This window comes from Carya illinoinensis, chromosome 11 (genome assembly GCF_018687715.1).
Source record: "Carya illinoinensis cultivar Pawnee chromosome 11, C.illinoinensisPawnee_v1, whole genome shotgun sequence".
NCBI lineage: Eukaryota > Viridiplantae > Streptophyta > Magnoliopsida > Fagales > Juglandaceae > Carya > Carya illinoinensis.
Window position 1 is genome coordinate 32,862,117 of NC_056762.1, and position 115,521 is coordinate 32,977,637.

A 115,521-nucleotide genomic window follows, 5' to 3' on the forward strand; every position below is an offset into this window, starting at 1 on the left:
GTAAAAAAGTGGGTCTCACTAAAATGAATAACTTTTTGATACTTTTTCAAGGTATGGTCTACTTTTTTACAAAGGTTTGCGCATGACTTGTCTATTTAGAATTTATATAAATCATTTCTCTATAAAAATAAAGTGAGTCTTACTAGTGAATACAATATTCCCTTGTTTATCTACTAGACAATGTCATTTTTGAATAAGAAAATAAAGAAAATGAAGCCAAGTTAGCGAGGTTAGTTACCTTTCTATCTTAAATTTGGTTGCATAGCAGGTGAGTTTAAGGATCAAACTCCAAAGTAAGTGGAAGAAAAAATATTAAAAAGCTAGAGTTTATACAACAATATTAAATATTGATAAATATTATGAGGCATCAAATATATAATTTGGATGAGGGAATATAAAAAAGATATAGCTTTTTTTATTTTTTTATGGTAAACATACTTCATTCATCCAAACAAGATATTACATCTTTGACCTGAGACATTACAAGCCTACTAGTGCATTTAAAGCTCCCTAATACACAATTTTTTTTTTTGTGATTGACATGATGTACTCTATTGCTGTAACTCTATACACACAAATCATCTGAGAGATAGCACTATGTCCAATGACAGAGTTAACAAACTCCACATTTTGTCTTAAGACAAAATTAACAAACCCTACACTCCATCTAAGACGAAGTGGAAGACACATTCTATGGATAAAAGTCTAAAAGATAATATGTTTTGTTTTTTTTTTAATATTCTAAAACAAAGGAAATAACATAAAACATAAAATGACATGGGAAAATAACAAATTACATCTTGAAAAGTTGTAAATTTGCACTTTCAACTTTGGAGGAAATAAAAAACACCAAACAAAGAGATTGTCCTAGAAATATGGTGGTCAGTCAGGTTTGGAGAAACTGGTAGCTTTGGTCCCAAAAAAGCTGCATGTAACGGCAGAAAAGCTCCCCTTGCGGTGGCGCGTGGATGTCACGCACACACTTTGAACTGTGCGTGTGGCTCATGCACCATTTTGTTCGATGAAGTTTTTCGCTTGTCTAAAGGATTGGTGCCTTGGGAATTCTGTGGCTGAGCGCGTGGCGGTCGATGGGCTCCAGAGAATACTAGATTTGCATTTTGCCATACTATGACCAAAAATCAAAAACTAGAAAGGAAAATAAACTAGAGAGAGAAGGAAGTAGGGAGGAGGGAGGAAGGAGCTGAAACTCCACCCCCCTTTGGGCAGGTTCGGTTTTTGGTGGGTTTCTAGAGAGAATGTAGAGTCTCTTGTAACAGAGTAATCCAAGATAGAGGAAAGATAGGTCTGATACGAGAGAGATGAAATTGAAAGAATGTATTCTTATTGAGTTGATCTCAATTACAGAATAATAGGTCTGTATTTATAGACTAATACAGACGTGTAAAGCTGTAACTGAAATAACTAACTCACTGTGTAAGCCAATGAAAAACATTACACGTGTTTATTCTAAAAATCATTTTATCAATCTATAATAGTCCCCCTCAAGATGATGTGTATATATTATACACATTCATCTTGGACAGTAAAGCATCAAATGATTTTGAACCAAGGGGCTTAGTCATCAAATCTGCAATTTGATGAGCAGAAGCAATATGTAGAACAGTCAGTGATCCTTCTTCAACTTTGTCACGCACCATATGGCAGTCCAGCTCTATATGTTTAGTCCGTTCATGATGGACCGGATTGGATGCTATATGAATGGCAGATTGGTTATCACAAAACAATAAAGCTGGTTGTGTATGTGGTTGATGCAGATCCTTCAGCAATGCTCGAATCCAAATTATTTCACAAACTGTAAATGCCATTGATCTGTATTCAGCTTCTGCTGAGCTCCTAGAAATTGTATGTTGCTTCTTTGATTTCCAAGATACCAGAGAATCACCAATGAAAACACAATAGCCACTAACAGACCTGCGGGTATCTATACAACTTGCCCAGTCCGAATCTGAAAATGCCTTTATATGCATCTTGGAATCACTTGGAAATAAAAGACCCTGTCCAGGAGCTAATTTTAAGTATCTAAGAATCCTCATTGAGGCTTGAAGATGAGGTACTCGAGGACTGTCCAGATATTGACTCAAATGGTGGACTGCAAATGTAATATCTGGTCTGGTATGGGTGAGGTAAATTAGTCTACCAATCAATCTTCGATAACCAGTAATATCATCAAGTAAATCACCTTCATCCTTTGACAGTTTAGCATGATTATCCATTGGGAACAAAGCAGGTTTGGCAGCTAACAATCCAAAATCTGCTAACAGCTCTAGAGTATATTTTCTTTGAGACAAAGAAATGCCTCTTTGTGATCTTGCAATCTCCATCCCGAGAAAAAACTTGGCTGGTCCCAAATCTTTCAATTTAAATTGAAGAGTTAAAGCTGCTTTTACAGAGTCAATTGCCTCTAAATCACTGCTAGCAAGCAGGATATCATCCACATAAAGTAATAAAGCCACAAATGAATTTCCTTCCTTCTTAGTAAACAAAGAATAATCTGCCTTTGATTGTGTAAACCCAATATCAAGTAGTACAGATTTAAATTTCGAATTCCACTGTCTGCTTGCTTGTTTCAAGCCATATAGAGACCTTTGCAATTTGCATACCCGAGAGTCCCCTTTAGGTAGATAACCAGGAGGTGGTTTCATAAAAACTTATTCATCTAAGTCTCCATATAAAAAAGCATTGTTGACATCTAAATGAAAAAGATGCCAACTGTGTATAGCAGCCAATGATAAGACACATCTAACAGTGACCATTTTTGCAACAGGTGAGAAAGTTTCAAAAAAATCTAGGCCTTCTCTTTGAGTATACCCTTTGGCTACAAGTCTAGCCTTATGCCTCTCAATAGAACCATCTGAATTGTGTTTGATTTTATATACCCATTTACAACCTATTGGTTTTTTATTTGGAGGAAGTGGTGTAAGGACCCAAGTGTTATTTGATTCAAGTGCAGATAACTCTGCAGCCATGGCATCTCTCCAATGAGTATGCCTAACAGCTTGGTGATAAAAATTTGGCTCAACTTCAGAAGATATTGCAACAGAGAAAGCTCTATGAGATTTAGACAATTTAGAATATGATAGAACATCAGAAATGCTATATTTAGTACCTGTAGTAATAGCAGGATTTGTGAAAGATGTTTGAGCAGTAGAGTCAGCCAGATTGCAATGATATGATTGCAGGTAACCAGGTGCTTTGTGTTGCCGAGTTGATCTTCTCAGAGTAGGAAATTGATTCTCATCATTTAAATTTATTGAATCTGTGTTTTCTGGACTAGGATGATTATTGAATTGTTGTTGGGAATTAGAAGGTATGGAGACATGTATATTTTCAGCAGAATCAGAAACTGGTTTTGGAAAAACGATGTTATCTGATGATGAATGAATAGTAATGTCCAGATTTGAATTGGTTGTTGAAGAATCATTTTTTGACATAAAAGGGAAAACAGATTCATGAAAAACCACATCCCTAGAAACAAAAAAATTCTTATTTTCTAGATCATACAACTTATATCCTTTTATACCAGGTGGATAGCCTACAAAAACACATTTTTTGGCTCTTGGTGAAAATTTGTTTCTGTTTTGAAGAAGTGTTGATGCGTAAGCTAAACAACCAAAAACTTTCAAATGATTATAAGATGGATTTGTATTATAAAGAATTTCATGTGAAGATTTGTTATTTAAAACCAAAGATGGTATGCGATTTATAAGATAGCATGCAGTTAGTATGCATTCTCCCCAAAAAACTAAAGGAATATTTGACTGAAACTTTAAAGCTCTAGCTACATTCAACAAGTGTTGATGTTTTCTCTCAACTATAGAATTTTGTTGAGGTGTTTCTACACATGACTTTTGATGCATGATTCCTTTTAACTCATAGAAATCTGTCATTTTAAATTCTAAACCATTGTCACTTCTTATACATTGTATTTTCTTTCCAAATTGTGTTTCAATTAAGTTGTAAAAATTTTTGAATATGTTTCTGACCTCAGATTTGTTTTTCATCAAGTTTACCCAAGTAAATCTTGAATGATCATCAACTATAGTAAGGAAAAATCTGGAATCATTATGGGTTGGAATTGAAAAAGGGCCCCATATATCACAATGGACAATATGGAAAATACCACTTTCATTATATGAATGAATTTCAAATGGTAATCTTTTCTGTTTTGCCAATGGGCAAACAGTACAATGATGATCAACAAATTTATTGGAAAGGCTAATATCTGGTACATTTTTGGAAAGAAATGATAGTCTAGACATTGAAGGATGTCCCAATCTGCTATGCCAGACTTGAGAGCTTATTATAGAATTTACAGAATTGGATCTATGTGGAATAACAACATCACTAGCACCTGATTTCTGCAGTAGATAAAGGCCAGCTGATCTTCTAGCTATCCCAATCATCTTCCATTGGGTAAGTTCCTGAATAAGGCAAAAATCAGATGAAAATATAAATGAGCATTTCTGATATGAAGTGAGTTTACTCACTGAGAGTAGATTATAGGAAAAAGATGGTACACAAAGTACATCTTTAAGAGTTAGATTTTCAGATATCTGAACTATACCAATATGAGTTACTGGTACAGTATTTCCATTTGGGAGTTTAACAGAAGTGTTTAAAGCTTTGGTGATTGAAGTAAAGATGTCAATTGAATGAGCAATATGGTCTGTAGCACCTGTGTCTACAATCCATGTATTATCAGATATTAAGGCTGAAACTGAAGCACTTAAAGAAAAGGTAGAATTTGATGATATACCTTGAGTAGAATGAGCAATCGAATTAGAAATGATATTCGCAGCTTGATGATTGGTATTATCATCAGGTTGTGGGTGAATTAATGATAACAATTTTTGATAGTCTTCTTGAGAGAAAGGCATTTGATTAAAATTCTCAAAAGGAGTACTCAAGATTTGACCCGAAAGCTGATTAGCAGTTGCTGTAAATCTTCCCTTTTGTCGAAAATTGGTTGAGTTCTGTTTGAAGCCTGGAGGATAACCATGTACCTTGTAACATTTGTCCACTGTATGGTTGTTCATACCACAGTGAGTGCAGAACAGCTTATCTCTTTTCTGTTGTTGTTTTCCAGGAGCAAACCTTTTCATTGCTGGATTTGTATCTTGAACTTTGCTCATAAAAGCAGCAGTATCAATCATGTTATGCTTGCTAATCTCTCTCTGTTTCTCTTCTTGAACAATTAAAGAAAACACTTTATTTATATTCGGCAAAGGTTCTAACATTAGAATTTGCCCTCTGATATGAGAAAAACAATCATTTAACCCCATTAAGAACTGTATCACATGCTGGCGATCTTGATAATCCAAGAAAATTTTTATTGCATCACACTTACAGGTTCTTAGGGCTCCACATGTACATGTTGGAATTTGATTATAATCCAGCAATTCATCCCATAGGGATTTGAATCTTGTATAGTAATCTCGTACTGATAAGTCCTCTTGTGTCAAAACTGATAAATCTTTCTGTAATTGAAAGATTCTTGGACCATTTCCTTGTGTAAATCTGTTCTTCAGATCTTCCCACATATTTTGAGCTGTTCTTGCACATATGATGCTACCTCCAATTTCTTTTGAAACAGAGCTGATGATCTATGAAGAGACCATATTATTACATCTCTCCCACAGTTCATATGCAGAATCTGTTGAACTTGGCTGCGAAACTGATCCATTCACGAACCCAATCTTATTCTTGGCTTTTAAAGCCATCATCATGGATCTGCTCCATGTATGATAGTTTTCTCCGGTGAGGACATTTGACACTAGTATGTTCCCTGGTGAATCACCACTTTGTAAATGGTAATAACTTGGAATATTCTCCACATTTGATTCAGAAGCGGAAGCCATTTACAATCTGATACCATGTAACAGAGTAATCCAAGATAGAGGAAAGATAGGTCTGATACGAGAGAGATGAAATTGAAAGAATGTATTCTTATTGAGTTGATCTCAATTACAGAATAATAGGTCTGTATTTATAGACTAATACAGACGTGTAAAGCTGTAACTGAAATAACTAACTCACTGTGTAAGCCAATGAAAAACATTACACGTGTTTATTCTAAAAATCATTTTATCAATCTATAATATCTCTCTCTAAAAGGTAGAAGGCATGCGCTTTCTTTCTCTCTTCTAAAAAAGCCTTCTAAAACAGAAAAATATATATATATATATATATAAAGAAAAGATGTCCATAATCTAATGTTTAACTGTGGGCTACAGCTTTTATAATTTTTGCTTAGATCATCGGGGACGTATTGTTGTGTGCTTTAGGAAGCCCCTGGCCACACTCTGTTAGGCTCGGGGAGACCTCAACTATTAGAAGTTTTGGGAGATCCTTTGTATGTCGTTCCCCACAACTTCCAAAATGCACGAGACATTTCCAAAATCATGGGTTACCCATTTGCGGCGGAAGCAAATAATGGCTTAATTACGTGGGTTTGGGTTGATGGGTTGGATTTGGACGAGATTTTCACTAGTTACTTTTGAACTTATAAATTTAGAGAAATGCATACAATTTTTGTGTATTCTATTTGAAAAAGCTACATCTATTATAAAAAAAATTAATTTTTTTTTTTCGTGTGAATTTTAAATTTTCTATACTTTTTTCAAATAGAGTACATAAATTTTACACTCTCTAACACTATATAAATCATTTTCTATAAACTTATTACTTTAAATCCACCAATTTAATTTTTGAGTACTAAATTTATCCATCGATCCCTTAGGTTTTGCCTAAATTTAAATAAATCATTTGAATATACTTTTGCGAAAAACCAATCCTTGTGGTATATCTTGAATTTCAAATTGATGCATCCAATGTTTGCTAATATGATGGAAAATGCTACCATGACAGTCACTTATCGTATCAGAACCAATCATATAATATATAATCAATATTTTAAGAAACAAAAATTACCCTGTCAACATGACATGTCATTAAATTTAAAAATGACATTAGAAACAACATAAAAAATAAAAAATAAAAAATAAGAAAATGAAAAATAGTTCGTATTAAAAAAAAGAATGTAATTCTAAATACAAATCTCAAATAAATAGACCTTATGCAAGTTCTTTGTATAAAAGTAGATTCTAATAATAAAAAATAATTTTTTAATACTTTTTAAAGTAAGGTTCAATTTTTTACAAGAACTTATACGTGACTTATTTATTTAAGACTTGGTATCATAAACAGAAGTAAAAAAGGTTTTCATTAGGTGGTGGCCATTAGAGGAGATAACCCCATAGTAGGCATTGTGAATGGGCCACCTTCTGAGGTGGCGTTATCGAGGGTCATCCATAGTGATTGGCCCACTTGGAGGTGGCCCTCACCTATGTGAGCCACTCACATGGGAGGCGAGTCGTGTGTGTGTTTCTTAAGTTTTAGGCGTTGTATTTGAACGTTAAGTTGAATTGAGTTGAATTGAATTATTTATAAATAGTAGTGAGTTGAGTTGATAGAGAGAATTACATTGGACTTTCTAAAATGAATTTAAATGTGTTTGGATGTTAAAATGAATTTAGTACTATTTATGAGAAATTGAAAAAAGGTTGTGGGTCCTACCTATAAAGATGTGTTGAATTGAAAAATGTTGTGGGTCTTACATATAAAGAGGTTTTGAGTTGAGATGAGTTTCGTAATTTGAAATTTGAATATTTAGATGTTAAACCCAGTTTAAAATTAGATTAAACTGAGTTAAACTCAATTGAGTAATAGAGTTCAACAACCAAATAGGCAGTTTTCCCTCAGCTTCTTTGAGTTTAGATATTTTAATATTATCTACTTTTAATAATTTGAGTTGGTTTTTTAAGTTTATTTTATTAAGTCTTTTAGTCTATTTTTAACTCGAATATTTATTAGTATATTTTCAAATTTAGTTATTCATAAACTCCTAATTGTTTTAGTTTATTATTTTTATTTTAAATTGATATGTATTTTTCTAATTTGAGTTGTAACTTTATTTCGTAAAAGTTTTTTTTCTTTGAAAATTTCGTTTATTTCTGTGTACCTAATTATTTAATTGTTTTAGTTAATATCAACTTTCCGCGGTTAAAAACTTAATGCCGTGGCATGCGAATTGGTATTTTCTATTTTATGTAAATACCGACTCTACATTTTGATTTTTGATAAGTGTTATCGTGTATTTTTTTTCTAATAAGATAATGCTATATACAGTTGTAAAGTGCATAAGTGTCGTATAGTCATTTTGAAAAAGAGTGTAATTTACTATATATTAAAAAATTATTTTTTTTTAAGTAAATCCCATATTTATTGATCATTTTTTTTCAAATAATTACACAATATTTATACACTTACAATTGTAACTATCATTCTTCAACTTTAATTTATTTGAATTGTGAATTTTTTGTTGACTTGGCCATGGCAGATAGTTTTATTAATTTTTTTATTTTTTGCATGGTAACGCTAAGCAGATAGGTTTACACAGCTAGCCAGGGATGTACTCTTTAAGTATTAATGTATTAACCTTGAAGGGAAGATATAATATGTGGGTGGCCCCATAGATATAATATGATAATCTATCATTATCATCGTTTCATCACTGCCACTTAAGCAATGATGAAATGAATTGCGGTGAATAATAATTAAGCAAATGGCAACCATTCCATTCCTTTACAATAATCAAATTTTGGTTTGCTGTAATATTTTAACGTTGGCGATCGATATAAACAATAGGCCTGCAACAGCGACTTCCCCATTTACCCAATAAATTAAGCAACCGAAAATGGCATTTTCTCGACGTTTGTCCATATGTGGAAGTTGCACATACCTGTTCCTGGACACCATTATAAGGGGAAAAGCACCTCAGTTGCTCAGAAGTTTCGATCACGTAGACAGTTGGATTGGAGGAGGAGGAGATCATATGGGATCGCCAAACGACGTCCCGCGGGGCAGAAGCAGGAAGTCATCCTCAAGGGGACACCCCAGATTCGTAGGAGTCCGACAGAGGCCATCCGGGAGATGGGTGGCTGAGATCAAGGACTCCCTGCAGAAGGTCAGGCTTTGGCTGGGAACATTCGACACTGCTGAGGACGCTGCTCGTGCGTACGATGCTGCTGCTCGGAACTTACGCGGTACCAATGCTCGCACCAACTTCGAGTTACCGCAGTCCGGATCAAACACTTGCGGTGGCGCTTATGCTAACCATGTTTTCAACGAGAGTGCCGAGCCCTTCTCATTCGAGCAAGGGAGCGGGGCGTTCACGCCAGAAACAGACGGGCTTGTTGGGGCCCTCAAGGCCAAGCTGCTCGATGGCAAGGGACTGCGAATGCTCGCAGCTCCCGCTGGTTGTTTGGGAGCCGAAGCCAGCAGCGGTATGGTGGAAAACTCATCACCTGACAACATTGGTACAAAGAGAGGGCAATCATCAACGCCAACTGTAGCCGTTGCTCCTCATGGGGTTGGGATTCTGGACTCTATGCAAGTTTCTAATAATTATCCGCGTCCCAATAAGCTGGCTGACTCTCTCCTAGACCATAATGACCATGATCACGAGGCTGTAGCACGACATGTTGGGGTCCAGTGGGATCAATCTTGCCAAGCAGCGTTGCCAACAAGCATCACCCAATGGTCTTCTGAACCAGCATACGAAGTGCCATGGCCCGCACAGACGAACCATGTCCAAGATCAGAATGGCTTGTTTACTGCTGCTGCTGCTTCTACATCGGCATGGCACCTTCCTGGTGCAACCGGGGCAACGTTTAACTTGGCATATGCAGATCAGGGCGCTATGGAGCTGCTGTCAACAAATAAGATTAATGGGAAAGCGCAGTTGTTTCAGATTGATGGAGCGGCAACGTCGGAAGATGTGTGGTCAGCCGAGCAGCAGGTTGTGCACGGTGAGAACAACAGTTGGGGTGGCGCAAATGGCACTTGGTGAACAAAATGACAGAAAAATGGTTTTGGCTAACACACCAAACCATGCAGTATATTGTATATTCATTATATAGTTTGTACAAGTCAATAAAAGAATCAAAAGATACACTCTTGAGAGATGCACATTATTTTCTTTACAAGGAAGCAAATGATACAATTAACATAATTAAGATTGATTTGCTGAATCAATGAGATTACAGAGTTATATATCAGATTTTGTAGGATCCATGATTTTTGCAAAGACTTGCTTTAAGTGTGAGCTTCCATATTTGCAAGGCTTACTGTCTGGAGGCTTGCTGTCATGATCTTGGAGAGGTGCTCTTGCCATATTGGTAATGGTACTTCTTGGACACTCATTGTGTGCACAATCTGTAGAGCTGGAGCTTGAGGGATCTGATGTGGTTGCAGTAGATACTTTAACACTTGGGATCCTCTCATTTATGTACCTGTTCTAGGATGATATATATCACACACACACGTGTGTGATATTTACTGCATATGATCACTTAATTTCGGCCATGAATATCATGCGTGGTTGTTGTAATTCTTTTCGATCTCCTATACCCTGCAACGTAGATCCCAGGAAATCTCACAAGCTAATCATTCTTTTTAACATGCCATAGGCAAAGCACAGATTCTGTATTGACCGGACATCAGTAAATTAAGGAGTATCATGCTATGATTTTTCTTTGAGCGTGTAGATTACTTGCGTATAAAAAATGCACAAGCTTGTCTCATACCCAACAGGTCTAGTACTTGTAACTCTTAATTCTTAAAGGATTTTGTTCTGTACTAATATGCATTTAGCTAGATTTATCTTGATAGATAGTGGACAGTTTCAATGCTATATCTAGCCAGCTGCTCGACCCATAAATTATCTTTATTTTAGATCAAATTTTAGAGGATATATATATATATATATTTATATATATATTGGCACGGCTAACAAAACATTGGTGAGGTATTGATCTAAAATAAATGCTACATTAATGCTGGATTTCTTAACATAAACGCCATGAGGAACAAAAAAGGATAAGAAATTTTTTACTATTATATATACACAATCAAAAACTCTATTTTCAAGCTAGCTGGTATGCACTACAAGAAAAACGAATTTTTACGACTAAAATTTTGCAATCAAAATGATTATTTTCGACGAAAACGATTTTCGTCGAAAATTAATAATCTTTTTAATTACAAAATTTTGATCTTAAAAATCCGCTTATCGATAGTGATGTGAAGTATATTTAATAAAATGTTTTTATATATATATATATATCGTAATTTGATTAGGCTGCTTTCACACAAAAGGCCAAAATTTTTTCTAAAAGCAAGTTTCAAATAGAAGAGATATTGGCACAGCTGACAAATTAAAACTTGGGAATAGATTAATGCTGCATTTCTTAACATAACCGCCATTAATTAGGAGGAACTTAACACATAAGAATCCAAGGAATTATGTGTATTAATGGCTGAAGCTCATTCCACTAAGCAGCTTGAGAGTAACGCCACCTTCATGGTTTTTTCCAAAGTGTCATAGATCTTATCTTTTTATTCACTTTCATATATTCTTTTGTTTGCTTACGGAGTCGTATTATAATCTTCTTTCCCTCATTAACTAGCCCAATCTTGCACATAGGTTAAAACTCTGTACGTATCCTTTAATCTGTATTTTTAGTGTTTATGTCAATCTAACGTGGCCCGTGGGTAAAGAAATAAAATGCCATAACCTTAAGTCATCGGGTCGTTCCCACGGGTATAGTTTCTATCAAGAACGTAAATCCTCTTTAATATTAAAAGAGAAATACAGTGCTTTGGTGTGAAAATGCTGGACCCCTTCCTTTTAGAAAAAAGTGAAGTTCATCATTAAAAAAATAATAATTTTTTCGTGTAGGTCTATATTTATCTAATTTTTTCAAAAAGGATCCGCGACACTTAATCACCTTAAAACTAAAAGTATCATTTTTCATCTTAAAATGACCCATTTGGCCTTTTGTCTAGGGGTGTAATCGGTTGAGTTTGATTTGATTTTGTATATTTTTTATAACCGAATCGGTATATACTAGTTTTGAAAATTTAAGAACCGATATTGGATTAATTCACTACCAAAATCGAAACTTTCAGTTTTTCTAATTTCGGTAAGGTCTAGTCCCATTTTTTCAGTTTTACGAATTATCTATATTAGTAATAATATGATATTTAAAAAAATTCTATTTATCATCTTTACATATCATACACCACACACCAACTTCGCTATTAGTTCCCATAAACTTGATTCTGCCGTTGCTGCCAACCCTGTTCAACACTGCCATCTCTCTCTCTCTCTCTCTCTATATATATATATATATATTCGAATACAGTTGTTATGCCCTAACTCTACACCTCAAGGAGATTATGAACTGCAGGAGGACCTCCCACGTATTCAAGCTTAGTGATGCAGCGATCCACTCTCAATGTGTCACTCTTGCTTCTGTATTCGTGTATATATATATATATATATATATATATATTACCAAGTATGTCTTGGATGTGGCCCCTAAAATCAGTTTTATACAAATATGACGTGACCTCTAAAAAGGCAATATCTTGGACACTAGTTTTATACAAATAGGAGGTGCGCGCGAATGACCCCCAATCTCTGCCATGGCACCTAACACTGAGAGACTTTTTAAAAAAGGAGCCAAAAAAAAATTAAAAATAAAAAAGAAAGAGAGAAAGCGTAGGGGACAAAGTACATGAACACAAATAGAGGGCCGCAATTGATTGTGGTGAGATAAGAGATGTGCACCTGCCGATGAGAGAGGAGAATTGGCGGCGACGATGTTGGGGATGGGTACTAGAGACGGGACTGGATTTGGGAATGCATGGGGACACAGGGCGTGGGGTATGGGAGTTGTCTGGGGAAAATGATTAAAAAAAAAAAAATGCTCCCCTTGATGATATGGCACTATTCCACGCCGGCCATTTGTGAAATCTCTTTGATCTCTAGCTTTTTTTTTTTTCATTACGTACTATCGATCACACGAGTGGCTCAAGGCTAGAGCGATCAACCAGCACTACAAGAAAAATGGCCTTTTGCGGCCAATTTATAGCGGCGAAAAGACTATTAGCAACCAATTTTGGTTGCTAATAGTCTTTTCGCCGCTATAAATTGGCCGCAAAAGGCTATTTTTCTTGTAGTGCAGGAATGAAAACCGATGCCAATTGCCAACTGTGATCTGTCTAGGAAAATAATTTATTGTTGATATTATTATTATAATCATTATCACTATAATTTTTTTTTTTTAAATCATCGTTTATCCTCAATTCTAGCATTTCTTCACTCCATTGATTGATTTTAATCCTCATCATCATTGTGAGGTTCTATAATTATTTAAACGGTGTAGTAAAGTAATCATTCATGGTGAGTGTATTGTTCGTTCTAAATTTAAAGTTAAAAATATAATTTTGAATTCTTTTTTATTATTTCATAAATTTATTCGAGCCCCCTTGACTTTAGAAGAGTTAGGAGACAATGTGGAATTATTTGAGTTATCTAATATATTTTGACAGAATCATTATATTTTAAAACTATTTAGGAACATGATATGGTGATGATCTTAGAAAGTGACATAAATCTTAAATTATCTTTTGTTCAGTTTCGTATATTATTTTTGTTTGCTATCGAAGTTGTCCTAATCTTGATTCAATTTAAATTGTCTTTAACAAACATGTACAATCTTGAACAATAAGTTTCATTTTTTTTTTTTTGGAGTAATTGGGTCATTCCTACCGACATAGTTGCCATCAAGCATGTAATTAATTTCTCTTTGTTCTTAACATGGTGAAGCCCTTTTGTCCCAAAGCAGAGACAATGTCAACGTATATCAATAAGACTGTCGCTTGATGTAATAAAATAGGATCCCAGAATTACAATAAAAATAATTACCCAACAAATTGTTTAAGATCAACTTGTTCAATTTTCATTTCGATTTGTTTTATCTGTCAAATAAACTATTTTTGAATACAAAATCATCATCATTTGTTATTATTAAACCATATAAAATCGACGAAAAAGTGGAGGGGGGAGTGGGCAAAGAATTTGTGGAGAGAGGGAAGAATTTGTCCCTCACAAAACAAAAAAAAGCAGCTGGTTTTATTTTCTACACTACGCACCGGTTTAATTTTGTCCATGTCATGGTTCAATTGATTCGGAACGCCAATAGAACCGCAACGCTAGTCTTTTTTCACCCGTCTCTCCTCCCTCCGATCTTGTCCCATCTTGGCTTCAACAAACTTGCCACCGTCACACCCTCTCTTTCCGACTCCATTGCCTACACGGCCTGACCCGGTTCCTACACTCTCTTCTCTCCCTCCAATTCAATTCCTACATCTCTCGCTCCTTCTCCAGCCTCTTCCAACAACACATTGTTCTTGGCCTCTTCACCATTGACTATCTTTGAAAGGTTTGCTTTCAGTACTAGGATCGAGATATTGAGCCCAAGCTAGTGCTTCACCATCACATCCGAATAGGTCCAAGAAGGGTCCCTACACAGTGTTTGTTTCTATCAATTTTGTTTGGTTTCTAAGAAAAATTGAGAGAAATAGTATGTTACACGGTTTCTTGTTTAGCTGCTTTGAAATTGGGAAAGCAAATTACATGTTGGTATTAGTTTTTTTATTTTTTTCTCAGCAATATCAGGTAAACTTCAGTGTTGGTGAAAAGTCCAATTGTTTCTAAACTTTTGTTTGGTTGAAGAGAAAACTGAGAGAAAGTGTACTCCACAATTTCTCGTGCACTCGGGGGACTAGATGGTGTGGGGGGGGGGGGGGGGGAGAAAATTTTCCTATGCATTTTGCATTAAATAAAAAATAAAAAAGCCACATTGGCAGATCCCTAAGGTTGTGTTGTGTACCGGCTAGGGGTGTAACGGGTCCGGTTTGATTCGGTTTTGAACAAAATTTAGGACTGAATCGGTATGCACCGATTTTACATTTTTCAAAACCGATTACGCACCAATTATCCTCCTAAACCGGTATTTCAATTTTACTAGTTTCGGGTCCGTTTTGTCAGTTTTAATGTATTATATTATAATATAGTATAGTATATTATAATATCTAATACTATAGTGATAATATTGTAGTATATTATAATATATATTATAATTGTATTATAGACTATAATGATTTAATATAATATATAATATAATGATATATTACAGTATATTATAATATATAGTGATATAGTATTAGTATAATTATTAATTTACATTATATAATGTTAGTATAACTATTAATACAATAAACAAAATGATATAAGATTTTAAAATTTAATATTAAATTTTAAAATAGACTTGCTTAGATTATGTGCGGCTATGTTAGCCCAATTATTCTTCAAGATCCGTTGTGAATAAACTGTTTTTGAACACAAAATCATCCTTGTAAATTAAATGTCGTCTGTGCAAGGGAGGGTGAGAGAGAGAAAAGGCAGGCAGAGGGTTTTAAGAGCAAGGCCTTTTTTTTTTTTTTTAATTTACATGTGCAGCTCAATTGTTCTTTTAAGATTTATTGTGAGTATTGTTTAAAACCTTAGACCCATTTTTTGCCTTTTGCTATTGGTCTTATAATTGATTAAGACCATATTTAGCTCATTGTTGTCTTTTTTTTTTTTTTTTTTTTTTTTTTTTTTTTTTTTTTTATGGAAATATGCTTCATTGCATTCATTGTTGTCTTAATCTTTCAACTTATTGTTAGCACTTTGTAGGTTAGATTTGTACCATTATCAACATATTGTTGACTACAATTCCAGATTTGATGTTTTAACTGCGGTCACTTTATCACCACCACCACTTTCATTGTCTCAACGACAATCAATCAACATATATGAAAGATACATTTAAATTTCAAATTCAACATCTCAAAATTGCAGTTGAGTTTGTGGGGGATATTAGAGATAATAACACATCAGTGTCTAGCATGTGATTGGCTCTTGTGGGAGCTTGGCTCCTAAGCATGTGATCCGACCAGGATCAAATGGGTTAGATCACAAGGGGCGATTGTTCCAGAGAATTTTATCAGACCACAAATCAAATTGATTGGACCACATGGCAACTCGGCTCCTAAGCACAAGATTTGACCTCAAATGAAATAGATTGGATCATGTGGGGGATCGACTAACGAGCATGTATCCGATCCCTAATCAACTTGCTTGAATCACTTGAGAGCTCTATTCCTGTGAGGTGAACAAAGAGATCTCAAACCCAAGGCAAGCAATAAAGCTCGCCCCCTTGAAGAGCAATAGTCACACTTAAACAAGTGGCAAAATGTTCACACCCTTGAGCAAAAGGTGCTTCTCATGAAGGGTAAGCAACAAAAATGAGTACTTTGTTGGAATGTGAGGTAAAGTCCTCACATCCAAGAGGGTGAGTGATAGCATTGAAGGAATGCTATAACCCGTGGGTGAGTAAAGCATTTTTTTTTTCATGATAAAGGCAAGTGCTCCACCTCAAGGAGAGAAAAAAACCGCTTGCAACTGGGGGAGCAAGCAAAAGTGCTCAAACCGATCAAAAAGTAAAAATTGAAAAGTAGTCAATCTTTTTTGTAAGTTGAGCTCAAACCTAATTGAGCAAAAGTGCTCACATCTATTGGAGCGAGCAGCAAAAACATGCACCCTTGGGTGAGAAACAACAGCTCACGCCCCGTGGTGAGTAAAGGGTGTCCCACTCGGATGAGTGACAACATCTCACATGAGGACAAAAGGGCTTCTTACGGGGCAAGCAAACAATGCTCATCTTTAATGGCAACCAAAATCTCTCCCTGAGAAGTGTTCATCCTAGGGGCGAGCATTTAAAAAAATCATATGGTGATATTTGCAAAAGGTGCTCGTCCCTACGTGTGCAAAAGTCAAAAGTGCTTGCCACCCAAATCGAGCAGCAACATCTTGCACACATTAGGAGAGCACTTTGCTCGCATTATATGTTCGGGCATCGTGCCCTATTTTCATAAGTACCTGACTCTTGCATCCATTCACGTCATTCTTCTCTTTCCCATTTTCACTCTCTTCGTCTTCTTTTTCTCCTTAGTCTTTTCCTCATCTTCCTTGTATTCTTCCTCTTCCTCTTCCCCTTCTTCTTCATCCTTTTCATCAGGTTATTTCTTCTTCGTCTCCTCCACTTCCTCCTACTCCTTATCTTCCTCTTCATCTTCATATATTTGCTATTCCTTTTCATCTACATCTACATCTTCCTCTTCTTCTAATTCTACTTCTCATTTCTATTAAAAGTGTGGAACAACATCCATGAAAATCTTCTGTTGGTGTAATAGAATGAATTTTTTTATTCTATTATGCTTTAATAATATTCTAATGTTGGTATGAAACAATGTTTTCTTTCTTTTTAGTCAAATCTTAGGATTGCTAAAGTTTGTAATATACATCAATCAAAATATGATAAAAAAAGAAGAAGGAAGAAACAACAGTCACAAAACCGACACCACAAATCCATAAGCACTAACAATATTCAAAACAACAAAGCCCGCTACCATGGTTCTATGACATCACCACCACCACAAACAATACTCAAAATCAAAGCACACCATTGTGGCCACACCACCGACACAACAAATAACATTCATAACTTTGCAATCAATACCAACATCACAAATAGTATTTAAAACTAGAAATCTAATTAAAACTCCACTACTGAAGTACAAGGAATCTAATACTACTTACCCATCATAAGGAACAAATGTATTAAAGCTTATTCTCTCGATATTTGTTTAAGATGACTTCAACACCACCTATTAAACATATCGAAATCACATAAAGATGACTTCACTCCATTTAAATGATACAACTGCGGACAACTGCTGATAAGAGAGGTCTAGTAGAGTTAGTTTTTTTTTTTTTTTTTTAATTCTCATACAATTTGAGTGTACATTGAATTAAAGGTTGTAATATAATATTTGTGGAGTGTGTTATGGATTTAGTCGGTGGAAAAAAAAGAATACTTAAAGTGGAGATTGTAGAAAGAAAAACTCTCATGTTGAATATCTTTAAGTATAATCAAGGTGTGAGATACATGATTACGTTATGTTATAATATTATTGTTTGATAGTTTTTTTTTTTTTTATCCATATATTATCTTATATTGGTGTCATATAGACAATGTTAATTGTTTTTCTATTCCATACTTTTTCACTCAACTCTTATGATGGATCTCATTGTTATATGGATATTTATTTTGGATTAAACAATTTGCATTATTGTTAATGCAGAATATAATACTACACTTGATGTGAGTTATCTATAAACTTTTATATGAATATGGTACATATTTTTAAATAAACATGTCTTATGAGGTCAAAATGGCTACTCCAAAGGTTGGCAATTACGTGCCCATCCTCTTTTATTTTTTCATTTAACATATTTATCGTTAATCTTTTGTTCACTTTCTTTCTCTTACAATCTCTGTTTGGCTTGCTTCTTCACGTCATCATTCTCTTTGCCCTTTTCACTCTCTTCTTCATCTTCTTCTTCTCCTTACTCTTTTCCTCGTCTTCCTCATCTTCTTTCTCTTCCTCTTCCCCTTCCTTTTCATCATTTTGATCGAGTTCTTCTTCCTCTCCTCCACTTCCACTTCCACCTCCTTCTCCTCCTACTCTTTCTCATCATCTTCTTGTACTTGCTATTCCTTTCCATACACTTCTTCCTCTTCTTCTACTTCTACTTCTCCTTTTTATTAAAAGCACGGAACAACATCCATGAAGATCTTTTGTTGGTAAAATAGAGGTATGGATTTCTTTATTCTATTATGCTTTAATAATATTCTAATGTTGGTATGAAACAATGTTTTTTTCTTTTTAGTCAAATCTTAGGATTGCTAAAGTTTGTAATGTACACCAATAAAAATATGATACAAAAAATAGGAAAAAAAAAGGTAGTCACAAAATCAACAACACAAATCCATAACCACTAATAATATTCAAAACAACAAAACCCGCCACCATGGCTCCATGACATCATCACCATCATAAACAATACTCAAAATCAAAACACACCACTATGGCCACACCACTGACACAACAAATAACATTCATAACTTTGAAATCATAACCAACATAAAAAATAATATTTAAAACTAGAAATTAATTTAAAACCCCAATACTAAAGTACAAGGAATCATATACCACTTATTCCTTTTCATCTACCTCTTCCTCTTCTTCTATTTCTACTTCTCCTTTTTATTAAAAGCGCGGAACAACATCTATGAAGATCTTCTGTTGGTGCAATAGAGGTATTTATTTCTTTATTTTATTATGCTTTAATAATATTCTAATATTGGTATGATACAATGTGTTCTTTCCTTTTAGTCAAATCTTATGATTGCTAAAGTTTGTAAAGTACACCAATAAAAATATGATACAAAAAATAAGAAAAGAAAAGTAGTCACAAAACCAACACTAGAAATCCATAACTGCTACTAATACTGAAAACAACAAAGCCCACAACCATGGCTCCATGAGATCACCACGACCATAAACAATACTCAAAATCAAAGCACACCACTATGGTCACACTATCAACACAACAAATAAAATTAATAACTTTGAAGTCAATACCAATATCACAAATAATATTTAAAACTAGAAATCTATTTAAAACTCCACTACTGAAGTACAAGGAATCTAACACCACTTACCCATCATAAGTAACAAATCTATTAAAGCTTATTCTCTCGACATGTATTTAAGATGACTTCAACACCCCTTGTTCAACATATCGAAGTCACATAAAGATAACTTCACTCCACTTAAATGATACAACTACGGACAATTGCCGATTAGAGAGGTATAGTAAAGTTAGTTTTTTAATTCTCATACAATATGAGCGTACAATGAATTAAAGGTTGTAATATAATATTTGTGGAGTGCGCTATGGATTCAGTTGGTTATCCACCATCAAAAAAGAATACTTAAAGTGGAGATTGTCGAAAGAAAAACTCTCCCGTTGAAGATCTTTCAGTACAATCAATGTATGAGATTCTTTATTACATTATGTTATTATATTATTGTTTTGATAGTTTTTTTTTTATATTATCTTATATTGGTGTGATATAAACAATGTTAATTGTTTACCTATTCTTTACTTTTTCACTTAACTCTTATGATGGATCTCATTATTGTCTAGGTATTTATTTTGGATTAAACAATTTGCATGATCATTCATACAAAATATAATACTATACTTGAGGCAAGTTTATCTATAAACTTTTATGAATATGGTACATATTTTTAAATAGACATGCCTTGGGAGGTCAAAATGGCTGTCCTCATTTTTTTCATTTAACATATTTATCTTTAATCTTTTGTCCACTTTCTTTTTCTTACAATCTCTTTACGGCTTGCTTCTTCACGTCATCCTTCTGTTTTCCCTTTTCAGTCCCTTCTTTGTTTTCTTCTTCTCAATACTCTTTTTCTCATCTTCCTCGTCTTCTTCTTCCTCCTCTTCCCTTTCAGCTTCATCCTTTTCATCTAGTTCTTCTTCCTCTCCTCCACTTCCTCCTCCTCCTTCTCTTCCTCTTCATCTTCTTGTACTTGTTATTCCTTTTCTTCTACCTCTTCCTCTTCTTCTACTTCTACTTCTCCATTCTATTAAAAGCATTGAACAACCATCAATGAAGACCTCTATTGGAGCAATAGAGGTATGGATTTATTTATTCTATTATGCTTTAAAAATATTCTAATGTTGGTACGATATAATGTGTTCTTTCTTTTTAGTCAAATCTTATGATTGCTAAAAAAAGTTTGTAATGGAAACCGATAAAAATATGATAAAAAAAAAAGGAAAAAAAAAGCAATCACAAATCCATAACAGCTAACAATATTTAAATCAACAAAGCCCGCCACCATGGCTCCATAACATGACCATCACCACAAACAATACTCACAATCAAAGCACACAATAGTGGCCACACCACCAACACAACAAATAATATCCATAACTTTGAAATCAATACCAACATCACAAATAATATTTAAAACTAGAAATTTATTTAAAACACTACTGCTGAAGTACAAGGAATCTAACACCACTTACCTAGCATAAGGAACAAATCTATTAAAACTTATTTTCTCGACATGTATTTAAGGTGACTTCAACATTACCTGTTCAACGTATCGAAGTAACATAAAGGTGACTTCGCTCTACTTAAATGATACGATGGCAGACAACTGCCAATTAGAGTGATATAGTAGAGTTAGTTTTTTAATTCTCATACAATATGAGTGTATAATGAATTAAAGGTTGTACTATAATATTTGTGGAGTGTGCTATGGATTTAGTTGGTTACTACCATCATAAAATAATACTCAAAATGGAGATTGTCGAAAGAAAAACTTTCCCGTTGAAGTTCTTTCAGTACAATCAATGTATAATATTCTTTATTACGTTATGTTCTAATATTATTGTTTTGATAGTTTTTTTTTAATCTTATATTGGTGTGATATAAACAATGTTAGTCGTTTTCCTATGCTTTACTTTTCACTCAACTCTTATGATGGATCTCATTGTTGTTTAGGTATTTATTTTGAATTAAACAATTTGTATTATCATTCATGAAGAATATAATACTATGTTTGAGCTGAGTTTATCTATAAACTTTTATATAAATATGGTATATATTTTAAATAGACATGTCTTAGGAGGTCAAAATGGCTACCCTCAAGGGTTGGCAATTTCGTGCCCATCCTCCATATTTTTTCATTTAACATATTTATTGTTAATCTTTTGTCCACTTTCTTTTTCTTACGATCTCTCTATGGCTCGCTTCTTCGCGTTATCCTTCTCTTTGCCATTTTCACTCTCTTCTTCGTCTTTCCTTCTCCTTACTCTTTACCTTATCTTCATCATCTTCTTCCTCTTCTCCTTCTTTTCCATCCATTTCATCCAATTCTTCTTCCTCTCCTCCTTCTCTTTTTCTTCTTCATCTTCTTGTACTTGCTATTCCATTTCATCTACCAATTCTTCTACTTCTCTTTCCTATTAAAAGCGTGGAACAACATCCATGAAGATCTTCTGTTGGTGCAATAGAGGTATGGATTTCTTTATTGTATTATGCATTAATAATATTCTGATGTTAGTATGAAAGAATGTGTTCTTTCTTTTTAGTCAAATCTTATGATTGTTAAAGTTTGTAATGTACACCAATCAAAATATGATACAAAAAATTGGAAAAAAAAAGGGTCACAAAACCAACACTACTAACAATATTCAAAACAACAAATCTTGATAGCATGGCTCCATGACATCACCACCACAACAAACAATACTAACATTCAAAGCACACAACTGTGGCCACACCACGAACACAACAAATAATATTCATAACTTTGAAATCAATACCAACATGACAAATAATATTTAAAAATAAAAAGCTATTTAAAACTCGTACAAGCAATCTAACACCACTTACCCAACATAAGGAACAAATCTATTAAACCTTATTCTCTCCACATGTATTTAAGGTGAATTCAATATCACATGTTAAACATATCGAAGTCACATAAAGATGGCGTCATTCCACTTAAATGTTTCAATTGCGGATACCTGTCGATTAGAGTGGTATAGTAGAGTTAGTTTTTTAATTCTCATACAATATGAGTGTAAAATGAATTAAAAGGTTGTAATATAATATTTGTGAAGTGTGCTATGAATTTAGTTAGTTGTCCACCATCAGAAAAGAATACTTAAAGTGGAGATTATCGAAAGAAAAACTCTCACGCTAAAAATCTTTCAGTACAATCAAGCTATGGGATTCTTTATTAAATTATGTTATAATATTATTTTTTTTATAGTTTTTTTCCATATATTATCTTATATTGGCGTCAGATACACAATGTTATTTGTTTTCTTAATTTTTACTTTTTCACTCAACTCTTATGATGGATCTCATCGATGTCTAAGTATTTATTTTGGATTAAACAATTTACATTATCATTCATACAGAATATAATACTATGCTTGAGGTGAGTTTATCTATAAACTTTTATATGAATATGGTGCATATTTTTAAATAGACATGTCTTAGGAGGTCAATATGACATTATGTGCCCATCCTCCCTATTTTTTCATTTAACATATTTATCGTTAATCTTTTGTCCACTTTCTTTTTCTTACAATCTCTCTACAACTTGCTCTTCATGTGATCCTTCTCTTTGCCCTTTTTACTCTCTCCTTCGTCTTCTTCTTCGCCTTACTCTTTTCCTCATTTACCTCATCTTCATCTTCCCCTTTGTTACCCCCCCCCCCGGGAGCCATGGCCCAGATCCTGAGCCCAATCATGTGAGGGGTTAGGCCTATCGGGTAATCCATCAGACCTTTTAAACGGTTCTTGACCCCTAGCAAAAGGCGGTGACCACTTGGGAAGCGCGGGAAGATCACTCAGGAACAAAGGTGGGTAGAACAAGCCACATTAAAGAAATTGAGTCCCAGATAACCTTGAGTGGACAGGGGAGCGCAAATCACAATCTTCTGAAGGAAGAAGAATGAAGAATCAGATGGCATGCATCCTCTGGTAGGACAAGGCAGAAAGTCACGCCATATTAAATGCGCACCCAAAGTGTCAAGTTGCATTAAAAGCACCATCTCTAAAGAGCCACATCGCATTAAATAATTATGGCTAAAGAAGTTACAGGAAGGACACCTCTCCCTGCTGAAGCACCCCAATAACCAGGTATAAAAATGACACCCAAGTATCGGGATAAGGATATGCTGACTTTCGCATCGGAGACTTCTTGGCCACCATTTGGCTGCCGTCTTGCGGTGTTTTCTTTCTATTTGCAGGCACCAGACTAAAGATTTGAGCTACTGAGGACCTAGTCCAAAGGCATACAAAACATGACGTTAACAGTGGTGCCATATGTGAAAATGTTTTACATGTCCTTCGTATACCTACGAGAATCTATTCTCAGACAGTTCGGGACCAGAAGGAAACAACACTAGCGAACATAGAAGCAAGGTTAGCAGTGATAGAACAACTGGTAGAGAAGCCAACTACTGAGGTGGGTGTCCTCCGAGAGGAAAATAGGGTCCTCAAGGACAATGGCTCACTAAAAAATGAGAGCACAAGGGCAATCTCAAATGCAGGAGGGCGTCTTGTAATAATTAGGAATAAAATTTCTAGATTGTTTCCATGAGAAAAATTGTTAAAAATAAAACTCGTATAAAATGGTGAAAATATTCACAAAAAGAAAATAAAAGTGATGATATGTATAATGAATGGAAGAGTCTAACAGAAATGAAAAAGGCACTAGTTGTGGATCAAATTCATATTTTTGGATTTTTGAAAATTGCAAGGAAAAGTAAAAAATACCAAGATGCAAAACAGTAAACTAATAACTAAACTAAACTTGCTAAAATTAGTTGACCAAGCGGCAACTTACTAAAATCATTTAATTAACAGCACATTAAACATTAAATATGAAACTAACTAAACACCAAATTATAAAGTAAGCTAACTAATCAAACATTCACCAACTAATGAGGCAAAATAGAAAATTAACTCTAAATTACTCACCTACTAAACAACAAAAATTGTCAAACTAATTGCAAGACTCAAAATTAACAACTGAATCTAATAACAGGAAATTCAACAATTAAGAAATCAACTAAACTAAACAATCTTAATTAACAAAAAATTAATTAGCAAAATTGAAATTAATTAAACCCTAATTAACCCTTAATCAATCTGATATATAATGGAACTAAGAAATTCACAAAACTAAGCTAAGAAATATGTTAGATTAGAAAATAATTTGTGCAATACGAGCTGAAAATTAAAAAGCCCTTAAATAAATATTCTAGGGTTCATCATTGTATTCAAATCACAAATTCTCAAAATCTATCTATAATCATTATAATACCTATCTAATGGAAGTTTAAAGAAGTAAGAAAAATAACTAATATCAAGTTAAACAAGCAGCAAATAAAATGCACAAACTTCTAAGTCAAAGATCTAAAAAATACACCATAAATTTCAAAATAAAACTAAATAAAAAGTTAGGAAATGGAGAGAGCAAGCTAAATGGCTAGAGATGGAGGTTGGACAATGGCAGAGGAAGGCTGGGCAGCGGAAGTTCGACCCCTCAAGGAGCTCTTCAACAGCACTGCAGCTTCTTGAAAACCCCTGTGTTGCATCCGTTCACGCGAAACCCCCCCAACTTCCAATAAAACAAAATACTTGCATGCCGTTCCGTTCATATATATATATATATATAAAATGTGATGTGTGTCTCACGTTCGTCCAGACCCAAAATGCTACCTCACTTGCCAATATCCAAAACTTTCCATCAAAACCCAAAAACGGCTTGAGAAAACTTTCAATAAGGAAAAAGAAAACTTTCTCCCTTGCGTCTGTCCAAACTGAGATGGGTTCCGCATGCGTGTGTTTTGAGAAAAACCAAAGCTCTCTTCTTTTCTCCAGCGTCCATCTCTTGGCCTAAAAAGGATAGAAACTAGAAAACAATAAAAATAATAGAATATCAAAGATGTGTTGTGCATATGAAGAAACATTACCCAATTAAATCACAAGTTATAAAATTAAACATAAATTATGCTATTAACCAATTTAAATCACAACTTGGATTTATGCTTCTTAACCATTTTTCCAACTAAAACTAATAATAATGTAATGAAATAATTCAAATATATTGATTTTAGGTGTATAAAATACATAATAATTCAATTCAATCAGAAACGCCCAAGAACCAGGGCAAGATGAAGAACCCAGCAAAAAAAAAAAAAAAAAAATTAGGATCCTTTCTCTCGGTTTGAGAGGTGAGGTGTTTCCCCTCTACTGTTCTTTCAGAACGTAGAGACTAATCTCTTGGACTTTGTTCGAAGAGGGTGTTACGGCTCAGGTTAGTGTTGGCTCAGAGAATGGATACGGCAGAAGAATTATCAAGCATGTACGAGGGATTAAGGCTCACGGAGGAGGAGAAGCAAGAAGTCCTTGTCCCAAAAGAGGAAGTTTTACTATCTATAGAAAAAAGTAAGAAGTGCATAGCAATCCTAGTAGTAGCAGATAAAGAAGTAAACAGAGGAGCATTCCGTGCGACTATGAGCAAGGCATGGAAAGTGGAAGGTCAGGTGGTCTTCAAGGATCTAGGATTCAATAGAAGCCTTGTCGAGTTCCAAAATCCTATAGAAAAAGATCGTGTACTAGCGGGAAGACCCTGGTCCTTTGACAGGTCCCTAGTGTGCTTGTTCAACTGTGAAGGATGTCTGGCTCCAAAGGACATTAACTTCAAGTTTGAACCTTGTTGGATTCAACTTCACGAGTTACCGTTTGCTGGAATGAATAAAACCATGGGAGAAAGGCTGGGCTTGGCAGTGGGTTCAGTCCTGGCAGTGGATGTTGATGCGAGTGGTATGGCATGGGGAAACTTTCTCAGGGTTAGAGTTTTAGTTGATATAACCAAACCTCTTTTACGAGGTAGGTTTATTAACATGGATGGGAACGGGTACTGGATCCCTTTCAAGTATGAAAGACTACCCACTTTTTGTTTCCAATGCGGGACCATTAAGCATGCTGGCCTCTCTTGTCCAAACCCTCTTCTAGGAGGAAAACGACGTGAAGAAATGGAGTTGCAGTATGGAACGTGGCTCAGGGCAAGCTCCCATCAGAGAAATGCTTCCTTTTTTGGCAAGAAGGGCGGAGACTCTGAAAGTTCAGGAAGTTGGCGCCAAAACAAGCCAGGGGACAATAGGACTGATTGGGATGGGACGGGGCCCAGCAAGCAGGGTGAAACTGGAGCAGGCCTCGAGCTAACTGAGATGGGGACTTCTGACAATGTGCAACTGAGTGGCATTTTACTAGGGAAAGGAAATAAGTACAAATCTGACTGTCAACCGTATATCCCTTTTCAGGCAAGCAGTGGGAACCTACAGCCTCCCCTAGTGGCTGCAGAACTGTCGAAAGAGGATGGGATTTCAAACCAAGTTGCTTCTAATCAAGGCCTCAGTATGGCACAAGGAAACTATCCTATGTCAAGTTCGGTCAGGGACAACCCACAGGTCAGCTCCCCATCACATAACTCACCTTTTAAAGTAAGATCTAGTAGGCCATGTAAAGGCCCTACGTGGAAGAGAAGAGCAAGAACTTTTAACACAATGGGTGTTCATGACCCTACTGATTCACTGGGCCTTAGTGACACAGTTATGACTGACTCTAATGGCTTGAAACAAAAGAAAAGGTTGGGGGTGGAGTTGCAAGAACCTATTATGACTAGGAGAAGGGCAAAACAAGCTAAATTGGCAGAGGCTGGTTTCCAGCCCTGCCAATTGCCATGAAACACCTAGCTTGGAACTGCCGAGGGCTTGGGAACCCTCGGACAGTTCGTGAGCTTCACCTTCTGGTGAAGGAGAAGAGCCCTGACATAATCTTCCTTAGTGAAACAAAGTGCAGAAGGGAGAGGATCGAAAGGATTAGAGACAGATTGAAGTATGCATGTAGTTTTTCAGTAGACAGTCGTGGAAGAAGTGGGGGACTGGCCTTTCTATGGAAGGAGGGGGTGAAGGCAGACTTAGATTCTTATTCTCAATCACATATATCTCTTCTGATAAATGCAAGTAACTCAAGTCTCAAAAGAACTCTTACTGGTTTCTATGGTCAACCAATCACAGCTAAAAGAAATGAAAGTTGGGACCTCTTGAGATTAATTCACTCTAGAATCCAAACTCCTTGGCTATGTATGGGGGATTTTAACGAAATCATGTACCAAGATGAGCAATTTGGTCTTGGAACACGCCCATTCAAACAAATGGAAGAATTCAGGTTGGCCTTGGTTGATTGTGGTTTGATGGACACAGGTTTTATAGGCTCTATCTTTACTTGGTGCAATAAAAGGGTAGGGTCAGACTTAACTAAATCCAGGTTAGATAGGGCCCTGATAAATGAGGATTGGGCAAACCTTTTTGATATTAACCAAACTCATGTACTACCTGGACAGTGCTCAGACCATAACCCACTCTTAATACATTGTGCCAACTCTGAACAAGAAGTAGTCCCAAAGAGAAGGCTATTCAGATATGAAGTGGCTTGGGGCAACAGGGAAGGTTGCAAGGAGCTTATCAAAGAAGTGTGGAGACAGAGAATTGTTGGAGGGACTAAGCTTAAAGACACTCGAACAAGGTTGGAGGGCTGTAGAGAAAAATTGCAGGCTTGGAGTAAGGAGGCTTTCAGGACTCAGAGGAGAATGCTTGACCAAAAGAGAGAGAGACTTAGAAGGCTTCAAGACTCTAACACAGGCCAAAATTGTGGACTGATTAAAATTATTCAAAAGGAATTAGATGAGCTGCTTGAAGAGGAAGAACTCAAGTGGAGGCAGAGAGCAAAACAAAGGTGGCTTAAGGATGGGGACAGGAACACCAAATACTTCCATAGATGTGCTACTCATAGGAAACAAATGAATTCAATCAAAGTGATTACCAGTGAGGAAGGAACTAGAGAGCATAGTCAAGAAGGTATAGCCAAGGTCTTTCAAGATTTCTACCAAGTGCTCTTTGCTTCATCACATCCAGAGAATATTGATGAAGCTTTGCAGTCTGTCCAACCGTGTGTAAGTGAAGAGATGAACCTCTGGATTACTAGGGCCTTTACTGAAGAGGAAGTGACAGCAGCTATTAAAGGCATGAAACCCCTTGGCTCCCCTGGCCCGGATGGTTTCCCAGCTGTTTTTTATCAACATCATTGGGGCACAGTGGGGAAGGGTGCTACAGAAGCAATTCTTGAAGCTCTAAATGGCAGGCAAGGCCTTAGAGACCTGAACCACACTTATATCTCTCTAATACCAAAGAAGAAGCTCCCCCAATCAGTTGTTGATTTCAGGCCCATCAGCTTGTGTAATGTTCTCTATAAAATTGCCTCCAAAGTAATAGCAAACAGGCTCAAAACCATCCTTCCAAACCTGATTTCATCATCTCAAAGTGCATTTGTCCCAGGAAGGTTGATCTCTGATAATGTAGTGGTGGCCTATGAGCTTCTGCACTCGATGCAAACTAGACTCAAAGGTAAACATAATGGGTTTATGGCCTTAAAGCTAGACATGAGCAAGGCCTATGATAGAGTGGAATGGATTTTCATGCAGAAATTTATACTTAAAATGGGCTTTGCTGTCAGTTGGGTGAATCTGGTTATGGAATGTGTTACAACTGTGAGTTACTCCTTGCTGGTTAATGGTGTCCCCCAGAAGGTTTTCTACCCTACAAGAGGCATAAGACAGGGAGATCCTCTCTCCCCTTATCTATTCATAATATGTTCAGAGTTTCTGAGCCACAGTCTTAACAGAGCAGAGAATCAAGGTCTAATTTCTAGATTACCAGCAGCTCGTGGTGGCCTGAAAGTAAACCATCTGCTGTTTGCAGATGACAGCCTAGTATTCTGTAGGTCCAAGCCAGAGGAATGGAGTAGGCTTCGACATGTACTAAGCAACTATGAAGATGTCACTGGTCAAAGGCTCAATATAGAGAAGACTTCCATTTTTTTCAGCAGAAACACTGGGAAAGAGGTACAGCAGACTATCCTTCAGCAAGCAGGGCTTAGAGCCCATGGTCCTTTTGATAAATATTTGGGACTCCCTTCTTATGTTGGGAGGCAAAAAACCAAAGCATTCACTTCAATTGTGGATAGGATCAAATCTAAAATGGCTAGCTGGAAGACAAAAGTGCTCTCACAAGGTGGAAAGGAAATTTTGCTGAAATCTGTACTGCAATCTATCCCCACGTACAGCATGGGGATTTTTAAACTTCCTAAGTCAATCATTAAGACTCTCAACAGGCTACTCCAGTCCTTTTGGTGGGGTCAAACAGATAGCAAGTCAAAAGTCCACTGGCTAAGTTGGCAGACAATGGGAAAACCCAAGGATCAGGGGGGCATGGGGTTTAGAGACTTCGAGTTTTTCAATTTGGCTTTGCTGGCCAAACAAGGGTGGAGAATCATTCAAGACCCTACCTCCCTTGCAGCTCAGGTTCTGAAGGCCAAATATTTCTCAAGAGCAAACTTTTTCTCAGCAAAAGGTAAGGCAAGTGACTCATTTGTATGGAGAAGTTTCCTTTCAGCAAGGCATGTACTTATGGAGGGCATGTTATGGAGAGTTGGAGATGGATCCCAGATTAAAATCTGGAAAGACAGATGGCTCCCAAGCCCTTCTACTTTTAAAGTGCAATCTCCTGTAAGATTACTAGATGCAGAGGCAACAGTAGCAGACCTAATAGATCCAGACACTGGACAGTGGAACCTAAACCTTATCCATGCCATCTTTTCAGAACCTGAGGCCAAGTTAATCAGCAGGATGACTATTAGCCAGTGTGGTAGTCAGGATATGAGGACATGGAGGTGTTCAGAAAATGGGAAATTTACTGTTAGAAGTGCATACCATCTGCAAGGAACAATGGAGGGAGTTAGGAAGGGGCAGTGCTCAAGTTTGAATCATGATTCAAAGACCTGGAGGAAAATGTGGAGCCTGCAGACACCTCAAGCCACGAAGTCCTTTCTGTGGAGAGCAGCCAAGGAGTCCCTTCGCACCTGTTTGAACTTGTATAAAAGGAAGATGGTTGAATCTCCCCTCTGTCCAGTCTGCCATAGAGTTCCTGAGTCAGTCACTCATGCCATTTGGTCATGTTCAGCTGCACAAGATGTTTGGTCTATGTGTACTAAGAGAATACAGAAACTAAATGTGGAAGATGGCCCTTTTATAGAGGTTCTGAAGCCCTTGTTAGAGAATCTCTCCTCCCATGAGCTAACAGAAGTGGCAGTTACAGCAAGAGCTATATTGAACAGGAGGAATCAGTGGTTGTTTGAGCAATCTTTTCACTCACCATTCCAGGTCTCAAAGCAGGTCCACACAGATTTGATAGCAATAAAACAGTGGATACGCTCCAGGGACAAAACTCCTGTGACTCAGGTGGTTAACATCTCTGAGTGGACTGCCCCTCCTTCAGGCTTCTACAAGGCTAACTGGGATGTAGCAGTGGATAAGGGGAACTCCAGGATCAGTGTGGGAGTGATTGTGAGGGACTCGAGTGGTATGGTGGTGGCTTCAATGTGTTCTTCCATGCTCCTAGACCCAGATCCTTTGCTAGGGGAAGCCGTAGCAGCTCTCAAAGCATCTACTCTTTGCTCTAATATAGGACTGGATCAGGTCATGTTAGAGGGGGATTCACTAGCAGTGGTCCAAGCAATACAAGGTAGGGAGGAGTGCTGGAGTCCCACGGGTCTAGTGGTCAGGGATATTAAGCTTGTGTTGTCTAGAATTTGTACTTGGTCTATCCATCATATTTCTAGAAGGTTGAATGTAGTGGCGCATGCGCTAGCTAAGTTTGCTTTGACATGTTCGGGGGAACATACTTTTATGGAGGATTACCCTCCATGTATTCGGAATCTACTTTAGTAATGAAATCTTCCTTTCAAAAAAAAAAAAAAAATTAACAAAAAATTAATTAGCAAAATTGAAATTAATTAAACCCTAATTAACCCTTAATCAATCTGATATATAATGGAACTAAGAAATTCACAAAACTAAGCTAAGAAATATGTTAGATTAAAAAATAATTTGTGCAATACGAGCTGAAAATTAAAAAGCCCTTAAATAAATATTCTAGGGTTCATCATTGTATTCAAATCACAAATTCTCAAAATCTATCTATAATCATTATAATACCTATCTAATGGAAGTTTAAAGAAGTAAGAAAAATAACTAATATCAAGTTAAACAAGCAGCAAATAAAATGCACAAACTTCTAAGTCAAAGATCTAAAAAATACACCATAAATTTCAAAATAAAACTAAATAAAAAGTTAGGAAATGGAGAGAGCAAGCTAAATGGCTAGAGATGGAGGTTGGACAATGGCAGAGGAAGGCTGGGCAGCGGAAGTTCGACCCCTCAAGGAGCTCTTCAACAGCACTGCAGCTTCTTGAAAACCCCTGTGTTGCATCCGTTCACGCGAAACCCCCCCAACTTCCAATAAAACAAAATACTTGCATGCCGTTCCGTTCATATATATATATATATATAAAATGTGATGTGTGTCTCACGTTCGTCCAGACCCAAAATGCTACCTCACTTGCCAATATCCAAAACTTTCCATCAAAACCCAAAAACGGCTTGAGAAAACTTTCAATAAGGAAAAAGAAAACTTTCTCCCTTGCGTCTGTCCAAACTGAGATGGGTTCCGCATGCGTGTGTTTTGAGAAAAACCAAAGCTCTCTTCTTTTCTCCAGCGTCCATCTCTTGGCCTAAAAAGGATAGAAACTAGAAAACAATAAAAATAATAGAATATCAAAGATGTGTTGTGCATATGAAGAAACATTACCCAATTAAATCACAAGTTATAAAATTAAACATAAATTATGCTATTAACCAATTTAAATCACAACTTGGATTTATGCTTCTTAACCATTTTTCCAACTAAAACTAATAATAATGTAATGAAATAATTCAAATATATTGATTTTAGGTGTATAAAATACATAATAATTCAATTCAATCAGAAACGCCCAAGAACCAGGGCAAGATGAAGAACCCAGCAACAATGAGCATCATGGGTCTAGAAATGCCAGGGAGAATGGTGATGCAGATGAAGAAAAGAAGAACATGCAGAATAAACTATGTAACCTCAAGAGAAGGTATGAGGAGATGGCGAGAAAAGTGGGTACCTCAACTTCGGTAGACTAATTGCTTGTCAGCTTGGGCTTGTCATACAGTGCAAAAGTGATGGCAAGTCCCCCCCACTATGGAAATGTATGATGGGACCCAAGACTCGGTCGAGCACATCAAAACCTTTAAGGCACACATGACCTTGCAATTTGCATGGTTTCCCCAGGGAGGTGGCCTATAGAGACTTCATGCTAACTTTGAAGAGACCGGCGAGGGTGTGGTTTGGTTTCCTGACACCCGGTTCTATAGACATTTTTTCAGAACTGGCCCGCCTATTTCTCACGCTGTTTATGGCAAGTAAGAGAAGAAGGTGTCCTGCGACATTCCTTCTCACCATCAAGCAAGGTGAGGCCAAGAACTTAAAAGCATATATGACTAGGTTCAACAAGGAGTGCATGACAATGAAAGATTAGGACGAAAAGATCACCCTGGCGGCACTCTTAGGGGGAGTGTGGCCCCGGTCCCAGTTCATGGCAGAGCTGGCCAAGAGGACCCCCGCTACATTGTGGGTGGACAAGAAAGTGAAAGCCCCGACTAGGGGTCCACTAGCAAAAGGGCCGTTTGACAGAAGGAAGGTGGAGCCCTCCTCGAAAAGTGTAGGATATTGGCAGAGCCCTCTTCAAAGAGTGCAGGATATCGGCTAGACCGGTCGGCGTTTGCCATCTAAAAGGATAAGTGCCAGCCCTCCCAAGAGGACGAACAACACGATGCTATTGCACCTACCACTAGTCGACCACCCACAATACGGAAGACTGTGTTAGAACCCCTAGGAAAGTTGCCATGGATCAAGTCTCGACACAACCTTTGACATGCCTCAACAGTCCCACTAACGAGCCACAGGTATGCCAAGGCCCATGCCATGACATGCCCTTGTCGCAGCTAGCCAGCACACTAGTAAGGTTAGGGACTAGGCCAACGTGCAGCAAAAAGCACAGCACAGCGTGGGCAGGCCACCAGCTTGCCCGGTGCGCAGGCCAAGCCTGTCCATGCACACAACCCATTAGCCATGCATGTGCACGACAACCAAGCACCACAGCAGCAATGCCCATGGCCCATCCAAGTCCAAGCCATGCACCAAGACTAGCCTTGGGCCACTCTGGTTCCCATGGCTAACCCTAGCATTATTACTTATTATTTTATTATTATTTCATTTATTTTAAATCTTTTATTATTTATGGGACCTACTAGGATTTTCACTTTGTAAATCTATAAGTAGGACCTTTAGTATTTTATTTTGCATCTTTTAGCATATTTTCTTTGTGGACAAACTATTGTCTAGGATATCTCTTTTCAGTACTTGGTACTTGGGCTCAATTTGTGAATCCCAAATAGAGGATCTTCACTGTGCAATTCATGAATGAGTGATGATTTATTTATCTATCTTATGACAAGTTTCTTTTCACAATTCCATTATTGAACTTTTACTTGTTTTGTTATTTTCTTTTTGATTTCATTATCTTGCAAATCCACCATTCCTCACGCCAAATTGATTCCATTATTCATCCATTGATTCATTCATCCATACAACACACTAGATCTACTATTCCAAGAAGATCTAGCCGTGTTGTCCATTACCATTCACTTTCCATATATTTTCCTACCCACCAAACACTATTTTAGCCTCCATCTTTCCATATTCCATCATAGATCTACTTCATAAAGCCATAAAATCCTAAATCTAGCCTAGATCTAGTGCCTCCATTGCCTTGACAGAATTCCCTAGATCCTATAAGGATTTTCTATATTTTAGGAAACCCTAGCCCTAGCTTCCCCTAATTCCAAAATCTTAGGAATTCTTCCAAACCTTAAAAGACTTGCCCTAGCCGTACCCCCCATAAACCCTAAAGTGATTCCAAAATCTTAGGAATTCTTATAAACCTTAAAAGACCTACCCTAGCCATACCCCCCATAAACCCTAAAGTGGTACTACACTTTTGGATCTCATCTCATCCATCATAAACCCTATCCTCACTTCCACAAACCCCAAAGTACCCTAAGTGGCGCCAACCATAATCTCCAAACCCTAAGTTTTCCCAAGTGGCGCCTACACCAAGAGAGACTATTCAATCCGTCCACATTACACCATTGCTTATATTCATTCCATAGATTTCTCAATCTACAATCACCATCCAATCCATTATTATTCACCAAACACCATTGCTTAAGATCCATACTCAAGTAAAGACAAATAAGAAGACAAGACACTTTGGTCATCTTAAAGAGAAGCGGAGCTAGAAGATCTTAATATTTAGGGACTAGACTGAGGTCTCTAACAGACTGCCATTCCACATGGGGAGGAAAGAAGCGGGCAGATCGAGTAGCACCGAGATATCCCCCTGCCTGACAGGAAGAACAAGTGTGGAGGAGGTAGTCATGGGACAGACGCCTCGATAAGGGCTATAGGCAAAGAAGAGCGGAGAGCCTACGACGAAGGGAAGCCAAGCTAAGACATCCGTGTGGTCCTCCTTGTTGTTGTGCCAAGAAAGAACCTTGCTGGGGAAATTAGAACGATAGTTAGGGGATTCACTAGTGGAGGAGCGACCACATTTGGAGAAAGGCGCACGTTAGGGAGGCCCGATACTAAGAAGTGTACTAGGCAACGTACCGCCCAACCAAGTACAGGAGGAGTGAACCTACACCCGTAATCTCCTTTGGGAAAGATGATGAGGAGGGAGTCCTTTACCCGCATGACAACGCTTTAGTGGTGACCATGCTAGTCACCAACTTCACCACAAACAGGATCCTTATCAACAATGGTAGCTCGGCTGACATCCTGTTCTGGAAAGCGTTTACCCACAAGGGAATAGACACTATTCGACTCTGACCGGCTCTGATGTCGCTCAATGGCTTCTCTCGGGAGACAGTTTAGCTAGCCGGGACAATCACTCTTTTTGTCCTAACGGGTAGCGCTCCCTACAAGACCCCCATCATGGTCAACTTCCTAGTCGTGAAGGCCCCCTCCTCTTACAATTCCATCATTGGCCGACCGACCCTCAACAACCTCAAGGCAATCATCTCCATCTGCCACCTGAAGATGAAGTTCCCAACCGCTCAAAGGGTAGGAGAAATCTGGGGAGAACAAGTCCGAGCGTGAGAGTGCTACATGCAAGAGTTGAAACTGAGGGATAGCGGGCTGCCCGTGGTGTACCCCCGACCCGTTACGACCAACAATTAGCATGGGTATGCTCCTTACATGAAGCCTCGACTAGGTTTTGTCAGTAACTCAACCTCCCATGGCTGGAGGAAAAAACAAAAGTGCAGGGAGGAAAATAGTCCCCTAGAGGCCCTCCAAACGTGTAAATTTCATTTTCTGTTGTATAAACTTTGTTAATAAAAGACATGAGTTTTTTTAGGAATTTAATGTGTAAGATCAATGTCTCCACTAGTGTTAACCTTCATCAACATATGTCTCCACCAACGGAAGCTACAAATGACAACCTTCCTCCCCATGGGATACAAAGGAGGTAGGTCATGCCTAAGTGCTGCTCTACCCTCTTAGCGGAGGAGTGCGAATTTGCCCTCAGCTGCCTAACAACTTACCTTCCTCATGTATATAAATAGGTGGGAGCGAGTCCAGTCTTAAACTCCCCAGGTCTTACCTCTCCGCAGGACTCCAAAGGGTGAAATGAGCCAATGACCATCTTGACCCTCCAGCAAGGGAGAACGGGTTAAGCCAACAGAACACTTACTCGAACCTCTGCCACAACGAAAAGTGGGATTAGCGCCAGCCTATCCCTCACTTACCTTTTCTACTATGTCAACGAATGGGAGATGGTACAATCACAAACTGCTTGAACAGACTACCTCCTTACAAGGGTCAATAGGTGGGTCCAGCCCCCCTGACGACTCATTCCCCACGAAGGAGAATGGGCTCGATCTCTCGGCTGCCCAAACGAATTACCCTATCCCCGTCATGACGAAATGTGGACCAACTACTCAGTTGTCTAATGTTTACCATCCCCGCAGGGGTGCCAAAGGGATAGGTGTAATGGCTAAAGCTCTTTGATCCCTCCCGCAGTGAAGTGTGGGCCAATCCTTAGCTACTTGACAACGTACATTCCTCATGTGCATTAATAGGAGGAAGTGAGTCCAGTCTCAAACTGCTCAATCCTTACCTCCCAGTGGGACTCTGAAGGGTGAAATAAGCCAAAGGCTATCTTGACCCTTCTACATGGGAGAATGTTTCAGGCCCTTAGGCCAGTTGAACACTTACCTCAACCTCTACCATGACGAAGAGTGAGATTAGTGCCAACTTGACCCTTACCTACCTTCCCCGTGGTGCCAATAGTCTAGAGTGGGTCCAGTCGCAAACCGCCCGAATAGACTACCTTCACTTGACGGACGATAGGCGGACTCAGTCCTAACTCGGTTTGACCACCCCACAAAGGAAAGCCGATCCAACCTCTCAGTTGCCCGAACAACTTACTCTATCCCCACAGCGATGAAGTGTAGATCGACTCTCCAGCCGTCAACAGATTATCTCCCCAGGGGAGTAAAAGGGAGAGTATTGCTTAAGGTATTCCTACCCCTCCCTCAACGGAGTACGAGTCAGTCCCATGACTACCTAATGTAACTTTGGAAATATTGTCTCCTCCAAAGCAACGCCTGTGGTTGTCACCACTCTCCAACAAAACAGCTCAGGTTTGCAAATCTCAAATGATTGCTTACACTAATCGGGTTGACTTCTGCAGCGTACTCAAACGTCTGCCAAAGTATCTGAGCGAACTTGGCCTTTACATGCCACTCAACCCCCTCTTACCAAACACCCAGTCAATGAGGCGAGTTCAGCCTTAATGTCCTACTCGACCTCCACCAAAGTATCTAGGTGAGCCCAGTCTTTACATGCCGCTTGGCCCCCTCTCCCCAAGCGCAAGGGTTAACGAGGCGAGTTCAGCCTTAACATGCTGCTTGACCTCTGCCAAAGTATTTAGGTGAGCCTGGCCTTTACATGCCGCTTCACCTATTCTCTCCAAACGTGAGGGTCAACGAGGCAAGTTCAGCCTTAATGTGTTGCTCGACCTCCGCCAAAGTCTTAGGGTGAGCCTAGTCTTTACATACCGTTCAGCCCTTTCTTACCAAATGCAAAGGTCAACAAGGCTAGTTTAGCCTTAACATGTTGCTTGACCTCCGCCAAAGTATCTAGGTGAGCCCGGCCTTTACATGCTACTCGAGCCCTTATTGCCAAAAGAAGGGTCAACAATGTGATTTTAGCCTTAACGTGCAGCTTGACCTCCGCTAAAGTATCAGGGCGAGGCTGGCTTTTGCATGCTGCTCAACCCCATCTCGCCAAGCAAGAGGGTTAATGAGGCGAGTTCAACCTTAATGTGCTGCTTGACCTTAGCCAAAGTGTTAGGGCGAGCCCGACCTTTACATACTGCTCGGCGCCCTCTCACCAAAAGCAAGGGTCAACAAGGCAATTTGAACATTAACATGCTGCTCAACCTTTACGGCTCATCTCGCCAAACGTGAGGGTCAATGAGACGAGTTTAACTTTAACCAAAGTATCTGGGCGAGCCAAGCCTCTACATGCCTCTCAACTCCTCTCACTAAGCTCGACCTATGCCAAAGTCTTATGGCGAGCCCAACCTTTACATGCCGCTTGGCCCTTTCTCACCAAACGCGATGGTGAACAAGGTGAGTTTAGCCTTAACATGCTGCCCGATCTGTGCCAAAGTATCTAGGTGAGCTTGGCCTTTACATGCTGCTTAACCCTTTCTCGCCAAATGCGAGTGTTAACGAGGCGAGTTCAGCCTTAACGTGTTGCTCAACCTCCACCAAAGTATTAGGGTAAGGCCAACCTTTACATGCCACTTAACTCGCTTTTGTCAAACATGAGGGTCAATCGGGTGAGTTCAACTTTAATGTGTTGCTTGACCTCCTAAAAAATATCAGGGCGAGATTGACCTTTACATGTCGCTCGACCCCTTATCACCAAACACGATGGTCAACGAGGCAAGTTTAGTCTTACAGTGCATCTTGACCTTAGCCAAAGTATCTAGGCGAGCTTGACCATTACATGCCGCTCAGCCAGCTCTCAATAAGTGCGAGGGTTAACGAAGTGAGTTTAGCCTTAACGTGCTGCTCGACTTATGCCAAAGTCTTAGGGTGAGTTCGGCCTTTACATGCCGCTTGGCCCCCTCTCACCAAGTGCAATGATCAATGAGTCCAGTTGAGCCTTATGTGCTACTCGACCTCAGCTAACTAAAGTGTCAGGGTGAGCCCTACCTTTACATGTCGCTCGACCCTCTCTCGCCAAGTGCAAAGGTCAATGAGGCGAATCAAGTCTTAACATGTTGCTTGACTTCTTCCAAAGGATTACAGTGATCCCAGCCTTTACGTGCCCCTCGGCCCCCCTTGATTGGCAGGGAAACCGACAAGGCTAGGTGAATTAATGCATTCCTACCTCCCTCTACAACGCAGAAAGTCACCTAACCGTGAGGTAAAATGGGAGGTCAAGCCCATGGCATTGGCAGCACCATCTTTGGCCCAACACTCGACCTCTCCTTAGAACAAGCGAATGATACGCGCAAATAGTAAACAAGTGTTGATAAAAGAAAGACAACAAAGTAAAAGAACACAAGCAAAATGATAGAGAATGCTTATTCATTAATGAACGAAGTCTTTACAAAGATTGAAATCTTTATAAAGAGGAAGATTACAACGTCTCCACAAACAAGAAGAGAAAACAAACACGTACATCTGAAAAAGGAAAGTACTCTACCGATAAGCCTAGAGTCGGTGGGGTCGCCCAGAGGCGCACAACCATTGCCCAATCCAAAAAGTGAACAAAAGATAGACACTCAAGGGCCATCACGTTTCGTAAAACCTCGAGACCCTTCATCCTCAGGGCACTCACCAGGAAGACCACCGTCAGAAGAAATCATTTTCTCGTGGAAGTGGCAGATAGGGACTCCTGGAGTATGATCCTCATCACTATCAAGGATGTTAACAATGAGCAGGCGTCGAGTCAATCCTAGAAGGGGCACTCCTTCTCGGCATATTTTCCTCCTCCTTGACTAGTGGGCATATGCCCAAACCTGAATGGTTCCATTGTGGGAGAAGCGCCTGGCACCAACCAAGCCTGAGAGGGAAGCACCAGCCCAACTTGTTCAGTCGAATGGGTTGCGATGTTGTAATGGAACGTGGATTGCACGACGAGTCTTGAGATAGAAAAGACCGTCGAATGATATAACCATGATGCCCATGCCATACCACCTTTGAAACGCAACTCCAAGTGACAGGGAATAGCAAAACTTTCAACAAAACTTCCTCTTGGCACCGTGAAGAGTTGCTGAACATTTGCTTCAATGTGAACCTGTGGTGAGCCTTCATCCAGGAAGTCTCGTCCAGAGCCAGAAGACTCATTAGACCCAGGGTCACCTAGAACAGAACCCACGTAAGAAAAGGTAAAAAGGCTCTAGTTGCTTGAAGGGCACGAAGGGAGATACAATGAATACCATCGAAGAAGTGAGGACTTATATAGGCATTCGCGATGGTTCATTCCCTGAGGTTGGAATTGTGCGTATCCCACAGCCCCCATCAAATCCGACGTGAATGTCGTAGCAGGTGTTACACGAATCTCGTAGTGCACACCTCAAATATCATCTAGCACCATTAATGTGAAAAGGGCGTAACATGTGAGTATTAATATCTAACTACCTGAAGCACGCAAGAACCTACATGCATCATATCAACTGCCAAACAAGCCCAAAGAAGAAGCCTGGTAACTAAAACGTGGCAAGAGGGCAAAGTGCAAGCCCTCCCTCCTTTTTCTCAGAATGAGGCATCTCAAACCATAGTGGACAATGGAGCAGAAAGTCTAGACAAACCAATTGGCAGGAAAAAGAAAAGGCAAGGGAAGAATAAGGAAACGACCACAAAGCAAAACACGGGGCAATATGATGAGAAACAAAAATGCATATGCAAGTATACTAGTGTATTAGTCGTGGTCAATACAAGGAAAAGACTGAAATAAAGAAATTTACATCATGTCGATACAAGCAGGAGATACAAAATCAGGCAAAGGAGGGGTCAAGATCCTCCTTGGACTCAACAGGTCCCACCTCTAGAGCATCTAGGTTCACTGAGCGCCCGGTGGGGTCGACCTTAGCACCTCTAGGATCAGTTCCCTCAATTTCCCCCCTCTTCCCTAATGCACTCATGAGAGCGAGCTGCAGGGGCTTCATCTTCGAGCGGAAAGGCGTTCGAGATCATTGCTTGGCCAATCTCGCCACCATAATTAAGGGTAGCAGGATCGAGATTGAGTTCTTTGAGATTGATGACCCTCAAGTTCGCCTTCAGTGCCTGAGAACTCGTTTAAGGATTAGAAATAACGTGATCCCACATTTTCTTAAGGCCTTCGATATACTCGTACGCCCAAGCTTCGTCGCGGACGTAAAGGGCTTTCCCCAATTGATCGCCCAGGCGGGTAGCAACTTCTTGCACTTGAGCCAAGTCGCTCTGCAAGTCCTTAATAACTACATCCTGGCCGGCAATCCATAGCTGAGCCACCCCCAACCCTTTCAACTCCTCCACCTTAGCCTAAGCCATCGATAACGAGTCTTCTCGGTCCTTCAAGACGGCCAACAAGGGTGAGCACTCCCCCTCCAATAACTTGAATCCTTTGGCATTAGAGTCCAGATGACCCCCCTCAGTTCCTCATTCTCCACCCAAAGCTGGTTCAACGACTCTTGGGATGAGATGGCCCACCCCTTGGCTGTCGCCAACTCTGCCTCCAGGCACTTTCTCTCATTCCTCTCCCCGCTCGTGTAGTAGTCTTTACTATGGAGTGAAGCTCCCAATTCTGCACCTTGACTGGCTCCTGGCCACTCACGATGAAGTTGGCCAACAAGTCAGCTCCATACAGCCCACCATAACAAGAGACGGAAGAGTCAAAATAAAAGACAGAGAGACAAACAAAACAGGAAAAAAGTTAAGACAAAGTGAAGGAAGCCTTGGAGAAAAAGCAGAGATAAGCTCCTTCTAACTGCCCCTGGAAGGTGATCACTGGTCCACCATCGACACTTCTAACATCGCCCAAGACCTCCTAGTCCGGTCCATCGACTGAGGGATTGGGAGGACCCCTAGTTACGGACGTTGGATCCTCCTAAGAAGGGGACTGATTCCTCTCCTCACCTGAAGCATGCATGCCACCCTACTTAGACCTGACAATAGCAACAACCCCCCCACCAGTCAGCAGGTTAGATATGGGGGACTCGGCTTCCCTACAAGGAGTCTCCTTAACTGACCCAACAGTCGACATTGCTGGGAGATGAATAGCAACAATAGTAACTAGGATACCACCTATGAGAGTTTCGCCACAGGGAGGGCCTCACAAAGGTGTACTCCCATCAAAAGAACCTGACTCCTCCGTGGAACGCCAAAGGCACCATCGAAGACTTGTTCCCTAGCCGAAGAACGAGTGATGGAGGCCAAAGGAGTAGGCATCTTCACATTAGACTCAGGAGGCAGCCCAACCATGGACTACTGATAGGAATCTTATCCAGAAGGGTCCCCAAAAAGTGCATTTGGAGCTAGTTAACCCTTCGGGACAAGTCCTACGACCCCGCAAGCACAATGAGCACCTTTGAATTAGCAACCACCACAGGCTCAACGACTATAGCAACAGTCAAAGGAGGAGCAACCGGCTTGCCAAGGCCAGGACTGGTTGCACGATGTCGCCTGGGAAACCCTTGAGCAACATCGAGGCCAAGCACAGTTGGTCCGAGTTGATCCCTATCCTGACAAAAGCCTCCCATAATAGAATGTTTGCTGAACTGCCATTGTCAATTAGGACCCTTTAGGTGGTGAAGTTAGCGATCTGCACAGTAACCACCAACATATCGTCATAGGGGTGGAGGATGCTCTCATCATCTTTCTCACTAAAGGTTATCGCGGTTCCCTCAAAATGTTTCCTAGTGCTAGTTGTGACCCTTCCTGTTGTGAACAATTTCTCGTACCAAGCCCTTCGGGCGTGGGCCCACTGACCCGACGAGGTGGAACCTCCTCCTACGTCTCCTTCCATGATCATGAGGATTTCACCCACCGGGCTATTTGCCCTTATTGGGCTCTGCCATTGTGGGCTCCTTCGAGCCTCTCTCCTAGCCGATTGTCTCCTTAGGCTCTCACTCCGCCAGGCCCTCGAATGGCTACCCTTGCATCATTCTTGTCGGTCCATCGTCTACCGCTGCTGGTCTAGTAGGCCCTCCAACACTCCCTCTTTGCTTTAGGGTATAGCAGTCCTCCGTACTGTGCCAATCCATCAAATGGTAGGCATAGTACTTGCAGCTCTCCTGGCCTAGTCGTGGTTCCTTTTGCAGAATCGAGGTGCATTTGCCTCTACGACCATGCTCATGTGTGCATGGGACCCAACGCTAGGGGTGGCAATTTATGACACGACCCGTTAACCCAACATGAACACGACACGATAAAAACGGGTTTGAGTTTAGTCTTATCGAGTTCGGGTCACAACGGGTTGACCCGTTAAGACACGATTGCTTAACGGGTCACTAACAGGTCAACCCGTTTTGACCCGTTAAAAATATAAATTTACTTTCTATCCTTAGATCCCTTCTATCTAAAAACAAAAGAAAAAAAAAAACCTAATCCGTAATACACTAACACGGTACCTCAAAGACACTAGAGTCTCAAATTTCAATCTTAGCGCCGCACGGTCTGCACACTGCACAGTCCACAGACTTAGAAAGGGGATCTTAGGTTTCTGAGGGAAAAAAATTCTGGGGGAGATTGGAGAAGCAATTCTGGTGCGCAGCTAGGCTTCGGTGGTGTTTGTGTTGCACGGATTGGCTGGTGCACAGCTCAGTGTGACAGTGCCTCACTCGGAGTCGGTCATCCCGTCTGGAGTCCAGTCGTCCAAGTATCTTCGATTCTTCAATAGTTCAACGGCACAGCAGCAGCAGCGGCACAACCTTGGCCTCTTCTCACGCCGCCCCCCTCTTCATCTTCAACCCACGCAACAGCGGTCCACGGCCACACCCAGTGGCACACGGCGGTTGGCGCCACTCCCACTTCTCAAGCCCACGGCCACATCCAGTTTCAAACTTTCAAAAGTAAATTTTTCAGTTCCAGATTTTTTTTCCTCTAGTTTTTTTCTCTAGTTTGAGCCAAGATCTCTAGTTTTTTGCTGAGTATTGTTGCTGAGTTTGGTTAGTTTTATTTGGTTAGTTTCATGTGCATGTTTATTAAGAAATCAAATCTGTGATTTTATTATGTTGGACAGTCTAATTTGGTGTGAGAACCTCAACATACATAATTTATTTTCAGAAAAATATCGTTGAAACTAGTTTGGATACACAGTTCGGTATACACAATTCGAGATTTAGAGACTTCCAGTTGAAACCAGAGCTTCTTCGAGCCATTGTGGATTCAGGATTTGAACATCCATCAGAAGGCAAGTTTAACCTATTTTTTCCTTATATATCTCAATATTTCAACAATATGCTTGCTGAATTGTTGAAATTTGGAAGTTCCAACATTTTTTTGCCTTTAAAAAATAACAGATGAAGAAAATAAATTTGATTGTTGCTCTTTTGTTTAGTCTCTTTGATTGTTGATTTTCATGTTTGATTTTTTTTAAATGTCAGATGAGTGAGACAGCAGGGGAAATGAAGATTTGTTTAGTCTCTTTGATTGTTGAATATTTGGTACCCTTGGATGTAATGTAACAAGAATAGTTGAACTTGTGTAGGTGTTCTAATTATGCATTGCAGCACTATTAGTTTGTCATTTTGTTGGGACTTTAATTTTGATATATTTATTATTTGGATTGTAATTTGTAGTTGTAGTTAGTTTTATATTTTTTAGAGACATTGTGATTTTAATATTTATATAAAATTAATCAGGTTAAACGGGTTAATGGGTCGTGTTCGTGTCTAGTAATATATATGGGTTAAACGGGTCATAACGTGTCGTGTCGTGTTAACCTTTTCTTAAAATCCATTAACGGGTCATAATGGGTCGTGTCGTGTCGTGTTAATCTTTTCTTAAAATCCATTAACGGGTCATAAGGAGTCGTGTCATGTCAACCCGTTATCTTAATGGGTCGTGTTAGGGTTTAGAATTTTGACACAAAACCCTTAACGGGTCGTGTTCGGGTTGACCCATTAGCTGTAATACACATATCTCGACACGACACGAACACGATCCGTTAACACTATTTGACACCCCTACCCACCGCACGTTCAATTCAACGCCTCACCTCTTGGCCTCCAGCTATCCCTTTGTACCCCTTTCGCAGTTCGACATGCCCTTCTGTCCAGCGACCTTCTTGTCTCCTTGCTCTAACTCCTTCTTTTGGGGAGCTGTTGAGACTTTGAGGGTGTCCTCTGCATTAATGAAGTCATCGGCTCGGTTCATAAACTCTCTTACTATTATGGGGGTCCTCTGGGCTATCTCAGTCATGAACGGGTTCCAAGGCCAGATCCCCCCTAACAGGGCCGCCAAGGTGATCTTTTCATCCTGGTCATTCGTGGTCATATGCTCTCGATTGAACCGAGAGAGGTATAAATCCAGGCTCTCGTCATCCCACTACTTCACTGTCAGGAGGTAGGCGACTAGACGCCTCCTTTTCCAGCTCGCCATGAACTACATCAAGAAGGGACGAGCTAGTTTGCCGAAGCTGTTCATGGATCCCAGTGGTAGGGAACCGAACCAGCCCCATGCCACCCTTTTTAGGGTTAGAAGAAAGGCTTGGCACACGACCTCTCTCGAGAACCCGTGTAAGGTCATATGAGCCTTGAATGTCTCCAAGTGTTCCAGTGGGTCTTTGGACCCATCATACACCTCCATGTGGGGGACTTTGAATTTAGGCGAGAAAGGAATTGCCATAACTCCCGCACTACATAGCATGTCGGTGCCGGTGAGCAGCTGATCTTTGGTGGACCACGCACCCATTCATCTGGCCGTCTCTGCGTAGTTATCCCCAAGCTCTCAAAGCTTGAGGAGCACCTTGCACCTCTCTTCTTCGGCCATGGTGATCTCCAGGATGCACCGCGACTTGGCATGCTTGTTGCCGCTGGGCTCCGTTCCCCATACCAATTCCTCGTCAGTCCACCTTAGAGCAGCATTTTCTTGGCGGAGCATTCCCATTTCCTTTATCAATTTCTTTATCGTGTCTCCCATCTCCATGAGTCTCGCCTCCATTATTTTGAACTATTCTCCTTCTCTCCGTGTGGTTTGGGATCACGTTGTTGCCAACATACGACGAATATGCTTCTATAGGAAAGATCTCACAGACGATGCCATTGTTGATGTCGTGTTTCATAGCCCGAACAACTCCACAGAGGCCCAACTCGATTACTTGTAGTAGACCTCATCCCTTAAGTCATCCTCTAGAGACAGCAAACCAGAATAGAGATGGTAGACACGAAAAAACTTGGACGTATGAGCTGATTTGTCTTCAAGCGAGCATGCACATTTTGACTTTTCATCACCACACCTTGCAATAGGCTCTTCAAGTTAGATGGAAGTGGACCCCACGGCCTCTCTTCATGCGTCAAGAGCAAATTCACACCACCATGGCTTATCTTCAAACTGGACCCCACTTTGACTTCTTTCAATGGATTTAATTCCAACTTCACACGAAAAAACAACTTGGACGCATGAGCTGGTTTGGTATGTCTTCAAGTACGCATGCATATTTTGACTTTTCATCTCTTGCGATATGCTTTTTAAGTTAGATGGAAGTGGATCACACGGCCTCTCTTCAACCTGCGTTAAGAGCAAATTCAACCTATGGCAATTTTCATGTTCAACCCCTACTACTCACCGATGGACCATACATGCAAATCTTCAATTTACGGAAACTTCATCCCGTCAAACCAACAGAAAACAACGGATGGAAGCACCTCACGAAAAGTCCTGCACCTCTTTCCCTTCTTGGACATACAGCCCCTACTCTATGCGAAAATCAACTACCATACAGCCCTTGCATCAAACGAAAATCACGCCAACTCTAGCCTAGAAAACAGATGCAATTTCAGACTTGTATTGAATCTCTTTGGGTTTTGAAAAAGTAAAAGGCAAAGAGCAGTTTTGCTCTATTGGGAAGACGCAACAATAGAGTCACGAAAGAGGCTTCTTTGAACTCTGTTGGTCTAAATCACAGAAAGACAATGTTGTGGTTACCAGAACAGTGAGAAAATGGAAGAGGGAGCCATGCACTCGGTGGTTTCCGTTGGTTTGATGGAATGAAGTTTCCGTAAATTGAAGATTTGCATGTGGGGTCCATCGGTGAGTAGCAGGGGCTGAAAGTGAAGACTGCCATGAGCTAAATTTACTCTTGATGTAGGTTGAAAAGAGGCATGGGGTCTACTTTCATCTAACTTGAAGAGCATATCGCAAGAGACAAAAAGTCACAATATACATGTGCACTTGAAGAAAAACCAAACTAGCTCATGCGTTCAAATTGCTTTTTCGTATGAGGTTGGAATTAAATCTATTGAAAAAAAAGTCGAAGTGGACTTTGGGATCCAGTTTGAAGATAAACCATGGTGGTGTGAATTTACTTGACGCGTAAAGAGAGGTTGTGTGGTCTACTTCCATCTAACTTGAAGAGCATATTGCAAGGTGTGATGATGAAAAGTCAAAATGTGCATGTGCACTTGAAGTCAAACCAGCTCATACGTCCAAGTTGCTTTTCTGTCTAAGGTTGCGTCCAAGTTGCTTTTCCTTGTGGGGCCACGTTCAGTAAGAGGAAGAGTCAGCCAAGGTGTTGTGCTGCATTTTCCGTCAAGCGTAGTGTTGTGCTGTGTTTCGTCAAATCCGAAAAAATGAGATTGAAGGTGCACGGCATGAATTGATTTAAGTTTTGAAATTTCCGCATGGCCACCTGCATATATGCACAATAATTAACTTTCTCAATTTCATGTAATAAATTAAAGATTAACATATTAAATTTAGCTGTTATCAATTGAGTTAGAATTGATTTATTAAGGCTCAACTTATTTAATTACTAGTAAAAAAATGTGATTGAGTCGAATTTAAGTACAAAATAATCACAATATTATAACTCAATCAATGATCCCGACCCTGCCAAGTCCCATTTGAAGTTTGTAGCCATGCGGCCTAGCCCATATTCCTACCTCATCTGCCTTGGGATGACAATGGTTGTAGAAAAAGTGCCCCTTTGCTCAAGGCAACTTACAGCTTCACCTGATCCTTCTCAAGTCTGCCTTGAGATGATTGTAGCCTTGCTTGATCCTCTATTGAGTCTAACTCAAGAAAACCATGGGCTCATTGCGTAGATCCCACTCAAGTTTGCCTTGGGTCTTTTACACCATATGTTTGGCCATCATAGCGAGTTGCATGAGTTTGGCCTTTTAATAATTTAACAAGCCATGCGTGTATAGAAGTGAAGAAAAAGTTTAAAGTTTGTACTTGCATGCATATAAAAGGAAATTTAGAGTATACATTTGATCATGTAAGTAAATGTGCAAAGAAGAGAAAGTGTATCTAATAGGGGTTTTGGCCAAGCAATTTAAAATTGGAGTTCTAAAGCCTTTGATCATTCATAGATCTTTTCATTACTGGTTGAAATGTAAATCTAAAATACGAAAGTGAAGAAATAATGAAACATGCATCTTAGGTAATGATGTTTGGGAAAGATAGCAAAGTTTGGTTGTGAACACTGAATATGACAACAATGTTCATGAAATGATTAGCCTACTTTAGAATCTCTCTTCATCCTAAATCTTCCCCATGTGATCCATCATCTCGTCCTATTAAATCACTATCTTATTAATACACACGTGCAAGGGGCAAAAGTCTCATGGATAGTTTTCAACCTATATTTTGCAAACCATAGCATACAAGCACTTATTCATGTTCCTATACATTTGATCTAATCACTGTACGTAAAAGAGAAGGGGTATGAGGGAGATTATTGAGTCGGTTCTAAGCATAAGTTAGAAAATCATGGGAGTTAAAGTGCAAATACCAAAAGTTTAAATATCAAAACTTATGGGATAGATTTGCAAAACTAGGTTACTATTACAATTTTAGGCTATCAATAGGGTCTGGTCGTGTCTAGATCGAGTCATTTTTTAGTCAACCCAAGCACATTCTGAATAATTAAACGAGCCAAACACTTTGACCCAAACCCAACACGCCTACTTCATAGGTTACCCCGACACAATTGTTTCCAATATTAAAAGCAAAAAATTAAAAATTAAAAAACTATACAAATACTACATTTTTATTTTAAAATTTAATAACAAGGATGGGGTACATAATTTTATTTTATTTGGCTATTTAGATCACTCAGGTCAATACAGGTTCACAAGTTGATTAGCATGACCCAATTATTAGTCGGGCCAAATTCAAATTGACTAGAATTGACCCAAACTAGATTATGCTGAACCCTAACTCTATTATTGTGTGTTGGGTTCATTTCATGGGTCGTGTAAAAAATTGATAGCCCTACAAAATATTAGGGGTGTACAAGAACGGCCGGGACCAACTGGGAACCAATCAAACTGCCGCTGAAGCACAAAACCAGCAAGGAACCGATCGGCAGGCAAGAGAATAATGAGAAAACCGATATCAACGGTTCAGTGCCAGTTCGAACTCCTAGGAAACAGTTGAATTTGTCGATCTCATCTAATATCTTTTTTTTTTCTTTGAATATATGTATATAAAACGGCGTTGTTTCCACTTAAATGAGTGAAACGATGTCATTTTGGGGCCTGGAGGTTTTAAATAAATAAATATATATATATATATTTAAGACGGTGCCGTTTTAAACTAGGTTTAATAACTTCATGTTTTGTACGCCTTTGAGCCGAGCTCCTTAGGGGTTCAGGCCTTCCTTTTTACCTACACACGCAAAGTTACTCCAAGGTACAACGACCGAATGGCAGTTGGATGGAGCCTCCAATGCTTAAGTCAGTAGGAGAGAGAATGAAAGACTTTAAAACGAGGTTGTATGTTTTCAGTTACCTTCGCTTAGTGTTTAGGGGGTGGCCTTTATGCCTACCCTTGGGGTCGAAGACCCATGCCCTGCCCTTCTGACCCATAGGTGCCCCCTGCTAGAATCCATTTAATGTGGCATGATCTCCAGGAGAGGACGACAGGTCGTGGAGTCCCATCAAGGTGGCGTGTTGCTTTTTCCATGGTAAAGGGGGGATTAGGTGCTCTCTGGGCCATGGCCCACCCAGCCCGTCAGTTTGACTTGCATTCTCCCGAGGCAAGGAATCCCGTAGATAGGCTGTATTGAGTCAAATGGGCCTCAGCTTAGCTTTGAGCTAGACACCGCATCCATTTAGGTTGGGCTGATACTTTTGAAAAAAATCTCCCAACAGTTACCCTACTAATTCCTATCGGAAGATGTCGATGGAAATTCTAACAATCCTTGGCTTCCTGGCTCCTGGCACAAACCGGTTGGGTCGCTTCCACTTCCTTGCTATCAAGTACTTGAAATCAGTTGTGTAGGGTCCCTCACATGATTGAATCTGTTAGTGGACGGGCTAGCGGATCGCCTACCCTATAATGGAAAGTCCATATAGCTCTTTCCTTACACACGCCAAGACCCACGCCATTCAGTATGCACAAATGGTTTGAATTAGTTCTTACCATGTTTCCCCTCTGTCCCTTCGAATTCACCAGGTTTAGGTGGCTATGTGCCCCTATGCTTAGTCATACGAACCGTCCCTCAAGACCCTACATATAGCTACGAGGGAATGGGCCGGATGCTTATCCCTCCCAGACTTCCCACATTACCCTATTTATCACTCAGGACACTTGCCTTTGCCCTCACTGTTCTTCCATGGCTCTAAAAAAATCCACTCGTCCTGCTCCGAAGAGCTCAGGGGATCATAAGGCCAGGGAGTCTCCCACCATGCCCAGTCCACCCCTGGGGGCAAGGTTAGTTGGAGTTCTTGCAAGCAGTCAAGGGTTCGCGAGGTCCTTGCTCTCATCGATGGTTCCCTCCGACTTTGAAGCCTTAAGGTGAGCATTCAACATACTGGACTGTACAGTCCTCAATATTCCACGACCAAATGAAGGGGTTGTCAACCCCGAGGGTTTCGCATACAAGGTGGCACTGTTTCCTTCCATGTTCCTTGATGGCCTTCGGTTGCTATTTTCTCCCGGTGCATGACGTGCTGGACATGGTTGGTATGACGCCTGCCCAACTCCTTCCTGACATGTGGAGGATTCTGGTGAGTTGCTACGTGATTTGGTGACGAGCCCTGGAAGAGGCTCGTGACACTTGGCCTGACCTCACTGGTCGGGAGTTCTTTCTTACTCACCGAGTGTTAAAGAGGAGGGGAAACATCTATGGTTTCGATCGTATTAATCCACTAGTTCACCTAGAGCAGAAGTATGACGAGAGCGTCGGGCTCCAAGCGCTTTTTCTTCGTTTCTGGCATTGGGTGGGAATATCCTCCGGGACAGTCTTTGAAACAAAGCTATCCCATCCAAGTGAACTGGGCTGTAGTGCTCGAGGGAGAACTCCCAAAGTCACCAACGACATCAGGGGAGATCCGCCATATCGAGATTGTGCGGGACTGGGTCGCCCACCCAGAAGAAATCTGGTCCAACGCATTGTTGAGCGAGGGTAGCCTGTGGCAGTATCTTCCCGCACATGCGGCTATGCGCCGGCGATCCACTAGTGCCCCAATAGAGGGAAAGGGGAAAAAGTTATGGCAGATCTCACTAGACTTCGATGATGACACCCCCTCCTTTCTTGGCCAATCTTCTGCGAGGGTTTATGCTCGAAGGCCCCATTCCCGAGGCAGTGGAAGGGGAATTGTTGTGCTTTTAAGTTTGGGGAGTCTGCATCCTCTTCAGCGGGAGGGCGCGCCCTTCCCCCTATAGGTGCTGGCCCTTCCAGCGTCACCCCGTGTGCCATTCTCGTGTCTCACTAATCAAGGGGGATTCTTCCATGCTCTCTCTGAGGGGAAGGCTCCTAGCCTCTTTGTTTTCTCAGGTTTTCCAAGGCCACCTTGCTTGGGCTCCGCCGAGCCAGGGAGGAGCGCCTGATGTGGTTATCACTGAATGCTGCAAACCAGGGCCTCTTCCGCGCAAGTGCCTCGTGTATTCCCGTTCAGGTCGATCTTTAGGGTGTAGAACTTTCCATTTTGGCATATTTTAGTACATTTCTCATGGTTTTATTGGATGCTTTCCTGATAGGTTACTGATCGGTTGCTTATCCTAGTGGCGAAGGATTGAGTAAGGTTAGGCCCTTGGGACCAAGGGATATGCCCTGTGGCCCATATGGCCCCCTGCCAGCCTGTGGTTGAGGTAGAGCGTCACGAGGAGCTAATGGGTTCCATTATGGATTTGCGAGAACACCTACGTTATGCTGAGTTCAACTTGCGGAGGTCCCACGAGAAGGTTGCCATGTGCCATCATGACTTGGCGCATGAGTCAGAGGCATGAGGAACCTTAGAGAGGATGCTTGATAGCATGATGGAGGAGCTCGAGGAACTCCGAGCCACACGTCTCTCTTTCTAGGAGATGCGATTTTGCGGAGTCTTCCCATAAGCCCATTGAAGATAAGTTCCTGAATGTCAGCCAGACTCACTCAGAGAGGATAAAGACCCTCAAGGTCGTGAGGACTGATTGGGAGGAATTGAGAATTGTTTCTCGACAACAAGAGCTATCACGAGTGTGGCAGGTCAGGGACGAGGTGTGGCGTCACGAGTTCCTCTCCAGCAGGGAGGCGCTAAGGGTGTATTTACTAACAAGCCTTGGGTGTGACCTACTCTCGCTAGACCTGAGTTCCCGACCCCGGGTCTGCTACTTTAGAGGTCGGAGCTCAGATCAAGGTGGACTTGATTCCCAATGCATTCTCGGTCATCGACAGCGGCCTTGACGTCTCTAGAGGTGGACCCTGCCAAGTCAAAGGAGGAGCCATGAGCTGGCCAAGGGGCTTTCAACTTTGTTATCTTCTTTTTCTTTACTTATAGACACTTGTAAAGCTTTTGTTCTTTGTACCTTGGTGACCGGGCATCCTTTATTTTGGCTGGTTTATTTAATCTTGTTAATATTCACCACGTGCGTGCTCTTTGGTTCATACCCCATCTTCTTTTCTGTTCCTACTCGCACGTCTCATGCTACAATGGCTTGCCTTACACGGGATGTGACAAGCAAGGGGTCGTGTCAGCTCCCTCTGCCCGAGGGTGACGTGCCTGTTGCATGTTCCCAAGGATACATTTCAGCATTCATGGATCTAAAAGGGCCAATTGACTATTCAAAGCGTAGTGGTTAGCCATAGCTTGTTTGTGGTGTCGGGTCACATCTTTCCATACTTTCCATGGGATCAGTGTGGGATTTTTGTGAGATTCACGTTAGTTCTAACTAAGCCCCAGAGCATGTAGTTTTTCTAAACCTCGAGAGACAAGTTGTCATTCCACGACTATATAGTCTTGTCTGCCTTTGTCATTCGTTACTAACCTCCCTTTTTATTCTTCAAGCACTTCGAAGCTATGTCTCCCTTTTTTGTCTGCGTTCGTTATTCCTGACTTCGAAGGCATTTAGGCCTGGGGCTGGCCTTGTGATGCCGGATCCCGCGGTAGGCCTTCACGGTGATATGTGCGTTACAATTCCTCTGAACCTCCTACGAACGTTCTTCCGAAAATCGTGCCGCTCTTCATTACCAAGTGGTGCTTTGAAAAGAAAGCATGCCCTCACCCTCACAAGAAGGTCATTCAATGGGTTTCTCTACCTCAAGACCCCTCTGCAATTCACAATCTGTCATTACATCATGGTCTACTCCCGTACCCGGGGAGAACAGGGCTTCCAATGTCCGGGGGCCCCCGGTCTAGGGCAACTCCCTCCAGCCCGTGGAGAGGTAGAGGGGAGTTTGTGTCCATGGGGGCCGTCACAAGGATCATTGGGGGCATTTTCTCCTACCATAGCCCTTCATCGCCTAGCATTCTGGGTGAGTCCAGGGAGTTCAGGTTGATCGAGCCCCCCTCCCTTCAAGCTGATTCCTCTATGGAGTTGTTGTTCAAAACCTTGGGAACCGTTGCCCTTTTCTGCCGACAGTACCGGACCCCGCTAAGTTCTACCTCTGATGGTGTCGTAGCCCGCTTGGTCTAACTTGGACTTTTTAGCTATTTTTTACTTTTGTTTCTCTTTGCCTGGTTTCTCGCTATTATGCTTTAGCCTTCCGATGTCCTTGTTTTGGCAGTTGATGAATAAAATACTATTCTTTTTATGTTTTCTTGTTCCCTCATCTTTCTTTGCGATACTACTTGTATCATATATGCCTTTCACAGGCAGCGATGCACTGGCCGCTTGCCGATACTGTGGCTAGTTGATAACCTTTTTTTATAACATCCCATCAAGTACGACTGACCCTTAACACTTAGCGATATGTGAAACCCTTTATGGCATAACTGGCCTGCGATCTTATATGCAAAGCCCCCGTTTTGCTTGAGCATGCCGCATAGTCAAAGCTGCAATGGAAATCCCTCTGATACATAGAACTGGCGAGGCTTAGTTGATCTTAGCGCTCTTCGGAAGGGGCCGAGCCGCGTAAGCCAAACTTGCCCAAATCCTTCGCGTACATTCTACAAAATCAAAACCTGAATATGTATACTTTACTTGATAATTACCAACCTTCCTCATTAATTTGACGCGGTAGGACTTTAAGCTTTTTGCAGGCTTGGATTAGTCTTGGCTCTGCTCACATTCCACCGAAGGAGGGGAAGGAGTGCCCCAAACCATATCATCCCCTTCGGTCCCTCGGAGGAGGCTCGTTCATTCCCTCAGGGGAGCACACAAGATGCATTTCCTCGAGGAAGGTTCGTTTATTTTCTCCAACGGAGGTTGCGCAGTTCGACCACACGCCCCTCGTTGGCTTCTACGGTTGAGTCGAGTAGTCTTGGCACTATCCCACACTCCATTGAATGAGAGGTAGGGGCACCTTAAACCGCACCCTCCTCTTTAGTCCTTCGGGGAGGTCATCGTCCCTTTGCCGCGATGGGATGGGATCCCATTCAGGTAGCCGCAAGGCTAGACTCGCTCTCCTTCGTAAGGAAGGTCAGGATAGCCCGAAGCCAATCCCGCCTATTGACCTGTGTGTGGAGAAATTCCGTTTAGACAGTTTGCCTGACTAGACCCACTCCCATTTGTTGACATTGCAGGAAAGGGAAGTTAGGACCATGCTGGCGCCGCATCCACTCCTCATCATGACGAAACGAGGTAATGTTCGGGCAACTTCAGGGTTAGACTCGCTCTCCTCTGCAGGGGAGGTCGGCCTAACCCGGGGTTAGTATCGATGCTCATAATAAGGGTCAATCCATGTATTAGCTTTTGAGGACAGGCCACTCTCCACCGTGGGAAGGATCGAGCAGCCCTTTGACATTACACCTGTCCCTTTGGTATCCCACGGGTCATCTATTCTTCACCACGATAGGGATGGGGTCAATTTTGAGCAACCTTAAGGTTGGACTTGCTCTCCCTCGTAGGGGAGGCCAGATTAGCCCGAGGATGCCCTGCCTATTGACCCACACGGGGAGGTAGTCTATTTAAGCAATTCGCAACTATACCTACTCTCATCCATTGACTCGCAGGGAAGGTCAGTTAGTATCGGGCTGGTGCCGGGTCCACTCCTCGTTATGACAAAACAGAGTAATGTTCGAACAGCCTCACGACCATGCCCGCTCTTCTCCGCAAGGGATGTCAGTCTAACCCCAGGCTAGTTCCACCTATTGACCCACACGTGTGGAGGTTCGAATAGTCCCTAACTAAACCTGCTCCCACTGGTCGATGCTCATGATGAGGATCAATCCATGTGCGCTTGGGACTGGCCCACTTCCTGCTACAAGAGGGACAAGGCAACCTCTTGGCATTACACCCTTCCCTTTGGTACCCTGCGGTAAGGTTAGTCATGGAGGGCTGAGGGGCCGTCTACATCTCCATCATGATGGGGACGGGGTCTTCGAGCATCCTCAAAGCTAGACTCGCAGGGGAGGCTGGGTTAGCCCGAGGGTATCCCATCTGTTGCCCCACACATGGAAGTAGTCTATTCAAACAATTTGCAACTGTACCCGCTCCCGTCCGTTGACATCGCGAGAAGGATAATTCACACGAACATAGGGACCTCTTTCTCCAATGTACAGTTCATGAAATAGTCATGCATTTCTCATTAATGATAATGACACAAGCATCCGTAGGGTCGGTAATAACAAGAAAATACAAATGCATGTCACAATCTTCTTCGGTAAAACATTTGTAGATATTCAGCATTCCACGAGTGCTGCAATTCATTCCCACTGGAGTTCCACAGCCAGTATGCCCCGAGGCGGTTGGTGGCGACCACCACGTAGGGACCTTCCCACTACGATTCGAGTTTATCTTCTTCCTTTGTCGCTATCCACATCTGCTTTAATACAAGGTCTCCTATCTTGAATGACCTCGGGCACACCCTTTAATTGAAGCAACGCTTCACTCTTTTCTAGGATGCTACCATCGTCAACTCGACCTCTTCTCAGACCTCTTATACCATGTCAAGCTATTTTTCCAAGCATCGGTCATTGAAGTGCTGCTCGTAGTGGCGCATTTGGTAAGTTAGGATGTCGACTTCCACCAACAACATAGCCTCGTGTCCATACGCCAAAGTGAATAGGGTTTCGTCGATCAGTGTCCTCACAGTCGTCCGGTAGGCCCACAAGATGGCCGGGAGTTCTTCCACCCATGCCCCTTTCCAATTGTTCAACTTCTTCTTTAGTATCCACAATAGGATTTTGTTGGTGGCTTCCACTTGACCATTCGACTGGGGATGTCCCTAGGAAGAGTACCAAAACTTGATCTCCAGGTCCCAGCACCAATCTCGGTAATGGTCAGAGTCGAACTACCTTCCATTATCGGATACAACGCAAATGGGGCACCTCGAACCAACAAATGATGCTCTTCCTTAGAAGCAAGTAATGTTATTGGCCGTAATCGTTACCAACGTTTCAACCTCGACCCACTTGGTGAAGTAGTCCACCACCACCATTATGAATTTTACCCCCCTTTCTCCGGGGGAAGGGGCCCCACCAGATCGACTCCCCACTAAACGAATGGCTAGGGAGAGACTATCGGTGCTAGTTCCACTGCCGGGCAATGGATGATCCCCATGTAGTCCTAGTATTTCTTAAACCCCCGCACATATTCCTCAGCATCTTTTAGAGTGTGTGGCCAGTAATACCTGGCCCGCATCGCCTTCCTGGCTAGCACCCTCACTCTAGCATGGTCCCCACAAATTCTCTCGTGTATCTTGACTAGTACACGTTGGGCCTACTCGCATGAGATGCATCTTAGCAGGGGGCACTGTACCCCCTACGGTATAGCATTCTGTCGACTATGGTATCCACGCTACTTAGTATCTCGTCTTTCTCACCCTTTCTCTATTGTCGAGTACCTCATTGTCGTTCAGGTGCCGCCAAATGTCCTTTGCCCACTTGGGTACGCCTGGTCCTACTTCTAGCAGCTCGACCCCTACAGCGGGCACCTCTACGTTCCTAAGGATAGTTGACTCTGGTAATGGGGTAGCTTTTTGCCTAGGCGCTATCTTCGCTAGCTTGTCTGCCTTATTGTTTTTTCACTACAGGGATTTGCTGGATCTGGAAGTATCGAAAACAAGCACGCTCAGCCTACACCAACGCCAGGTACTTTTTCAATTTTTCACTCATTGCCACAAATTCTCCTTTTACTTGACTACCACTTGTGAGTTCACCCTGAATTCCACTTCCTCCGTGCCTAAGGATCTCGCTATGGCCATGCCAAGGAAGAGCGCCTCATACTCCACCTCATTATTGGTGGTTTTGAATGCTAGCTTGATGACCTAGTCGTGCTCCTCGCCCTCGTCAGTAACGATATGTACCCCTACTCCCCCTCCAGCCCGGCAAAAGGAGATGTTAATGAAGATTTGTCAGGGCCTCACAAGCAGTACATATCATCCTTCGTTGGGGAAGTCGGATGATTCTGCAATGAAGTTGGCCAAGATTTGCCCCTTTAAGCAGACGCGGGGGGCATACTCGATGTTCGAATTTGCTTAGTTCCATCGCTCAGTTAGTGAGGCAACCTGAGGCATCTAGCCATTGTAAGGCCTTTCGTACGGGGGCTTCTATGATAACCTTGATCAAGTGCGCCTGCAAATATGGTTGAAGGCGAGTTGTTCGACCCGGGTGTACCTGACTTCTGCTCCTCTATATACTCGGCTCACATAGTAGACTGGTCTCTGGACCCCTTTGTCCTCCCGCACCAATGTCGAGGAAATTGCTTGTAGGGAGACGAACAAATACAAGGTCAGTATTTCCCCGCATTGGGGCTGGACAAGCAGTGGACAGTTGGTTAGGTATTGCTTAAGCGCAGCAAATGCTGCGTCACATTCCTTGTTCCAGTCGTGGGCTTTCTGCAGTACTCTAAAGAAAGGCAAGTATTTATCTATTGACCATGATATAAATAGGTTGAGGACTGCTAACCTGTCAGCAAGCTTCTGCATGTCATTAATACTTCGGGGATAAGACATATCCAAGACGGCGTTAACCTTTTCAAGATTGGCCTCAATTCCTCATTCTGACACTATGAACTCCAGGAACTTCGCCGATCCCATCCCAAACACGCATTTGATGGGGATCAACTTCATCTTGTACCGTCGTAGTACTGCAGAGGCTTCTCGAAGGTTCTTTAGGTGCTATGCTAGGGTCTTGCTTTTGACCAACAAGTCGTCCACACACCTCCATATTCCTCTTGATCTAGGCTTTGAACATTTGATTGACCAGTCGTTGGTAGGCAGCCCTTGCATTTTTCATGCCGAACGGCATGGCAATGTAACACTACAACCATCTGTTAGTGATGAATGAAGTCTTTTCTTCATCTCTAGGGCACATGAGGATTTGATTGTACCCCGAGTAAGCATCCATAAAACTCAACATGCGGTGGCCGGCCATCAAGTCTACGACTGGGTTGATTCAGGGGAGCGGGAAGTTGTCCTTAGGACATGCTTTGTTCAGATCTGTAAATCCACACACATTCTTCACTTGCCATTATTCTTCACTTACCACATTGGACAGTCAATCCAAATAGCAAGCCTCTCGTGTAAATCCCCTCTAGTATAAATCCCGCCGCCAATAGACGATCCCCCTCAAGCGCAATGGTTGCATTCTTCTCCACGCTGAACCTCCTACTCTTTTGTCTCACCCCTCTGGCCCTAGGGTCCACACTCAGATGATGTTGTATGATAGCAAGATTGATCTGCGGCATGTCTTCATGAGTCCACGCAAAGAAGTCCCGGTGCTCGATGAGCAATCGCTGTAGCGGTTCCCTTACTTCGGCAGTGATCCCTGTTCTAACTCTGACGATTGCATCCATTCGATTATGATCAAGTAGAATTAATTCTAAGGGCTCGTTCGTTTATGCCTTTTTTAACGTAAACTCGTCTCTCACATCGCCCTCGACGAGAGTACACTTCGAGGCCAGTGTTGGGGTCGGGGGTGCCTCCTTGCTTGGCGAAGCAGGCCGAACTCCATCTCCAGCACCTCTCAACTGGCCGCTCGTTTCACTCTACAAGATCGCCATCGCTACCCCCGATTGCCTTTCTTCAGCGGCCATTCTTGGTCGACAACTCCCTTCAATATCCAGTCACAACTCCAAACCCTCCAAGGGTGGGCTCCTACAGGCATGCGAATGACACGTTCGACTTTGAAATTTGTCAGATTCCAAATATGGCGCCAACTGTTAACGTCGTGTTTCATACGCCTTTGAGCCGGGCTCTTCAGGGGCTCGGGCCTTCCTTGTTACCTACACAAGCAGAGTCACTCCGAGGTCTAGCAGCCAGATGGCAGCTGGATGGAATTTCCGATACTTAAATTAGTAGGAGAGAAAATGAACGACACTAAAATCCAGTTGTATGTTTTTAGTTACCTTCGCTCGGCGTTCGAGGGGTGGCCTTTATACCTGCCCTTCTGGCCCAGGGGTGCCTCTTGCTAGAATCTATTTAATGTGGCATGGTCTCCGGGAGGGGGTGCCAAGTCGTGAAGTCTCATCAAAGTGACATGTTGCTCTTTCCATGGTAAAAGGAGACTAGGTGCTCTCCGGGCTTGGTGGTTGGTTTGACCCACATTCTCCCAAAACTAGGAATCCTGCAGATAGGCTGTCTTGAGTCTTACGAGCCTCAGCTTGGTTTTGGGCCAAAAACCGTATCCACTTAGATGGGGCTGATACTTTTGAAAAAAATTCTCCCAACAATATATATATAAAATGACGTTGTTTCAATTAAATAAATGAAACGGCATCATTTTGGGGCCTGGAGGTTAAAAAAGAAAACCATATAGGACGGAGCCATTTTGACTAGGTAATAACCCCCCTCTTCTTCTTCTTCTTCGCGTTGTCTTCTTCCTCGCGACGCGTCTGAATCCTCTGCAACCCTCCGTCATAGAGACTATTTCTTCTTCTTCTTTGCAGCAGCATATCTCCATCATAGAGATGCCAATGGCAGACCAAAGATCGCGCCGATGCAGCATTCTCCCATAGTCGATCGGTTTCAGCTAGTTTTAAGCAGCGTTCTCCCATGTCAGTGGGGACTTGATTTTGCACCAAAACCAAGGGCGATATGTCGGTGTATAGCCCTACAAAATATCCTACTCCATTGCCTTTAATAACTTGTTATGCAAAACGCAAACACCATGCTGATTGAGACTATTGTCTAGCACAAGCAAATGAACTAGTTGAGTTATTTTACTTAATTGATCTTGCTAGTTTGCAGTCAAGTGGGTGAAATATAGCGACTATGTGGTGTTGATACACTTGTTAAATTGGCTACTACCCACCCTATTCCCTTGGCCCCCGCACTCGCCTAGGTTTGGACCATATTTTTGTCCCCAATCCCGCTTAATGTGGGTGGGTGGTCCCACTCAGTCAAACGGGAGGGTGGATTGGCCACCTTATCCACCAACAATATTCACACAAAACAATCACACAAAATCTCATATTTATTAATGGATCTACACAAATCCATATATAAATCGCACTATCTACACATCTGTGCATAAATCCCATGGATCTACATAGATCTTATGACTTTAACCATCGACATGGCTTGGCTATGGATGGAAAAGAAGAACAGGACCGAGAAGGGATAAAAAGAAGAAGAAGAGGGAGGAGAAGAAAAAGAGGAGAAGATGAATGGAGAGATGAAAAGGGCTGAGAGTAGGAGAAAAAGAAGAAAAGAACAAGAGGATGAGAAGAAGAGGAGAAGAGAACCGCATGAATGAGAGTGAGAGGAATGAGACAAAGAGAAGAGAAAGGAGAAATGAGAGATGGTCGACTGGAGGAGAAAGTGAGAGGAAAGAGAAAAAAAAATTAGGGTTTTAGCTTTTATATGATGTATTTCTTAAAAACATATACAGGTGGGTGGGTGAAAATCTTGCCAAGTATCGCACTCACATTTCAATTTTTGCCTTAAGCAACTGCTCACACCCAGAATTGTCCTCCCGTCCCCTAGTTGGGAAGGGCGCATTGGGCGAGCAGGCCGATTACGGGGACCTAACGCCCTACCCTACTTATCAACACTCAAAGGTGGGGGCAAATAATGCTCTTGGTAAAAATCTAGTGACTAAGTATGTTTAAGTAGGTTCTACCAATAAAAAACACACACAATTCATCTAGAATGGTCTGTAGTGGGTGGTTACTTGTAGAATAGTGGATTCACATTTTACACCTACAAATGGGCTTGGCTGTTGACGTTGTGTTCATAAAAAATACAGTCTGTAAATTTACTTTCCATATGAGAAAAACAGTTAAAACTTTTTGTATATAATATAATCTTCAATAACATAATGCCAAACACTTCAAGCACAATATAACATGCAAAATCTTCTAATATCACTTGGATGCAGACAAGGGACTTTAAAAAATTAATTAGTAAAATGACTAATTGCATTAAATTATTATCTCGATCAACATGTGTAAAAGAAAGAAAGGAAGTTGTTATATTGGCAATAAAACCCTTGAACCAATTTGGATGGGCGAATACAATTTTCCAAGGAAAATGGAATGGAGAAGGTGCACCATTCCAGTAAATAGAAGAGAATGCTTACATCATTACATTTCTCTCAAAAGCCTCCGTCTAGGTTTTGCCCACTTTTGGGGGAACCCAAGAAATTTTCATTACAATGCAAAGAACTAACTTTCTATATACAAGTAATAATAATAGAAATTATCGTGATTGACTATTCCTTTCCACTCCTTAAAAATAAAAGGATAAGTAATCTTTTTCCAATCTCATTTATCACCTCTTCATTTTAATATTGAATATATTTGCATTTTTTTATGAACCGCTAGAAAATTGCAGGCCGTACTAGGGGTGCTACCCGCACCCTGCCCTCGCATATGCAGGGGATGAAAATTTCATCCCGCCCCCGTGAGGCGGGGGCAGGGCCCCTCGCTCCGGTGCCGGGGGGGCGGGTCAAACACCCCATCCGCCCTGCCCCCGCCCACTTCAAGAATCTCATATTTCAATGAGTTTAAAAAAAATGTGTCTAAAAATATTATTTTTAGACCCAAATTATTATATAATTAAATTGTAACTTAAAATTTATATATAATAATAATTTAAAAACTAGTAACAGAAAAATTATGTTACTAATTTTTAAATTTATTAGACTTGTTCACAAGAGAGTGAAACTTGTTCATCACAAGATTGCATATGCCATGGGCACCCTAGGCCTCCTTTATATAGAACTCTAATGCCATACAAGAGTCTTACTTGAGCAATGTGGGACTTACTGTAATCTTGTGATCAACAAGTCTCACTCTCTTGTGACTCTTGTGAACAAGTTGAACAAATTGTAATATATATATTTATATATATACAATTTGTAAAATAAAAATAGATATTTATAAATATAAAAATTTATATTTATAAATATAAATATAAAGTGCAGGGTGGGGCGGGGGAAAAGCGAGGCGGGGTTGAGCCCTGCCCGCCCCCTGCCCCCGCTTAGTGTATTTCATGCGGGGCAGGTGACCCCGCCCCGGCATGTGTGGTGCGGGGTACCCCGTCTGCCCATGCGGAGGCGGGGCGGGCCCCCGCTGCACCCCTAGGCCGTACAATACCCACAAATGCTATCCGTGGCACTCTAGTGCACAGACTCAACTAAAAACATTTTGACCTTCTTCCAAAATGGTGCCTCGAGTTGAAAAGGTTTTCATATATCAAAATGATCCCTCCGCTCATATTTTTTCTAATATTAAGTTTTAATTATTTAATTTTTAAAGGTTTTCTATCTTTAGTTTATAATTTAAATTAGTTTGGCTTCTAAAAGGACAAGATTTATGATTTTTTATTGATAGTTTTTAAGTTTTTTTTTTTTTTCATTTTCTAATCAAATTGATTTTTTCAAATTGATTTATTTTTTATACTTTTTATTTCACTTTATGTTTAATTTTTTTTAATAGTTTAGGTTGATGTAATATGTTGACCGTGTACTTTTATTTTGTTAAAATTGAATGTGTAAGTGACATGTCTATATGTGATTCGTCATAACATGGTAAATTATTGTCACTTCATAAGTTTCTATGGATGAATTAATGAAATTTGGACAGAGTGATCAATTTGATATATGGGCATTACCTCAAAGATCTTTTCGAAACCTTTTCAGCCTATGGACCAGTTTCAAAAAATGGTCATACCTGATACCCCATGGACGCATACAATAATGAACAAGATTTATGAACTACTAGAAAACTACAAGTTGCCTACACACATTTGTTGTGCATGCACAGCACAATATACATATCAATGTTCCCATGTGTACTTCGCGCGCACTATGAAGTCCATATTCTCAAGTTCATACTGAAGAGTTTTACCCATTTCGTCATATGGCTAACCCTAAGTTTGTTTATTTATTCTACATGTATTATCTTTGTAATTTATTCACATAGCAGAAACATGTAAATAGGAATCAGTTCTAATAAAGAGTTCAACAGAGAGTGAAATATAAATTTATCAAACGAATGGAGTTGACAAAAGTGATACCTTCTTGATCAAATAGCCTCTTTTGAACTTCTACGGATAAGAAAGTCTGTGAAGCGTTTTAACTTCTACAAAGAAACACCATGCACTGATAAAAAGAAATGTTGAATGTCACAAAAATCATATTGTCAAGGCTCCAAAAATGTATTAAATCCCACACATAAGAAATCGTCCTCACTGATTGCATCTCATGTTTTAAGTACAAAAGCTCAAAATGATGAGCACAATCTAAAAGTTCATTTCGACGTTTATTGTTTTCATTTACATTCGTTCCGCATTGCCTCTAATTCCTAAATCACTAACATTTTATCTTATTTCCCAAAAAAATGCTATCAATCCAATCAAAAGAATCATAAAAAAAAATGCTCAAGCTAGCAATAACATATATACTCACCAAACCAAACAAGACAATTACGATAAACAAATCGGAAATTTTGAAGAACTGGTCCTTTCCTTCAAAATTTCAAATACTAACATTTCTATACAGCAAATCAGTCTCTTTCACATAAAAAATGAAAACTAAATTCTTACCATAGATCAACAATTTAATAAATATATATTATTCTCTCTCTATTTCTCTCATTCACTGACTGGATCTCTAATGTTTTAAGTCCAATCCCTAAATCTTCAGATCATCACAACAAAACAGACACTATTTAAAAATTTGATCTACCTGGATGAGAGGAATCGCTCACTGCCTGGTACATGACCACTTTCTTAACCAAGGCTTTGTTGCAACTGCATCAAACCAGAAGAAATAAAAATAAAAAATCTCAATCAAGCTAAGAATGTTGCACTAAATATAGGCATTCTAAAAAGGAGCCAAAATTAAATTTTCAACTGAAAATGAAATTCTTGACAACTTAACATAATGTTTAACTCTCGAACATCCTCAGCCATCCTCATTATCTCAAGGTTCCGCGATGTATATTTCAGCAATCATGGGACTGTGAATTGAACATATCCAATCATACCAAGATTTCGCTCAAGTTAAGAAATTAGTATAGAGGCAAGCAAAACAGATGGAGTGAAGCTTGAATCTTATTTTGTTTGTGAAGTTCCTGGTCTTAAATATTGAAATACTTCACTCAATCACCAAAATTGGCCAATGTAAAAACAACATGAAACATAGAAAAGAACCTTGAACAGCCCCTAAATCAGGCTTCTAGTAGATACAAATATACCACCTTGAATAATTTTAGATTCGCTTACATTTGTTACTCAACATTGCCAATCTTATTGGGCTTACAAATGTAAGGCACTTGGACCTCAATGTGAAATTCAACCACTACATGTTTTTTACAGAACTTGGTATGTCTATCATCATAGCCAAGAGCTTCTAATCAATTTCCTACTGACCATACTATCGTTTTTTTGTCAAAGAGACAAGAACTTTGTATGAAACAATTAACTAATTGAGCAAAGACATTCGAGAAATAGCATAAGCCTAATGCTGACCATCATTCCACGACCATTAGTGTAGAAGCGCTGGTTTTAGTATCAGACATAGACATCATTTATTTATTTTCATGACGTTATTGACAAGTTGATCTTTTAAAATTATTCTCTTCCAATATTGAAAGGTGTATCATTTTTCTTTTTAAGGAAATAAAAGGGGGAACAGCTGAACAATAAAAGAAAAGGTCGTTTGGAAGAAATAAAGTGCATATGTTAGATTATAAAGAATCAGAGAAATATTTTTTGAAAATCTTCAAGCTGTTTGGCCTTTAACTCAAGTAGTTCGAGCAAAGATGCTTTAATTCTCAAAGAATTTGAAAGAACAACAAATATTAGTTGAACAACCAGGATTTGAGTATATGCTATAAAATTAAAAAATTAAACAAACTAATTCGAATTTTCTCTTCTTGATTTCCCTTTCAATTAAGCAAACCAAGAAAGGAACAACTTTTCTTTTCTTCCACGAAATTTTCTCGGCAACCAAACAGTATATGTGAGATTTTCAAGTCAATTAAAAAATGAGAGATAGAGAAAGGAAGATAATTCCACCTTTCCAGCCATGGGTTTGACATTGGATTCGTCACCACGGTTTCTAAAAGCGAAGGACGTCCGAGATGGTGTCGGATTGTGCCGAGTTCTTCCATCTCTCGATGATCTAGGAATCGAAATAGAAGTCTTGGATGAATTCCATGGATAAAAGAATTGAAAACCTCGCTTAAATCTCTCGATCCCTCACGCTCGCTCAAATATCTCTTCTGCGGTTCGGTTTAAAAAATATAAAATTTTTATCTCAAATTTAAAATTATCATTTTATTATTAAATTTTTATATAAAATATAATAAATAATTTAATTTTTTTTTAATTTTTTTAAATCTTAAAATAATAATAATATTAAAATATAATTTAATACTTCATTTTTAAATTCAAAATTTTAACCTTACTACAAATTTTATTTTTTTACCGTTGCGGCAGCTTACAACAATTTTTGTATATATTTTTTAAAATTCAAAGGAAAGAGCAACGGCTTCTTCTTTTTTCATATATAGGAAAACAAATTTTATTAAATCAAAGAGATTACAAATTGCTCTTATCAAGTCGAATGTACGGAGATACAGATGTCAGGTATTGAAAAATTATCCCACCCCATCTTAATAATCTCCACGTTCCAAACATATCAATGTGCTGCCTCATTGTCATTTATGTAAACATGGAGGACTTTACACTCTTTAAAATATTTCATCATTCTATTTCTTTCGATAAATTTCCAAAAGCTGAGAAAGACTCTCCAAACAGTTGAAGTTCTTTAATACGTATCAAGCAATCAGTTCCTAGGATTCACTTGGGCATACTCTGGTTAACACAAAATTGCAATCCTCCCAAGTACAGCTAGAGCTTATGTAATGTCCCATTCCCAGAAGTCCACAAAGTTTTTTTTTTTTTTTTGAGAAAATGAAACTCTGTTTCCTTCATTCGATATCCGGACAATTACAACTTCTGACTTGAGAATACAAGTCAAATTCTAACAGTTCATGCTCTCCAACCCACAAATTTCTTTGCGGTTGACAAGATCTTGTCCAATACCTCCAGACAAAAGTCTGAGAGATAAGCCTCCAGACTAAAAGTTTGAGAGACAAACACTATCTTAGACCTGTGTCTAAGATAGACCACACAACTCCCCCTTCAAAGAGTGGAGTACAAACTCTACGGACCCTAGGTCCTAGAGAGAAAACTCTACGGACCCTAGGTCCTAGAGACAAGACTTCCCAAAGCACCACTAAATAAACTAAATAAAATAAAATATATAAAACCACCCAAAACCACAAAACAGTAAACTAAAAACAACTGAACGGGACTGGAAAGAACACATGGGCCCGGTCCAACCAAAAGGTCCAGTGGGAAACACGTGGGCTGAACTGGCTGAAGGAAAACAAGCTGCTAGGGTTTCGTCGCTTCACCCCCCGCCGCTCCCCTTCTTTCTTTCTTTTCCACTGTTGGGCAGTAGCTGCCGTACCACCCCTCGGCGTCGACCACCTCCGAAACAAAGAAAGGGAGGTCAACCTCCGTCGTGACCCAGGGCCTTAGTGCCATTAACGCTCTGTTGCAAGAACAGAGCAGCACACCCTTCGGACGGGCATTCCCACCGTAGCCTCGCCTCGCCTCGCCCCAGAACATCACCGTCAGCTTCGTGCCATCAAAATCAGGGTAGCCAGCCTCGCTCCTCTCTAGAACGATCATCCTCGGCGAAACCACCATGCAAAAGGAGCAGGTGTTCCTCGCCTTGAGACAGCGCCGTAGCTAGAGAGAAACAGCTAAGCCACCAAGCCACAAGCTCCAAAAGTCTGCCACCACCGATCGCTAGAGGCGTTTTCAACCGTTAATCCACCCTCGACTGCAGCCCAGCAACCTCTGCTTTCCTAAGTGGAAACAGAGCATCATAGGTGGACCACGCCACTCACCTCGAGGATCTCCAGCTTCATCAACGCTGCCACCCAGCCACCATTTCGACGGCACAGCGACAGAGTTACTACTTTAAAGGGAAGCCTTTGGAGAAAAGGACGGAAGCCACAGTGCAACCGACATGCAGACGGGTCCCTCGCGCTTCCATAACTGTAATCACCGAAGCCCTTATTCTCAAGCACCTAAACAAAGCGAAAACCAAAAGAAACTGGAGAAAACAGGTAAAGAGCAGGGAAAAGGGGAAGGTGGGAGGGAGGGAGGAGCCGAGGCTCCCACCTCCCTCGAATCGGCTTTTCTGTTCTAGGTTCTAGAGAGAAGTGAGAGCCTCTCTCTCTAGAAGGAAGGGGTCACCAATCAAAAGTCCACAAAGTTATCTCTTATTAACTGATAAGCAATTTCAACAATGCTAACATATTCTCCAAATCCAAATATATGATAAATGATATTTGTAATAGTGGTTGTGCAAGCGACGTGCAGTCGCTTTAAAAAAATTAAATTAATATGGGATCCACATGAAAAAAAATTAATTTTTTAATCGTGGACTCCACTCTTTTTCAAAGCAATTGCACAACGTTTGTAATTCCACGACTGTATGTAGCATTGTTTCCAAATATATACTTTCAAAGACTTCAAATCAAACATGAATCCCTTAAATTTAATTAACCACGCATTTTCATCTAACATGTCCTCCATACATTAAACCAAATAAAATAGTTCAAATGCTCCACATATCTCAACTAACAAAATAAAAGTGCAACAAAGTTTACATAAGTCTTCACAAACCATCTAACATACTAAAATCCATCTACTAAATAATTAAATCCACTAACTACACTAGTACCCTGAGGCACTCAACTACTATCCCTAGCTAATCTTGCCCACATATTCTACTACTAATCCTCAACTGAACCATCAAAGTCATATGAAATATTGTAGAGATAAACGAGTGAAGTATTAACAACTCAGTAAGTAAAGAAATTATATTAGTATGTAAACATGAGCATTTACAGAATTCAGAATGCATAAAAAATATTTATTTTCAAAATGCAAAATCAGAGTATTTGCTTTCAGAATACAGAATTAAAACATTTTATCAAAAAAATCAGAGCTAAATTTTAAAAAAGAAAAATTCTTATTCCAAACAAAATATCATTTGGTCATAAACTGAAATATCATCTTCATATTACATCGGAGCATCATATTAGGATAGAGAGCATGTTTAACTTCCGTGGTAAGATTATAAACTATATATGTGGCATGGTCGTATGCCACTATTATACCCATGGCGAGGCCTTAACAGAAATAGGATAGAAATATCATTGAAACATATCATATTCAGATACAGAATCATAAATTTATACCAAGATTTTCTGATAACACATCATATAAAAAAAAAATACTAAATAACTTCAAATCATTTCTCATATTCAACTAAACAAAATCAAAGTATCTTCATTTAGCCACAGCAACACTTATGGGTCTCATGTTCGCTCTTTTTATAAAGTTCAGAAATAGAATGCTAAAATAAGTTCATGTCTACACTAGTCATGACAAAAATACTTTTATCTTTTATACAAATTTCATGAGTAAAGCAGAACAAATGACTGAGGTTGTTTTCACATTTTTTTCAAAACAAACATACATATTTTAAAATCAACCTCATTTCATTTTCTTTTAATGCAAAGTCTAATATAGAAATCCCACTTATCTGACTCTTGTATCGTGTTATCTTAGTGTTAAGCCCGACCTCTAACATTACCACAATCTAATCAATAAACATTTTCCAATCAATTAGTAACCCAAATCAATATGCCACTAGCCTATTTAATTAAGCCACAAACCAACAAATGCTTTAGTCCCGGGCATCTACTCAACTCGCAATAGTTCAACTACAACTAGCCCAACACAATCAACTCAATAACAGTCATGGAATAAATCTATCCAACCACATATCTCACAACCCAAAATAACCATAATCATCAACCTGACAACCCCTTTTTAATCCAGCAAACCACATATCAACTCAACAATCCATCATTCAACTTCAAAAGTATCTTATAGACTCTCAACAGCCAAACACCAAATCAACTGTTAATACTCAAACCTGAAACAACTAACAAAATAAACATGTACCCCAGGCAACCGCATAATATCATTCATTAAAAATTTTCCTACAACCACAATTCATTAACATAGCCCACGTAACAATGTCGACAATGAGCCTAAAATTCTGAATATCTTACCTAAGTTAGTGTGCGTGGCCAGTGAAAATTAATGAACAGAAACAACACTATTTAGGGCATTAGCAATGACCTGAGATATAAAATAGTGACGTTAAAAACTACACTCTAGCACCGATAATGTACGACTATGTTTAATCTTGAGGCGACGCCTTACTTACGTCAGTGAGGGAATTTTTGTGGTTCCAAACAACAATGATAACACTACGATGGAAGAATAAATTAATCTGTGTAAAGTTTCTATGAGTGTTAAACTAGTGAGAGTGTATTGAGTGAGAATAAAATACTATCAAAAACCACCCAGAGATCGAAGAGACTCACCATCACAGTACAAGAATAGCAGCAACAAAGACTCTAAAAATTTAGTGGTGTCACACAACTTGTAGTGGGAGAAAGAGAACTGAAAGCTAATACCAAAAGAAAAAATGAATGTATGACTCTCGGGTGAAAGGTGAACTAGTGGATAAAGGGATGGAAATGTACTTACCAATGTGGAGAGCGTCTGACGATAATTGTGGTGGGTGGCACTACTTGATGGGGAGGAACAATATGTGGAAAGGATTTTTGAGTGAGGGTTGGTGTGTATGTGTGAATGAAAATCAGAGAGTGGGTGTGAGTCTAAGTGTGTGAGTGAAAAATAAAGAGTGAGTGTGAGGCTTTTAGTGTGTGCATGGGTGAGTTCAAGGATTGAGTGGGAGTTTGAGTGTGTATGTGTGTGTGAGTGAATTAGAATAAGAGAGTGAGTGTGAGAGAGAGAAAGAGAGAGATGTAAAAAATAATCATAATAATCAACATGATCAGAGATAGGCAAGACTTACAGTGAGGGAAATGTCAACTTGCTATGGCCCTCAATGGTGGAGGTGCACGACATGGTGTCGCAAGGCAGTGAGTGGTGAAATCTCAAGAGGGAAACTTTAGAATGAAAACCAATGAGAAGGGGAGTGAGTGGAATTACACCTGTTGAGAGAAGTTTGAGAGGTGAGGCCTAATTGTCGAGACGTGGGAGGTAGAGAATGGGAAGAGGAAATCGGGAGGGGAGAAACCAACGGGAAGAAGAAAGAAAACTAAAAGGCAATTAGGGTCAATACCTGGAAACGACATCGTGTAGGGGGTCCCCCTTGGCTGGGCTCTTCGTGGGCTTGGGACTGGGTCTTGGGCTTGGGCCTTGGGCCTAAGTATTACAGCTTCAATAGTTGTTGGGTTTGTCACTTCATTTTCCACTTTGCTAACTACCATAATAACTTCACCTTGTTCATTTCTAAGGATAGCACCCACTCTAGCGTTCCTTTGAACAAAAAACAAAACACCATCCACATTTAGTTTCAAATATCCTAGTGGATGAGTTTTCTAATAGCACAACAGCTTTGAATTCGTATGCGTAGAGAATGGTACATCCTACTAGACTTTCTGCACATACAGAGCATACTCAATCACGTGTCTTGGTTCATGATGAACATTTTCATATATCAGTTTATTTCTTCTGAACCAAGATCTCCATGGCACTTAAAAGAATGGGGAAAAATCCTCTTGATTGCCTTCCTAAGAGTGCCAAGTCCCAAACAAACATCAATTGCTCAGCCTTTTGTAACAATGGATATATTTATTCCACCACACTTAAATTTTTTTTCAAAAAAATAAAGCATGTGCAAGATCCTCTATACTTTGCTGACAAAAAATACGTTTGTCTTCCACTGCTACTTGTTTTTTGCTCAGATTATGAAATGCTGGTAATCCATCTTGATAGGCCCTCCAAGTAAAAGTCTTAATTTTGTTAGGGAGTTTCATCTACCATAACCTCTTCCAAAGAGACCTCACTCTAGATTCCATAGATCTTTCCCCTAATTGCTACTTAGATCTACTATGAAAGAATTTATAAGCACTCCTTACGATAAAGTGCACATTCTTCTCATGATTCCAAATCCACTTGTCTTCATTAGAGCTAGGATAAATGATGATTTTTATCATTTCTGCTGCTATATTTGGATTGAAAAAAGTTCTAATTTTTTCCATATTCCACCACTAAGTGTTATCATCAATAAGCAAATCAACTCAACAGTAGCATCCCTCTCTTCCATTGCAACCAAATCTACGAACTATTGGACATTAAGGCCTGGAATCCAAGGGTCATGGAAAGTCTTTACAGATTTTTCATTTCCAATTCGCCATCTACTACCTTGGTGCAAAATTTTGTTTGCTTCCCATATTCCTCTCCAAGCATAAAAGGGGTTTGGACCCAATTTGGAATTAAACAAGTTTGTTTTACGAAAATATTTCGATTTATAAAGTTTGTGGTGCAAAGAGTCTTCATTCTGCAAGATTCTCCAACTTTGCTTTGCTGAGAGGGTTAGATTAAAGGTCTATAAATCTTTAAACCATACTCATCCTCTAAACTTTTGACTCACACATCTTTTCCTAACTAATCTAGTGGATTATTTTTTCCGGTAATCTCTTTCACCACCAAAAATATGCCATCATCCTCTCCAATTCAATGCATAAAGAGCCAAGTACCTTAAAACAGCTCATGGCATATGTTGGAATAGACAAAGCTACTGCTTTTATGAGAACTTTCCTCCCACCTTGAGATAACAAACTTCCTTTCTTGGTTTGAAGCTTCTACCATACTTTTGTTTAATAACAGATAAAGCTTGTCTTTGATCTACCAACCATAGTGACATAATTTCTTCCTTCAACTCCTCTGTAACATTTTTACTAAAAACCATGGAGGTTTTCTATTTATTTATTTATTTTTTTTTTGGCCCAAGGCTTTTTCATAGTTGTTCAGTAGCACTTGGATATTTTTGTCTGTTCCCAAGTTTGCCTTGCAAAAGATAACATTATCATCTGCAAACAGTAGATGATTTACTCTAGGGGCTCCCCTACAGATTTTAAATCCTTCCACATATTCATTTTCACCACAGTTCCTCAATAAATTGATCAATCCTTCTGTACACAATAGAAATAAATAAAGTGATAAAGGATCACTTGTCTCAATCATCAACTAAGTACAATAAGGCCTTTTGGCACCCCATTAACTAGCATAGAAAAAAGTAACTCATAATGAGGTTGATCATATTTGTATTAAACCCAAGAGTAGCCATAATCTTCTCCAAAAAGTCCCACTCAACTAGGGGTGGGCAGCGGGGCCCCTTACCCCGCTACCCCATCCCCACATGGTGAGCTAGGTAACCCCATTGCCCATGCAGGGGCAAGGCCCCCTGTCCTGATGGGACATATATTTCTATAATTAAATATATATATATATATATATATATATGTATACAAATTGTATATGTTTACAAAGGTTGGCTTAATAGGCCAAGGCTATACAATCTTGTTAATACAAGTCTAACAACTTAAAAACTATGTTATTAGTTTTTAAATTATGGTTATATTTATAAATTTTAATTTACAACTTAAATTATATAATAGTTTGAATCCAAAAACAAATGGACCCAAGAATAATTTTTTAGCCCAATAGACCATGTGTACCATTGGATTGGGCGAGGGGTGGGGTGGATGAGATGTCCACCCCCACCCCGTGAGGTGGGGCGAGGTGCGGGGGTATAAACACTACCCCCCACATATGTGGGTATTACCTCTACACTCAACGCTGTCATAAGCTTTACTCATGTCTAATTAAGGAACATATAACCTTTCTTCCCATTTCTTTTGTCTCAAAAAATAAATAAGTTTATATGCAATGAAAACATTATCAATGATTTGTCTCTCCAGAACAAAAGCACTTTGGGATTCAGATTTGATTTGAGGAAAAATATGTTTCAAGTCTATTTGCAATCACTTCGGAAATAAGCTTGTAAGTGACATTACAAAGACTAATTGAGCGAATATTAGCAACTTTCGCATGAGATTTTTTCTTAGGAATCAATTTAATGAAAGTGTGATTTAAGTCACTTGCGAACCCACTAGTATTAAGCACTTGAATAACAATAGCAATTATGAAATTTCCTATGATATGTCAATATCTTCGAAAAAAGGGACTATACCATCTAGACCAGGTGCCTTTGTGGGATGCATTTGCTTCAAAACTTAAGTCACTTCTTCTGCAGAGAAAGGCATTGATAATTCCTCATTCATCTAACTTGTTACCATACTTTCAACTTGTGACAGGAATTCTATTGAATCATTTTGGCCAACAACTGAAAACGTTGACTAGAAGTAATCTGTTATAAGTTTATCCCTCTTATCCCCTTCTTTCCATTCACCAGAATCATAATGCAACTTTAGGATTTTATTCCTTTATGGTTTTTGTCTAAGAGAAGTCTTGGAATGGAAGTACTTTGAATTTTGATCTCCCTCTTGTAGCAAGAGTGCCTTAGATCTTTGCCACCACATAATTAACTCTCTCTCTATCTAGCCATTAATGCGCTTCATTTCTAGCTGACTGATGTTCATTAACATCAGAATATGTTGGATCAAAGGCTTGAATCTTTTGTAGTCTCAATTTTTGGAGTTGATGCTAGACATTTCCAAAGCTGGTCTTATTCCATTTATGTAAATCTTCTCTGTATTTGGAAATCATTTGAATCACTTCCCCCATGGTGTTTTGACCTGCATTGTGCATCCAAGTCTTCTCGATAATATTAGCACATTACTTTATATTCTAGTTTGAATTTCACGACTACTACTGCTTTTGCTTCTTTCCTTCTGTTACTGCTACTCCTACTACTTCTACTAATTATTATTATTATTATTATTATTATTATTATTATTATTATTATTATATCATCGTTTATCCTCAATTCTAGTATTTCTTCACTCCATTGATTTTACTCTACCAATATTATTTGACCAGTCATAATTGTTGAGAGGTTTTATTAAGAAAAATAATATTTGAAGTTTTAGAATGTGCAAATATCACGTACCTATTTGAAAAAATTGAGTATATTTAAGACCCATATGAAAAAAATATTTTATTAATAGTGAAAATACTTTTTTTTTTCAGAATGAGTGTGCAGAACTTGCACACGCAAGACTATATTTAATATCACTCATTATTTAAATTTTATATTTTAGTATATTTTTCATTTTAATATAATCATTTATTTGTACGTGTGTTGTTCTAAAGTTTATATGTATATTTTTTAAAAACCATATAATCATTTGTATAAGTGTATTTTTATTGGTCGTTAGTATTTTTCTAATATTATATATTTTCTAGTGTAAAGTATGAATCTAGTTATGTGAAAAAGTTTATAAAAAATAATTTGTTTGGCCTGAAAAATAAGTTATTGATAACATTACAGTATATAATAGATCAAATATAGATAACTGAACCCTCGATGATCACTTTGACAATATTAGAAAATGACGTTGATTAAAAAATCTTGCATACTGATCAGTGATAAATATAAAAATGTGATTTGGCATCTAGAAAGCTAGCCTGCAAGAATAACTTATTATTATTATTATTATTATTATTATTATTATTATTATTATTATTATTATTATTATTATTATTATTAAGAATTTAGTTTGATTATTCTAATCATGTTATATGATTTTTATAATTATCAAATTAAAATATTTGATTTTCATAATGATCAAAACATTTACCTTATCTCACTTTCATGTATTTTTTTTAATAAATAAGAATATATATTTTTTGTATTTAATTATAATTGATAATATATTAGAGACTTTTATTATGTCCTTATTAATATAATGTAAGATAATCAAGTTATATATTTCACTCGAGCAGAGGGACATAAACCCCTCCTCCCTTGTTGTTGAGGAGTTTGAGCATCATTTTTCTACTAGTTTACCTTGATTGAATTCTCTCTAGTGGAGAAATCTGCAATCACAACCTTTACATTGATGCTTCTTGTTTCTTGTTTCAATTAGAATTTTTTGAGATATATTTTATATTGATATTTCTGAAGGAAATTGAAAAGTTATTTGGATCAAATATTGTAAATGTAAGCAAAAAATAATTCTATTTTAAAACCTTTACACCTCACGTTATTCACATGTTATAATTAAGTTTAGAAGATAAATTTTAAAATTTAAATTTTATAAATTAAATTATACCCTATGAATGAAGTATAGTGTAAAAGTATTCAAATGGTACTACTCATAAGCAAATGATAAAGACCTTTTCTAAATAAAAAAAATAAAAAAATGCTTGATTTGCATAAAAAGGGGTCTTTTTTACCCTTTCTTGGTATCACGAGTTTGTAATTAATTATTATCTAATAGCGATGCCCTTACTTTGTACTTCATATAGTTTTTTGGACAATGAAATTACTCTTAATTGAAACAGGCATAGATTTTAAAAAGTTTTGAAATTGTCATAGTTTTCGAATGTCCAGATGATATAGCTTCAAGTCCTGTCAGGTCTATGAACTCTTGAAATGTGCTAACGTGATGCACCTTGTAAACAGCAAAGGAGTTGACCATGTTGGATTGTAGGGGTTGTCATCTGAGAGTCAAATCAATACACACCAAAGTTAAGATGAACATTCCATTTGTGCTAAAGAGAGAAGTCATAGAATATCACATTGTGAGGATGAGAAAGAACGTGTGTATATTGGTGTATGTTGCATATTCATTTAATTTGTAGTGAGTTTTGTTAAGAGTTGTTATTGGGCTACATGTTATGATTAAGTGTAACTATCTACTTCAGTCTTCTTAAGGACATAATTGGCTTCTTTGTCCTTATGTTGTCTATAGTTGGTTTTCGTTTTGCTCCGCCCATTTCATTCAGTCAAGACTAAGTCAAATTCAGTTATTGGCTATACTTTGTTATAAATCCTATGTAGACAAGTGGGCATGATTTTATTAAAAGAGTAGAAGCAGATGCGGGATGCAAATGGGGCTACCAATCCACCCACCCGCCTATATTGGGAAAAAAAAGTAATAATAATAATAAAAAAAAAAAACCTAACTTTCATTTCTTCCCTTCTCTCTCAATCCCTCCAGGTCCCGCTATCTCAATTTTCTTCATCTCCTCCTCCTTTTGAGTTTGTTGTTGATGCAGCCCCACAACACATCTCCTCCTCCTTCTCTTCTTCTTCCTCATCTTCTCTTATCCTCCTCCACATTATGGCCACGATTGGCCATGCTTCTCTATCTTGAGCCACATGTCACAATGCAACCATGAGTTTGCTTACAAAACCATGGCTAAGACTGTTAGACAGTGTAGAAATAAAGGAATTCATCTCATTATATTTTATTGTATTGTAGTGCCTATATATACATGAAGGAAAGAATCAAAAAGAGAATAGAGTTTGTTATAAATGATAGTAGAGAATAACAATATATTTTGATGGTGTATCTACAACATTGAGACTCGATCTGAAACAAAGGAACTTGTTAGCTACAAGGGGCTTTGTCAGTACATAAGCAATTTGATCTTTTGAACTGATAAAAGAAACTCTAAGAGTGTTAGTAGCCACTCTATCTCTCATAAAATGATAGTCGATGTCCATGTGCTTTGTTTTTAAATGATACATTGAATTGGTCGAGAGGTAGGTGGCTCCAAAATTGTGACACTATAAGGTAGGAGCTTCAGATGGTGAGACACCAAGGTCACAAAGCACAATTTGCAGCCAAACAACTTTAGCAACAAATGAAGCAATGGATTTGTACTCTGCTTCAGTTGAGGACTTAGCCACTGTTTGTTACTTTTTAGAGCTCCAAGAGATGAGATGTTTGCCTAAAAATATGCAAAAACTAGCAGTTGATCTAGGATCATTGGGACACCCACCCCAATCAGCATTTGAGTAAACTTGAAGATTAAGACTAGATTTTGAGGCAAAAAACAATCCACGATTGATGGTGGCTTTCAAGTATCTCAGAATGCATTTTACATCACTCCAATGAAGAACTCTGGGATAGTACATAAATTGGCAAACCTTATTAACTGAAAAAGAGATGCTGAGTCTGGTGATGGAAAGTAAACCACCTACAATGTTGTAGTACATTGTAACATCTTTAAATGTATCATGTTTTGATAGTTTTAAAGAGGCATCCACGGGAGAGGACATGGGTTTTGCATGAAGCATGCGGCTATGGGCAAGGAGATTATTGATGTATTTTCATTGAGACAAAACAATGTCATCACTAGTGTAATCAACCTCAATGCCTAGAAAGAAGGATAAGGGTCCAAGATCTTTTACAAAAAAGGAAATTCTCAGGTCATGAATGAACCTGGTAATGGCAGACTGTTTTAAGGAGGTAATGACTATATCATCAACATATATAAGCAAATAAATTTGAATTGCATTGTGGGTATAAGAATAAAAAGGGACGGATTAGCTCGAGATTCAATAAAACCATAGTTGAGGAGCTAGGAACTTAGCTAACCAAACCATACTCTTAGAGCTTGCTTAAGTCTGTAGATGGCTTTGTGGAGTTTACAGACATGAGTGGGCCAAGAACTATCAACAAAGCCTTGAGGCTACTGCATATTAAAAAAAAAAAAATTGTTAGTAAGCTATGCAAAAAAACATTTTGCATGTCTATTTGGCGCAAAGGCCACCCTCAAGGAACTGTTATGGACAGAATTAACCAGATTGTTGATGACTTCACTACAAGACCAAATTTATCATGAAAATCAACATGACCATGTTGTTGATGAAAACCTTTTGCAACGAGACGGGCCTTCCTCCTTTCAAAGGATCCATCAGCAACTGTTTTTATCGACAACCTAGAACATTCGTGTGAGGAATAGGAGGTACCAGTGTCTAAGTCTAATTTAGGAATAGAGCATCATACTCTTGGGACATGGCAACTTGCCATTTGGAGTGCTTAGCAGCATCAGAGAAACTTGAAGATCATCTGGAACACCTGCAGAAACATTAAGACAATGACGAGTAGGATATGGTGTGGTTCCATCAGTGAATCTAAGGGGATAGGATAAATTAGTCTGGGCTCTAGTAATTATGGGGGGACAAGGTGGGACATGAAGAGAAGAGATGGGGATAGAAGAAGGAGAAGGTGCGATAGATGATAGAGTAGGTGATCGGGAGGAAGGGGATGACAATAATTCTAAGTTGGATGGATTTGATGAGGGAGGAGGGCCTGGGCAAAGAAGAGATGGGGCTGGATGTTGATCAATGGAACTCAGTGGAGAGCCCATGATAGAGGGATGTAAAATAGGCAAAGAGGTCTCAGTTGAAACAGATGGAGGTTGAGAATTATTGAGCCGAATTTTGGAGAAAGGAAATGAGAGTTCATTAAAAAGAGCATCCCTAGAAATGTACAATCAATTTGTTTGAAGATCCAAACATTTTTAGCTTTTGTGGGATGGGCTGTAACCTAAAAGGCAAGAGATGGATTGAAAATTGAGTTTGTGAGATTTGTATGAGCGTAAGTTTGGCCAACACTCACACCTAAACACTTTGAGAAATTTATAGTTGGTATCTTTTTTGTAAATTATAAGTTGATTTATTTTGGAGGTCCGATGTGGGTAAAAGATCAATTACATATACGATCATTTCAAAGGCTTCGACCCAATAAGTGAAAGAAAGAGAGAATCGAGCTAAAAGTGTCAGGCCCATTTCCACTATATAACAATGATTTCTTTCAATAGGGTTGTTTTGTTGATGTGTGACAAGCCATGAAAATCGATGAGTAATACCAAGTTGTTTACATATAATGGTAAGAGGTTTAAACGCACCACCACCATCTGTTTGTAGTGTAACTAACTTGGTATTAAAGAGACGTTTAATAAATGGTAAAAAGGAAGAGAAAATTTGAGTGACATCAGATTTTAATTTCATTGGAAAAAATCCAAGTGAAACGGGTGTAAGAGTCAACAAAGAGAAGATAATATCTATAACCATTTCATGAAACATAGTGGGCTGAGCCCCATAGATCAACGCATATTAATTCCAAAGGCCTAGTATAATGAGCTTGATTTGAAGAAAATGAAAACTGATGACATTTAGCAAGGGGACACTCAGGACATTGAAAACAAGATTATGTGGGGGAAAAGGGCAAGCACTTTGCATGCAATACACGAGACACTAATGCTAAGGAGGGATGCCCAAGCCATCGATGCCATTGATCAATGGAGGTTCTTACACCAACATGGACAAATGTGGACAACGGGGAAGACATGGCTGAGGGAAATATGTAGAGTCCATCATGCATTGGACTAGTGAGGAGGAGTTTCCTCGTCTGCTTATCCTTCACAAAAAAAAAAAAAATGACTGGAATGAAACTCAAAATAACAAGAGTTGTCAATGAAAAATTTAAGAACTGAAACAACATTTTTAGTGATAGATGGAACGTGCAATAAATTGCGAAGAAGAAAGGAAGAAGGGTTGAGGGAAAGCGAGGAGTCACCGAAGGTTTGGATGGGAAGACCCGTGTCGTCACCTACTCGAATTGTCTCACCACCTGCATATGCTTCAGAGGACAAATTCAAGTTAGAGAGATCATTAATGAGATGATGAGTTGCCACATAATTGAGGTACCAAAATAATATGAACATGCGGAATTGGAATCCTTTGAACCCACAATCAATTTAAAAACTCATAAAAAAAACTAAAATCAAGTTAATAGGTGGAGAATCTAGACTAGTTAAGAATTAGTTTCAAGAACCTAGATTATATTAAAATATAGACCCGTTGAAAAACTCGTCTCAAGAACCCAGATTATAAGGAGAAATGCCACAAAGGTTGTGATTTAACTTTGATAAGTTCAAACGTTCAATCAAGAACAATAGGAAATAAACTCAACTCACAATGAATAAAATTCATCAATTTTATAAACTTTCATACACTCATAAACTGTGGCTACAAGGTGTTTAAATAACCTTTCCCAAAACATAACCCTAGCTAAAATAAGTCTCATTCTTTCCAAAAATACCATTAAGTGAATAGTATCACGGCTACAGTACTACTATAGTAACTTAGCCTATTGAAACCCTAATTTAATTTCTAGACTAATTTCTATAACTAATCAAATAAGTCATTTTAATAAAATAAACACGTTCAAGGCCTTTAATCACATAAACATAATAATATGCCCTAATTTATCTTACACTCTTTTGTAACTTGTATCACGTGGATAAGAACTAGATCTCCTTTCCTCAAACCCATCTGGAATATTAGGCTCTTGCTAAATTGATACCAAGTGGATTGCACTAATTCTTATATTACTTCCTTACTCTTTTTGTCTCTCGATCTTGTGATTGCCTCATTTGAAACTTGTAATGGATATTTAAGACTTAGTCCACCTTGGAGCCCATTATTTCCCATTTTCTCAAAAGGATTAGACTTCGAATCTCCACCTGCATCAAAGGAAAAAAGATCAGTAATATTGAAAATAGTAGACACATGATACTTGCCTTAAAGATCCACTAAATATGAAATATTATTAATTTTTTCAACAATTTGAAAACGTCTATCCAAGCTATTTTTGTCATCAACAAGTAAATGTATTAAATTAAAATGAATAAGTGGATTGAAACCATAAACAACTTCAAAAGGTGAATAAGAAATAGTAGTATGCATGGTCCTATTATATACAAACTCTAATAATGACAAATGATACTCTCGCAAACGTTCAAACAACAATTCAATGAATGGAAAATGATACTCCCACAAATATTCATGAAACACATCTAAAGTCTTCCTTATACCAAAATGATCACTCCAATTATATGCAACCTCAATAAATGTCAAACCATACTCCCAAAAGTGTTCATGCAATACGCCTAAACTCTTTTTTACACCAAAGTGACCACTTCAACTATATGCAAACTCGGTGAATGGGAAATAATACTTCCACCACTGGTCATGCAACATTTCTAAGGTCCTCTTTACACCAAAATGTCCCATCAAATCACCTCCATTTGCTTCATGCACAAGCAACTCAAGCATAGAAATATTAGGTACAAAAAATGTATTCTCTCTAAACAAGTATCAATCTATTCTATAGAACTTGCCAAACGATAGTTTCTCAAATATTCCATGCACACTATCAAAGTCAACATCATTAGCATGTAATTTTTTATTATATTCAAATTTCAATAGCATCCAAAATGAAGATAAGGACATACATTCTTGCTAAAGCATCAACCACAAAATTTTACTTATTTTATGTGTACTTGATTACATGAGGAAAAATTTCAATACATTCCTCCCACTTGGCATGCATTATAGTCAACTTACCTTGTGCTTTCAAGTGTATCAAGGACTTATGTTTGGTATATAGGACAAATTCTTTTGGCCAAAGGTAATGTTGCCAATTCTCTAATGTTGTTACAAAATCAATTTGATGCTTTATTTCTTTAATAAGTGACAATCTACTAAGAACATCGTTAGGCAACACGACCCCATATCCCTACAACAAGGAGATAACAACACTAGGCAAAAATTCGTTAAGTTCATTAGTATTAAATTTGCCTTAACATAAACTCACTTCTCTATTTATTTTTTTCACTTTGTTCACTCTCATTTTTCTTTTCACTCTCTTTTTCTATTTCACTCTTTTTTTTTTCTTTCACTCTCCTCTTTTTTTAAACTCTCAGGCTCACAATTGTTTTTCAACTCATTCTCTCTTTTTCTTGAGATTTCACTATTTCTTTCTTTCTTAATCTCACTCTCACTTTTTCTTTTTTGCTCAACCTCACTTTTACTCTCTTTTTTTTTTTATCAATCTCAGTTTCACTCTTTTTTTTTTCATCAACCTTACTTTCACTCTTTCTTTTTTTATCAACCTTATTTTTTAACTTCAGTTGATCCTCATGGACCTGTTTTGTGGTTAAAGGAACAAGCTTGATTGTTTTACCATCATTTACAAAGCTATATATGTTATTGACCCTATCATGAATCACCCTTCTATCATACTGTCATGGCCTCCCTGACAAAATATAGCCAACATGTACAGGCACTACATCACAAAAGACCTCATCTTGATACTTTTCAATGAAAAAAGTAACTAACATTTGTCTATCTACCGTAACCTCTCCACAATCATTCAACCACTGCAATTTGTATGGTCGAGAGTGTTTCAAGGTAGGTAAATTTAATTTCTCAACTAAAATAGTGCTATCAACATTAGTACAACTCCCCCATCAATAATCATACTACATACCTTACTATTAATGTGGCATCTAGTATGAAAAATGTTCTCTCTTTGTTGCTTCGTATCATCCATTCTAATTTGTGTATTAAGAGCGCACCTGGCAACAAGAGACGCACCAAATTCTTCATACTCATACCTCGTTCTCAATACTATATTTACGTCTCTTCCTATCTCTCCTACCTTGCAGATTTCTAATCACTGCATTTCGTTGATCCATCATATCCCTCACTTCCCCTAACACCAAATTCAACCGTTTAAACTTTTGTTGTATGGACTACAACACAAAAAATGAATTATCTGCCATCCCCCTTAGTGATGAGCCACTCTTACGAGACATCATAATGCGCTACGTAAAATAATGTTAGTGGAAAAAAAACCTCACACACTCCTTTACGTGTTTACACTCGAATAATGACACTCCACTTGTGTTTCACTCTTAATTGACTTTTTCCTGATAATGATCTCATACTTTCTTGCATTTTACCTCAATAGTTTTTCCACTCAAGTTCTTAAGAACTAGTTAAACTAAATTAAGACAATACAACACTATTTTATTCCAACTAGTAAGTAGGTCCAAGAAACAAGAACAATAAACAAGAAAGGAATAAAATGATATGAAACTCAAGGGAACTGAATTAGGGAAAGAGTAATTGCAAGACAATATATCAACTAGAATAATGTATTCATCCCTTTTGAATATAAGGCCCAATCAACAAATTTCTTTCTTTTTCTTTTGTTGTAACTATATAGCAATCTTTGAATATGCTACATTTTCTTTTGTTCCCTTCTCTCTCTCTCTTTTTTTTTTTTTTGAATTTTCTTTTCATTTCTTTTCTTTTCCTTACATTTAATCACAAATAGCAATATTCAATTATGACAATCAAATAATTGAATTTAAACATATAAAAATTAACAAGAAAATAAAAGAAAATAATAAAACGGAACTCCAAACAATTGACAATTCAAAGATGCAAAAATTCCTAGAATTTAGAAGTCCTAATTAAGCAAATTTTGGCAGCCCAAGAATAAGGAATTTTGGCCAACACCAAAAACCCTAAGACAAATCAATTCAGCAACCCTAGGATGAAGGAAATTTTTGCACTTTTTTTTTTTTTTTGGCAACCCTAGAACAATAAAATCCTAGAATTAAATTTAAAATGCTGAAATTAAAAGATAGAATCAAACCTGATTGGAAACCTTGTTCTGAATATCAAATTATGTGAACCCGTGAAATTGGAATCCCTTGAACCCACAATCAATTCGAAAACTCACCCAAGAAAGCCAAAATCAAGTCAATGGGTGGAGAATCTAGACCTATTGAGAACTCGTTTCAAGAATCTAGATTATATTAAAATTTAGATTCGTTGAAAAACCCGTCTCAAAAACCCAGATTACAATGAGAAATGCCACAAAGGTTATGATTTACTTTTGATAAGTTCAAACGTTCAATCAAGAACAAGAGGAGATAAACTCAACTAACAATGAATAAAACTTATCAATTTCATAAACTTTCATATACTCATAAACTATGGCTACAAGGTGTTTAAATAGTCATTCCCAAAACATAACCCTAGCTAAAATAAGGCATATTTTTCCCAAAAATACCATTAAGTGAATAGTGTCATGGCTACAGAATCGCTACAGTAACTTAGCCTATTGAAACCCTAATTCAACAAAATAAAACATATGTGGGGCAAGCATACTCAAACTCAATTATTCTAGACTAATTTTTGTAACTAGTAAAATAAGTCCTTTTAATAAAATAAATACGTTCAAGGCCTTTAATCCCATAAACATAATAATCGGCCCTAATTAATCTTGCACTCTTCTGTAACTTGTATCACGTGGATGAGAATTGGATCTCCTTCTCTCAAGCTCATATAGAATATTGAGCTCTTACTAGACTTGTCCCAATTCTTACATTACATCCTTGCTCTTCTTCGCTCTCAATCTTGTGATTGCCCCATTTGAGACTTGCAAAAAATCTTTAAGATTTGGTCCAGCTTGGAGCTCATCACAAACTGAGCCTGAAGATGGAGTTTGGGCAGAGTAATTTGCAGAAAAGGTTCTTGGTGCTTCAAGTTGGTAAGAATGGTTGAATCGATGGCGACATTGGAGCGCAATATGTTCGGCCTTATTGCATACTTGACAAGTGGGGCATTGAGCATTGTAGTGTTGGGAAGAGTTTGTTGCAAAGGGTGGTCTGCCACCACGACCATTGTAAGGGTAGCAACCTCAGCTACGACCTTGTCGTCGACCCCAAAAGAATCCTCGAACACATTGCTCTCGTGTGGAGAAATTGAAATTTGCAGATGGCTCAACAGAAGAAAGAACAAATTGGTTGGAGTGAGATAATCTTTTTTCTTAGATGAGAAGGAGTTGGTAATGTTCATGAGAGTAGATAGGTTCAACTCGTGTAGTGATAAAGGAGACAATGGACTTGTATAAGGATCCTAGTCCATTTAGCATATAGGTGACAAGCTCTTTGTCTGATAGGAACTAACAGTAGCAGCAAGAGAATTGGCAAGGAGACGCATTTTGCCAAAGTAATATGAGATTGTTTGCTCACCTCGTGTGAGGTTGGTGAATTGAAAACGGACTCAAAATTCTTTGGCCTAGGAATGGGAAGAAAACATAGAGGGGGAAGTCCATAGTTGATGGGTTGCGGTAGAGGATAAAACATGACCTAGAATGGATTCTGAGAGAGATGAGAAGTGTGTGCTTAGCACAAGCTGGTCTGTACGATGCCATGATTGGAAAGCTGGATTGGGCAGGGAGAAATTCTAATGGATAGAGATATGAGCCATCAGCAAAAGAAAATAAATCCTGACCTCGCAGGTAAGCTATAGTTTGCACCTTCCAAAGAAGGTAATTGTCGGTAGAGAGCTTGGTGGTAACAATGTGGGAGATAGATGAGACAACAAAGGAAGGAGGAGAGGGAGAAGGAAGGGAAGAAGAAGTAGCCATGGATCAAACTAACAATTAGTCGCTTTGCTTTGATACCATGTTAGACAATGTAGAAATAAAGGAATTTATCTCATTATATTTCATTGTATTGTAGTGCCTATATATACACGAAGGAAAGAATCAAAAAGAGAATAAAGTTTGTTACAAATGATAGTAGAAAATAACAATATATTTCCTCTACGGCTCTACTCTAGACTGCACACCAACTGTTTGTTTATTGTTCTACTCTTGTATGGCAAAGGATGACATAGGGTTATATAGCTTGATAAGGACAAGTTGTGTCTCCACAGAAGTAGATTTGGTTGTTTGGCAAATTTCAAAAGGGTTGCAAGGCCATCCATATGCCCAATAGCAGGCGGGGTCACCTGCCCTTGTGAGATTGGGCCAGTTCTATATGTGGCCCCCCACCCACATGGGTGCGGGGCCAGGTTGGCCGGCTGCCAACGCTAGGAGAGAATAGCAAGCCTAGTCAAATCGTACTACGACAGTAAACGATTTTATTAAAAAAATTATTATTTATCTTCCTTTTAATTATCATCCCCTCTTAATATTTTTTTGATGTAATGTTAAATGATTAATAAAAATAAATAAAATATGACAAATAGTTTTTTAACGAGTTAATGTCGCATTATTGGGATGGTGAGATAACGAGAAAGGTAAGGATGATTTTACTAAATAAGCAAGCCAAGCCATGGAGACAAGCCTGGCTGAGTATTAGGACGGGGGAACTCAGTCGGCTCAAAGGCAAATCTAGTTTCATATAGACCATGTGAGAAAAGAGAGAGTGGGACCTTGGTTTGTGCCACAATTAAGGGAAAGGCAGTACGTGGGTACAAAAGGGTTTGATAACGAACGGTCGTCCTTCAAAGTTGTTATTTGGCATATAGAATCATTTTCTTGTACTGAATGGCAATGGCCAATTCATGCAGAATAGTTGGAAAAGAGCAATCCTCCCATTGAACCTTCATCAGAAAGTTTAATATCATGTCATGGACAGTTGATATCGTTAAATATTATGTCATCCATGGCGATTGTAATGAATGCACAGAGCACCAGAATGTCTACTTTTTCCATTAAGCTGTAGGTTATTCTAAACAATAATCAGCACACACTATTCTTTTTTTCTTCTCCACGCGAAACATTTCTGGAAATTCATGAATAGAAAAATAAGAAAAGAAAGAGAAAAGAGATGTAGGTTCCATCTTTTTCTTCATTAAGCTTAGGTGGGAAATATCTACAGCTTGGCCTGCTAGATTTTGAAGCTCTCACAGAAGTGTACACTTGCTGGAATTTTACCTATTGTTAGAAAAATTAATTTGGTCTAGCACTTGATCACAATAGCGGTGGAAAGTGGATTAATTTCTCTGGTTGAGTTATCAAATTCAACAGTAAACTTCCGGTGATTTCTTCTCAGCTTTTCCAGTGCAGGATTTGACACATTGTTCGTGCCTCCCATCATGTAGAGATGAGGATGCTGTTCATGCTGTTTCACGGATGAAGTATTAGATGCTATGAGCAAGGGAGGCCAGGGGAACCCATTTTTACCGCACCCCCCCACTCAAAAGATGCCTAGCCAAGAATTTACGTATTTTTAAGAGCTATAGCCCAAAAAAGGCTAGGCCGACTTGAAGAACATTACCCCAATAAAGCCTATAAGAAATTGCAAATGGGAAACTCGTGGCCTATATGGATTCTAGCTGGAACTTTTGGAGAGTGAGATCATGGTTTATGCTTCATAATATTGTTTGAGCCTGCAAAAAACGATTCTCAAATACTCCACGGTTGGAAAGTATTGGTCAAAAGAAAGCCAAAAGAAGGGAATAAATCTTAAACTAATGTCAAAGTTGGTTGCTTAAAGCATTAATGTGATTTGAAGAATTTAATCTTGCTTTGAACCTACTTATTCGCAGCCTGTTTATTTAAAGCTACAAATGTGTTGGGGTGTTGTTAAAACAGGAAGAAAATTTGTGAAGCGTCATAGCAAAAGCCTCACTCTGCCCCCCAACCTTCCCTCCTTCCCCGTAGAGTGCTGCATAGACATTGCTATCATGAAGAGTTTTGAAGAATGGAAACCTTTTATTGTAATGATAGCAGTCAATTTTTCCTTTGCTATAGTGAATATTCTTCTCAAGAAAGTCCTTGACCAGGGAATGAACCATTTGGTCCTTGTCACATACCGGCTTTCAATTTCTACCATGTTCTTAGCTCCAATCGGCTACTATATGGAAAGGTAGGAAATCCTTAAACCTGATTTTGCTACTTTGGAAAATTTTTATCTATCAGTTCATTCCCCCCATGGCCAAGTCTCATTTTCATGCAAGATAATAAAAAAGCGATTCAATGAGCTGAACTATGACTTCCTGAGTGTAGGATCTAGGCCTGTTATGACTATAGGATCTAGACGGGCCTCTTCTGCAATAGATTTCTGAGCTTTGTTCACTTTATCCCTATTCTTTCCTTCTCCATTTTTTAAGTAATACATCACATAGACTAAGTTTGCTTGCAGGAATAGCAGACCGAAGCTTACACTTCGTATCTTGTGTTACCTCTTCTTCAGTGCAATCATCGGGTAATTAATTATATTCTTTAAGACAGATACATGGATTTTACCATCTGCAATTATCAGTATCATAACAATCATTTTTTTTTTTTTTTCTGTAGGGCATCCATTACACAATACTTCTTCCTTCTTGGAATTCAATACACATCTGCTACTTTTGCATGCGCCTTTGTCAACATGGTGCCCGTGATCACATTTCTGATGGCATTACCACTTGGGTATGAATGGTCGATCCTTTACAAGAATTCTCTATATATTGATACTGTCTGGGGAAAAAAGTATGTCGTTTCCATTGCAATGGTAGTTCTATTCACTCCTGTTACCTCTACTTATTTTACACCACAGGTTAGAGACTGTGAACTTGAAATGCAACGGTGGAAGAGCCAAACTACTTGGCACAGTGGTGTGTGTTGGCGGTGCCACACTGCTGACTCTTTACAGAGGAATGCCTTTGTTTGATCATTCTCATTCACAGTCTGCTACTCAAATCATGGGTCACGCTGTCAAGCTCAGCTCTGCCAAGAAAACACAGAGATGGACCATTGGTTCAGTAGCTTTGGTTATAGGAGTCCTGTTTTGGTCTTCCTGGTTTCTTTTGCAATCACCTATAGGAAAGAGATACCCCTGCCAGTATTCCAGCACTGCTATTATGTCCTTCTTTGGTGCCATTCAATCCGCAATCTTAAGTCTGTCCACAAACAGAAACCTTTCTGCATGGGTTCTCAAGGGAAAAATGGAAATCATCACTGTCCTGTATGCTGTAAGTATACGTTTCCTTTACTTGTGTCTTTTTTTTGTGGAAAGATTGGTGCTTGATGAGGCAAATGAAGTTTGGACTTCTTTTGACAAATTGAGAATTTTACAATCTGCACTAATTCAACATGTATTTTCATGAATATATCTGTTCACTCATTTTTTACCGGTTGCTAACAAAACTTTTGGTCCATGGGAAGTCATTCATATATTGAGACTACAGCACACAGAAAAAGTGGGACTTCATGTTTTGCGATTTTGTTGCAGAAAATAAGTTATCTCATTCTAGCTTTGCTGAAATCAGAGTTTTACTTCATAACTTTAAATGCATCTACTTTTTTCAAAGTTGTCCATAATCTGAGCTCGACAATATTAAGAAAACCAGTATTAATAATCTGCATGGCTTCTATTAAGTTGACGTGAGAATAAAGCATTGACGCATGCAGGGCATGATAGGATCTGGTTTATGCTATGTGGGTATGTCGTGGTGTGTTAAGAAAAGAGGTCCAGTTCTCACAGCAGCGTTCAGCCCCCTCATTCAAATACTGGCAGCCATGTTTGATATCCCCATTCTGCACGAGCAACTTCATCTTGGAAGGTGACTTATTCTCACTATTCACTACTTATAATTTTCTTCTTCTTATTATACTACGCCATCTTCTCCTGCATTAAATTGGTATGAATGCCAAATTATAAACAAATTAATGACTAGCTATTATTGCCAACTTTCTTCTGTACGTATGCACTCTAAAATGGCAGTTTGTTGGGATCCATCGTTGTGATTATTGGACTGTACATACTCCTGTGGGGTAAGAACGATGAGTTGAAGACATGCGTATCAAAATTAGCCCAAGAATCTGAAGAGGTCAAGGAACAAGATCAATCACAGATGCAGGTCATCGCAGTCTCCTGTGATTCACGGTGACATTTAAGGCAGATTTGCATAACGGTTTTCTCCATTTAATGAAATTATACTGCGTCCATCTCCTCCAAATTGTAATTTTTCTTGATACTTCTATACTTCGTGATCACTACTGCTTCTGCATATTTTCAACTTCGATATCTCAAGCAAAATAAAAACGAAGACACTTTTTTGCTTTCCCCAGTTGTGATAATTGCCATGGCCATGAAGCTTTCTGGTTAAAGAAAACTGTATATAATTTGGCGAAGAAAGTAGGACCAGGAATTTTCCAACAGGACCGTTGTATGGACTGAGAGACATTATCAAATTACAGTTTAATCTAAGTATTCGAATTTTGGAAACAACAAACCTGGTCATCATAATTAATAGATTAATTGGAGTTGTATATCCAATTACAGATCCAAATTTTTCAAAGTTTCTATCTCATAGGATCTACTTCATATAACTATCATCTTCTCCTCATACCCTGAAGGAAACTTGGCTCTTTTAATTACAAGATGATGATGAGATCAAAGTTAAAAATTAAATAAAATATTATTTTTTAATATTATTTTTATTCTAAGTGAAACTTAACCCCGTTTGAAAAATACGTATCGATGGTTTGGCTTATTTTATAATTGTAATGGATCCTAAATAATGAGTTGACTTATAAATAGTAGAAACGACTTTCACACTATCATCACAAAAATAGAAAAAGTTTTGGTCACTCTTCATCTCTTTGATCTTCTTCTGATCTATTTCTCTTCATCTCACAACCAACCAACCAAAGTCGCACCTTATTTGATAATCTCTCGATCACTTGTCTTTCCCTCGCTCTTTGTTTCCAGCTCTCTACCCATCAAATCCCAAAAGTCCAAGAACCATATTTTAAGATTTGATGGAAATTGGGAAATATTCATGAATTCACCAGAATATGCCCCACCATCCCATCATCTATATTTCTTCTGTCATTTTCTTTCTACACCTTCCTATTCCTGAATATTTGCCACCCATTTATCCTATTTTTCTTTATAAAAGCAAAAAAATAAAAAAATAAAAAGAAGAAAAAAACAGCGATCGTGACTCGTTTTTGGTAGTGGAGTTTCACTTTTTTTTTTTTTTAAGTGCATTGGATATTAGGTTGAGATGAAAATTAAATAAAATATTATTTTTTAATATTATTATTATTTTAAAATTTAAAAAGTTAAATTTTTTATTATATTTTATATGAAAAATTAAGAAAATTATAATGATGAGATTGAATAAAATACTTCTTGTGCTCAAACCGTGCATGCTCTGCTAGGTTTTACACTTCGTGTGGCGTAGACCTTTCATGGGCAATGATGAGCGACCCTCCGATTGCCTTTGGTAACGGCGGGTTAGAGCAGAATAATATGGCAGGGCCCCCTCTGGTGGGGCTGGAGCGTTCTACTGGAAACTCCAATGAGGCGAGCGATCGTAGGACTTTTGTGGAGGCACTAAAGCGGCCTATCCCTCCTCCAAAATTCAAAATCCCTATACGACATCCTGAGGTAATTAACGGTGAACTTGGCTTTGTTTTTTCAAACACCGAGATGGAGAGGGCTGCCAAGGATTTAAAGTTTGCTTTGATTCTAAAGTTTCTGAACACTAGACCATCCATTGATGTTCTGAGGAATCATATTATCAAATCTTGGGGGTTTAGTGAGGTGCCTATGATCAGCTTTATGGACGATTTTCACGTCCTCTTGCATTTAGCGAATGAAAAAGACTATCTCCATGGATGGGCACGTGAAGGTCGGGTGGTGGTAGGAGTGCAGTTCAGGCTCTTTAGTTGGTCGGTGGCGTTTGATGTTAAAAAAGAACCATCCATTGCTCCCTAATGGATTTTCTTATCAGGCCTTCATTTGCATCTGTATCGGTTGGATTGCCTCCAAAGTTTTGCTACCAGGTTTGGAAGATTCTTGGGCACAGATAACGCAACTATTTACCGAACTCGAGCCATAGGGATGAGGTTGTGCGTTAAAGTGGATCTCCGGGATGAGCTGATTGTAGGTTTTCCTATGATGGTTGGGAAAAACCAGATCTGGAAACCGGTTAGGTACGAGAAGCCAAGCTTTTACTTCAAACAAGGGCATACTAAAGTAGTTTGTAGAAGTGGTCAACGTCCTATACACAGCAATGCCGTGAATAAGCAAGGGAAGGTGGGTGGCAAGAAAGAGGAAAACATGACTTGGAAGGAAGTGGGACGGAAGCCTCCGATTGTTGAGATAACGAATGAGGAAGGACATAAGGCAGTTGAGTCTCAGGATAATGTTGAATCTAGCAATGAGGGGGTCAGCACAATGAAGAAAAGTAAAGCAATTGTGATAGTGAATCAGATGGCCCAGATGGAAGGCATGGATGGGGGGAGAACTTGCCAAGGGGAGGGGGGCTCGGTTACTCCATTATTTATCGAATCTATGTCAGGATCTCAAGCTAGAAATAGTCAAGCCATTGAAACTAATCTTGTCCCACATGTAGTCCTAGAACCTTGTTGTGTTCCTAACCGTGTTACAGAAGAGGTGAGAACATGCAAAGGGGATGGGGGTTGTATACCTCTAGTTTTTATAGAATCAATGCCAGGATCTCCAAATTGGGAACTGTCATGTCATTGAAACTGGTCTCATCCCACATGTTGCCATAGAACCTTCTCGTGTTCATAACCATGTTGTAGAAGAGGTTATTGTTCAAAATATTACGCATGAAGAAGTGGAAGAGATGTCGGGCAGGATCGAAGCATTGATGTGTCAAAATAAATTGGATGCTTTATTGGAGGAGAAAACAGTTCCGGCGATTGGTGCTACCAAGGATTACACCTCGAACCCTGGTGACTCGTGGATGGGGGAGGAGGGAGTATCCAATGAAGAAAGAATGATTGAGCCAAGGAGATCTAAGAGAGCTAAGGCTCTCCTCCTCAAACTTTTTAATGCTTGAAAATATTTTAGTGCAGAATGTTTGTGGGTTGGGCACTTCCAAGAGAAGGTTACGTGGTTTGATCCATAAGATGAAAATTTCAATTTTGGCAATTTACGAGTCATTTTAGGCGATTGAGAAAATTCAAAAGTGGGCATGTCGAATTGGATTTCACAAGTCCGCTTCAAATGTGGAAGAGGGAGGAGAAAATTGGCTTTACTGGACAGAGGATATAGAAATGGACTTGGTAGCTGTGTCTAGTCAATCCTTCACAAGTTTGTTCTCTCTTAACGGGTAGACGATTATGTTTTCTTTCATTTATGCAAAATGTTCATTGATTGAGCGTCGTGAGTTATGGGCTCATTTGAGCTGTATAAATTGCACAGGTATTCCTTGGGCTATTATGGGAGATTTTAACATTATTCATACTGACTCTGAAAGAAGGGGCGGGAACCCGAGATCCCGTCTGGCTATGAGTGAATTTAATAATTGCATTGAAAATTGTGGGCTATTAGAGTGGAATCTCTCTGGTAAACAACTTTCTTGGTGTAATGGACAACAGAGTCTAGCTCGTAGTTGGGCTAAGCTTGATCGAATCTTGGTTAATAATGTTTTTATGATCAAGTGTGGTGGTGCTGAGGCCAGGCTTCTCAATCGCAGTACTTCGGATCACTCACCCATTTTTCTCCAATTGACACATCCTTCCATAGGTATGGTTCGGCTCCCTTTTGTTTTCAAAATATGTGGTTATTGCATAAAGATTTTCTCAAGGTGGTTCGTGAGGCTTGGTGTGTGGAGACCCCAGGAGCTACCAGTCTGATAAAGCTAGCTAGAAAGTTAAAGAATAGGAAAGTCATACTCTGTGCTTGGAATAAAAATACCTTTGGCAGGGTGGATATCTACATTCGTGAACTTGAAGAGCGGATTGAAGTTCTTGAGGAAAGTCTTCAAAATGGCTTATCTAACCAGTTAGATACCGAATTGTTGAAGTCCAAGATTGAGTTAGACTCTTGGATGCAGTAGGAAAATGTGCTGCTCACTCAACAGGCTAAGAAAAAATGGATTCAAGAGAGGGATCGTAATTCTAAATTTTTTCATGCTGTTATTGCTCAAAGACATAGGAATTCGAGCATCCAGTCCATGCGAATTTTAGAAGACATAAATCTTTCTTCTCCGAAACATGTTCACGAGGGGGCAATGAAATACTTTGAGGAATTTTTGGGTCAGTCTGGGAATGGTGACACTCCTGATTTTTCATCTCTCATTCAGCCGTGCTTTTGTGGATAGTGATTGGGATGCTTTTCTGTCTGAGCCGTCGAAAGGTGAGGTCAAAGAGGTGTTTGCTTCAATTGCTTTAGACTCTAGCCCTAACCCTGATGGGTTAGGATCTACTTTTTATACTGCTTGTTGGGACTTCATCAAGCATGAAATCATTGCCGCGGTGAAGGAATTTTCCCAAGGTACAAGCTTGCCCCACTTCTACTCTTCCTCTTATATTGTGTTGATTCTGAAGGTGCCAAATCCCACGAGCTTTGATAAGTTTCGACCGATAAGCCTTTGTAATGTGATCTACAAAGTTTTTGCTAAATTACTGATTAGTCGATTATCTCCAATCCTTGGCAAGATTATTTCCTCTAAAAGGGGCGCAGTATCTTCCAGAATATTTCGTTAATTCAAGAAGTTCTTAAACTGCTAGATAAGAAGGTGGGAGGAGGTAATTTGCTTATGAAAATAGATATGAGCATGCAAGGCATACAACAGAGTGGATTGGTGGTTTCTAATGCTTGTCCTTCACTCTTTTGGGATTCCTGAACACTTTTACAAGCTTGTTTGGAATTGTGTTTCCACTCCTTGGTTTTCTGTCATGATGAATGGTACGTATAAAAATTTCTTTCAATCAGAGAGGGGTCTTCGTCAAGATGACCCTTTATCCCCTACCTCTTTATTCTGGTCTAGGAAATCTTTTCTTAGCTTATCTCCAAGAGGGTGAGGGAGGGGAGAATTAAATGTTTCTCTCTGCCTTCTGGTGCCTTTTTGTTGTCTCACCTTCTATATGCGGATGATATTGTGGTTCTTTATAATGCTTTTAAGCGCACGATTAGGGCTTTGATTGAGATTTTCCGTACATTTGAGACCTTGTTGGCTGATACTCGTTTCTCTCAGGGTCAATTCCATTTCACCTATCAGGGAGCTCCTATAGTGGATGGCAGGCTCAAAGTTTCCCATTTTAATCCTCTTATGGAGAAAGTCGCGAAAAAACTGGCGAGTTGGAAAAATAGATTGTTATTGCAAGGTGGTCGTTTGATACTCTTGAGGCACATTCTCACTAGCATGCCTATTTATTTGCTTTCAGTGGTTCACATGCCTAATACAGTGAAGAGGACAGCATGTTTGCCACTTTCTTTTGGGGTGATAAGGATGGGAAAAAGAAAAGGAATTGGAGGGCTTGGAAAAAAATGTGTGTACCGTGTGAAGAGGGGGGGTGTGGGTGTAAGGGACCTTGATGAGGTTCAACACGCTATGTTCCTAAAGTTCGGCTGGAAACTTTTGACACAGGACTCTCTTTGGGCTAATTGTTTCCGTGCTAAATATGTGAAAAACAATCATATTTCTCTACTTCAAGATAGACGGCTTGGCTCTCAGTTTTAGAATAATGTTCTTAAAGGCATCCCGTTGCTACTACAGAATTCTCAATGGAAAGTGAGGGAAGGAAAGGGTCTCTCTTTGGTATGATAAGTTTATGGAGGCTGGATCCTTATATACAAGGGTGAATCACATCTCGGAGTCTCATCTTTGCATGCAAGATTTGGTGGTTCGGAATTGTTGGGGCGTGGATAAACTTAATGCTCTTGTTGGTCCTCATCTGGCAGGTGAGGTTATGGCTTCGGTTGGTGGGGTGAAAAGTAAAAAGGATGTGTTGGCATGGACCGTTGATAAACATGGTGAGTTTTCTACCAAGTCAGCTTGGGAGATTATTCATGTCAAATTCTCAAAAATTGATGGTGCAGCTTAGATCTGGAACAAATGGTTGCCCGGTAAGATATCTATTTGTATGTGGAAAGCTTATTTTAATTGTCTAAGTGTGGATGATCAAGTCCACAAACTTGGTATTTCAGTCGTCTCTTGTTGTAACTATTGTGAGAACTGCCAATGTGAAGATCTTAATCATGTCCTGGGTAGTGGAGAACCTGCTAGTGCCCTTTGAAGGAAAGTGTCTGCCGAGATAGGGTTTCCATTTGTGGCTATTCTAAATTGGAGGGAACGTATTTCAGCTTGGTTTTAATGTGCTACACGTCAGACCCAAGTGGGGATCCTTACTGGATTACTTCCATCTATTGTTGTGTGGAGATTGTGGCAACGTCGCTGTAAGGCCCAGATGGAAAATAGGAGGGAGTCCGTGAATAAAGTTTGGCACTCGATTAAATTCTGGGTGCATGTGGTGATGGACAATATTTCCAAATTTGCTAAGCTAAGTACCGGGGATTCTAGGCTTCTTGCGTGGCTTGAAATCCCCCCTATCCTTCCTAAACAAAAAAATGAAAGGGTGGTTTGGTGGTCCAAGCCGGCTCAAGGCCGTGCCAAATTGAATGTGGATGAGAGTAGTCTTGGAAATCCGGGGAGTGGAGGTGGTGGTAGAGTGCTTCAAGACAAGGATAGTAAACTTATTTTTGCTTTCTCAAAACCTTTTGGGCCTTGTACTAATACTAAGGCTGAACTTCGTGCCTTGCTTGAAGCAATACGTCTTTGCAGAATTGCCAGTTGGAGGGAGGTTGATATCGAATTGTGATTCTCATGTGGTTGTTTCTTGGGTTAATTCCAAAACTTACTTGCTTTGGTATTTGTGGGATTTTTAGGACCAAATTGTTGATCATCTTGAGGTGATGATGTTGAGTGCAACCATTGCTTCCGGGAAGGGAACTTTGTGGCAGACTCCTTAGTAAATGAGGGTGCACAAGGTGTGGACATGTTTTACTTGGATATTCAGAGTCTTCCTCTTGATATTAGAGGTCTTGCTAGACTTGATAAATTGGGTTTAGCCTACATTCATATTTAGTTTCGTTGCTGCGGCTCGCTCGTGTATTTCAGGTTTGGTTTATTGCTTCATTTGATAGACATGTTTAGAGATTTTTCTAGGCAGGCTTTAGAGGTTTTTTTCTCTAGGCTTGTTTAGTGGTTCTTAGGTGTGTTTAGAGTTGTTTCTATCCTGTTTGAGTGGTTTGTGTTTGGGAGTGTTTGTTTCTTTTATTTATGAAACTTTCGGTTTTGTTTTTTCTTGTTCTACAGTATTTTTCCGCCACAAGTGAGGGTTATTTAATACACTTGATACAGAGTCACTATTGGACATGTGATTACAGGCCTCTTTAAAACTAATAATAATAATAATAATCTATTTTACTTCTCACCCGCCCCATTTAATTCTGTAGGGTTGGGTTGGTATAGACTCGAATAAGTTCCACAAGAATTATTGAGGCCCATGATACATATAAGATTAGCTGCGGGGAATTATTTTTGGGAAGTGTTTGGTTTAGGGGAGAATGTGGGAAATGGAAAGAAAAATAGAGATGTTAGAAGATTCTCCTCAAACTGCATTACTCTTGTCTGTTTGGCTCAATTACGTACTTCACAAAAAATGCCCTATATATATACTATCGTTGAAGAGTTACACTGAAAAGAAAGTTAAATGATTTTGGTTTAGAATGATAGCTATGAATTAAGAAAATAGCTTATTAATGGAACACACGATCTTATTAATATTTTTTTTCTATTTTTTTGCTTCAAACAAACAGAATACAGAGTGATGGTAAAGCAGCACCAAACCAAAAAGGAAATACTTTATTATATATTGTTTTTATAATTATAGCAAAGACATAAAGCTTCTTAATATAGCCCTTCCGACCTCTCCTGGTCCCTGCATTTTTATTATATATATTTTTTAGGATTTCATTCAGTAGGCTCGGAAACTTGTTGGTCACTTTTGGAGCTTTCCTTCTCTTTTCTCTTACCCTTCTTTCCTTGCTTGTCTGCTGGATTCTGGCCTTTGCTGTCAAAGTAGTCCACGATGTCCACATGAACACCTGGGTCGTTGGTGTTGTAGCTGCCACCCATCATGATTGAGTTGTTGATGGCCTGGAAGTTGCTGTTCACGTATGTGGTCAGGTCCTCAGGCTCCCCAAGTGAAACCCCATGAAGAGGACTGGCTTTCTCGTCCATCTCGCTTCGCAGAGTGGCTCCGGTGTTGTTTCCGGCAAGGGTGACGATTCTTACACCATTATCATCCTGATCATCGCCCTGCTGCAGTTTCCCAGATTTCTGAAGATCAGTAAAGCGGTGAGTTATGGCAGACACCATCTCCCTGACTGCAGGGTCAAATGGCTTTCGCTTCTCTCCTTCTGCGGACGAGTGCTTAACTTGTTCAGAGGTCATGATTTTACGTCAATGGTGTACAGAAATTTGGTGTAGGAAGATGGGTTAGGAATTGGGGTCTCGCACTGGATGTGTGTGTGTGTGTATATATATATATATAGGAGGAGGTGCAGGCTGGGAATCTGTCAGGACCATTTGTTTGTAGGAATAAAGGAAGGTGAAGGAGTTGCTTTCATGGAAATACAAGCTAGGAGGAGTACTTTAAGTTATTCGGATCCAAAAGATAAAGGATAACTTGAAAATGGGTTTTCCCTTGAATTCCCTGGTGTAGCTTATGCTTTTGTGACTCCTAAGATATTAGCTCTTTGGTTTGAGCATTGAATGAATTGTACGTAAGTGTGGTAAATGACAGAGCTCCTTCCAGGCTGGATGGAGCGTACTTAATTCTCACAATACAATTCAAAAATTTTGCTGCAATTTTTTTGTGAGGGTGAATGCAATAATAAGTGTATACTACTATACATTGAAGAAAATTATGTGCATACAGTAATCTGAAAAATAATACGACTTTAAAATATGTAGAATATTATCTTAAATTGATAATTATCCCCACTCAAAAAAGTTTATTACTACTAGGTTTCAAGCAATTCACATATAGGAGATGACAAAGTCACCAACTATAGAGATAGCAATTCTCAAGTTTTTTCTTCAAAATTTCTTTACAAAATTATATAAGCGACTGAAAATATAGAATCGTAAAATGAATAAATATGTGGGTTTCATTCTCTATTTATAGAGAATGAAGTAACATTATGTGAAAAATTACAATTCTTATCTTGTGTTTTTTCAACTAGTAGTTATAATTTATAGGTCATATTGTTTCATTTAGAGACCAAAGAATATATCTGGTCAAATGGTTGGACAAGTCACTAGTTCAAAACACCTATTCAATATTTTAGTTGAATTTATTTTGAAGCATTGCACCCATCCAAGTGGGTCTTCACACTGGCCAGTTTGGCCCATGAGTGGTGCTTTTTCGGCCCACGCTATACATTGCATCTATTCGGCCCATGCACGGTACCTTTTCAGCCCAAGCATCTTGTCTCTTCAGCCCAAATATTGTGCCTCTTCGAGCCTGGCCCACATGTGCCCCTTAAGCTATTCCATAGTTTGTTAAAATTAAAATATCAAAGTGTAGCTATGATCATTTGAACTCATATCCTTTCATTTGAACAACACGTTCTTACTACTAAACCAATACATCTCTTTGAGATAATAGTTCACGAAAATAAATAATAACCTATATTCAATAAATTTGCATATTTAATATCACAATTTATAATAAATATAACAATCCCTACTTAGATTGCGATATTAAATTTTCAGTTAAATACTAATATCCTCATACATACAAGAAGGTATCTCTCGATTTAAACCTTCAATTAGTATTAGTATCTCGAACTCTTAACAAATTCAATGGTAGCCTAGGCTTAAACCAAGACTCTATACATTAAGAACGGAAATACCACATACATAATTCCATTCAATTTTAGGAAGATAACCCACCAATTATTTGAACTCATGATACCCTTTCCTTTGAAACAATACATTCTTACCACCAAACCAATACATCTATTTGAAATAGTAGTTCACAAAAATAAATAATAATTCATATTTAATAAATTCACATATTTAATATCACAATCTATAATAAATATAACATCTTCTACATACCTTCTTGATATCTCGAACATCTTTGATGGGGTATATGTAAGTTGGTTAATTTCGTTATTTCACCATGAAATAATAATAATTAGGAACTACATCACTATTTTAACTTTCAACTTACATAGACTAAAAACATGATCATGTCCACACGTGTTGGACATCAGTTAGTTGGTTCAAAAATACGAGAATTGCTTCATGATCTCTACATAAATTCTTTAAGGCCGCATTTGGAACTTGATCAATTCAATTCAATCTAATTTTAAACTGAGTCTAACATCTAAATACTCAATTCTCAAATTACTAAAATCATCTCAATTCAAAACATTTTTACACGTGGGATTCATAATCCTTTTCAACTCAACACTTCTTTACATACAGAACCCACAACATTTTTTAACTTTCCATAAATACATCTAAACTTAGCTCAATATCCAAATATATCTAAATTCATCTTATGTAGATCCTACAAAACTCACCACATCATCTCAATTTATTATTATTCATAAAGATTTAACTCAGTTCATTTACAAATGGGAGCCAAGAGTAATTTCATACGATGATGCAATAGTCAGACGTTTTCCTATGGCACTACAACAAATTCAACATTTTGCCGCAACGACTTTTGCTGCAAATTGCTAGGAAAATTGCCGTAAAACTCCAATACTGACAAAAACTTATAGTCGCACGTTTGCAGATAATAAAATGCCAATTTTAGTATGAAATTCAGCAAAAGTACAATTTGTCACAAATGTGGACTTATTATAGCAACTCCAATTGTTGCTTATAAGAAAAAAAAATTGCTAGAAATAACTCTATTAGATCATTCACTATCGCATGAGATACTTACTTGCTAAGATGATACATTGTCAAAAAAATATTTTTTTCGTTAAGAAATTATATCACTATTTGTGGCATACTACAAATAATAAGCGCCACAATAGAATATATTGGTAGCACATTGTGCCAAAAAAATTTAATTCCCACAAAGTCTCATCATCAAAACAAGCAGCTAGTAATGAGAAGTGGTTGTTGTAAATTGGTTCTATTAACGAGTTGGTACCACTACTAAAACACAATTACCGCAATGGACAATATCAAAAAAAAATTTCTAAAAGTGAGGTTTTGTGGAAAATACTTTTATTGTCGATCTGTGTATGTTGCTAAACTAGAATTTCTACAAATATACATCATCAATAATGTTTTTTTACAACAAAAACTTTCTTTGAAAATAATCTATTTTCAAGCTTATTTTATGCTAATAAAAATCTATTTCTGCAAAGATACATCATCAACAGAAAAAATTTTGAATGATAGGTTTCTTAACATTCACAAGTTTATTGAGGAGTTGATATTGCTGCTAAAAATCTTTTTTCACAAAGCAGCATCACGAAAAATAATATGTAAATTGACCGAATCCACATTATTTTCCACAATTAGATGGTGTAGGAATTTGAGATTTGCAACTATAGTGAACGAACGTACATTCAAACATGCAGGAGTAATTAAATTTGCCACTAAAACTTCTTTTCGTGGGGCTTATAACATTGTACGTAATAGAAGGCTCCAGCTCCTATATATGTGTGTGTATATATATAAATTGGGTTGTATTGTAGTCAACATTATTATTTCTCATTACATATTAGCCAAATTTAATGCCCATAATTGGTACCTGTAATCATATGAGTCCATCATTTTATCTACTGATGGTTATAGATCTTTACCATTGTTATAATGATCAATATGACATAATGGTCATTAATGACCCAAGATCTGTTATCAATTCACACAATTTGATGGTGTTTGTTAGTAACACTGCTACATAAATGCCATCATCATAAAAACTGAATTGATATAAACTCTATCAACTCCAAAACTAGCAAACGCACTTCCATATAAACACACATATTTTATAGATTACTTCTACTATTATTAAACATGATCCACATAAAATGTCACCTGATCTACCAGCAAATATAAATAACATCCTAAAACAGAAATTTCCAATAATATGGCAACTTGTGAAAGCAGTTCATACATCTAGATTCAAGAACTGCATGGTGAATAGTTTGATAAGTTACTGGTCAAAAGCAGGTGTGGTGTTGGCTCAACAACACCTTTTCTCCAATTCACTTAGTCTCTCAAGCATGCAGCAATACTGTGTCTTTAGCAGTAGTCCCTTTCAATCCATTTGCTAATTGATTAAAACTTGCTGCATAAAAATATCAAGAAAACCTGAAGCATTACTATCATGGTATTAATAAATTTCCAAACTAGTAGACACTACAATAACTCTAAGTAGAGATAGCTAATCAATAACTTTCTACCCTTAATGATAGTTTCTACAATTCATTTAATGATTCCTAGTTATGTATCCAATACCAAAAAAATCTGCAAACAAAAATGTCATCTTAAAGTCCTAATAACCAACCCCACCATTTAAATGTCAAATAAATCACTGTCAAACTTCACCACTTGCATGGTAGGACATAAAGCAGCTATCAAAGGGAATAGAAGAAATATAAATAGACCAAGCTTGCAAAGGAGTAATATGCACCTGTCAATATGCATGTCTGGTATGACTTTCCTATCACTTCCAACCAAGCCACATCCTAAGTTGCTCAACAAAAGTTTTTTCTAACCACAATCATCCCCATCTACTGGCTGATCAACCTTCAATGGCAGTTCAAAATAATTCAAAAGTAGGGATGATTTCATGTACCCAAGCTAGCTAGACATCAATAGGAGTCTCGTGCTGAGACTCCCTCTAAGACTCATAACGAGACACGCTAGTTTTCATCAATTTCTCATAGTCTTTAAATTGGTTCTTGAATTCCAGTAAATCAGATCTCAATGCTTCTAACCAGTTCTTGTACAAATTTGCTCCATTCTTGTTCTTCTTATTCTCCTTAACAACGCGTTGATAATCCCTATTGTTGCACAATGAAGGAGATGGTTCAGGTATAACAGAGTGACCTAGTCCTATTGCATAAACTGGTCGATGTCCTAAAACCTCCTTAAACACTACATTAGTTGTTTCATCCATGTTCCCATCCAACTCAGTCTCATTCAACCGCTCAAGCATCAGATTCTACATCCATAGATAATAAACACCATTATATAATATTTAAGAAGTTTCAATTTAAAAACATCAATAGATTTGGAAACTTACATAATTTTGTTCTGCAGTGTCAGTAATAAATCTACATTTCTTTTTTGACCAATGCACTTCTTTGTAAAAAGCTACCAAGTTCGGGGCTTGTTCATTCTTTATCATCAAATGTGACTTTGTTAGGTACTCCAATCACATAGGTAAGAAAGAAGTCTTTGAAATTGAAATATGTACTAGCTACAACTTACCGTTTCCTCCATAATCCTAACGAAAGGCTTTCTGCCACCTGTATGGTTGATTCGTTGTTTTTTCCTATTTTTGCTATTTCTCTGTGACATTTTTTGTAATTTTCAGGAATTTTCATATGTTACTTCATCATTCTATAAATTTGTCCCTACTATTATTATAGTAATAAAAAATGATAACCTTTATACTGTAACAAAAAAAGAACTTAATATACATTAAGTTTTATCTTAAACAATTTAATTTTCAAACATTACTTCATCGTTCTATAAAATGTTCCCCATTGCTGTTCTATAAAAACAAAATGATAACCATTATGTTTTCAAAAAGAAAGAACTTTATATACATTAATATTTACCTTGAACAATTTAATTTTCTAACATGACTTCATCATTCTATTTGCTAATGATCCCTACTAAAGTTCTAGTAATAAAAAATGTTGTATACACTATGTTTTAATAGAGAAAGAACTTTATATACATTAATATTTAACTTGAATTTTTTAATTTTTAAACATTACTTCATCAGATCTATACAATGATCCCTACTGCATTAGTAAAAAAAATGATAACCATTATGTTGTAACGAAGAAAGAACTTACCACTCATTAATATTTACCTTGAACGATTCACTTGACCACAATGCACATAAGTGTTCCCATACCGGCTTCTCTACCCAGGTTGTCCCACCAGAAAGTGCCGTTTTGTGTGATGAATAGCCCAGGTATTGCTTGCGCAGTAGGTAGTGGAATGCATTGGAATTTTTTAGCAAGAGCGTTTGTCACACACACACAATGGGAACTTTGTGTCCAATCTAATATAAAATCAGCCTATGAAAAAATACATTAGTGAAATATAAATTTCTTTTAATACTTTTAGTAAAAAATTTTTGACAAAAACAATAATAAATCATCATACTCGAACACAATCAATTAGCTCATCTTTCTCCTCTTTAGATACTTTTTTTCAGCTTGCATGACACATGTTTGCATGAAGTCTTACAATCGATGTCACTTCTCTAGAAAATATGTTGTAATTCTCACATGATGGGCCTCTTTGTCCATCCTTAATATTCAAAGGTATTTTCCCAAATTTACGAACGTGTTCAAATAGCGTGTCTTTTACTGATACCCAACCACGTTTTTGAGTTGGCAAATCTTCATTATCTGAAATTGAATATCATTATCTCTATTAGATCTCTCATGACCAAGAGAATAAGTAGAACAAATATTATTATTCTCTATTATAAGGGTCAATCTTTCAACTTACATTCAGTGGCCACAACCCTATTAGTCTCATTTGCACCTTCCAATGTTTCATCTATACCAACATTTGGTGGTTGAGTTGAATCGTCTAATGGTGTGTCCTATTCCCTATCTCGTATATCACTCAAAAGTGGACATTGGACACGTATGCCTCCTGCTCTATGTATTCCACCTGGTCCGCGCCATCTTCCTCTTACCCATCTCACCATTGTCAATATATATGTGCAATATTAGTGATGAACCTTATGACAATGAGAAAAAATGCATCAGACTTTTTATTCCCTTGTATTCATACACAAGTATGGACTATAACCCAACAACTTAATTAACAAAGCCAATAAGCATTTTTTATAAATCAACCCCCTTACCTAAAACTCTACATGACTCATTACTAATTTTCTAATTGTGAAACGTGAAAATACTCATACATGGTAACATTTATTATTAACGGTAGAAGAACTTCCAGCATGGTATTATTCATGGCAAATTTTAACCAAATGTTAAAATATTCCATTTTACACCTTTGCACTACCACAAAAAAATATAAATTTAAAAAACCTACTTAAAGTGACTCACTTTCTACTTCCAAGTATCGTTGCTACTAACCACCTAAAGAACAAGCTGATACAGACTTACTGATTTGCATGGGTGAGTAGGTAAAAAACAATTTCAATTTTTTTACCTCCTAGAAGCTAAGAAACATGTAGGCTAAAAAAAAAAAACTTTTTATGTGCATCGATGAGTGGTCATCCATCATTCATGTTGTACATATATTTCTACTCCATTGTTACAAATAAAAATCTTTTCCCACCCACAATGTCACACAAACTATAATGATCAATTGACCCTCTGATTATTATATGAAGAATCTTTCTTATTAAAAAATTGCAACCAAATTTCATTAACTTGCCTCAATTAATCCACTTTTGAAATAGAGAGTCAGAGTAGGAGAGATAATTTGCAAAAGCTAGAAAATTGGATTACTAACTTGTAGTGTATTCCTGGATCTTTGTTAGAGCCCACATTGGAGTGCTTGATATATTTGTCTTCCTCTTCCAAGTGAACATTCCAGGCCTCGTTTCTTTCCCAGACTCCCTCCACTCTAATGAAAGTTGGACCAAGCACTCTGATTTCCATTCTATGTGGGATAATATTTATGGAATGGCCAACCTAACCAATGTATAGTATCTGTGGTAGAGTTAGAAAATATATTTATTCAGCCTTGAACTTTGAAAACATTTCTGCTCTCCCTTGCCTAACCAGTGTACATGGTTGGGCTTACTTTGCCCGCGTGAAATATTGGATTTTTCCCGCTTCTCCCTATATCCTAATTTTAATATTCTCTAAATTTTAACTAAATTTTAACTAAAATTTATCTCTCTAATTTTTATTTTTATTTTTACATTTTATTCAACTTTCAAAAGCGATATGTATTCTACTCTTTATTCTTTATCTATTCTAAAATCATATTTTGTTCCTCTTTCATTATTATTTGTTTCTCTCACTTCACTTTATATTCTTTCTTTATATACTATTAAAATATAAGTTATTTCAATACAATATAAAAAATGATTTAGGATTGCCTTAGAATTGCTCTCCAAATTGTAGGAGTCACTATATTTTAGGGAATGCCATGCAGTTCCCATGTTGCTAACTTCAATATGTAAATTTTTTTTTGGCATACATTTTATTCACCTTTCAAGATGTATCCCACCCTTTATTCTTTATCTATTCTATTAATCATCATATTTTTTATCCTCTTTCATTATTATTTGTTTCTCTCACTTCACTTTATGTTATTTCTTTATATACTATTAAAATATAAGTTATTTCAATATAATATCAAGAATGATTGGAACTTCATTACAATTGCTCCCCAAATTGTAAGAGTACTCACTGTATTTTAGGGAATGCCATGCAGCTCCCATGTTGCTAACCTCAATATGTAAATTTTTTTTTACATTTTATTCACCTTTCAAGATCAATCTGTATCATACTCTTTATTTTTTATCTATTCTATTAATCATCATATGAAATATCCTCTTTTATTATTATTTGTTTCTTTCACTTCACTTTAAATTCTTTCTTTATATACTATTAAAATATAAATTATTTCAATACAATATCAACAATGACACCTGGATTGCCTTACAATTGCTCTCCAAATTGCATATGTCACTGTATTTTAAGGATTTCCATGCAGCTCCCATATTGCTAACTTCAATATGTATATATTTTTCCTAAAATTTAGCTTATAATTGATTATAGGGAATGGGTTGCTGGTGCTCTTACAATAATCCATAAACTGAAAGCATCTTGTTTTCACCATGTTATGCTTATAATTTTTTATCTGTTATCACACTTGACTGAAAGAATGAAAAATGAATTTCATCTATTTGAATGCTAGAATAAATGTCACATTCTCATACAATTGGATAAAATGACCCTTAGACTAGTTTTATAACTAGATTGCTCAACTCCAATATCAGTAGATCCATCATTAATATTGACTCAATTTTTAAAACAGTATCAGCTCTCATTATATCCTAAGATACTAAAAATCTCAATGGGTGGGTAATGAAGCAAATTGAGAATAGAAGTATAATAACAATAGCAAATCATTTAGTAGCCAATGTTGATGAGCCCATTTTTATAGTTTTCATTGATTGGATTGTCATCACCCCTGTAATGTTAATTCATATATTACTTTTTTAGATCTTTTATACATTTTTTAGCATTACTGATCACTTCCCTGTTCATTTGTGGCATTTACAGGAGGCATACATGTAGAAGGAGAGGTAGTCACCTGGGGTTAATGATTTTATGTGTTTTTGTAGTCCTTTTGACCCGCCAAACCATCTTAATTATATAAAAATCACATTAATTTGGATGGAAGTTGAACTTATAATAGTCAATAGAAATATCAAATTCTTAGAAATTGCAGATATATTCACCAATACCCCTTAAAATCTACCATTCCTTACTAAGACATGCTCATAAAACTGCTGAAAATAATTGAGAAAACAATCACACCATGGTTCATTCATAGTAAATATTAATCTTTCATGACCTTCGTTAAACATTTGGCTGCCACCAAAGGACATCATCTGCATATAAAAGTAAAATTGTTCAATCATTTTGTATTTCATGCAATATCTCTTGTATTGGCTCTGAATATGCTACATCTGTAGTATAACATTAAGAGGTGTGCATATTTTGTTGTTGTAGACAAACCACATATTTATATAGCATGTCTGGCCCCCGACCTTGTTAGTAAATAAACATATCTGCCCCCAGGCCTTGTCATTAAATAATTCTTCAACATGACTTACTCAAAAGGATTTAATAGTTTTTTTATTTTTTTGTAAGTAGGATTTAATGGTTTATTATTATTACACAATGTTCAAAAAGACTAATAGTTGGCCATGCTTGATAAGGTGAAAGAGGACTAATGATCAGATGGTTAAGCGACTGAATTTCTAAGCAACGTAAAGACAATCTATATAAGCATATTAAGAGTGAAACAAGCATAGATATTAGCTACTTGTCACCTATATATAAAAAATAGCAATATGCATGACCACTTGTGAGAAAATCAACTGTTAATATAAACTATGCCTCTACTAGCCACTAAATATTCCAAAAGAAACTCTTGCTAAATTATACCAGCTCGTCCTGTAGCTCAACAAACATGAATCCCTATTTTATATTTTTGGTGACAATAAGTGGTTATCACGATGTGCCACAATTAGTGGTTACCAAAATTTTGCATGGTTTTGTGGGTTTTGCAAGGGTTATTCAAGGGCCACTGTGGTTACATTTCATTCAATGCAACTAAGCCAACAATTTGGTCCACCGTCACTATGCAATCAATCACCATAAAGATTGTGAAACAAGAAGATTACAAGACAACAAATAAAGGGAAGATTGGAAACTAGAAAATGAGGAATGATAAATAAAGAAATAAATGAGGAATGATATGAAATAAATAGATCCTAACACTATAAAAGGTCAACTATTATAGTTTAAACTACATTCTATTCCAAATAGATTGCTAATTGGTTAGGTTATGCTCCTGGAAAGAAGTGTAAAACAAGGTGGCTTCGGCCTATTGACTACTTTGTCTACCTAGTATGTTGAGTGTCACCACTCGAATGTTGGTCCTTCCTGCCAGACCTTGGTTCTTCATGCCTAGGAGCTTCCCCATGGGTTATGGTATATCAATCCATACATGCACACTGAGGAGTTGCTCAAACTTGGCTCCAAAACAAATCTTAGAGCTGTTAAAGCAAGTTACAGGTATCCAACACCTTATTTTGATCTTAATGGGCCTTAGTTTTGTCTTTTATTTGTTTTAGATACCTTGGTGATCAACTGAGTAATGCCAAAGTCCAAAAGGCAAAGAGCTTTGTGTGGGATTGAAAGATGAATGTTGGTGGCCTACTGATCTGTATCTGAAAAGCCAAAATACTTTCAACCTGCTTTGATGTACAAAATTTATATATATATATATATATATTTCTTACAATAGAGATGGATCGACCCCATAACTAGCCATGCATGCATCCCTAGCCAATAAATAATTATTAAGTACTACTCAAAACCATAAGAAAAACAGAAGATAAAAACAAAAAGTCATGAAACCTGCATCTGTTTTTTGGCAGAATGTTCATGGGAACTTTGGAGTTGGACTACTCAATATATGGCATACAAAAATTCTTTATTATTTGAAAGATATTTTTGGATGATGCCAATAAATAAAGCAAGCTAATTGACCAAAAAATGAAATTTTTTGCTCTTGGCTCTTCGTATAACTCCAGATTCAACAAAAAATAATCCATATCAACCAGACAAGTAATTCCTACTATAGTTATAATTTATGCATGTTAAATTACATATGCAGCTCCTTCTATATCTTGGAAAGAAGCATGGAAACAAAGGAGAAAAGGCTATAGTTGCTTAAGAAATGAAGATATCTTCTCAAATTTATGCAATTATCCTTTCGTATCCTCCGTTTTTCTCAAATTTAAACCATATAGAGGCTACACTAACCTAAGAAGAAAAAAATGATTCTGTATAAACTCTGCATCGACTTTCTTCTTTCTTCTTCCAAAATCAAAACCAGTTATTTTTAAAAACTCTACCACTTTTTCCTACTTATTATTTTGGTTCTGCCCTTAGTTTGCAAAATCATCCATTATAATTTATGTAAATGGACCCCTATATAATATATATAATCTCTATTAATTTATGAAAGGATCATGATTGTTCAGACTATAAGCAAACCCAATGTACAAAAAATTGACCATTACATCTAATGAAGTGAGACTCGATTAGCCCAACACAAAACATGTAGCTTGTCAGTTCACTATGCAGACTCACGCCAATATATGCAACATTTATTTTCTTAACCCTCTAATAAGATTCTCCTCACTTCTACTTTTTATCATGATCTTTGACCTTTATGTGCTCTGTTCCCACCCTAAATGTTTCAAAGTGCAATGATAAAGAAATATTTTTATGCACTATAGTGTTCTACCATTTGTAGTTCGAAGTCATATAATTTATAGATTAGACTCTAATAATAGAAGAGACACATAGGGTTTTAGTTCAATTATAATGAAGAATATTACTCTTCAAGGCTAGCTAGTTGAATATATCCTCCAAAGCTATTCGAATATACGGCCAATATCAAAAATCTTTCTAACCAGATGCCACTGCAATGCATATAGTTTTTCAGCAACTATTTCATGGTGTTGCATGGCATGCTCACCAATGTTTTGGAGTGAGTAAACCAACAAACCAACCTAAATCATGCAAGGAAGAAAAAACAAAAACTATTAAAACCAACAGGATTTCCTTGGTACAAATCCCACTTGTATGCAAAAAGAGTGATCAATCAACCATAAGTGGATTCAAATTTAGTATTCACACAAGTTAATAAATTAAAATGGGCTATTGGTTTGGACAATACACCAAACTACGTACCATGCTTGAAGGAAAATTTAAAACCATCGACAAAAAATACAACTTGTGCTTTCAAAACTATGAAGATGCCAAGAGCAATAAAGGTTCATGTGATATAAATCAACCAAGAAATACATCTTATCCCCTCATCATACATCATACTAACAAATAAATATAGCAAGACATGAGCCGCAATGGAAAATAATGAAAGGCTTTTTACCTAATCGCATCTTCCAACTACTCCTATTGCTAGCTCACAAAACTTATGGCTGAAACTGACTGATTTTTGTAAGATCAATTAAGGGGTGAGGAGGACTGAGTAGTGACAGCTAGGGAGATAGAATCTTCTAATACTACCGCGAATTGACCAGAAAAATGATCCCCAAACCATCAACAATCTTCATTGTCGAAAACGATTCAATGGTTACTGGTTCAAAACAAGATTCTAGCAGCACGAGATTCTCGATCTATGATAAGTAGGAATTTTCTCCAACAAAGTTGTGGTTTCGCCCAAAATTAGTGTATGCGTAATGATAGAGAGACTGATGAGAAGAGGGAAAAAAATCTGGGGATTCCATGTCTGGGCATTTTATATAACCCAGTTATAACAGTGACTTTTACTCATCACAAAAAGATTGAGTCACTTTAATAATGGGAAACATAGTTGCGGCAACTGTATGTCGTTATAACACATACAAAACATACTAAAACTGACTTCTAATGTCAAAGTGTTTTGCGGTGAAATATTGTTGCCGAAAATAATGCTTTTTATTTGACAAATCTATCAGCTGGTTTCTGGAGACGTAAATTTTATGAATAAAAGCATGTATTATTGGCAAGTTATTATCCGCTGGAAAAATAATTGTGGCAAAAGGCTGAATTTGTTGTAGTGTGAATTGAATTTTTAGTAGACATTTTAGGAAAAAGCTACTTTGTCTCCCAATATGTACCGCTTGGCTTTTTTTTTTTTTACTTAGTGGTTAAGAAAGTGATTTTAAGTGTATTGGTGTATTTTAAAAAAATATATTTAAATGTATTTAAAAAATGTGAAAAGAAAAATTAAAAAAAAAATAATAACTAGCAATCATATGGAGCCGTGCTACTTAGGTGGCAGAGTAGCCCGTTCCAATTTTTTATTGAACAAAGGCCTGTCAAGTCAACATGTAATTTATCTCCTATCAAAAGTTTCTACAAATATAGAAGTTCTCGAGTCGTGCTAGATCTCCTGAGGGATGTAGTCCAAGAACCCATCGAGAAAGACAAAAAAGTTTTTCATTTTTTATTTTTTTCATTTTTTTCATTTATTTTTTTAGGTTCTTAAATATTTTTTAAAAAATAAAAAAAATCACAATATCATTAAAAAAATACTTCTTTAATCATTATTTAAAAACAAAAAGATTCAGGACACAAATTCGAGACCCAAATTCAAGACACAAAGCATTTATGTTCTCCAAATATATAAGAGTACTAATAAATTAATAATTATTTTACAATTATTCTATAATCTATTGTTCTAATTGTTTTAAATAGAGGGTAGGTATGTAAAACTAAAATAAATTACGGGAAGTGATATTGACAAATTAGCAGTTCACATTAAGATCGATGAAAGAATTAGTGAATGTTTGAGATTGTGGTAGAAAATATAACTTATAGTTTTATGGCTTATAGCTTAAGTAATAAGTTTTACTATTAAAATGTTATTTAGCATTTTTTTGCAATCATGTGTCTAGAGTACTTTCAAATATGTTATATTTGTATGGAAACAAATTTTAAAAAAAATACTTTCTAATATAGAAAAATGATCATTTGATTTTTTAAAAAATTATGATCATATTTTTGAAAGTTTAAAAGTTGTAATTATCTTAAAGTTGTATAGATATTTTTGCACATTGACAGTCTTTTTAAAATTTGAATTATGTTAAGCATTATCTAGAAAAGCACGTGTGAGAAAATAATATTTTTTCTCAAACGTACTTTTTAACTTATTTGAGATTACAAAGTACTTTATGAAAAAAAATAGATGTTAGAAATTTCTTGGTGGTTGTAGTGCCACCTTCGTATGTCTACATGTACAATTTAAGACTGTGCAACCAGGTTACGAACTACATACCTAGGTATACCTGCCCAAAACCCGGGTTTCAAACCTGAGTTATGACTTGGGCCGAAACCTGGATGAATCTGAGTCTTTACAACTTAGAAATTCAGGTTCTACTGTACAACTTGGATTTTTTTTTTTCACAAAGTCTATATTCTTAAATTTTTTTCAAGAAAAATATATTGCTAAAAAGCATTTTTTTATTATCTAAAATTCTATATTTTATTACAATTTTTTTAAGAAAAAATTTTGAAAACATATTTTTTATATATAAAACAACTAATTATCTTCTTAACTAAATGCCTCTAAAAAAAGATATTCAATATTTATCATGAAATGCATGCAACACATAATATAATTCACTATATATTATATTATTTGGTATTTATATATTATCTTACAAAACACAAAATTACAAGTCATTGTCATAATTGATCATCATTAGTTTAATTAGGAAGAGTTTTTGCAATATTTGGTGCCAAATCTCTTTCACTACTCCATTTGGATCTTTATAGTCAAAATATCACTTCACCTAATGAACATCACATGAAAGTTGGGTTATTTCCTAATAGTTTTAAGTAGTACTTGAAATGGTTTTGTTTGCTGCAATTTTATCAAATTATCATTTGGAATATAAATTCAACGAATGCTAGCTACATCGTAATTTAATCTAAACAAAACACTCTAACAAGAGCAAGACCAAGAGCACCTACTACAAAGACAACAAAAAGAGCAAGAGCATAACCACTGTAATAGCCAGAATAGCACAAAAACTAGAAACTCATACAAAGCCAATTACAAGGACGAGAAACATATATATATATATATAGAGAGAGAGAGAGAGAGAGAGAGAGAGAGAGGTTATTGTTGATGAAGTATTCGTATGTGTACATACATGACATGCACAAGACTTATTGGCAATTCGACCAACATGCATGTTAATTTATAAAGTGTTGCAGTTATATAACTTGCCTCATCTTCTTGGATAAATGTGGGATGAAACGAGTAAGTTGTTGTATATGTGTGGATAAAGGGGTTAGAAGATTCTCAGACTCATCTATATCCATTAGAATAAAATAAGAGTCGCAAACCCCTTGGGTTATACCGACATTACAACTCATAGAATATTCTTTCATCTGTTAAAATTACAACAAAATCAAAGAAAAGTAAGAAATTGAAACACAAGCATGACAAATTGACCACCACCATATATTATGGCAAATTAAATCATGATAAAGGTTTTTTTTTTTTTTTTTTGGTATAAACGAGCCTAATTATGTCATTCCACATAATACTAGGACATATAATTAAGTGATAAAGGTTTATAAACTGAAAATGAACCTACAGTTGAGTGCAAAGTTTCCTAGTAAATCAAACTTTTGCATTAGCTATAAGTTGTGCCTAACTTTGTTTTCTTGCATATAGGATTTTTGAGGAGCGTGGACTCGCACCAACATTTAATATTGTATCTATTACTCTTTGTGACTATCCAATACTAACACAAAGTCAATTCACTAACATGTACAGAGGCGGCTGGACCTTTCTACATAACAACTACATAACTCTTGGAATCTACTCTTATTTTCAGAAGTAATGCATGTTAATCTCTTTCATTTTTAGGAGGCACGCAGTGGTGTTATTCTTAGCTAATTACACTATTTGTCTACAAATTAATATAAATTCCAGGAAGCAACTAGGCACTTTTAAATTAAATTATTGGCTTGATTCTAGTAGTAAAGGAAAGAAAATGGGGTTCATATTATATGATTCTTCAATATGAAGTAGTAGACTTGAGAGAGAAGAAAGAAATGCCCATCATGATCATTATTGAATAAATGCATAATAAACTATAGCTTTCAGATGGGGTTAGTGTTTTATAGAGTGGAACACAGTGCATATATGTAGGTTTCTTAAAAAAATTAAGAAACATATTGGTGGTGTGACATTTTTGTGTTGTCTGAGTTTTGTGAAGAAACATGTTACTTAAGAAAAAAGAGAAATGAGTTGGCTGTATGTATCTTGAGATCCAAAGGGAGATTGTATTTTAGATTGTATTCTATTTTTTCAGAACGAGGGAGAAGAAGGGGAATCTCAAACTTGGAGTTTTTTTCATGTTTTGTTCATTCCCTCAAAAAATGATATGGAACTCAATAAATTTGGGGTATAAATTATCTGTTCAATCAAAATCAAGCACAAAGACTAAATTATGCAATGATTTTAATGAAGCCAAAACTAATCACACTTACCAAACAAATCGCACTCACCAAACAAATCAGATCATCATTATTTGGTCCACACCAACAAATCACACCCACCAAAAAAATCGCACCATAAACTAAAGAACTAAAATGGAAGAAGAGATAATAAAAAATTAACCTTAATTTGTAGTATTTTTGTGGATGATGGTGAGTCAGCGATGACGGGGATGCGAGACCAAAACATCTTCGTTTTAACACACATGGTTTGTTTAAAAAAAAAAAAATCCAAGTTCCGAGTTTTAAACCTGGCACCCAGTTGGGATGTACTCGAGTTTTGGAGAATAGGTACCAACCTTGGTTTGTTTCAAGCCTAAACCCGTAACCGAAACTTAGATAATTTGTTATTCAGGTTCCAGATCAATTGGGTCAGGATTTTTTCCGACCAAGTCGCTTAGTCTTAATGTACATACACAAATCCTTCAATGTTTGTGAGGATTGTAAGTAGGTATCAAAATTTCTTTTCAAAGCTTTCAAGTCAAATTTGTCATTGTATCTCAAGTGACCAAGTCATCGATAAGGTCTTACTTGGATATTGATATGAGATGATAAATTTGTGAATA

At 38.1% G+C, this 115,521-nt stretch overlaps 4 protein-coding genes and 1 long non-coding RNA gene across 10 annotated transcripts; 2 read left to right on the forward strand and 3 right to left on the reverse strand.

Annotated features, from left to right (window-relative positions):
* Positions 1 to 4,172: 4,172 nt before the first annotated feature.
* LOC122282896 lies at positions 4,173 to 5,612 on the reverse strand. The gene is made up of 2 exons (XM_043094958.1): positions 4,778 to 5,612; positions 4,173 to 4,442 (listed from the first exon to the last, which is right to left on the reverse strand). The coding sequence occupies exons 1-2, from the start codon at positions 5,559 to 5,561 to the stop codon at positions 4,408 to 4,410; spliced, it is 819 nt and encodes a 272-aa protein (XP_042950892.1). The 5' UTR covers positions 5,562 to 5,612; the 3' UTR covers positions 4,173 to 4,407.
* Positions 5,613 to 8,886: 3,274 nt separating this feature from the next.
* LOC122280351 (ethylene-responsive transcription factor ERN2-like) lies at positions 8,887 to 10,050 on the forward strand. Its single transcript, XM_043091207.1, has one exon. The coding sequence runs from the start codon at positions 8,915 to 8,917 to the stop codon at positions 9,929 to 9,931; it is 1,017 nt and encodes a 338-aa protein (XP_042947141.1). The 5' UTR covers positions 8,887 to 8,914; the 3' UTR covers positions 9,932 to 10,050.
* Positions 10,051 to 20,474: 10,424 nt separating this feature from the next.
* On the reverse strand, positions 20,475 to 65,816 carry LOC122281571. Of its 6 annotated transcripts, XR_006230252.1 has the most exons (6): positions 65,612 to 65,816; positions 64,278 to 64,342; positions 63,608 to 63,692; positions 47,718 to 47,951; positions 32,616 to 47,464; positions 31,938 to 32,211 (listed from the first exon to the last, which is right to left on the reverse strand). It is a non-coding gene; the product is annotated as an uncharacterized LOC122281571 (long non-coding RNA). The 6 variants fall into 6 exon arrangements; XR_006230250.1 differs by lacking the exon at positions 47,718 to 47,951 and having other exon boundaries at positions 31,938 to 32,195; XR_006230248.1 differs by lacking the exon at positions 47,718 to 47,951.
* A 21,900-nt stretch (positions 65,817 to 87,716) lies between these two features.
* On the forward strand, positions 87,717 to 90,199 carry LOC122282401 (WAT1-related protein At3g30340-like). The gene is made up of 6 exons (XM_043094355.1): positions 87,717 to 88,015; positions 88,292 to 88,354; positions 88,447 to 88,563; positions 88,691 to 89,105; positions 89,545 to 89,696; positions 89,858 to 90,199. The coding sequence occupies exons 1-6, from the start codon at positions 87,717 to 87,719 to the stop codon at positions 90,021 to 90,023; spliced, it is 1,212 nt and encodes a 403-aa protein (XP_042950289.1). The 3' UTR covers positions 90,024 to 90,199.
* Positions 90,200 to 97,874: 7,675 nt separating this feature from the next.
* LOC122282402 lies at positions 97,875 to 98,357 on the reverse strand. Its single transcript, XM_043094356.1, has one exon. It carries the CDS (start codon positions 98,355 to 98,357, stop codon positions 97,875 to 97,877), a length of 483 nt encoding a protein of 160 aa, XP_042950290.1.
* Between the last annotated feature and the right edge of the window lie 17,164 nt (positions 98,358 to 115,521).

What these genes read in the sequence shown, in the direction of transcription:
- LOC122282896 (XM_043094958.1), bottom strand. Translation starts at nt 5,561, where the DNA reads ATGTGGGAAGATCTGAAGAACAGATTTACACAAGGAAATGGTCCAAGA. An exon ending in GATTGCTCATTCTACTCAAG is followed by an intron (nt 4,443 to 4,777) that starts GTATATCATCAA and finishes TGCCTTATTCAG; the next exon opens with GAACTTACCCAATGGAAGAT.
- LOC122280351 (XM_043091207.1), top strand. Translation starts at nt 8,915, where the DNA reads ATGGGATCGCCAAACGACGTCCCGCGGGGCAGAAGCAGGAAGTCATCC.
- LOC122282401 (XM_043094355.1), top strand. Translation starts at nt 87,717, where the DNA reads ATGTGTTGGGGTGTTGTTAAAACAGGAAGAAAATTTGTGAAGCGTCAT. An exon ending in CTGATGGCATTACCACTTGG is followed by an intron (nt 88,564 to 88,690) that starts GTATGAATGGTC and finishes TTTACACCACAG; the next exon opens with GTTAGAGACTGTGAACTTGA. An exon ending in GAGCAACTTCATCTTGGAAG is followed by an intron (nt 89,697 to 89,857) that starts GTGACTTATTCT and finishes CTAAAATGGCAG; the next exon opens with TTTGTTGGGATCCATCGTTG.
- LOC122282402 (XM_043094356.1), bottom strand. Translation starts at nt 98,357, where the DNA reads ATGACCTCTGAACAAGTTAAGCACTCGTCCGCAGAAGGAGAGAAGCGA.